This window comes from Lissotriton helveticus, chromosome 1_1, assembly GCF_964261635.1.
Source record: "Lissotriton helveticus chromosome 1_1, aLisHel1.1, whole genome shotgun sequence".
In the NCBI taxonomy this organism is placed as follows: Eukaryota; Metazoa; Chordata; class Amphibia; order Caudata; family Salamandridae; genus Lissotriton; species Lissotriton helveticus.
Genome location: NC_136057.1, coordinates 2,090,223,204 through 2,090,367,382, shown reverse-complemented (window position 1 = coordinate 2,090,367,382; position 144,179 = coordinate 2,090,223,204). Strand labels below are relative to the sequence as shown.

Sequence of the window (144,179 nt, the reverse complement as noted above, 5' to 3'; positions counted from 1 at the left end):
AACAATAAATAGTTATTTAAAAACCTAATCAACACCCGTTGGAAAATACATAGTCACTCTATGTTCATGCAGTTTAAATGTGGACTACATTTAGACGAGAAATCCTTTTGGTTAAGACTATAAAAACCATGATAATTAATTTATTTTTAACATCTTACTAAAACAAAGGCGCAGGACACTAGTCATTACTAAAAAGCTGCTAACTAATCCACTGGTGATGCTATTTAATTTATGAATAATTAAGAACCCTACATAGGATGGCAGAAACTTCAAAATCATGCAAGGTAGGGGACAATAAAAAACGATGTGCAAAATAATAGTTTCGGCCGCTATCAAGTAATAAAGTAAAGCAAACGGATCAGCGACACAACGTGCCTAGTGCTGCCCAGTGTTAAATAACAATTGTGAACTTGCTGGTTCCCACAGTTTGTAAGTCTTTTTACTGCTCTTGTAACAGACTTAGTATACCGGATGTTAAGCACTGGATTATCTGGATTCATGGATGCAAGGATAGATTGTAGATACACCAGGTTTGTTCCATTCGCCCTATAGCAGGATCTTTTGATCATTAAGGAGTGCGGGGCCATGACATACCATGTGCTCAATTGTTTCTTTACTGCTCCCGCACCCCCTGCATATTATGTTAGTGTTTGTACGGCACCATATTGGCAAATGATACAGGAATGGCCATTCTCCCATTCTGAGGGTCAAAAATCTATTTTTTCCAAAACACTGCATAGGTGCACATCAAGGGGCTTATTACGATGGAGGATTTTCCACATCCTCCGGGCCGGCGGAAGCCACCGCCGGCCCGGAGGATGCGGAAAATCCTCTGCGGACGCACCAAAGACCCACCGCCACATTAGGATGGCTGGTGGGTCCTGGTTTCCGTCTGCAGCTTTTTGGCCGCGGTTGGCTTACAACCGCGGCGGAAAAGCTCTAATATGGTGACGGTGTCTCTCAGACACCGTCAGCCATATTAGGATGGGCGGTGAACAATGCTTTTCCGCCGCGGGTTTTCCGCCGTGGAAAAGCATGTGTAACTTCACCGCGGCGGCCCGTTGCGGGCCCCCTGGGTGAAGGAGGGGTGGGGGTTCCAGATAGGGGGTACCTATGGTACCCCCTGTATTTGTATGCAGTATTCGGCAGGCACCGCACGGTGCCTGCCGCGTTCTGCATACAAATGCAATGTATGCATTTTTACCATTGCGGCGGATGCAGCTTGAAGCCGCACCCACCGCAATGGTAAAAATAGAGGATGTGACCGCCAGGGTGGCGGTCACATCCTAATTGCACAGGAGGGAACTCCGCAGGCCATGCGGAGGTTCCCTCCTACTCTATGGTGGCGGACGGACTCAGGTTCATCCGCCATCATAATCGGCCCCCAAGTGTGGCACCACAACCCCTAGCTTAAACCCTGTTATGACTGACCAGGCATGCTTACACTGTACCAGTTAGGCTATATTTGAAAGGAAGGACAAGGAGCGGCCATTCCTTTTGGTATACATTTTAAGTGCCTGCTGAGATGAGTTGGAGGTCCAGCTTTCTACTGCGTCCAAGAGTTTTAAGGAATCTTGTAGGTAGCATTGGTACAATCGCCAGAGCTGACTGGTTGAACTTTTCTCCCACAGTATAGCCTCCAAGCTTCCTTCTCTGGAAGTGCGTAGCTTGTTATACAATCTGATGAATGCTCCAGCCCGACCACTTTATGATCTTGGAAGAAACCAAACTCACGTCGTATTTGAGCAGGTGATGAGGTTTTTGGAAGGCTCAGCACTTGTTTGAAGATTCTTGTTGTTATTTTGTTCACAAGGCTGTTATCTTTCCCCTGCATGATCTCCTAACCATAAGTGAGAAAATTGAGGATACTTGAGGATACTTGCCTTCATGACGCTTATAAGAGGGGTCAAGCTGGGGCCTTGCGAGGTTCATGAATGCAATCTGGATTGACGGAGCTTTTGCTTCTACATCATTTTTGATTTAAGAATGAGCCCCTTCTGTCCATGTGGACCCCTAAATATTTATATGAGGCGGCCCTATTAATGCTTTTACCATTATACTGCAATCTGCCACCTTGGTTTTTCCTTAACCTATAGGTGATTACCCTTGTCCTCAATAGATTTAGTTCCAGCTCGTTTTCAGAAGTATAGGGTGACAACCGATCGAGTAATTCCTGCAAGCCGACCCTGGCGTTGACATCTTCAAGTAACTGCGATAGATTGGAGATGGAAAGACTGAAAAGGAGGTACTTCAGCACACAACCTCATTTTATTCCACGTGATGTTTGTATTTTTCTGGAGATATAGGGTCCATCTCCAAGTTTTACACGGATCCATGTGTTTGTGCGTAGCTCGATTATGGTTTGTAAGAGCACAGATGGAATCCCCCTTTTCTGCAGTTTAGACCATAATTGGCCCCTGGGCACACGATTGAAGGCGGCCTTGAAGTCGATGAAAAAGCAATGAATTATCCAACAGGACAGATATTGCAAGCAAGTTGGTTATAGTTCGTGATTTTTCTACAAATCCTGTCTGATTAATGGGTATAAGGTATTTTTTTGTGGCCCAAGACACCAGATCTTGAAGGAGCAGCTGAGAGTAGTATTTAGTTTCAACATCCAGGAGGGTATTCATCCTATAATTATTGGGGTCTGATCTCTTGCCACCTTTGTAATTAGATGTATGATGGCTCCACGCCAAGATTCAGGTCCAACTCAGGTGATGGATACCTGGGATATAAATCCTTTACATGCCATGACTGTCCAGACATGTTGTTATATGATTTTAAGTTAAATATGTATTATGTACATCCTAATGCACTGGCTAACTTTGTGTTGTTTATAAAAAAATCAAATAAAAACAGTTTAAAAAAGATAAATGTCTAGGACACCCTCCAACCATATGCACACAATCCCCAATTGTTCATTTTGGCATCTAAAACGGATAGATTATGTATTTGAATACATTTAGGAGTATAATGTAGCACTAGCATCCATTTAAAAAAAGTCCCAATGCCAAAAAGTGCACTCCGAAAACATTAGAAGCTTAAATGGGATACTCCATGCAACACTTTATGCTCCTTGCAATATAAATATTCAAATTTCTTGTTCCCATTTATTAAACAATAATTTTAAACAGTTTTTATGGGGACCCTGTTTTAATGTTCTATATCAACAGCCCAGCCCATTCATATGAATGCAAAATTATGTCAAATGAGTAGGATTTAGAAAACTCTAAATAGGTATTTTAAAAATATTTAATCTGTTGAAAAGACCTCAAATACCATACCAGATCACTACATGTTTGTACTTTTGCTCAGTGATAATTGAAGACTAAATTAAATCTAATTTCTTCCCATTTTTTAATTGTACCAATTCCCGTATTAGGTTGGAAGGTGGAACAACCTTGTAAGGCAGTCAACTCGCGAATTATAATGATATTAAACATATCTAAATGATCTAGAATATATTTTTTCCTCTTAAAAGTATTTAAATGTCTTTATCACATTCTTAGTGCATCAGAGCATTTATAAAAAAAGTGAGTATTTTGATACATAGCTCCTTACTGGGTCCTGACTATATTGAGTCTCCATGTTTGTGAAAGCAACCAAAGGTAAAGTCTAATATTCAGAAGACACAGTCCTGAGTGCTCCTTATTGAACTTTGTTCTTAAAGGTTTTAAACAAGACCCTTGATTATTCCATGTGAAATTCTGAAAAATCTGTTCTATATTTAGAAACTAGTTTGTTTGTAATTACTCTGAATATACTTAAATACAAAATTGAATAAAGGAAGAATAGGTATACTGATCAGTGTATGCAACCCATAATAGAAATTGGTATGGATTAACCCAAGTTACATTTTTTAATTATCTATTAAAGATGCAAAACTTAGCCTCTAAATTTCTGCTTAGTTTTAGTTATAAAAAATACCAAGATGCCATATTGGTTTGATTGGAATATAGTCTTTTTCTGAAATTGCTTTACCTTCAATTAATTTGATTGTATTTGCCATAATATCAAGATAGCATGTTGTATAGCTTTCTGAATTTAGTGCACCTAATTCTATTTCAAGATGTAAAATAAGCTATATATGACTCATTGCAGTGGCTTCAAAAGAGTCCCAGTCAACAGAAAGTCTGGATTCTCTCTTTTTTATCTAAGAAACTTCATAAAATTGTGCATACTTTGTGCCTAAATAACCATCATATAATAATAATGTATTAAATCTCCATCTAGTAATAGGGTATCCAAATATTATTGGCGCTTACTCTTTACAGATAACTGAGTGGTCTGAAATGTTGTTAGCAATAATTTGTGTTGTTTTGGATTTTCTGGCCTGATATATAAAAAGGTCTATGAATACTACTCTATTATAAAAACGAAAAAATTTTTAAGGTCTTATTGGCAGCTCTCCACGGATCTATTAGCCACATTTTTTAAACAGACAAACTCCTTGCTTTTATTTCATAAATGACTACAATTTTGATCCTGTTTGATTTATCCATCATCCCGTCGCCATGTTAGCAACCCATATATCTTCCAATTCTTTAAAATAAATATTTTCATATTCAATGTTACGTACATGGCTCTGCCGAACGCCCACTGTGATGTTTAATCAATAGTATTCTCGTCACTATTGTATAATAAATCAACATATATATATTTACCTCAATTTGTGATTTCTTGAACATTTATTCCATCACTCTCATTTTGTCTTTATGACTAAATATCATCTTCTGTTACATATTCTCCGTGATTATTAAACACAAAGTTACCTATATTGCACTAGTGGGCGTTAGGGAGGACGTAAAGAGCCCTGTACGTAACATTGAATATGAAAAAAAATCTTTTAAAGAATTGGAAGATATATGGGTTACTAACATGGAGACGGGATGATGGATAAATAAAACAGTTTCAAAATTGTAGTCATTTGTGAAATAAAAGCAAGTCGTTTGTCTGTTCACTCTTTGAAGCCACAATGTGTATTTAGCAAAAAAATGTTAGTATGATTAGGAGTGTGTTATTAAATAGATTTACTTTTTGTTTAGATTCTAATAATTGTATTCTATGTTTGTGACAGTCCTGAATAAGAGCAGCGGAGCTATATATTCACAGGCACGTTATAGTTCGAAATTAGCAATTAAATACCCTTAGAAATTCACAGAAAAAAACATAGGTTTCAGGGGCATTATAGTTAGTTGGACATTTCACTCGTACAAAACCAGTGAAATTCCCCGTTATAGTTAGTTTAGCTAACTATAACTCGCATGCCCGCAATGCACTGCTGATGACGTCACATATTACATCACTCATGACATGGTCAGTGACATCACTCATGACATCTCAAATGACATCACTGATGACATCATCCAGTGAATGTGGGTTTTTTCTGAAAATTAAATATGTTTTATATATGTATATTTCAAGTTCGATGGAAAAATAAATGGGTATATAAGTGTCTAAATGGATGATTTAATTTTTGTAAAATTGATTATATAACTGACTAAGTGTATCTTAGCAAGTAATGTTTAAATAGTCTCACTTTGTGTATAAGTGGCTGCATGGGTTGGTGAGTAGCTACCTGAGTGTCTATATGGGTTGTTAGTTGTTTTTTTGAGTATCAGTATGAGTGTCTGAGTGTCTGTATGGTTTGGTGGGTGTGTTAGTGAGTGAAAGACTGCCTCAATAGTGTCTTTATGAGTAACTACATATGTTTTAAAGTAGTATATGTGAGGTTTGGTGTATATAAGTGAGTACATGTGAGAGTGAGAGATTGGAAGAGTTTCTGTATAAATAAATATGTGTTTCTATAAGTGATTGTTTAAGAGAGTAAGTATGTGTAAGTTTTTGTAGAAGTAAGTGTGGTGGTGTGTGTATAACTGTATATGCAAGTAAATGGATGTTTGATACTTTATTTGCATGTGTGACTATGTGTGTGAGTAACTCTATGGATGAGTGGCGGTGTGTAACAGGATGTATAGGTTTATGACTACATATGATGAGTGAGTACATGTATGAGTGACTGTATAGGACTGATGCTGAATAAGTGGATGTTTGTGTAGATCTTGGAATTACTGAACAGGTGTGTTGTAACTGGTATTGGTGTGTCCATTGCTTTGAAAATGTTAGTTTCTATTTTTAATTGTGTGGATCAAAGGTTATATTAGGGTGAAAGGAGGTCTGCCACTCTGTCACAAGGATGATGTCATCAGTGATGTCATTTGAGATGTCATCAGTGATGTCATGAGTAATGTCACTGACCATGTCATGAGTGATGTAATATGTGACGTCATCAGCAGTGCATTGCGGGCGTGTGAGTTATAGTTAGCTGAACTAACTATAACGGGGGAATTTCACTGGTTTTGTACGAGTGAAATGTCCAACTAACTATAACGCCCATGAAACCTATGGTTTTTTCAGTACATTTCTAAGATTTTTTAAATGCTAATTCATAACTATAACGTGCCTGAAACCTACGTTTTTTAAGTGAATTTCTAAGGTTTTTCATAATGCTAGTTTCTAACTATGCTTACAGAGGTAGGACATGTGAAGACAGAAGAAAAAACGCACAGAAAGAAGCAAAACACATGCAGAAAAAAGCAACAGAAGTCCTCAAAGAACCAACAAAGGAGCCAGGGGGTGTGTTTGCACAGTTGGGGCAGGGCCTGACGTGACATGTGTGCAAACATGCCCTGTGGCACGGTTTAAGTTGGGGAATTAATTCCTCTTCAATCCTGAGGGTCCCTGGGGGAAAACTAGTCCACCAGGTACCTCCAGTATGCTCCAGGGATCTGGGTTACAGAGAGGTGTTCATAGGCCATGCCCCTTTGCACAACACTCAGCAACGCAGCTCTGTGGCGGTTATTGGATGTACCTGGTGGGCTAGTTGGCCCCCAGAGGACCTCAGGATTGAAGAGGAATTAATTCCCCAATTTAAAACGCGCCACAGGGCATGTTTGCACACGTCACCTCAGGCCCCGTGGCGCGTTTTAAGTTGGGGGACTAAGTCCCCTTGATTCCTGGGGTGCAATTGTTTTAATTAACGAATAGGAGCGTTTTCTTGAAACACATTGGGTAACAAGTGAAAACAGTGTGACATAAAGGCAAGTCTTACCTGAGACCGGATGGTGGGAAATGTGCTGAGTGCCCTTCAGAAAGGCTTATGGGCATTTGTTGAAGAAAAATACTGCACGGCAGTCCTGTCCTGAGGAGGTGCACCATCTCGATACAGACACAAGAGGCTGAAACTGGGCACTATTTCCAGCTGGAGGCAGTGGGTTTTTCCAGAGATTATACCAGACTTGCCTAACATACCACAAGTCCTACCTAAGGATTTATGAAGGCTCATGTCGCAGCATGCCGCTCTACAGAAATACGGGCCAACTGATGGTTGTTATACAAATAAAAAAGTGCTGTTGCCATGAGAATAAAAGATGGATCAACCGTTCCTTTTGTTTTAATCAAGCAAGCCCCTGATGAAGAGGAGCATTTCCTTGAAATGTGTAGGGTAACAAGTGAAAACAGCGTGACATAAAGGCAAGTCTTACCTGAGACCGGATGGTGGGAAATGTGCTGAGTGCCCCTCAGAAAGGCTTTTGGGCAATTGTACTGCAGGAGGTGCATCATCTTGATACAGACACGAGAGTGATGTCATCAGGGATGTCACTGACCATATCATGAATGATGTAATATGTGACGTCATCAGCAGTGCATTGTGGGGGTACGAGTTATAGTTAGCTGAACTAACTATAACGCCAGAATTTCTATGATTTTATACGAGTGAAATGTCCAACTAACTATAACATTCATGAAACCTATGTTTTTTTTTGTGAATTTCTATGGTTTTTTAAATGCTACTTTCTAACTACAACGTGCCTGAAACCTATTGCTTTTTTCAGTGAATTTCTATGGTGTTTTAAATGCTTATTTCGGTCTATAAAATGTGCCTGAAACCTACGGTTTTTTCAGTAAATTTAAAAAAAAAAATTTATGAAAATTTCTAAGTCTAATGTACCTCAATCCTATGATTTTTTTATTTTCTATATATATATACATATTTATATATTAAAAAACATTGTGAATAATTTTTAGTTAGGTAAACTATATTCATTCTTTTTTTTTTTTAATATACAGAAGTCGCGCACCCTCCGCGCAACCTACACGATGGCGGCGTGCATTCCGGTAGCCATTTTGAAAAGTCACGCTGGGGTCGTGACTTCAGCATAATTTGTAAAGTATGAAATATCTTTATAATAATTATAAAGGAAAGTTTTCCTTTAAGTGTATGTCTAAATTTATTAATAAAAGTATTTTTAAAGTATTATTTTCAATATAATTTCGACAACAATAAAGTTACGAAATGCGCCTTGTAGCCGCTTAATGTGCATGACATCTCCCTGCACGTATTTCCGGTATGTGCCGTGATCACGCCGAGATCGCGTTGAAGTCGCGACTTCAGTGTATTTTTAAAGTTGAAAAAAAGACTATAGAAAGTTTGAATATGATATTAGACTGAACAGTTTTTCTAATATACTTATTTAAAGGTTATAGATATTGTTATTTATAGTGTATAATGTAATCCTGGCTTTTCCCCGCATTTGAGGCACCGCAGGCTGCATCCGCGTGCTGTCCTCCCTTTCACCAGACATTTGGCACAGCACCAGAAAATCATGTCAGAATCACATAGTCTACTTCCTCCCTACTCGATCTCCACATGGCTCCGCCTCCCCCACCAGCACAAACCTCTTCAAAACAGACAATGCAGCACTCAACAAGGCACAGCGTACCCCTAATGTTTTTCCCATAAAACCTATCCCACTATCCCAGCCCGAAACCCCCTGGTTATCCCCCTTCCACTCTACCCCTTAATCAGAAAGATGTCGAGAAAACCGAAGTCCCCACCAGATTACCCCATCAACCCCCACCCCCACCTCTCTCCAATCTTAAACCCCACGGCCCCCACTCTGTCTCCATCACCTACCCACCCAACCTCTCAGCTAAAGTCTCCAACATTTTTAAACACGGTCTACTCAAGCAATACCTTGAAACACTCATTGCCCACCTCTACCATAGCTCCTCCAAAGGCAAGACTGAAACAGACCTCATCTTCTACATCACCCGCCTGGCCAAATAGAGAAATAACCTAGTCAACCACCTGCGAGTTACCAAGACCACTAACATCCACCACGGCCAAAGGCTAATTATCTCAATGTCTTCTCCCTTCAGAATCAACGCCATCATAACATTATAGCGAAATTGCAAAGTCATGGTCCAAGCCAACGACTTCAACCAGCACCAATTTGAACTCGCCTTCCCCAAGCTGTGAAACTCCATCCTGACCCCCCAACTGCCCCACCCCTTCCCATCTCGCTCACCAGACCCTGAAATAAGCCCTCTCCTACCTAAATCTGCAGACCTGCCCCCCACCCCCAGCCCAGATTCCCCCTACCCGCATTCCCATCTCCCCATCCACACCTTCCCCCCGAGACTCCGTTCCTTGCCCCACCCCCTTACCCCTCCCAAAACATCTATCCCTATCCCCCTACTCACATTAACACAAACACTTGCCTAACCAAAGGCCAACCCTCATACAAAATTACACCAAAACTCAGGAGAAACACCCTACACCATGCCCCCGCCACCGCCTATTGGAGGACGCATGCCTCTCCACTTCTCCTAACCCTCCCAACCCTTGACCCTCCTGTCCTAACCTACACCCTCTACCAAATCTGCCCCCAACCCCTCCCATCCCTCGTACCTTAACAACCCTCAAACTCCTATCCCAACTGACAGCCTCAGTCGAATATGCACCCCAACCCTACCCCTCCCCCTACCCATAACCCGGAGACAATTGAGGTAATAACTGAACGCCTCACACGCATAGAAAAACAACTCAACACACTCTTACCTATGACCCCAACACACCTCTTAACCATAACTGAAAACCTATCTCTTCTCTACAGCCAAATCAACACAATCACTCAGGCCATAAACAAAATCCTTCTCAACACCACCGCGCCCTCCTCCCCCGTCCAACACTCAATACTCCCCTCCCCTATAAATACCTGTGAGCCACCTCAACAGCCTAATCACCAGATGACCAGCTGGTGCTCCTCCCCTCGCAACACCCAATCTCTCAGACCAAGAAGAATGAACCCCGAGATGTCTCTGAGAAAGGCCACGTCACTCGCTTATACCTACGACCCCAGAACAACCCAAACCTCCCATTCCAACATCCAGGTAATCACCTGGATAGGTAGAGACAACAACCAACCTAGGTCCACAAGATTTCCCTCCCAATGCACGACCATTCGCCAAGTTCCCCCCCTCCTCCCAAATCCATTCCAACAGCGGCAAGGTAAACTGCATGCTTATAAACTGCAGATCCGCAACCAAGCACGCAATAGAGCTGGTTGATGCCATACTGAGTCATGACATTGACATTGCGTTCCTCACAGAAACCTGGCTCAATGAAACATTATACCCGCACCTTGACCTCCTATTCCCCCTTGGCTTCTCCATCATTAACAAAGATAGAATACACCAACGCGGTGGCAGTATTGCCATCATCCATAAGAACAACATCAATATAGTTGACATCAAAACCCACTCCTTCTCAACCTTCGAATACCTCAACACCAACATATTATGTCAAAACAACAAAATGCCGTCTCATCTACCACGCCCCAGGAAATTCTCCTGCTTTCAGAGAACAAATATCGGACCTACTAACGCAGTGCTCTCTAGCCAACTCCTTCACTATCATCATGGGTGAGTTCAACTTCCCCTGGAATAAAGAAAAGGAGACTGTTATACTGTCACTAGATGAACTCCTCACAAATGAGCTCACCCAACACTGCAAGGGTCAAACCCACAACAAGGGTTCTACCTTAGATGCAATCATAGCCAAAAGTGAAATTATAACCATAAATAACATCCTCCCAACCAAATGGTCAGACCACCACATCATTATATTCAGCATCAATCAAACAGTAGCTCCACCAATCAAATCACAAATGACCCATCAAAGGAGCAGAAACCTCAAGGACATCCCCCTCCCTGTCCTTGAAGAAACCATAACATCACTGCTCCTAACCTGTACAGACAACCTCAGCACAGTTGAGCTCATTACACTGTACAACAGAACAATGACAACTGCTCTTGACCAACTAGCCTCCCTGAAACTGAAAAGAGTCAGAGACATCCCACCCTGAATCTGGTTCAATAATGACCTCACTCCGAAAGAAAAAAGTAAGAGCCGCTGAGAGGCTCTGTAGAGGAAATCCATCCACAACCAACCTCTCCCAACTCAGGAAAGAACGCAGGGGTATATTATCAAGGGGTTTATCTCCGCTTTTTTGGCTTTAAAAGCCAAGAAAGCGGAGATAAAATTATCTCCCTATTACCAAGCTGTCGCTAACACCAGTTAGTGACAGCTAATAGGAGATAGCGACCATCTTGGGCCCCGCTTTGCATGTCAGTGATATTTATCACTAATGACATGCAAAGTGGGCGTGCCAAGATGTTAGCGACTGGAAACAGTCGCTAACATCGCTATCTCCTATTACCAACTTTTGGAGATATTCGCGCTAAGCGCGAATATCTCCAAAAGCTAACACCTGCCCTGAGCAGTTCTTCACCATGTTATACAATGGGAGGTGGATAACATGGCTAAGAGCATTTGCTCGATAATGCATGAATATCGCTGACTTTTCAGCGATATTCATGCATTGCGGCCGTTTTTTATCGCATTTGCGATAAACCTTGCTAATAGCAAGGTTTATCTGCGATAAAAATCGCCGATGTGCGGCGATAATTTTTGTCTCTAAACAAGTTAGAGACAAAAATTATCGCTAGTTGTTGGTAATATGCCCCGCAGTAACTACAAAAAACACAAAATCAAGGAGAAACCTCCTTCTTCCGGAGTGCACTAGACAAAGCCACCTACCGCCGCCCCAAAGAACTTTTCAACATCATCCAGAAACAGACCTCCAAGCCCTCTAAAGCTAACCCCCTGCCTCCAAACTTCAGTGTAACAACCTGGCCAAATTCTTCAGTGACAAAAATCACCAATATCAAGCTCTCCCTAGACCCCCACCCTCAATCCCAATACTGCAAATCCTCACCCTTAAAGAAACCTCACCCAACCCCCAGCTCACAGCATGCACCCGGAAGCCGAGACCCCTCCTCTGTCTACCCCCAAAATCAGCCCTCACCCTAGAACCCCATTTTCCCCAAGCGGTGGAAGGACTTCAAACCTCTTTCCGAAGAGGACATTTTCCAATGTGATTGCCAACTCCAAACCCTTCAACCACTATGCAGACCCTCTACCTGCCTCCTTAGCAAAGAACCTCAACCTGACCCTAACCCCACTTTGAACAAAGATTATCAACAGCTCCCTAATTAACCGACTGATGCCCGACTGCCTCAAACAAGGCCAAGTCACCCCCTTCTAAAAAAAACTGATGCTGACCTGAATGACCTCACACACTTTAGGCCCATCACCAACCTTCCTTTCCTAGCCAAAATCCTGGAGAAATGAGTTCTCTGAAACTGAACCAACACCTGGAACAACCTACTTGACTCACGCCAATCCGGATTCAGGAAAGGATGCCGCTCAGAAACCGCTATACTGAGCATTAACGATGACATTCACAACTCCCTTGACTCAAACAGATGCTGCCTACTTGTCCTCCTTGACCTTTCAGCTGCTCTTGACATGGTTGATCACAACCTACTCTTAGACACCCTACAAAAGCGTGTCAGAGCAGATGGCAATGTCCTAAAATGGTACTCCTTATTTCTACATAACTGCTCCCTACTCATAAAAATCAAAAACTCAATGTCCAACACCTCCCCCTCAACTTGAAGTGGCCCTCAGGGCTCGGTTCTCTCCTCCACACTCTTCAACATATACATGGAACCGCTCACTACCATTATAAAACAAACAAGGATCACCTACCACCTCTATGCTGATGACACCCAACTGTACCTCGAGATCTCCTCCCTCAATGACATCCTCCGTCTCAACTCCACTCTTTCAAAAGTAGAAAACTGGCTAACACTCAACCACCTCAAACTCAACCAAGAAAAAAACGAAATCCTTCTCTTCTCCAATCACGAACAACCCCCTCAGATCCAAGAATGGATAAACAAGCATGACTCCCTAAACTGCAAACTCACTCCAGCAAACTCAGGTAAATCACTAGGGATCACTCTAGACCCAAGTCTCAACATGAGCTCCCATGTTAAATCCACAGCAAGAGGCGCCCTCTACAGCCTAAAACTTCTTAACAAAATCAAACCTTTCATACCCCCCAATGACCTAAAAATCTCAACCCAATCTCTAGTTCTGTCCAGATTTGACTATGGAAATGCCACACTACGGGGACAGATAAAACAGACACAGCCCCCATGAGAGCCACCCTAAATGCAGCAGCAAGAATGTTCACAGGTACCAAGAAATACGACCACATCACCCCTGCATTACAGGCCCTAAAATGGCTACCCATTGAATCACGCTGCACCTTCAAAACTGCCTGCCTCACCCATAAAGCCTTAAACACAGGCAAACCGGACTACTTCGCTACCAAACTCACAAAAGCTGGACAATCAAAAAACCTAAGAAGCTTCAACTCGCTCCTCTTAATCCCCCCAAAAAAGACATACACAAAAAGCCCTCTCCTGATCTTTTTCTGGGAATACCCCAAAAACCGGAACTCTCTCCCTAGCCACATCTGGACTAATCCCTCCTTCACGAACGTCAAGAGACAACTAAAAGAATTCCTCCTCAACCGTCATTTCTGTGCATCTGGCCAATGACCTCGATCTTTCTGACCTCCAGTACTCTAGATGCTACTGACTGTATTCTAATGTTTATGTTTCTATACATGTATGCTGTAAAGCGCTCTGATACCCCCAGGTATTGTAAGCACTTTATAAAACTCCAAATAAATAAATGATTTTCGCGGGTGCGCGAAGGCTGCGTGATGAGTGCGCACACCCTACGCGACTTCATGTCAGCAAAAGAAAAAAGGAATCTGATTGGTTGAAATCAATTTCATTGTGAAAGAGGGAAGATCATTCTTTCAGATAATTCCCTTACTTTTTGTACTTGATAGAGAGAAGACCTGTTTCTTGCTTCTTGATGTACCTTTTTTGTGTGTTTGTTTATTTTTAATACAACTATGGCTTCTAGTTTTGCCTAAGTTGATCCACTTGCAGTAGAGAAGGAAGAACAGATGGTGAAGCAGAAGAAGAAAAGAAAGGAAAGCATTGTTTGGTCCTTTTCTAGTGTACCGGAGGGAGGAAAAAAAGGTGAATGCAAGAAAAGTAACTCGCATTATCTGTGAGAGAGTGCTGTCCAGAGGCTCCGATAAAACGTACTCTTGCGGTACAAGAAGTATGAAAAAGCATATGGAGACCATCCACCCATTATACCTTGCAGGAGAGGAAAGAAAGAGACAGTTGAATGCTGCTGCTGAAGAAGACCCCAGTACACCATCAACTTCTGCACAGATTCAATCTGCACCATGGCCTCACATCATGCCTGAATTTTTAAATGCAGCAGTTAGTTGCATTAAGTGCACCACCGAGCTCTGTGTTGGTGAACAGTGCATTGTTGTCATCTCTAAAATCGCAAAAATTTTAATTTTATTTTTAGAATGCACTTTTGTTCTTGTTCAAGTGACTATTTTCTGATCTTTGTTTTTCTCTATTGTTTTTAAAATAAAAAACACACAAAAAAAGAAAAAAAGGTTAAAAAAATACAAAAGAAATATAAAATTGTTCCGTTAAAAAAAAAAACGGTTCGTACGGAACCACATCTACTAGTTAAAAAAGGAAAACTACCTGAGTGATTGCATGAGAGTATGGCCACTATGTGCGTGATCGGGGAAATGCAAGTATAGTGCATGGTTATTTTACGAATGTTTGAGAAGTGGCAACATGATTGAATGAGTTCATGGATAATAGCTGGGTAATTGGAGGAGTGCATGAGTAGTGTGTAAGTGATTAGATGAGTGCATGTGTAGCGCACAAGTGATTGTAGTAGTGGATGGTTACTGCCTGGGTCATTCAATGCGTACATGACTACTGACTGGATGATTAGAGTACTGAAAAGAGAATGCATGGTGAATTCATAAGTGTTTGGGTACTGGCAGAGTGTTTGGATAAGTCTATGGTGCTGGATGGGTGATTGGAGGAGTGCATGGGCAGTGAGAGGGGAATTGCTGGAGTGCATGGGTACTACCTGGGTAATTGGAAGAGTGAGTGAGTATAGTGTAGGTGGTTAGAGGTCTGCATGGAAAGTGCATGGAATTTTGTAGCAGTGCAAGAGTTACTGCCTGGATCATTGAATGAGTACATGGGTAGTGACTGGATGATTAGAGCACTGCAAGGAGAGTGTATGGTGAATTTATAAGTGTTTGGGTATTATTGTAGTGATTGGATTAGTACATGGTACTAGCTGGGTGACTCAAGGAGTGCATGGGGAGTGACAGTGTGATTGCTGGACTGTACAGGTACTACCTGGGAAAACTAAGGTGTGAATAACCAGTGTGTAAGTAGTTAGAGGACTGTGTGGATAGTGCACATGTTATTGTAGAACAGCCTGTGTTAGTGTCTGGGTCATTGCATGAGTACATGGGTACTGACTGGATGATTAGAGTACTGAAAGGAGAGTGTATGGTGAATTTATAAGTGCTTGGGTATTAACGGAGTGATTGTATTAGTACATGGTACTAGCTGGGTGACTGGATAAATGCATGGGGAGTGACAGTGTGATTGCTGGACTGCATGGGTATACCTATGTAGGTGTGAATAAGTTGTGTATACTTGGTTAGAGGATTGCATCGATAGTGCACATGTAATTGTACTACTGCATGTATTAGTGTCTGGGTCATGCACGAGTACACGAGTACTGACTGGATGATTAGAGCACTGTAATGTGAGTGCATGGTGAATTTATAAGTGCTTCGGTATTGGTGCAGTGATTAGATAAGGACTTGGTACTGGCTGGATGATTGGTGGAGTGCACAGAAAGTGACAGTGTGATTGCTGGACTGCATGTGTACTACCTGGGTAATTGGGGGAGTGAATTAGTAGTGTGGAGGTGGTTAGGGGACTGTATGGAAAGTGCACATCTGATTGTAGCCCTACATGTGTTAGTGCCTGGGTCATTACATGAGTACATGGATAGTGACTAGATACTTAGGGCCCGATGTAGGTAAATCAGATTTACCGCTTCATAAATACCGAATTTTTCCGATTCGGTATTCATGAATCGGTAAATCTGATGTAGGTATTCATTCGGTAAAAAATTACCGAATCGGTATGATTCGGTATTTACCGATTTTGTAATTACAGAATCGGTATTTGCCATTGATTCCTATGGGCCTTGAAGCCCATAGGAATCAATGGCAAATACTGATTCGGTAATTACCGAATCAGTAAAAATACCGAATTGCCAAGGGGGACAGGGTGTCACTTTGACACCCTGTAGCACCCCAGTTTTTGGCTTGTGTGCAGTGTGACACACATACATGCCCTTAGGGCATGTATGTGTGCCACATTGCACAGGTGTAGATGCACAGATGTGCATGTACACAGAAATTCGTAATTTACCATGCAACAGTATTACATGGTAAATGACGAATTTCTAAGGGCCTGTGGCACTGTAAACTGTGCCACCTACATTTGGAATTACAGAATCGGTATATTTACCGATTCTGTAATTAACCGAATCGGTAATTTTACCGAATCTGTAAATATTCTGATTCTGTAATTTTCAGCCCCCTACATAGCAGAACACAAATACCGGTCGGTAACGGCCGAAATCGGCCGTTACCGACCGGTATTTGGGCTCCTACATCTGGCCGTTAGAGTTTTGCAAGGAGAGTGCACAGTGAATTTATAAGTGCTTGGGTTTTGGCAGAGTGCTTGGATAATGACATGGGGCCGGCTGAGTAACTGGAGGAGTGCATTGGTAGTAACAGGGAGATTAGTAAACTGTATAGATAACGGTTAAAGGAATGTAGAAGTGCATGAATAAGTGCCTGGGTAATTGCATGAGTACATGGGTAATGAATGGATGTTTAGAGTATTGCAATGTGAGTGCATGATGAATTTATAAGTGCTTCGGTATTGGCACAGTGATTAGATAAGGACTTGGCCCTGGCTGGATGATTGGAGAAGTGCACAGAAAGTGACAGTGTGATTGCTGGACTGCATGGGTACTACCTGGGTAATTGAAGGAGTGAATTAGTAGTCCGGAGGTAGTTAGAGGACTGCATGGTTAGTGCACATCTGATTGTAGCGCTACATGTGTGAATGCCTGGGTCATTGCATGAGTACATGGATAGTGACTGGACACTTAGAGTGTTGCAAGTAGAGTGCATGGTGAATTTATAAGTGCTTGGGTTATGGCAGAGTGATTGGATAAGGACATGGGGCTGGCTAAGTAACTGGAGGAATGCATTGGTAGTAACAGTATACTGTATAGATAACGGTCAAAGGAATGTAGAAGTGCATGAATATGTGCCTGGGTAATTGCATCAGGAGTACATGGGTACTGACTGGATGATTAGAGTACTGAAATGTGAGTGCATGGTGATGTTATAAGTGCTTGGGTATTGACGGAGTGTTTGGATTAGTACATGGTACTGGCTGGATGATTGGAGGAGTAGACGGAGAGTGACAGTGTGATTGCTGGACTGCATGGGTACTACTTGGAAAATTGGAGGAGTTAATCAGTAGTGTGGAGGTGGTTAGAGGACTGCATGTATAGTGCACATTTGATTGTAGCACTTCATGTGTTAATACCTGAGGTTTTTTAAACGCTAATTTCTAACTATAACATCCCTGAAACCTCTGTTTTTTTTTAGTGAATTTCAAAGGTTTTTTTAAATGATAATTCCTAACTATAAAGCTCCTGAAACCTATGGTGTTAATTTACACGCATTATCCCTAAACAAAGTTCTAGCGATTATAGTTCCATTCCATTCACAGCTCATTTGAGATGTCATGAGTGATGTCATGAGTGATGTAACTGACCATGTCATGAATGATGTAATGTCTGAGGTCATTAGCAGTATATTGCAGGGGTGTAAGTTATAGTTAGCTCAGGTAACTATAACTGCTGAATTCCACTGTTTGTTTATGAGTGAAATCTGAGTTTAACTATAACGTCCCTGTAATCTTTGTTTTTTCAGCAAATTTCTCGATTTTTTAACGTTAAGTAAGATGCATATCACAATGGATGGTGGAGGGCTAGAAACTGGGCCTGACCTGGTATTGTGCTGCCCCCACCCAAGCTTGCTGCTCCTACCTCCCCCTCCTTCTATCCATCCATTGTCCAAGTCCATGTCCCTGCTCCCTTATTACAGCACTGTGTGGCCGTTGTTCTGTCATTGGCCTTCCGGCCTTCTCTGAACAGTTAGCTTGCTTCCCCACCTACCTGCTCCCTATCCTCTGTTGTTTAAATCCATGCACAAAGCCTCCTCCCTCCAGCCATGCATGCTCTGATGTGTTCCCACTGCCCTCCATTTAGCATGATGTCCCAGTCCACTCCTCCTTCCCTCCATTGCCGAATTATATACCTATCATTGACCTCCAACTTAGCTTGCTTCTCCTATTCTTCTTCCCCCTGCCCTCTGATGTCTGTGTATGTGCCCCTGGCCCATCCTTTTTACCACCATGTTCCATGGAGCTGCCCCTCCTAGCTACTCTGAGTGTTCTGTTGAGCTGACACTCCCCTCCCACCTGCCTAGCATTGTCAGATGACTGTAACTTGTCCCTGCCACCTCCACCCTGCCTGTTCACGGCCCATGCCCATATCCCCTTCCTCCTGTCCTCTATGGTCCATTTTACTGCCACACCCTTCTGCCCTCCCTGGTCTGTTGTGCTGCAACTGCTCCTCCTGTCTGCCCCGCATGGTCTGTTGTGAGGCCCCTTCCCCTGAACTCTCTTGTCTGTGCCGAGCTCCTACCCCTCCCTTCTATCCTCCATGGCTCTTTGTGCATGCCCCTGCCCCCTCCTTCTTGCCCATCATGGCCATTGTGCTGCCACTAACCCTCCGCTTGCCATGGATGGTCTTCTGTGCTGCCATGGCCCCTCCCACCTTCCCTGTATGGTCAGCAAGCTCCCCCTGACCCCCTCCCACCTTTCCTCTGTGGTCAGTGTGTGTATGCCATTATAGTCTCACTGTTTCTCTCCATGGTGTGTCTTGCTTCTAGTGCCCATCCTGCCTGACCTCCATGGTCAGCTTGCTGCTCCTGCCCTGCTCCCTTGCCCCCCGACCTCTGTTTTCCATGTGCAGACCCCTATCCCCGCCATCCTGGCTTGTCTGTTCCATTGTAATGCACCTGATCCATCCCTCCTGCCTTTTATGGTCCATTATGCTGCAGCTTTCTCTCCTGTCTGTCCATTAAGGTCATCTAGCTGCCATTGCCTCCATCCTCTCTGTTCTCTGTTGTCCATGTGCATGGTCCTGTCCCCTCCCTAATGCTTTCTATGGATTATTGTGCTGTACTCCCGTCCCACATGCCCTGTGTGTTGTATTATGCTGCTGCAAACCCTGATGCCTGCCTTGTATAGTCAGGTTGTGGCACCTCTCCATGTTATGTTATGTTATGTTATGTTAAATAATTTATACCGCGCACGTACACCGAAACGGTTTCTTGGCGCTCATAACAGACATAACAAGCCAGGGCCAGGGTATCATACTGCTCCAACTTTGAAGAGAAAAGTTTTTAAAGTTCTCCTAAATGACTCATAGGTAGGGCAGTGGCGAAAAGAAGAGGGGAGGGAATTCCAAAAGATGGGGCCGAGAGAAGAAAAACGCAGGCCACCATGCTTTTTCCGACGGATAGATGGGATGCAGAGAAGATTATCAGCAGATGATCTTAAATTACGGGTGGGAAGGTATCTCTTTAGTTTAGAAGACACAAATTCAGGGGCGCGGTCGTGAAGAGATTTGAAGACGGTGCATCCGAGTTTGAAGGAGCACCGTTGGGCCACTGGGAGCCAATGAAGGCTCCTCAGAAGGGGGGAAACATGCTGGTGTTTAGGTTGGTGGAACACCAGACGGGCCGCCTGATTCTGGATTAACTGGAGTTTATGAAGCTGATAAGCAGGAATCCCCACATACAAGAGATTAGCAAAGTCAACCCTGGAGATGACCAAAGCCAGTAAAACTAAGATGAGTGCCTCTCTGGTAAGAAAACGACAGATCTTACGGATCCTGCGCAGTTGAAAAAAACAGGATGATGTCACAGCCGAGATCTGGGGTTTCATGGATAGGTCCTCAGAGATGACCACTCCAAGGCTTTTCACAGTGCTGACCGGGCAAGGAGGGGTACCGAGGGAAGGAGGCCAATAATTGTCATCCCAAGGATTAGTAGGGCCACCCACCAGGACAAGTTCTGTTTTTGACGGATTCAACTTGAGCTGGCTGTGAGCCATCCAGTCGGAGATCAACAACATTGTGGTTTGAAAATTAGAACGGGAAGAGGGTAGAGTGTCCAAGGGAAAGACCAACTGAAGGTCATCAGCATAATTATAGATAGTGGCAGGGAAGTGACGAAGGGAAACCATAAGTGGTTGCATATATAAATTAAAAAGAAGGGGAGAGAGGGCAGAACCTTGAGGGACACCACAGGTGAGAGGGGAGAAGGGAGCAGCGAAAGTAGACAGGTGGACTGCCTGCGAGCGGCCTTGCAAGAAGGACCGCACCCAGTCCAGAGCGATGCCCTGGATGCCGGCGTTTCTGACACGGTCGATCAGAATAGTATGATCGACCGTGTCAAATGCCGCCGAAAGATCCAACAAAACCAGGGCTTGGGAGAGGTTGTTATCAGCACCCGCTCTGAGGGTGTCCATGACAGCCGCAATCACCATCTCGGTGGAGTGGAGAGGGCGAAAGCCAGCCTGCTGGGGATCCAGGAAAAGAGAAGTCTCCACGAACGAGCTCAGGCACCTGGTGACATAGGTCTCTAAGATCTTTCCCAAAAAAGGGAGGAGGGAGATGGGCCTGTAATTACTCAGCACAAGTGGATCTGCGCCGGGTTTCTTTAAAATGGGTAATACCACGGCCTGCTTAAAGGCCTCTGGGACAACTCCAGATGTTAAAGAGGAGTTGAGGAGGGCCAAGGCTGGACCGGGACAGGCCATGAAAATTTCCTTCAGAATGTGAGGGGGGCAACAATCCCTAGGAGAGCCGGAACAGACCTTATGAAGAAGGCTGTGAAAATCAGAAATAGAGATAAGAGGAAAAGTGGAGAATTCCTGAGGGTTTGCAGGAGGAAGGGGGAAGGATTTAGAAGGGGAAGGTGGAGAAATGTTAGTTTTAATGATGGAAATTTTGTCTTGGAAGAAGGCATTGAGCTCATCACACAAAGCCTGGGTAGGTACCAGTGGAAGAGTAATACGGTCAGGGAGGGAGAGCTCGTTGACAATTGAGAAAATGTCTTTGGTTTTAGAGGCCGACTCCAGTCCTCTGTTATCCGAGTCCATGTCCCTACCCCAATTCCTTCTGCCTTCCATGATCCAATGTACCATACTTGCTAACATTTTGAACTTGGTAAGAGGGAGATTTTGAAAAATAATGGGGTATTGATTTTCCTCATTGACTTACATTGAAATAGAGGTGATGGTAGACAGGAGACAGATCAAATAAAGCCCATTTAGGCCTAAAAACATTAAGCGTTTCTGTTGGCATGTATGGTTGTAGTACCACTGCCTCTTCCTTTTGCCCACAATGGTCTATTGTATTGCCAGAGCCTCTCTTGCCTGTCCTGTATTGTTGGATTGTTGCCCTTACCACCCTCCACTGCCCTCCATAGTCTGGTGCGCTGCCACTGCCCTTCCTGCCTACCCAGTGTAGTCAAATTCTTGCCTCTGCACCCTCCTACCTGCTTTATATTTTCTGAGTCTGTGCCCCTAGCCTCTGCCTCTCAACAGTATCCTAAAGAACAACTAGATTGCTAACATTCTATATTCATACAAAAGTGTGGCACGTCTGAGGTCATCTTGATTAAATCAAAACTGTAATACCTAGAGTGTTTCCTTCAGAAATTACATAGATGAGAGGGTCTTATTTGCATCAAAATTATGGTTAGTGCTCTGAAAAACTAAAATGAGGACATATTTTCTGAGTTTTCAAATAGCGACAAAGCACTTGTAAATTATTTGTTATCTTTATGTTTTTTATCCAGTTGACCACTTGATTAAATGTTGCACTCAGGGGAGAGGATGTGGTGTTACTTCCAGAGCTGCAGACTTTGCAACTGGGGAACCAGGTTAGAGTTTCTGCTTCAGCTCGACATTCTGTGATTCTTATCAAACCATTTAATCTCCCCATGTCTACAACCAAAATTAATTTGTCCTTGTGTGATGTTACCATTGCTCATGTAAAACACTCCAATACCCGACCAGTTTGCACTATATAAAACTGCACAAATACAATAATAAAATACATTTTTGCACACTTTTGCCATTGGGCTACAGGTGTCCTGCATCTGGGTGATATTTGTGCTACATTTGGGCTCTTTTGTCTCTGGTGGTCATTTTGGGAGATGTATTTGTTCTGAAGTTTCCTAATTTCCTAATTTACTGCATTCTCTCAGTAGGAGAGACTTTCAGTTTTTTACTTTGATTCCATCAAGAAGGAATTCATATGTTTCACACATTTGCCATAATTTCAGAACTTTAGCACTCCACCTAGTTGCTCATTAGATCACTGTGGTAAAGCTACTGCTCACCAGGGAAGTCTGCTGCTGGTATTCAAAGTGCATGTTTCAGTCTGCATGCCAGAATGTTTTAATGAAATAGAACAGCATTTGAGAAGTCAAAATGTGCCCTAATTGTTCTTTCTGCAGCTCTAATCATAATTTCTATGGTGAAATGAACCCCCTCATTGTGTTCCTTTGCAAATTAAATGTTTTAAGTGTTACCAGTTTATTTCAATCAAGGTGGCTTCAGGTGTGCCATACATTTGTCATAAGTAAGACTGTTAGTGTTCTAGTTGTTCTTAAGAACACTCTGGAACATTCTGTCATTGGGCTTTACGTGGGCTACATCTGGGTTTTTATTTGTGCCACATTTGGGCACTTTTGTCTCTGGTGGCCATCTTGGCAGACTTATTGTTATGAAGTTTCTGAATTTCCTCATTTACTACAGTCTACTCAGTAGGAAATACTTTCGTTTTTTTACTTTGATTTCATCAAGAAGGCTTTCAGATGTGTCACACATTTGCCATAAATTCAGAATGTTAGCACTCTAGTTGCTCATTAGGTCACTGTAGTAAAGCTACTGCTCGCCAGGGAAGTCTGCTGCTGGTATTGAAAGTGCATGTTTCAGTCTGCATGTCAGAATTTTTTAATGAAATAGAAGAGGATTTGAGAAGTACCTCAAAATGTACCCAAATGTTTCTTTCTGCAGCACTAATCATAATTTCTATGGCAAAATGAACCCACTCATTTTGCTCCTTTTTAAATTCAATGTTTTAAGAGTTACCACTTTATTCCAATCAAGATGGCTTCAGGTGTGCACTACTTTTGTCATAAGTAAGATTGTTAGTGCTCTAGTTGTTCTTTAGATTACTCTGGGAACACAAAGGAATCAACTGATAGTCTCTGTTCTTGTTGGATGTACATGTTTTACTGAGAATGTCAGACTTCATTCTCACATGACTGAGAAAGATAATGTGAATTTACAGAAAATATGCTCTCATTTTAGCTTCTGGATCACCTTCCAAACCTCTGTGGAAAAAGTATGAGAAAATAGTTTTCGCTCAAACATGATTCATGATATCCCAGCAGAAGGCTTTTTCATAGGGTAAAATCACCTTAGAACACACCACAATTCCTAAAATTAGTTTGGTACCATCAACAAATGATGTATAATGTAACTGAAGTCTTATTACCCTTTGTACGTTCTCAAAACCCTCAAAACCTTCCATTCACTGCAATGCTTTTTAATGAGGTGCTATCATGTATATTGGTCCCAAGATGGCTGCCAACACTTCTTGGATGAAGGGGCTGACAGCCAATCAGATCTCACGATGAGTTGTGTGGTTAGGCTCCGCCCAGATATATAAAGGTATTTTTACTTTAATATTTGAAAAACTACTGAAAGGATTTACACCATTTAACAAAAAGGGCTCTTTCTGAAACAAGACCTACTTTTTGCCAAATTTGGTGTAATTCTGTTCAGCAGTTTGGGCTGTAGCTGTTTCCAAAGTTTCCTATGGACAATTACAAGGGGACCCCCCTTTTTTCTCAGCTCCCGCTTGTCGAATCACCCCAAAACTTTCAAGACTGGAGCTGACCGGAGCAGGCCACTTGTTTTGAAAGATTGGCAAAGATTCGTCAACCGGCACCAAAGATATTGAGAAAACCAAAAACTCTTTTCCTATGGAAACTAGGTCCTAACTATAACTAATATATATATTTATATATTACCTACTGGCGGTCGCCAGTAGGTACTTATAGTTAGGACCTAGTTTCCATAGGAAATTCGCAACATTCTATTGGGAATAACGTTGGCGCTGGTTGATGAATCTTCACGAATTTCTCAAAGAAGATGGCCTGCTCTGCTCCGCTCCTTCCCTGAAAAATTTTGGAGGGATTCGTCAAGTGGGGGCTGAGAAAAAAGGGGGGTCCCAAAACGTGTTTTTCCCATGTTATTTTCCATAGGACGATTAGATACGGCTACAGCCCAAACGGCTGAACGGAATTACAAGAAATTTGGCAAAATGGTAGAGTCTGATTCGCAGATCACGCTTTTGCTCAAATGGTGTAAATCCCTCCAGTAGTTCCTGAGAAAATAAAAAAAAATATATATATATATCTAGGCGCGCGTACTGTACTCTTACCATACGCGTACCGTACGAGTACGGTACGCTGCATGCTCATTGGCTGTAAACTGTCTATCAACACTCCTAACCAGAAATTGTTGGAGGCCATCTTGTGCCTCGGTAGACCAAGGCACAAGAAAGCAGAAAAACAAATGTGTAGAACGCAAAAAGGGGGCAGGGTAGAAACACCCTGACCCCCTAGGCCTGCTCAGGGGGTCCCACACGGACCCCCAAGGCCCCAAATGTTTTTTTTTAAAAACCCGGGCTGCTTTTTTTCAAATTACCCCCCCCCCCCCGGGGGGACCAAATCCAGAGGGCATAGTGAAAAAGAAGTTTGGGGGGTCCCAAACCCCCCACACTGCCCCAGGGACTGCCACCCCCTGGGGCAAAGCAACATAGCCCCCTGGTGCATACTGGAGGTTTCAAGGGGAATTGGTTCCCCCTCTGCAAACGTGCCAGGGGGCTGCATTGCAGAGAGGTGTAAAAAGGGGCATGGCCTCATTACACCTCTCTGCAATGCAGTCCCCTGGCGCATACTGGAGGTTCCTGGTGGGCTAGTTGGCCCCCATGGACCCCCAGTATGCAAGGGGAATTAGTTAGTGATGTCACTGACTATGTCATGAGTGATGTAATATGTGACGTCATCAGCAGTGCATTGTGGGCGCACGAGCTATAGTTAGCTGAACTAACTATAACGGGGGAATTTCAAAGGTTTTGTATGAGTGAAATGTCCAGCTAACTATAACAATGAATATATATATATATAATAATGAGGATAATGAACTCTGTAAAATTATTGAAACCGCAACAGGAACGACCTTATTCAGGCATGAATACAAACTCACCAATGAGACTGTATCACTTACAAACACGAGAAAAAACCACTGTGTTTATAGCAATCACTACAATTCTAAATGCCCCTGAACTAGAACATTAATCGTTGTACTTTAATTAACTGGTAAAGACATTGGAGTGAAGGTACTCCTTTAACCAGGATGCACCAGCCACAGGCGCTGTGGTGCTCTAAACATAAAAGAAGGCTAAGGACACAGTACCACATCCCGTGAGCAAGCCTCAGGTTGATGTGAAACGCGTCGGGCGTTATTGGTTTGCAAATAAAGCCGCTGTAAGATTTAAAACTAAATCTCAAGTGAGTGCGTTCTTTACATGCTATTAAATTAGCTATTGCTCGAATATTTTTCGGTTTGACTCTACCGAAAAGAACGCACCGCGCCAAACGGAGAGCGCTGGCATCCATGTGGGTCAATCAGGAAGGATATATATATATGTATATATATATATATATATATCACCTACTGGCGGTCGCCAGTAGGTATATCTAGTTAGGACCTAGTTTCCATAGGAAATTCCGAACATTCTATTGGGAATACCTTTGGCGCCGATTGAGGGATCTGCCTGTAATTTTCCTTAAATTTGCCTCGCTGCGCTCCGCTCCTTCCCTGAAAGTTTCGTCAAGCGGGGGCCGAGAAAAAAGGGGGGTCCCAAAACGTGTTTTCCCCATGTTAATTTCGATAGGGACATTCTGACAAGGCTACAGCTCGAACGGCTGAACGGAATAACACCAGATTTGGCAAAATGGTAGGGACTGGTATGCAGCAGTGCCTTTTGTATGTTTGGTGTAAATCCCTCCAGTAACCTTGAGAAAATTGAATTGGAAAATTTTCAAATGGCATTTTCAATGGGACCTTTAGACATGGCTACAGCCCGAACGGCTGAACGGAATTACACCAAACTTGGCAAAATGGTAGGGACAGGTATGCAGTAGTGCCTTTTCTATATTTGGTGAAAATCCCTCCAGTAGTTGTTGAGAATTTGAATTTGAGCAAATTATATATCTATATGCGCTCAATATTCTATTGGGAATAACTTTGGCGCCGATTGAGGAAACTGTGTAATTTTCCAGAATTTTGTCCAGCTCCGCTCCACTCCTTCCCTGAAAGTTTCGGGGGGATTCGTCAAGCCGGGGCCGAAAGGGGGGTCCCAAAACGTGTTTTCCCTATGTTAATTTCCCTAGGGACCTTTAGACACGGCTACAGCCCGAACGGCTGAATGGAATTACACCAAACTTGGCAAAATGGTAGGGCCTGGTAATGCAGATGTGTCTTTGCTATGTTTGGTGAAAATCCCTCCAGTAGTTCTTGAGAAAATTTAATTCGAAATTTTTCAAATGGCATTTTCTATGGGACCTTTAGACACGGCTACAGCCCGAACGGCTGAACGGAATTACACCAAACTTGGCAAAATGGTAGGGACAGGTATGCAGTAGTGCCTTTTCTATATTTGGTCAAAATCCCTCCAGTAGTTGTTGAGAAAATTGAATTTGAGCAAATTATATATCTATATGCGCTCACCGTACGCGCACCGTAGGCGTATGGTACGCGTACCGTACGCGTATGCGCGCGTAACGTTACGTGCGCGAGCGAGTTTCTGATTGACTGGCAGTCGACTGTCAACATTCCAAACTGTCCAAACCAGGACGTGTTGGCCACCATCTTGTTTTTCAGGAGAACTGAGGCACAAGAGAGCCCAAAACAAGAGTGGAAAACACAAAAAGGGGGCAGGGTAGAGACCCCCCAACCCTCTAGCCCTTCTCAGGGGGTCCCAAAAGGACCCCCAAGGGCAAAAAAGAAAAAAAATCAAAAACATTGCGGGGTACGCGCACCGTACGCGGCGGTACACGTACCGTGCGCGTACCCCACGATGTCAAATGAGATGTCATCAGTGATTTCATTTGAGATGTCATCAGTGATGTCATCAGTGATGTCACTGACCATGTCATGAATGATGTAATATGTGACATAATCAGCAGTGGATCGCGGGTGCGCGAAATATAGTTAGTACAACTAACTATATAGGAGCAATTTCAATGGTTTTTTAAATGCTAATTCCTAACTATATAAGGCCTGAAACCTATGGTTTTTTAAGTAAATATATATATATGAACCACACAAATCCAGCTCCCATAAAAACTTCATGGCAGAAGGCACAGACTTGAGGTGTGAAATTCAGCATAGATTTATTGAGAAAGGTTGCCCTCAATCCCAGAGGTAAAAGATACGCGTTTTGGCTTTCATTAAGCCTTCTCAGTCTCTATATATATATATATGTTTATTGATTGGAGTTGGATTTTTATTGTGGTTTTGTCTTACTCATTTAATGTATTGTAGTGTTTAAATGCTTTACACATGCCTCCTAATGTAAGCCTGCCTGCGTGTTGCTAGAAGCCAACGGTTGAGCAAAGGCATCCATTCCAACCCTCCTGATTCAGGTGGGAGACTACTGATTGCAAGGCTTATCTCCCGCTTCCAGATTTCTGTCTGCAAAAAAAAGATTCCTTGACAGGTTTCTACACAGGGAATGTCCTTGTGTGGCTTGGCGTATGCACTGCCAGTAATCTGCTCCTGCAGGCCAGTGCACAACATTTTTGTCATACTCTCTCTGCCTGCCATAGTTTTCTTTGTGCTCCTGATAGGCAAAGAAAAAAACGGGTATATTCATTTAGCCCTAGTACATGACAATAGATCATATTCAGGCCTAAATTGAAGTCAATGGGAGAAATAAAATCTCCTTATTATTTTTTTTAAATCTCACACTTTACTCTTCTAAAATGTTGGCATGTATGTTAGGAATTAATTTATTGAGACTCTAACTGAACTTTTATTGTGTGTGTAGCCTTATTACTAGTGGTATGTCACTACTTATCACTACTGATACTCAATTTTTCAAAATGTGGTGTACAGAAATGAGGATACATACTTGTACTTAAACTACACCATACAATAATTAAGTTAAGATCTTCAAAAATCCTCTAAAATGCCTAAGATAAAAACAGCTTTTTGATCCATATTTTTGATTTTTCTAAATTTGTTCTAAATCTCATTGATAGTTGGTGTGACCCAAAACTTAGGGACACCATGAAGCTAGATCTGGCGAACCTACCAAAACTCACTGCTGAATAAACTATGGGGTTGTGTAATGATAAGGAGTTACCGGCTACTAGAACCATGAAGAAGGCAGAATTAAAACAGTCCCTAGGAGCCTGGGCCACGGCCAAGCTAGTTGAGCTCACCTCTGACACGGGGGAGGCTCCAGAAGAGGTAGAAGGGAAGGTCGTGAATGACCCCCCCAACAAAATCCTTCAGAAGGATGATATGTTTTTCACTTCAAGTATTATGTTCAGGCTTACAGCTATGGGGAGGACTGAGTGTTTCCTCAAAGAGAAACCCCAGCTGTCTCTTGCAGAGAGATGGCTAGCTGTAGAAGCGAGGAAGATAGCCCTTGCTGAGAAGAGGTGGGAAAGACAAGAGAGAAATAATGGTATCAGCAACAGTGAAGGTGACAATTATGAGATATCCAGGAGTGGTGGGTTAGATCCCAGGCTCCCCAAGGGAACAGTGCCCAAATATCAGAAGGGGAATGACATAGATAAATGTCTAGCAGCATCTGAAAGGACCATTAGGATGAAGAGGGTCCACTTTAGATACTAGGGTTCACTCAAGTGGAACTTGATTCCAGTAGCTGGGAGGAATAGGCTCCTGAGCCTAGAGAGGGAAGAGTCCAAATCCTAACCACACATTAAGAAATGCTTAGCGAGGAAATCTGGTCTCACCCCAGAAAAGCACAGGGTGAAGTTCAGGGACACCCAGAAGTTAAACACACAGTCCTGGGTGGACTTTGTGGACATCTCATTGAAGACACTAGAGGGCAAAATTAAGGGTAACCATGTTACTACATATGAGGGCTGTACAGTCTGTTTTTGAAAAAACACTTCCTAACTCATTGTGTACAGGAAAAGTTATGCCTATACCTAGTACAGTCTAAGCTGTCTAGCCCCAGAGATCTGGCGAAGTTAGCTGATTAGTGGTTAAAGAACAGGGTTTCCAATCGGCACCAGGGAGGTAACCCACAGCGGAAAGCCAAGGAGAACAAAGGCAAAAAACATAAGGAGTCCTCAAAAGAGCCACAGAAACCTGAGCGGGTGGTCAAGTCAATCCAAATTAAAGGGGAGGGGGTCTCAGGAAAAGCCGAGTCGGTCCTTTGATATCTAAAAGGTGGAGAAGTGTTATTACTGTAATCAGCCAGGGCACACGAAAGTAGATGCTGTCTGCAGCAAGAAGCAACCCAATGGTGGCCATTCCCAGGGGATTGCTATTGTAGGTCTGGGAGTGCAGATGGTCTTAGAGATGCGTAGGGGATTGACAGAGGCAACCTTAGTGTCCCTGGGTTGGGTGGATATTGCAACACTGGCCGCCTTACCTCCAAGCATGGATACGTACAGACTGAGGCCTACCATCAATGGATTTGAGCTTGAGGCTCTGAGAGACACAGGAGCTAATGTGACTATGGTCATGGACACCCTGGTGTATAAAGAGCAGATCCAACCTTGTGAGTTTCACCAGGTGGCCTATGAAGACAGCAGAATCAAACTCTATCCAATGGCTATGGTGGATTTGGAATTGGGAGGTGTGACAGGCCATGTGAAGCTAGTTGTGTCTCTTGCACTCCCAGTACAGTGTTTACTGGGAAATGATCTCAAAGTATTTGAGTGGTCGGGGGGGAATGTTCCATATGGGAATATTGGAGTTTCTTGTGTGGGTATGCACCAGGTCACGGAATATCCAGTAGGATAACAATGGACACTTGGACTGTGGAACAATGGGCCAAGCATACAAGTACAAGGGTATGGGATCCAGTTAGCCAGAATCTGACCCTGAGGGGGAGGATCTGACCTCGGAGGAAGAGATTCCTCGCCTGCTAGATCTGTTGGACTTGGCAAAACTGACAGGATCTGGTGGACGCTCCACAGAGGAGTTTTGTTAGGGACAGAGAGACAGTTCTACCCCTGAGAGCTTGAGGTGACAGTCTCAAAGGAAGAGGCAGGGGATGCCAGTCAATTTCGCAGAGTCTACTGGGTGGATGGACTGCTCTATACTGAGGCCAGAAACCTCAAGGAAGGGGTCACTAGGAGGTTGGTGGTGGCCCAGAAATAAAGAGTTCATCCTGAGCTTAAGTCATGATATACCCTTGTCAAGTCACTTGGCAAAGAACAAGACTTGGAAGCTGTTGGTGACCCATTTCTACTGGCCCCATATGAGAAGGTAAAGGAATCCTGTAGCTCCTCTGTTTCCTGTCAGCTCAGTGGCAAGACAAAGGCTCCCTTGATATCACTGCCAGGATAGACAACAGCCAGAGTTTGGGGCTCCCCTTGAGAAGGAGGAGGTGGCCATTGTTGATCCCCTCGAACCACCAACAGCATCAGAGAACAAGTATATCTTGGTGGTAGAGGACCATGCCACTAGATACCCTTGGTCGGTTCAGAGTGAGTTTCCCTAAGGAAGTGGTTTCAGATAGAGGTACAAACTTGATGTCCAGCTATCTAAAGGCAATGTGGGAGGTACATGGTGTTCTTACAAGCTCACCACTCCATATCATCTCTACACTAATGGTATGGTGGAAAGGTTCAATATGACCCTGAAGGGCTTGATCAATGTATTCTCTGACAAACTAGGAGGAAATGGGATGTTCTCTTCCATGCCTAGCGTTTGCCTGTAGGGAGGTCCCACAGAAAGGCGTTGACTTTAGCCCCTGTGAGTTGCTGTTTGGGCACCCTGTACTAGGGCAATTCTGCTTACTGAGAGAGTCTTTGTAAAAACCTCTCAAGAAAGAATTTCCATGAAGCTATAAAATAATTTGGCATTCCACCTCATTCCTCCATATAGCCACAGAACTACTCCTTGAATTGCAGTAATCTAATAATGTAGATCAGGTAGTGCTTTATCCAATAATTAAAGTCCAGTGCTACCCTAAAGTAATACCTTTCTCTGATGCTCGATTTAGTTTCCATACTGCTGCGGCTCTCCACCTCTTTTTCAATCTCATGGGATCATGCCAGATGTTTAAGGGTGGTGGGTTCTTCGGAATCTCAGACCAGGCATTACTTAAAGCCTGATATTAAAATGAGTCCCTATCAGGCCCTATATTCATGTTCTTAACTTTAACACTGATCAACATCTAAACAATGACTGTAAAAACCATTAAGATAATTCATGGAGGCAATGTAGTTCATGTTTCCATTTCACATTTTACTTAATCATGCATTCCCATCGAGCATATAAAGTTCCCTAATTGGGAGCTCTGGCGTTGGGGATGGAGACAGGGTGACTTGCTCATAGGGACTGTCAGTGGGTCATCATAAAGGTGTTTAGACTACATACTTATCTAGTCATTGGCCTGTCTGAAGATCTCACTGCGCAATGGTCATAGTGATTTTATTGGTGTGTGAGTGAGCTTTGTTGAAATAATGACAGGAGAAAAGTCAAATAAACTTCAGAGCTTACAAGTGAGTAGGTTTGTTGTGTGTGTAAGGGTTGGTGAAGCGAACAAGATGCACAGATTTACCTGCAAGAGAGAGTAAAATCTGGGTGCAGAAGAGGGAAGAGATGAGCTGTGAGATTTCAAAATGAAGAATTTTTTTAATATGCCGGAATAAAAGGGTATATGTTTGTAACACCGAGACTGTAGACGAAAGTGGTAGGCACGCGAGAATGGAAGTGACTGAGAGACTCCAACGACTACTACCTCACATTTTCAGAATTAAAACATTTTAAATTCTGATTATTAACAACAAAATCAGTAATATTTATAACAAACATTGGAAATCCAATAGGATTGACTTGTTTTAGATGCATGTCTGTAACTATGTGATATTTCTGGATGCAATAAGAGGAAGGCATCAAAATACTGATTGGGTGTTACTCTATAGGAAGCAAAGGATTTTAGCTTACATGTTCATGTCACATTCTCAATTATATATGCAAGGCCTGTTGGAAAGGATTTCTAGTTACTCTTTTTAAGCCACACCCTTTTCAGAGATGTCCACCTTCTTTTATCATCTGGCATAAAGCCCTGGGTTATGCAATATGTGGCATGCTCTTTGAGCAGGCACCAACTATCCATTAGCTTTTAAATCTGATGTGTTGTAAAATGTGACCATCTGGATGCAGGTATTATTTATTTCCTACTGCTTTCAGCACTTGCACCCAAGTGAGTAATTGAGGCTTTGTTTGTGGCATACATTAACAATTGTAGAATCACGACAGATTCGTGTATATCCTTTTTATTATAATTTTTTATTTGAAGAGAGATGCATGAGTATGAACTCTGAGACTTGTTGTTTGTCTCTAGGAGTTCTGAAAAATACTATATGAAGTTCATAAAGTTGCAGTGCTGCTTTGAACTTGAGATTTTCATACTAGGAAATGCACATTATAAAACTTATAATTTCCAGTGCAATATAGCATCCTTTAGACAGCTGTGTCTATATTTTGTAATTGAATGAGTTCAGATAATAAGGAACATATTTTTGTTGTTTCAGGAAGGAGACAGCCAGGAAATACTCAGAAGCTAGATGGTGTAATATCTTCTTGGAGAAAGTAATTCATTTCCCATGCACAGACAAAAGACAAGACGATATCCAATGGATGCCTCTAATGTCAGATTAGCTGCAACTGTCAGGTAAAATGCAAAGACAACAAGGTGATGGATGGAATGCTTGAATTAATCTCAGCCACTGGCCATCGCTGGGGCTGCATCCACAACTATTGTTTTTTGCCCACCATGCTACTTCAGTTAGGACCCAGCATTATGCTCCTGGAGCCAGTGCAGGTCCTTCCTGAACCGGAACACAAGCAACCAAAGACTGGTTTCAACCTTGTTATGTGTATCTTCAGCCAGGTATAGATTGAATATAGTGGCACCCACATCTGGGCATACCCAGTGAACTTAGGGTAGCAAATGCAAAAACAACAAAGTGATGGATGGAATGCTTGAATTAATCTCAGCCACTGGCAATCACTCAGCCCACATCCCAATCCATCCTTCAACCATCAGGGTGATGGGATGGGACACCCACAAAGTGGTTGTGAGGGGTCACTGCATCGCCATGGTTTCGGGGTATGGCAGATGCTGAGAGGGAACTGAGACAGCTCAAATTGAAGCTGTCAGTATCTGCTGCAGATTCTGCACAGCTGCGCCGGTTAAGGGAGGATCATTGGGATCAGGAAGCACAGCATGGGTAATTGGATTACAAGCAATGCCTATCCCACCTCCACTGTGAAGGAAACAGCTGCTGGCATGGCTGTGTTGCAAGGATTGTGTTCTAGAACAGAACTATGCTTGGAACTGTAGAACGTTAGTATGTTGGGACTATGCCACCTTATCACCTCAGTATCTATGAGTCCGAGTCCAACTAGCTGTACTGTCTCACTTGCTCTCGTTGGCACACCAGAGCAGAACATTCTCGATCCTCTCAGGGATTGTGGTAACAGGACATACCCTTTCACTCTCTCACTCACACTTCCACGGTAAAATAACCAGGAGACATGAAGGAATTTTAGAATATTTATTAAAAATATTGTGCTCTGAAATGCAGTATACGTGCCACAATTAGAAAACAAATGCATACCAAAAAAATTGTTAGCTTGATTAGTAATCCATAGACTATAAAAAACACTGCCATTTTATCGGGCAGAGGAAACTAAACACCCCTCCCTTGCTACTGAAGAGAAATGAATATATACCAAAGATCTCTGGGATTTCTGGCAGATCTAAAACTTGAACATTCACAGATGTATGTTCTACATCTCAGCAGAAGCTCTCATTCCATGAGCGTGTTTTTGGCTCATGTGCTCATCTATATGATAGCAAGAATGGGCTAAAAAATGTCAGCTGCATCCAAAATCATGTTGGAAAAAAACCCATTAGGTTTTTCAAAAGAACCCTCAACCACCAACATAGGTGGTGGAAAGCTTCATTATTGGGTTCCCATCTAGGGTGCCGAGGGCAGCCTAGGTGTGCTTCAACACCTGACTACAGCTGAGCAGGATCTTTTGTTAGTGACAATATGTGAAAAAAGTGGATTAAAACTGCCTTCAGGAAGCCCCTCCTAGCTTAGAAAATTTTAATAATGGGAACCTTGGGCAGGATTAAAAATGAAATACGGTTGTCGGTTAGATATGATTGGTCTCATACATCTTATGGAGGGTCTAAATGTTTCAGCCAATTAGAGTGGATTTTAAAGGCTTTCTTCAGAACCGACAGTGCAAGCCAAAGGAACCTGGGCTTTTGGTCATATGACCACCCCCTTTTGTACAGCTTTGTTCGCCATAAGTTGGCAGGGTATACTCAGACATGAGTACCTTGCTCACTTTGCCACTGGATTCAAGCAAGCCTGGCTGAAGACGGCTGAAATGCCAGAAACCGGTCCTAGGAAGCTTGTTTGTGGTCCAGGGAAGGCATGGCTTGGCAGTTCGGGCTGGACTGTTCCCATGAGGCACAGGGTCAGACTGATTTGCATATGGCCATGTCTGAACTGGGGTGGTAGAGTGGGCTAAAGAACGGTGATGGATTAAACCCAGATCTGTTGACAGGGTGTGAGTGTTTGATTTGCTCAAACACTCCCTCCATCATCCCCTTTGGTATGACATTTGGCAGTGGAAAGTGAGTGATTGGGCCAAACAGCCATTATTAAGAGCATTCCATGGAATATTGTCAATTAATCCCTTTTTGTGTGTGGACAAACGACAAATCCATTTTAGTTCTTTTTTTAAAAGTCGGCGCTGTAGCTTCTCTAGATTTTGTTCCATTTGCCCAAAAATCACCCATTTTAGATAATTTGTGTCTCCTGCTTATAAGAAGTGGTTGGTCATTCTTGTGGTGTTTTGATTACATATTATGTTACTGCCATGTTCGCAGAGTCTCACCTTGATCTTTCTACTTGTCATGGTATCGTAGCTCACAAGGACCAGTGATCATATAAATGACATTGACTGATTTGCAGTTGGTATGTTTTCTTAGGTACTTTGGGGCAGATTTACTTTTCCTGGCACATCCCTGCAAATCAGCAGGGATGCACCAGGAAGCTTGCGACCCGCAAAACCACCACTGATGCGCCGCACGGAAGGGGCAGATGCGTGTCGAATCCCCTGGCGGAAATTGGCTCCCGCAAGACTCGGGGGTGCCCTATGCCTACCATGCTGCATCAATCCTTACACCTGCTTCAAGCAGGCACAGGGTTGTGACGCAGCATGGCCGTAAAAGTGACTCAGTGAAATCTTGTAGATTTCACTGCGTCATTTTTACGAGGCGTATCTGTTAGGGAAACCCACCCTGCCCTGGAACCCACACATGAAACCTGACGCAGGTTTTATGTGGCTCCGGGGTGTACAACGTGACACATTTGCCTAGATGCATCACGTTGTAAATACGGCGCAACATGGCGCATGATTTAGGCCGCCGCTGCTTCACAGGACGCCTCCTGAAACTTGTGCCCGCGTGACTGAGAAGGACTGACCTTCTATATAGAGGTCCCCTATTTTGGTTACGCCACACCAAGTAAGAGTGCGCTGCACTATTCTTTCCTCGGTTATTGGTATCCAGGGTGGAATAGGAAGCGATAAACTCGGGGAATACATAATCGGCGATCCCAGCAACCTGACCAGTTTCTGCCAGGCCGAGCTCGTAGTGGAGACTGTTTGGATATCAAGAGGGTCGCGTGGGAAGCCCAGCGGCAACACAGTACTCAATGTGTCAGGCAGGACTTAGTCTGCCTCAGGTCTTAAATAGGGGATTCTAGCATTGGGATGAAACCAGGAGTGAGTATAGCTACACGGTGCGATTAAATAATATAGCTGAAAATTAGGAACTCCTAGGTCCCCTCCATGATATGGGAGGGTCATGACCTCCCAGCTGACCCTGGGGCGTTTCCCCCCCCCCAAGTCAGCCAAATAAGGTGGGTGTGTAAGGTCTTGAAGAAGCGGTTAGTAAGCGGAATTGGAATATTGTTAAACAGGTAAAAAAAATTGGCCAGAACGATCATCGTTATCAGAGCCACACGACCCGCGATCAAGAGTGGCAGCCTCAGCCACCTGTCCACTTGTTGTCCCAAATTATGTATTGCCGTGCCATAGTTTAATAATAAAATGTCTGTGGAATTTATATGTATGTGCATCCCCAGGTACTTGACGGAGTCAGTACACCAGGTCATTGGACATTCGCAGTCCCATCTAGTCATGCCCGTAGTGACGGGAAAGATCACAGATTTATTCCAATTTTTACCCAGGCCAGAGAAGCCGCCAAACCGAATTATTTCTCTGAACAAGGTAGCTAAGTTGTTTTTAAGGGTCCCTGACATACAGTATATCGTCAACTGCATTATCATGACACTGGCTGGGGATATTATTTTATCTTGTAGCAGGGCAAGGCAAGTCGAGATCGTTTTTGCTAATATTTAATCATCAAAATTTAACAGTGATATCGGTCTATACTTTACACAGTGTATCTAAGTTAATCCTGACTGCTTTTGTGCCAAGCTATCAGAGGGTTAAGCATAGCTTAATTTGGGGTTGCTTGTGTTTTATCCTGGCAGAGATTTTAGTTGCTGCTTGAGTAGGATTTCCCCCCCTTCATCCAGTACTTCAATTTCCAGCATTACTTAAATATCTTACTTCTTCCTTTTCAACTTTTATTTCTCTACCTCTAACCTGTTATCTCTATCACCAGCTGCGCTCTCTCTAAGTCTCTCTTCTCACACTCAAAAACATATTTTCCACTGGATCTTCTTCTTCATTTCACCTCACCCCCTCCACTTTAACTATCTCTCTCAACGTCTTTCTTTATTGACCTCTACAGCACCATGTTTTAATCTCACAACTCCCTACCTCTGTATAGACATCACTTCTTTCTATATTTCTATATTTCATGTATTTCTTTCATCTTCCTCTTTTCACCCTACACCACAGTTCAATTTCTACTCTTCACCTCTCTCTCTACCTTTTTCTTTTCCCACTAATCTCTTTAACTGACCAGTTTTCCATCCATCATCTCATTTTCATCTCTCTGTCTAGCTTGCATCTGTTTTTTCATCAAAATCCCTCTGTCTACTGATACCTTTTGCTGCACTTACCTCTGTCTAATGCATCTTTTTTCTACATTATTACCCTCTTTACCTCACCCTTTGGAGTATTGCACTCATCTGCTTCTCTCTACAGTTCCTTTTCCTATCTCTAGCTCTCTCTCAATCTCAAAAACATACCCATTTTCTACCTCTTTCAACCTACAAACATCTCCCTCTTTCTACCTTGTTATACCTCTGTTTATCTTCCCTTTTGGATACCCCACCTTTCTGTATTACCTTTCACATATATTAATACATTAGCTCTGTTCCTACCCCTTCGTCCTCTTCCTAACGTTTGTAGCTACACTGTTTTCTTGATGTTTCTGTTTAGGTCCTGTATATGTATAAGTTCACACCATAAACATAGGAGAAAAAGGACAAAGCAGGAGAATAGACATTAGAAAAACGTTATTAGAGTATAAGCAATGGAATGCCAAAGATTGTCATTGCAATAGTTTGATTTTCATTTTTGCAGAAAAAATGGCAGTAGTGACAGGGATATATTTGTGATTAGAAATATTCAGCAACTAAAGCTGTACATTCAACATATGCCTTGTTTTCATTTTAAACAAACACTAATCCACCAAAAATCTAACAAGTCATCCTCATCATGTTTTTCCTACAATCAGATTACCAGACTGATTAGACAATGAATTTGACATAAAATGTAATTGTTGCAAGTAAAAAATTAGATCCCCAAAAAAATAAAAGTGGCTTATCAGTACTTGCTGAAGCTTTCTTTTGTTTCTATTTCGCTGGCAGACACCAGAAAGCTTGACTTTTCAGCCGTTTTTGTTTTCCCCCATTTCTGAAGGTCAAAATATTGTTTCAGTGTTGAGCAGCAAAGAGGAAATATATTCAAAGTTGTTCCAAACAGTGGCCTAATATATATCTCAGCAGGGGCCTCACAAATATTTAAGATGTCACTGGTTTTGGGTTACGAATGCTGGGCCCAGCCACACATCTGGGGTACAGTTTATATCAGGAGACGTGGGAACAGAGAACAGTAGAAGATTTGTTTTCAGATTTATCTGCTGTTTTGTCTTTCATATTTAAGCCATTGTACAAGAAAGAATGCATTTTGCAAATTAACCTCTGAACCACATGAAGGTATGGGAAACCCAATATTCAGAGGTATGCAAATACCCAGTGCTCCTAATGTGCTCCTAATCTCAGCATCTTATGCACATTTAAAAATACTTACGTTTCCTTCATATCCATTATTCATTCATTCTGTAGACATTGAAAAATCATTATAGGCTGCAGCTCTGTTTTTGGCTCTAGGTATTGGGTATTTTTTGAGAATCTACAAACCCTTTATATCCTTACAACCAGGAGGGTATATTGAACTTAATAGTATATTGCTTTTGTTACTCAGCCATTCTATCAAAAAATACACATGAAAACATTGTCACCAGTGGTAATTGTTTACCCACTCATTTTCATTATACGATTTTTTCAAATATTAGTCTCTTTTGGAAACCCTTGAAGGATGTACACAAACGACCCCGTGCTGAATTCAGTTTGTCTACTTTTTAGAAATTAATAGTTTTCCAGGACCACCCATGAGTTACACAGCAGTTTCCACTACAAACTGCAAAGAGATTGAAACCAAAAATAGCTGTGGTAAAAAAAGTTTTTGATACAATTCTGCTTGTTCATTGAACCTGGAAAGATGGTGATCCTAACACAGCAAAACTTTCCTTAATTCAATTTTTAGAATAAGGCATACATTTGGCAGTCTAAAACTGCCACACAGGCTGCAGTGAGAGGCCTGAAACATTTTTTAAAGTGCTACTGAAGTGAGTGGCACAATAAAATCTACAGGTCACTGTTAGCATTTAATTTACAGGCCCTGGGTACAAGTAGTGCTGTATAATCGGGACTTATAAGTAAAATAAATATGCCATTCTGGTGTTTACCCAATTTTTCCATGATTTATGGAGAGAGCATAAACACTTTAGCACTGGTTAGCAATGGTAAAGGGCACAGAGTCTGAAGGCCAACAAAATTCAGCAAACAGGAGGCGAGAAGGCACATTTTTGGGGGAAGACCACACAAGGAAGTCAGGTCCAAACATCCCAAAGCAGGATTTTGTTTCTGAAAATAAAAACAAAATATGATTCCAGCAATATGGGATTTGTCTCTCAGGGTCTGAGGGAATTGTTCACTGCCCTTTACAACAAGGTTTTACATGATGGTGATGTGAAGTGAACACTGGCTATTTGACTGTCCACTCTAAATAGGTTGGGCATCGTGTGGCGAAACCTCCTTCAGCCCTTACTCCGTCAGACCACTGGAGGTGTATGTCAGTGGCAGAGACTGAGTATTCTCCATCACTGACTTACCGGAGGTCAGCCTGACTCTAAATCAGTAGGCCGGAATTAGAGTGTGCTAGAAAGGGTACTCCGTCACCTTTGTGAAGGAGTACACTGTCCACAACTCTCTAAATCATTGCCTAAACCAGAAAGTTACGAACTCAATCCAGCCTGTTCATGTTGGACTCTTACTGCACTTTCACTGGTGCTACTATTGACAGTTTGAAATTAACCTACTACATTTTTCTCCCTACAGCTTAGGCCCCCACCAGGGTTAGAGAGTTTGCCCTGCTGCTGCATGGACAGATATAGCCTGACTGCAGGTTTTCACCCAGTTTTCTTGCATGTTCCAGAGCAATCCAAAATGTAACAAATCTACAGTGTGACAGTGGCTACACTTGACATTGCTTATCCTTTGCAGAGCCATTGTAGTAATGCTGAGATCCTGATGCTAATATGTTGTGGACAATACAAGTTGGTGCACACCCACAAATGCCCTTTCCATATTTCTGAACTTACACAGACATAAAGTAGGCGTTAGAGTTCTACATATATGGTGTAGGACATTACATTGCTCCCACCCCTACAAAGAGGATATAAAGCAAGAAATGTTGCTACATGCAAAATGCTTTTCAGGTTGAAAAAGGGAAATCAAAAACATGTCATGAATTTACTAAGCCTATATACTTGGATTGTCCACATTGTTCTAATCTTGGGTGGTCTGTGAGCATAATGTAAGGCAATGCATCCATATGCAGTAACATCAAGGGCATCGTGAAAGCACCCTCCCCCTCTTTAGCTGCTTGTAGAGTCAGATGAATGTTTGCCACTGGGCCCTCTGTGTTAAATGAAGCTGTTAAATTGCTGTTTATGGTTCCTATGACATTAATGGAAAGCTCGTGAATACCACTCTTGCAGTTGACGGAATGGAGGGATGGAGAAAAGGGCTGATGGTGAAGAGGAAGGGCAGAGAGAAGAATAAAGAAAGAATGGATGAATGGAGAATGAAAAAATATTGAAATCATGATGAAGAGGGGTAAATGGAACATTTCAGAATTTCAGAATTCTCTTAGGGGGAGCAATTCTCACTCAATGCCAATGCAATTGAACTATGGCTGAAAGTGGGGATATTTTAGTTTTTTGACTACTCCATTGATTGACATCTAAGTAAATCATGGATTAGATTGACATATACACAGAAATTTGGCGAAAAGAGGAAAATTCATTACATTCTACAACGATCATGCTAAGTTGACACATCTTTTATTTTATTACTTTTTCTGTGAATTGGGTCCTACATATATGACACACCAATTTCTAAAGACGAATTTAGGCTCAAGTATTAAAACATAGAAGCTTACTACTGTCTAGCTGATAGTGAGTTTATGCTACTGCTGCTGAGTCTTCTTAAAAACTAAAATCCATGTGAAAGACAAACACCATACGAGAGAAAAATAATATAATATTCAAGGACACCACATCCGTCCACCTGCTCTTCAGTAGTGTCAATCTCAACTGAGAAGGAGCTTTTTAAAATTTAGGTTTGTGTACACAACTATCGTATGCGGTTTGTGCTCAAGATTCTAAAATGTAGGGACCTATCACTTAAAGCATTACAGGCAATGTCTCATTTGTAGGTCTCATGAAGGTGATATATTTTTCCTTTGCAGTCTAATAAGGAGGCAAACATTAGTGTATTTTAGAACAATTTTAGAACGTTCTTTTCCAGTCTCCTGATTTTTAGTTAAGCATTACTTGGATTTAGGTTACAGAATGAGGGTCCTACACAGCCAAAAAGAAACAGTAAAAGGAAAGTGCGCTTGACATTTAACCGTATGTATTTGAACATAGATGACATTCTGGAAGTAAAATTAAACCCTTTTAAAGCATCCTCTTTGTATCCCATTATTCTGCTGACCTTTCTTTGGATGCTGCATCAGGTGCTGCACCCCTAGCTCCAGGGCAAAATAATTCAACCAATCCTAATTCTTTGGAGAAAAGATCAAATTATTTTTTGCAAATTAATGACCTACTAACTGAAATTAAAACATGACTCCTGTACTTCTTTTTGAATGAAATCATTGTTTATTTGAAAATAATATATTTATATGGAATTTGACATTTTATAGTTGGAAAGGCAAGTCATGGTACGATTTAAATTTAGAATCATTTAAAATGACACTCTGGTGAAAGGTTGATGCGAAAATCTCATCCTCTGAGTGGTTGTTCTGCGGAGTGCTTTGTAGTTCTCCAGATCAGCATCATGATGTGTCACTAAAATTTTCACTCCTTCCCCGGCTTAGGCTATCAGCATTGTCAGAGTAGAATCTGTACAGAAAGAGTGAAGTTTATTAACATGGAACATCCGGGTTGATGTTGAGGCCCTTACAGTGTTTACCATAGGAGGCCTCAATAAATGCACAAAAAATGCAGATACATTTATTGTTAGTAGCAAACATATATGAGTATATGTTGTATTTTTAGCAGTAAGCTCCCAGATTATTGGTAGAATATGTTCAGATATTACCAAGGGTGTCATTACACATATATGATTATTTGGTAACTTAATAACATATCCAATCGCACAGGATGTAATTTTTACCGGATGCCATATTATCTTCCCAAGCTACGTTCCCCCACTACAAGCTGCGAAACTAAGAGGTAGTGCTTTTTCTCACGTCATTTACACCTGAGTTTACCTTGCAGAATTTGTGTGGGGAAAAAGTGTGCTATTTCAAAACAAGTTGTCTTGTAAATATGGTATTATAAGAGGGCCGTTTATCCTTCTTAAGATGTAGACCTTTATTTCTATAAATTCCATTGTAATCTAAATTATTATGAGTAAACCTCACTTTATGGTCAATAAAGGCTACATTTGCAAGATTATATTTTCCAAAAGCATCTTCTTTCAGAGTATAAACCAAAGATGACCAGAGTTTTATTTGCACCTCCACTCTCCTGTCTACTCAATTGCAGGATTGGTGAATAACAACCAGAAAAATATGTAAGTGCCTAGGTCCATTGACATTGTCCAAGGGGCATAATTCCATTCATGCGTCATACAGCATATAAGCCATACCTGGGTAGTCCCTTTGCTTGACCAATATATGGGTCCACTTTACCACTCACTGCCTTGGGGAACATTACAGCTCCCTGGGATCACCTGGACCTAACTAATATAATGTCACCAAGAGGGGACTCAAGTTACACCTCTGTGATAAAGCCCAAAGACATTGACAACCTTGTAAGGTCACTAGCTACTCTGTGTTGTGGCATAATTTGTTCTCTGTTTCATTGGGTGTGATACGGGTCTCAGTTTGAAATCACAAATTTTGTGCCCAGTAAGTACTTTTCTGAACTGACTTATGTATCATTAGGTCTAGTTGGAAAACTCAGGCTCAGAGTGTGTCGCAATTCAACCTACCTCATTAATATTCATCAGGTAGGTCGCAAATTGCGACTCCTTCCACTTGGAGGCCATCACAAGGATGGTGGCCTGATGGTGTCAATGTCAACAGATCTCCCTGTTATTGGCTTTAAAAAAATCATTTTTTTTAATAAAGCTGTTTTCCCTAAAGAAAATGGCGATGCATTTAAAAAGATGAGTTTCATTTATTTGCTTGATTTTTTTAATTCACAAACTTGTGGAGGTTCGAAAAGGAACACTTCGTTTTTGATAATGGCTACCACGGCAATACGGGGGTTGGCAACATTTCAATGTTTTCAATCTGGATTTGGTTGCAAAGTATTGACAAACATGATACCAAACTGGCATTGAAGGGGCGCCCTCAACACACTAGTTCCATATACTGAACTGGTATCCATTCAGAATCCCGTATGGCAAATGTTGAATCTGAGGAAATATGACTGTTAAATGCTTTGTACTTCACAGGCATTACCATCCAATTGTTTAGAAATTAAAAATATTTTGGAACCACTTTTAGTATCATATTTCATTCCTTTAGCAAACAGAAGATGTAGTTATTCATGTGTCTGTGTGTAGGTGTGGTAACTGAGTAGGTGTAGTAACATTTGTGCATGGTGTGTGCGTGTTTAATTTGAAATTCACAATACTGTTTGTAACTGGAGATGAAATCAAATGTGCTAACATACCATGGTATTTTATTCAATAATGACTTAGAAGATACCAGGAAATTAAATGTGGGAAAACTACTTGAGTTGGGAGATGTACTATTGGATAAATGGGTCCCTCTGCCATTCTGTATTGTAGATTTGGTTCCAATAAAATGATGGCCACTCAGCTAGACTTATTGAACTATTCCAATTAATCAGTTTTGTCAACTCACCAGTTTTGAACCTTTCATCGCTATTGAACAGAACATGATTCTTCTGTAATCCAAGATTTCGCAAAACTCTCCTCATCTTTAGCAACAAATCCATCTGGCATCTGATATTCCTGTTCCCGCTCATCATCATGATGGCCACAAACTCCACATGTCTTCCCCTTCATCCACAAAGCTGGTCTAACCTTTATGATGAAAAAAGGAAAGAGACCTCTGATGTAAATCTATGTAATCTTGTCAGTATGGCCAACCACGCAGTGAGCGGAATGCACCAGAATACCTGGCATGTGACTCCATTGTAGTGAAGTTTCTCAATGCCGAAGTCAGGTGCGAGCAGGATCAGCCCATCAGTCTCCTTTTCAATCTTCAAATGCGGTTCTGAAATCAAAAGAAATGTAGTGTTGTTCAATTTCAAATGAACTAGGAACTACATAATATATTGTGGAACATGAGCAGCAGAGATCAAAAAAGTGCTAGAGATTAAAGCAAGAGGAGATAGAGATTTATTTTTTAATAAATAGGAGATATACATATAGTTTTGATTTGAAACATCTATTTAGAATGCAACAAGTCTGCAAATAAACATGCTTACCATGTAGGAGGGGTCCTTTAATTGATTTGAAAGGCATGTGCAATTTCTATCCAAATAAATACAGGCCTATGTTATGCCTATTTTATGCCTAATCGCACTTTATTGACTAACAGTAAAGGCTTATCAATTCCACGTTAGGTCTGACTCAATAATGAAGGGAAAATGCATTTGTGCTTGTGTGTCAGAATATTGAATACAGAAATATTGACATGGTCAAATGTTGTGGATAAAATATTGACAACCAGAATATTGTGTAAGGAGGTCTATAATAGTAAGTGAAGAGTTACATTTCTTAACTTTACGTCTCTGTATCTTAGGGATATATATTGTCGTGGTATTACCAGGGGAGTTAAGTATAGTAAATCTGTGCATACCTATGCCTACTTATCTTCAATATATGCAGGTCGTTCATACTCTTGTCACCTTACTTTTTCATGTCAGTTTTCAAAAATGTAATATTCTGGTACCATAACCACATGTGTATTTGATTTCACTCCTTCTGATATTTCTGATTCACAATTTAGCAAACCTACAACATTGCAAGGAAACATGATTCACATGTCATCAAGGCAGAAGATGGTATCTATGTATCCTCAAGGCAACATACATACAGATTTTGGGATCAAACTCTCTGCTGTAGATCAACTGGAGTAGCCACAAAAAGTCAGCGTTGAAAATCTTTGAAATGCGATAATTAACTTTATGTGATCAAAACAAAGTAAGATTTTCAATGTTTGTAGAAAAGACTGAAATAAATACATTTCAGATGTGAAAATAATGATTTCTTTACTTAAACATAGTTACTTTGGGAAACCTGTGTTGTTGCAATTGTTTTGATTTATGACAGCACAAAGTGCGATGAACATTTTGAAATTAGCTTCCCACCCTGGAAATATCATAACTACTCCTGTCACATGTATGAGAAAGTTCCTTTTAAGCATAAAAGAACAAAAGGAACACTCCCATGTTTATTTGCAAGCATAAGGGGTAGGACTAAGGGCATCTACAAAGGGGAAAAATCTACTCTCCATAGAAAAATGTTAGAATTACACATTTGCTAATGTTTACTCATGCACATTTTTTATGAGTGGTGAAAACTCAAATGAGTACAGATTTGGAATTAAGGATGCTCTTGGAATAGTATGACTGTCATGGATTCCCATGATGCTGCCTTAAAATGGTCAGGCAATCCTAAAAATTCAAACATCTGCTTCAAATATAAGAGTAGATTCCTATCTTTTTAAAGGTATCTTTGTGAATCGATCCAAGAGAAGGACAGGAATGTACATGATTTACTTATTGTAGGTACAGCAACTACTCAAATCTGCACCACAAATCTTACACTTGTTATGTATTTTACAGACTAGAGAGCCATTTTCCATCACTTTATACCATTTGAAGTCATAGAGAGAGTTGGTGACAAGAAAGGAAAGAATGCAGAGTCAAAAGAAAGGACAGGGAGAGCAGGATAGAGCAAGAGAACGGGCCAGAAACGAGTCTGAATTCATTTACATGTAGTAGCACAATAAAAAACTACAGCACTCTTAAATACCCTTAGCTGAGCAGAATTCCCTAATGCTGATATTGATGATACATCTGCATCAACTGCTAGCTTAATCTCATAATAGAAGCAAATGAGTCATACCAACTTATCAGCTGTAAAGGGGTAGGCCCCTACCACTGACCCTTAAATGGGTTCTCATTTTAGTTGGGAAGGAATTGATTGTTTGATTATTGATGCATCCAATAAAACTCTGTCACCTACCAGAATGTGATTCATATGGCAGTCTGTTCACTTCAATGCCATTTATCGTCAGCTTAATGGAGTCAACAGATGGATACATGTCAATATCGCTGAAGAAGAAGAACAGATTATATGTATGTTTTTAATATCTTTTACTTCCAAAGCAAAATCACATGCTTTGTTATGGTAAGTTTGTGGCCCAATGCTTATGCTCTGTGTGATGATTGGCGCGCACTTTGAAATTAATGAAGGCCCTTTCTGTAAAACCTTACATGTGGTCACTGCATAAACACTAACGCGGTCAAGTGATGGCATTCGAGGATTTCCTTGACATATACCCAAGAATGAACATTGCACCTTCTGATTCGACTCCAGAGAATCATATTTCTCATTTTTCAACCAGAAAGTGGACTTTACACACCACCCATACCACATGCCCCTTCTCTTGTTAGGGGTAGGAGGCAGCCTGGGTCTGCTTGATGGACCACCTTTCTTCCTATAGCCTGTATTTGTATTGCTATCTCATTGCTTTTCATTTGACATAAGTCGCATTTTGGGCTAGGACTGGTCTTGGTCAGTAAGCAGGTGTTAGTGTTTTACCATGCTTTTAATTACTGCAGAAATCCATGATTCTTGATACATATGAAAGATCCCTCAGTTAATGAATATGTTGTCATACTATAAGTGTTTAAATGGCCACATTTTGAATATGGATGCTTCTATTACAAGACTGCGAACTTCAGGAGGCATACCAATCAGTGTATAGCTCACTGTTAACATTATTGGCAAAATAAGCATTTATCACTAACTGGGGCAAACAAGTAGCAACGTGAACAACTACTCTTGGAGTCTACACAAGTTGTTGGAAATAGACTGAGAAAAATCATTCTGCAGGTAAAAAGTAATATAGACATTTGCTGCCCACTGCACCAAGCCCCTTCACACTATGTCCTACATAGCAAATGTTACTGCATATGAGCATTATACAAAGTAGCTTTAGTGATCAATAAAAATGGTGTTTTAAATGGCAACTGGTCATAGCAATACATGAATCTGAAACTGTTCCCAATAGAGTCAAGCTGATCACATGTTGCCTGTTTTTGCATCACCTCTGTAGTAATAACCCAATACAGAGCACTCAGGTTAAAGAAAGCTCAGATGAGAGCCAAAGGGCATTTTGGAATGAATATACACAAATATTCTAATACAATCAATCCAGGTAGCCACATGTGTGACAGGACAGGCTTTAAAACATGTGTAATCATTAGGTAAACATTCTGTCCTTCACTCTCCCCGTATGACCATCATTTTTATTAAATCTGATCATTGTTCCCTGAGGAAATACAGACTTCCTATACTATTAGGATCCCTTACTGTGAATAGAGCAGTATTACCTGCTATTGCCAAGTCCTTTAATGAGAATAGTTTTAAACAGAATTCAGCTGAGCCTCAATGTCTGCTTTGTGGTTTACAAAAGGCATTTGATAACCATTCCCCTTTGACTTCTAAATGAGTTTCTGCACCATAGTACTCCTATGATTTAGCACAGGACGAAGTCAAACCCCACAAGCTACAACGCAAATGGAGGGGATTATTCTATGATCATGATAAGGAAGAGTTTAGAAAAGGGTTAGCTCCATACAAACAAAATATTTTTGGGGGTCAGACAAAATAAAATAAAAATTAATCAGTGACTCTTCAAATAAGCAGAAAGGAACCTTTTTGATTGTGGAGGAGCACTTTGGCATTTCTAAAATATTCTCTTGCATGATTCCAGCACAAGTCTTCTGCAAGCAACTTACCTCATATTTGTGGAAAACATTGCCAGCTTCTGTCTAGATATTTACAGAGGTTTTTTCCCTTCTTTACCAACCTAGAATTCTGGGGCATATTACCAACAACTAGCGATAATTTTTGTCTCTAACTTGTTTAGAGACAAAAATTATCGCCGCACATCGGCGATTTTTATCGCAGATAAACCTTGCTAGTAGCAAGGTTTATCGCAAATGCGATAAAAAACGCCCGCAATGCATGAATATCGCTGAAAAGTCAGCGATATTCATGCATTATCGAGCAAATGCTCTTAGCCATGTTATCCACCTCCCATTGGATAACATGGCTAAGAACTGCTCAGGGCAGGTGTTAGCTTTTGGAGATATTCGCGCTTAGCGCAAATATCTCCAAAAGTTGGTAATAGGAGATAGCGATGTTAGCGACTGTTTCCAGTCGCTAACATCTTGGCACGCCCACTTTGCATATCATTAGTGATAAATATCACTGACATGCAAAGTGGGGCCCATGATGGTCGCTATCTCCTATTAGCTGTCGCTAACTGGTGTTAGCGACAGCTTGGTAATAGGGAGATAATTTTATCTCCGCTTTCTTGGCTTTTAAAGCCAAAAAAGCGGAGATAAAACCCCTTGATAATATACCCCTCTGTTCTGAGAATGTATGTTTCTTCAGTCCAGATGACTAGGGAAGACCTACTCTCTATAACTGCCAAAGCAAAACCAGGCACCTCATTGGAACCTTGTTGATCAATTACCCAGCACTAAACCTGAGCCTTTGTCTGTTTAATTAAATTCTCCACTTGAACAAGGATTAGTTCCTATCACCCTTAAAGAAGGAATTGTTGTTGCAAAGTAAAAAAGACAGTCAGTGACTCATCAGACACAAAGCGTATCATCCGATTTCACTTTACACAATTATTGCCAAAACCACAAAAAATATGTGGAAAGTATTCTATGTACTCATTTACAAGAGACACAACTCTTAGATGACTCACACGCTGGCTTTCACCTACCACATATTACTGAATATGTTCTGTTATCTATTTTAGATGACCTACAAAGGGACTTGGATCAGAGACTCTTCAATGCCTCAATCTTCCTGGACCTATTTGCAGCATTTGATATAGTTGATCATATGATCGTACTCAACCATATCATTAGAGAAGGCTCAGAGGGGAGTGAAATTAATTGGATCTAGTGTTTTCTTACTAGGCAATATCAAACAGTAACATTGGCATGGGGTACCACAGGGATCAACATTATCCCCTCACTTGTTCAATATAGAATTTACTCTTCTTGCTTTACCCAGAATGGGTTTAGAAATGTATATGTTTACAGGCCACTTAACATTTCCTCCTAGATTGGGTAATTGTTCTTCTTCCCACAAGGCTTTTAAAGCCTTTTTATTTAGAATTAGATAGGAAACATAGGCTTAAACGGAATACTAAAATAGCTGAGGTTTTAGTCATTGATGGGAAATCTTACCTGTAGCTGGACTCTTTTTGGCCTCTTTAAGTGAAAGATCTCTTCACCTCTTTCCCAGTAGTGGAAAGTCTGAGAGTCAAAACTGATAGCTCATTAACTCTGTTCAGTTTTTATTACATCGGTGGTCTCTTCATTTTTTTAAATTTAAGAATCTTTACTTGAAGAGACTGCAAGTGGTGCAAAATGCAGCTGCAAGTCTGATTTTGAGGATTTGCACCCACCGACCGTCTGCTTTAAAGGCTGCACTGGTTTATCGTTAGCTAAAGGATCCACTGTAAGATACTCTACATCACTTTTAAATCTTTTATAGCTATTCTCATACATGTGTAGCTCAGCGAGTGGTAAGATATTGCCCTGACCGCAAGCAAAACTCCTCCTCAGATAACAGGCTAAGTATTCCTAAACTGTTTAAAGCCAGAACCGGAGGGCACAATTTTGCTTTATGTCCTTCAAGGTTTTTGAATCCTGTGTCCCTCAGTCTTTGAGCAGAAACTAGTCTTGTCATGTGAACTGCAGACCTGACATTGTAAAACTGAATTTTTCACTTACCGTTCAGCAAGCATAATTTCTCTCATTTCACAGCGAAAAAATAATTTGGTGAATCTGTTCTCTACAAATAAAATCAATATAACTCAGCATGACATAACTAGCCATAACATTTTAATCCCTTACTATCTCCCTAATATTTCAGTACAGAAGATATTTCTGTTGTGTGCATTAGCACCAAAAGATTTAGCACTGTATAATAGGGTGCATTTCTGAATAAAGCAGAGTATACACAAAAGTGTCATAGAGGCTGATTACAATGGTGGACAGACTTCAGTCCATCCGCTATCGTATCGGCGATGTCTACCGCCCGCCTACAATGCGGCTGTCCCACAGGGCTAATTATAATGCGACTGCCACTGAGGCAGCCACATTGACAATTTTTGTATTGCAGCGTGCTCTGGATCTGCAGCACTCGCCACAGTATAAATCGGAGACCCCACACATATCCCTGCACTATGTGGCAGGCACCATGCAGTGCCAGCCACATGGTGCAAAGATATATAGGAGGCACCATAGGAGCCTTTGTCCATGGATCGAGGGGAAGGGGCCCACCACCCTCCGCAGCTCCATGGCCCCCACAGTCCATGCCAGAAACCTCAGCATCGTACTCGATGCTGAGGTGGGTAATCTGCCATAGAAAGGCTGGCGGGTAAGGGACATCGTAATCCCTACGGCATTGTGGGGACTATGAGCACCTCCAATGGACCAACAGAATCCTTGAGCCAATCGGATCCTGGGCAGTCGGTCTTTCCGACCTCCACACAGCTGCCCGCCATCAAAATGTGGCGGGCGGTAAACTTGATTAATGATTAAAATAGCTGAGAGACCGCCACCGACAGCCGGTCTGTGGTTGTGGTCTCCCATTCATTGTAATCAGCCCCTTCGTTGGGCTTTCAAGATAAGAATTTGCTAACTTCCAGGGGTTAATTCTGCTGGGATGCCACAAATGACCATTGGCTTTCATTCTGAGTAGGTAATTGAATAATATTCCTTCTGCAACACTAGTCAGTTGATCGTTGTTGCTCACTGGCTGGGAGGAATTCTGGTTTACATATCTTTAGGTTCTCATCCCGAGCTATTTGTCCTCAGACTGAAAGATAGTGTCAGAAGCTTGTAACTGAAAGTTGTTCACAAGACTTGTAACTGAATGCTGCCTTATTTTCCCTAAAATAGCGATTTGGTTATTCTTATTTTGAATTGCTAATCCTAGTTCAATATTAAGGTGGGAATGGTTCTACATTGACAGTTTGACATGATTGACCTATGATCTCTGCAAGTTGATTTTTTTGCATTCTCACCTACGAGATTTGCTACATATGTAAGGGTCTTCTGTTTATAAAGATATATCGATTACTTGAGCTTGCAGTAAAAAGGCACATCTAGACCACCGAAAAAGGAATTTCTGAGATTACATTTCTGCGAATTCCTGCATGTTATACTATTAGAATATAGTGCTTGAAAGGTCATCCTGCATAAATATCATGGACAACATATCAACTAACAAAATATTGTGAAGAAAAGTAAATGAAAGAAAGTATTGATTTACTATACCATTATATATATTAACGGATATTAACGGTTCAAGGATGAGGAAGTGGGATTTTGATTTTTGATATTGATTTGATTTTGATTGTCAATAGTTAGGAAAGAAAATGTTTGTACGATGGGAATTCTTTCTGTGATATTGTGGAATACAACCTTACTAAGTACACTTATGTCATAGCACATTTCCCCACACTGATACCTATGTAACTTCACTTGCACTAGCTATCTTGCGTGTGAGATTGATGAACAAATGCATCATGGAGTGCAAAATGAGAGCTGACATTTTTATGAAGTAAACACGTTAATTTCAGTGCTAGATTAAAAGCATCATCGAAGTCCACAGAGGCCATCAATTGTGTAAAGAAGAAATGGATATTTGAATAGCTCAGCACAATAATCTTAGTATAAATCTATATAGCATACAACGTGTTATTAACCATAGAGTCAACCACTTCTGCAATCTGTTCAATCATAAATATCATTAGATGATCATGTCACACACAAGGAACACATTTCTACTTATTTTTAGAGATGAACATCACATATACACACTTTTCAACAATCAGCTTGTAAGAATGAAAATACTCACTAGCTGCCAAGTTTGACATTGATGGCCTTTTGCTCGGAAGACTCTTCCACTTTCTTGACCATCACCAGGAAGTTCAGATCAGGACTACAGTCTTGGGCCAGGACATGGTAGCAGCTTCTGGGCATCGAGTAGTTAAAAGCGACATCATTGAAGGTGGTGATTGTGTCTTTGGAAACCGTGCAGCGACCTAAGAAAGATTAAACAAAAAGTCAAATAATTATATTTGGATACCTTATCATACCTTATCATAGGAAAAACCTTAAACTCTAAAAACAGGGCATTGATTAACAATAATACACTGGGTACTGGAAGTGATAGGACACTTTTTTAAAGCTTGATGTTGCTGAATAGACCCCCTTCTCAGACTTAGCTCCTCAACAGCCTCCTATTTGCTGATGGGGAAATTCAAGGAACGGAAATGTCAGAACTTAGCCTATGTGATATTCCTGCCTCTGACTTCATGATGCCTGAGAGCAAGGTTACCAAAGGTAAAGCCAAGGGTAACTGCTGGCACTACTAACTGGCATCCATGTTTAAACAATTGCCCCATCATCAACACCAAGTGCATCTTTGTGCAAACCTTATTTTATTAATGCTCACATCAGCTAAATGAGTGCACATTTTCTTCTTCATGCTACACAATTATTTTGCAAATGTAAAGTCATGGTTGCATGGATTAGAACAGGCCTTATTAAAATCCTGTATCTATTGCCAATTTCAAAACTCATGCCTGGACCGTGGTATGAGTATATATTATTGGAGTGCTGGATATTTGAGTGTTTAAAAGATTAGAAACCTATATGTTTAAATAATTATACTTAAAGTATGAAGCTGCAGCGGGTTTTATTGGGATTTGTGCTCAGTCATTTATAAATAGGAGAAAATGCATATATTCTACATTTTGCAATTTTATATTTTAAGGTTTTTAACATAAATGTGTATTATGTTCCGATGTGAATTAAATTCCAGACAAACAGCAAGTGTGTCCTTAAAATATTTGTGCATTAGAGTTCAAAGGAATATTTCGATATAAGTACTGGCAAGTGTTTACCTCTTAGGTTGTCCAGCAGGTACTCAGGGGCTTCAGTGAAAATATTCCAGCTGGGGGACTGAAGGGCTGAGATCTGTGTAGGGTGAGCAGCAGGGATCGCAACTGGAAGCTGAATGGATCTGTAATAAAGTGTGAGCTGCAGAGGAATTATAAAAAGGCATTACATATTGATGGATCCACCCTTTACATAGATAGAAATGTGTTACTGTCAGTGTCTGTAATACTTACCTTTGGAACCTGCATAACCGCATCAATGGATCTTGGAGAGCTTAGTGAGAGGACCACTGTTGCTTTCTTAGAGGGATTTTTCTGCAACTTTTCTGAGAACCCAGCGACAAGTGCAGCTCCTGGGACAAACTGTGCAGCCCTGCATAGATGAGAACACATTATTTTTTTTATGCTGATTTACTCATTTAGATGAAGCATACATTGAGGAGGTAAAGTTTCCATTAATATAATGCTCTGTGTTGTAGTAGCATTTTAAAAAGCTAATTATGCTCCTTAATGGCTGAGTTTGGCTTGGGTTGGGAATGAAAAAATAGTTGATCTATTTGTAGGGAGTAATTTATGATCATTTGAGATTTTGCAGTCTGTATATTTCAACTTGGAGTCTTTCCTTCAATCATTCAAGTGCATGTTCTGTACTATTATAGCTAATGGCAATCATTTCATCAGCCCTTCAGCACGGCTCACATATTCAGTGCCATCACTGGTGAGTTAGATCATTCCTGAGGATTCCTTTAGAGTGTAGTGTGTGGCCTGCCAACCCCCCCAGGTCATCAGAGGCTCTGGCCTTCACACTCCTAGCAGAGGACATTCCAGCAGATGCAGCAATCACTCCCTGCCAGGCATGAATTTTTGCGCTGTGCAGAGGCTTCATTAAAGGTTCTGAATATATGATGGTCCACTATGCGACTTTACATAAGCGTAGCAGTCGCACCACCCTAATGGCTTGTTATGACTGCCGACTATGGACCTGCGGTCCCATGATTCCCGGACCACCATTCAGTGGTGTTCAGCAGAAGAGCCACCTGAGGTACACCTTCCTGCACATAAACAATCTTAACAGGCGATTTGCTCTAGCCATGTGTTTTGCAGAATGCAGCACATGTGGAAAGAGCAAAATACAAGGAGAAATGAAACAATTTTACTCGTACCACCTGCTTAAGACCAGGTATTTCCTGGTCTTATCTTTGGCGCTCCCCCATACCTTGTAAATATTGGGCAACGTCAAAAAGCAATGGGTGTTGCGCCGGAATGGCGGCTGCAACACCCATTGCACATCCATTTCACGCTAAGTGCTGCATGAATAGCGGCATTATTTACAAGGTGGCGTTAAGCTACGTTAAGTGGCTTAACTGCACCCTGTAAATAAGGCGGATTTAACACCACCAGCACTTTGCAAAAAGGATGTTCTTATGGCGTTAACTCCTTGTAAATATGCCCCCTGTTCTCCTAAAGCTCCACCTCAATTTATTTAGATAATTGAAAAAATGCTCAAGAGAAAAATGTCTAAATAAGCTCAAAGATAACCTACAGGTAAAGCTGCAGTGCTAGTACAGTTAGTGGGGACTAACGTCATGGACCAAATGGCTAGGCATCTGGTTTATTTGTGTTTTAATTTGGGTACATATTGAACCTTTGGACTGAATAGCATGTACAATTTGTTGGTCTATTTTGCAGGACTGCAACAGATACCATTTTGAATTCCCAGTTTTATTTTGTGTATTCTTAAGACTTACCCTCTTGTGTAACATTTTTTTAAATACAAGTTGAATTGAAAACTACTATAGTGATAATGTGTAAGTCACAAGGGAAATCACTTGTCAGTGTCTACTTCAGAATATAGCATTTCTTGCATTCTATGAATATATACAATTAGTAAATTGCTACATAATGTAGAAGTGTTACCATTTTCCAGCCGACTTTAGTTTTGATGGGATTCTGGGCCACTCCACCTTCAGCCTCAAGCCCGGTTGGCTGCCAAAGTGACCAGTTTGAGCCTTTGCAGCAATTTTGTAGTCCTGGCAATTCTGACCCCATTTCAGATAGGCCTAATCATAATGTAACACATGTCATATATTAAATCCGATAAATTAAATATAGAGGAGATGTTACTTTCCCTGTATCGTTAGCTCTCCCCATACCACCTCCCCCCCCCCCCCCCCCCCCCCCCGGCTACATACGGCTGTCTCACCTGTGCTTCATGAGAGTTGATAACGACTGCATTTGCACAAGCGCGCCATCTGCTGGAGCCTGCGATTTCCACTGCATAGGCCTGGATCTGGGGCTTGGAGGCGTGGTAGTCGGCGTATACGATCACCTGGTATCCTTGTTTCTTGTTGTCATTTCTCACAGCTTGAGCAGTAACAGCCAGCACTGGGGGCTTGTTGTCTCCCATAAATGCAGGCTAGAGGCAAGTGACAAAAGTGCAAAACTGCTATTAAAATGAGGGCCTGAAAACTCTTCACAACACCTTTGTTCTGTTAAACGTCGGACAATCTGCTCGAAGGAAAAGCCATGTGCAAACATTTTTGATTTCCATAGTTGGGACTTGCAATGTGTTTCATCAATTTGTGTACACTTTGCAATGCAAATGCAACTGAATGCACATATGATGTACAGCAGAATACTGAGAATCCATGAAGCTAAGGACTGCTACAATCCATCAAAGCAAACATATTGGCTTCTTTCCAAACAGCTATTACACAAATTTTACAAAAGTTGTCACCTTCTGTGGGAAGCCCTGGCTTCTAAGCCTTCGCCACTAATTATTACAAGGTTTCTTGGCCTACACCCGTCATGAAGAATGAAGGGTGATGCAAATGTTGTTTGTCAACAATCGTTAAACTGTCATCTGTTGTACAGGACACTGATGTATCAACTTGTCACTCATGATTTTGTGTTTGTTTAAGAATTACTTAGAGAGCTCCAGTGCATAATCTGGAGTATGTATAGAAAGCTGATGCATTATCTGCATTAAGAACAAAATAGTAACGCAGCATCTAGAACACAGATTACATACAGAACATTAGCATATTGTCTGGAATACCTCCGAAACAGTAATCCATGGTCTGGATAACAAGCGGGCGGCATCCAGTGTTTCTATGACCCACCTAAGACTCCTACATCTTGTGAACTGTGTATAGAACACGAATAATGCAACATCGGGTATCCTTTTATTTGCTTTACACAACGCTTATGCCTAGTTCACTTTTTTAGATGGTTTTCTATGGCTGTAAAGCCAGAGCGCCGAAACGCTTTGTAGGAGATATAAATATAATGTATAAGTATAAACATGTCCCTGTTAAACAGAAGGCAGGAGAACGGCTATGGCAATGCATTAGAGTGAAAACTGATTAACAATCAGGGGCACAATAAAGACAAGTGTCCAACAGTATTGCTCTTTCAGAAAAACGAGATTATGCATTTTGTAAATCATAATATGAAAAAGGCAACATGGCCTTATTAAATGTAGGCTGACAACTTGCAGATTCATATATATACAGAGTAAAAGGTATGTAATAAGTAAGATCTGCCAGACAGCAGATGCTGAACAGAAGCAAGTCCAAATGTGATATTTTTCAAGACAAAATAGAGATAAACTAAAATCTTTTTTGCAAAGCTCACATTAGAATATGGCAACCAAACAAACAGATCGGTTTTCGTGTCACACAAGGTAGTTTGACCATGGCAGGAAGCAATTCAACTTATTGAAAGTTCATTTTTGTCAAAACCCTTTTGAACATATCATTAACATGTTTGAAAGCAGGTGTTTATCAGAGGTAGAGTGGTACAATGTCCATAATTGCAGGGTTACTGCATAGAAAACCTGTTTCAAAGTAAGGTGTTTTAGAGTTGTAGGTATTTTTAATTATAAAATGTGTTTGCTTATAGAAATGTGGCCACCCCAGAAATACAGATTGTAATTGTTTGGATGACACCCAGAGTCCTGATACTGTGACCCACCCCTTACAGAAGTAAGTGAGTGTTCCATCTCCACTTCCTCAGTGTTGGCTTAACGTAATTTGTTAATTTGCAGAATCTGAAAAGGAGTCCTCCCAAGATGCCCGACATGGGGGGAATAATGTAATACTGATCTATATTCATGCGGCACCTACCCTCTGAGATCTTCTGGCATTGGAGGCGCTGCTACTGCTGCTGCTTGAAGAGCTGGAGCTGGACTGGGAAGAGGCTCTGTGTCCTGAGGCTCTCTTCTTAGGATTCTGGATTATTACAAAGTAGTTTATGAAAATGCACAGTTTAAATGCAGTTTCATACATAAGAGTTATATCAATAACTTTAAAAAAACAACTTTAAAATATAATTGCAGGCCTGACTGCTACTTAGAGATTGTAGGACTAACTAAACCCTTACCAGTGAGTGTGGTAGCCAAGTATTTCGGCGTTTATGTTAAACACAATTTTAGTCATCTTTCTGTCCTCCTGCTAATGATGGATTGGATTGAGGTATGGCAGGAATAAATGTGGGTCACAAATTGACTTACCTCATTAATATTCATGAGGTAGGTCGCATTGTGCAACCCATTGGGAATCGCTAAAACACTGGGATGGTGGCCTGATGGGGCCAGCAGACCACCATATCTGTGTTTGCTTTTAAATAAAGTAATATGTTTTTTTAAATGCAGTCCATTTTCCTTAAAGAAAAATTGGTTGCATTTCAAAAACAGAAATGACAAGTTTTCTTTAACCTTAGGACCACTGCTGCTCATAAAAAACGTTTTTGCATACATTCACAAAGGGGAAGGGATCCCAAATGTTTTGCAACCGCATTTCCATTACAAAATATTCACACACACCACTGAGTGTCGCTATTAGGAAGGGAACCTTTAACACGCCCCTTCTTTATACCAAATCGCAAACCAATTTTGAGATTCGTTAACAGGTTTATCCAATCGCAAAATAGGGTTTGGTACATGTTAAAGGATTTTTGTGGTCGCAAACAACCCGATTCGTTCTGGGAATCGGCCCGTTCTGTTACATCAAAATACCTACATACATCTGACCCTTAGTGCTCAACTTAGAGGAATGGCTTTGATTCCCACATGAAAACTGTAAAACCCAACATTCAGTTTTTTTATGACGTATTAAACATGGTGCTAACATTACAGAAATATCACTGTTCATTACAAATAATTCGAGAAAATCAAACAAGTATTATATATCATAAATATTAACTCCACATTATGTTGAATACAACTTACTGAGCTTCTGTATGCTGGGGTGAAACGTAGGTCATAAATGTCAGGGTTCGACTGCAGGAGAAAAATATGAGAAAATACATGTTTGGTGGGAACAATGAAGTGTCGGCCCTTTCTCTAAACATTCGATTCATGTAGCTCAAACAAGTGATTATCAAGCCTGATGCATCATGTTCAACACTAGCTGCATCATTTACAAGACTGTCATTGCCAACATCTTTCCATACATCTGCAACCAAGAACAGAACCTCTAGCAAAACATAAACAACATGCAGCTGAAAAGTCTCCAAGCTGCAAATGAGGAATTGCAAGAAGAAAGAGTAGGGATGAAAAGCCTACACTTATTCTGCGTCCAAAGGTTGGAACTATATCCCAAATAAAATCCAGTAGGTCACTGCTCCAGTTCTGGAAGGAGCTGCAGAATCATCTTTCCAAGAAGCACTCCATCACTTCACTATTACCACTGCCATTTAATCTAAGGTGCCCCCACTCCATCAGTCCCCCATCTCTCATGCTTACCGTTCATTCTACTATTAGCTTCATAAACCTATTTACTTTGTTCCCCATCCCCGTCTTCACCTTATTCCAACAAGCCCTATTAATTCTCACCTATATATATATTTTATCTTGTCTCCTGTACATCGTTTTGTTGCATTGCAGTTAGATTCACACTTTATGAATCACATTAAAATGTACTTGATCATCACTTGAAATACCACTAATATTTCACATTACCAAACATATTTCACATGAAATGAAATACTTGTAAATTTATGTTTAAAACTCAACTTTACTGCTAGCTTAAACCTAAATGGTGCACATCCATTCTTTCATTCTTCAGATAAGATGCCATGATCTTCTATATTAGAGGTGAGGGAGCGATCAAGTCGAATGAGTGACAGTCTGTATTCATTTATTTTACCTGGACAGCCTCTATTTAATGAGTTTCTAGTTCATCTAAAAGGCTTAAAGGGGGAGTCTTTATCATGATTTCATATATATTGTCACATCCAATTATGCACGGTGTTTACACACCTTTTGCGACAGCGTACGGTATTTGGTATTGTGCAATTGTACCTACACTCTAACGGAGGGTCGCTGTCTTAAAAAATAATGATATCTTTTAAACATGTTCTCACAATACAGTGATTTTTTTTGCGTAGTGTTGCTACCGTATTGCTGTAAAAAATGTGGTTTGTGTGTGGCATTACTATTGTATAATTAAAAACCTTCCTCAAGTCAGTATACATTATCAGCAATGTAATCAGCTGGAATCACTGCTGAACACATACAGATTGTTTAAAAGCAGGATGGAAAGGAGGTAAAATCACACATGTGCCCCCCTGAAGATGAACACACAGACAGATCTAAAGAACATGAAGAAGAAGACGGAAAGTACATAGGCAACACTAATGAGAGCTCTTGGGAGGAGCCATCGATGTACCTAAGCAAAGTATTACTGAGGTCACATTTTCGAATAATTGAATTGAAGATTCTCCACTAAGTATACCACATGAGGCTTCAGGTAAAAAGAAAGAATTGCAGGTCATCCACTGCTCATCACCTGAGAGGATGCTGGTCAGGAGGCGCCTTTATACACATGCTATTGAGCTGCCCAATCATATAGATATATTGGAGAAGGGTGAGTGTGAAACTGAAAGCAGCATTCAGATTTTATCTGGACCTAAAAGCACCTACTATATTTTAGGGCATATGGGAAATTAATGATGTCACTAGGAATAAAAAATCTTTAATCAGAAAAGTGTTACTGTAGTAACTAAAGCAAGTGTACAGAAATAGTGTAGTCGCCCCACATCCAGCATTGGAGTAGTAGCATTAACTGGTGAACAATGGCTGAGAACGCAATGTAAGACACAATACTCTGCCCAAGGGTTTTGATATGATTGTTGGGGTGTGTTTGGAGCATAGTAGGCTGAAGTGAGAGCTAAGAACAAAAGCATTACAATGCACACCTCTAATTAACAAGTGTAGAATGCCTAATAATCAAAATGAATTAACTGTATGAAGAATGATGATACAGTGCAGTCTTTGTGCTCTGCTCTATCCTCTTAGGTGAACTAGATTCTTTCTCTGACTATACTCCTGTATGACTATTGGGTGTTTATTCAAGGTTAACCCCATCGGGACTGCACATGAAGTCAGCTCAGGTGCAGATAAATAGACTCATCCTTGAAAATTACTACTTTATTATATCTTTTCAAAAGTTTATCATTCATATCACAATGAAACGAGTACATTACCCGTTTCCTGTGGGACTCGTTGCTACTGCTGCTGCTGCTGCTGCTGCTGCTTGCACTGCTAATGCTCCATTGATTCCTGCGATTATGTTGATGCTGTTGTTGGCTTCCATGGTGAGAAGTTTGATGGCGCCTGAGACTTTTTCTTCTATTGCTCCTGCTGCTACTGCTGCTACTGCTGCTGCTGCTGCTGCTGCTACTGCTGCTACTGCTGCTGCTACTGCTGTTTTGTCTCTTTTTGTTTCTGTTCTTACTGGCACTGTTGCTGCTGCTGCTGCTGCTGCTACTGCTACTGCTGCTACTTTGACCTTTGTTCTTTCTAGCATTTCTGCTATCTTTTTGCTGAATGCTTCTTGAGGGGCTGCTGGATGATGATGATGATGATGATGATGATGATGATGATGATGAGGAGGAGGAGGAGGAGGAGGAGGAGGAAGAGGAGGTAGAAGAGGAACTAGATGAACTTGATAAACTGTTCTTCTTTCCAGCCTTTGCAACCTCAGCAACATTCGGATTATGCTCCTTAGAATGTTTGTTTTTCCTCTGGTTTTTCTTGTTTTTTTTAAGCAAGCTTCCATTTCTAACCTGCAAACAGAATAAGAATAGGAATACAAGATCTTTTAGTTGCTTTGCAAAATAGCATCAGTTTTTATTAGTCTAACAACACTTTCTTGGACAGTTATATATTGTCAAAAGGTGTTTGGTGTGACCAAAGTCATTTTTCACAATGCACCATGCACTGTCATTTCAAATGATGTTCTTCTGATTATTAAATAAAGTGTGTAACAGATATACACACTATGAATTAATACAAATTTAAAATAAAGAAGTATGCAAATATATTTGTCCGATATTGGCAAAACGTTCCTCAAAATAGTTATAGTTATAGTGAAATTAATATTTTTAGAAAAGCATTTAACATCATTTATCATGTCTAAAAACAACTACTTTAGTTGGCTAGTATAATATTATGCCAGCTACCGTATATTCTTCATCAATTCCTAGAATCTTCTTCAGCTTCATTTGAACCACAGAGTCTTCAAGCTCTTCACCTTCGTTCTCCTCCACAGTTACCATGGTGATTATTTTTGATGCTGCTTTTGGTCCTGCCTGTACCTCTAGCATCAGTTTCTCGATAGCTGCATCTGTATGAGCTGTAACCAACAAGGGTAATTACATTATTTCATACAACCTATAATATATCTTCAGATATCAATTATGTTCAACAGTCTGCACCCGAACACTAAAAAGAAATTGCTCAACTGTTGTGAAGGGGTACCTGGTTTTATGATAAGCTTGGCTTCATTCTCTCCAATTAATTTGTACAGAGGTGAATTTCTGAGGAAGGCAGCATTTTGTGATTTGTACTCGAGGCAGACTTGGAAGCCAAAGGTTTTAGCCTTCGCACAAGCCTGATATGCATTAGTACTTCTGGCAGCAGAGTGGTGATCTCTATCTTCTGCGGAGTAGGCGTACCTCTTGGACAAAAGTTCAGACGATACTTCCTGATTTAAACATAGAAAAATGATTATTAATAAATGTGTTTTTAGTGTTTGTATATGTAGTGCACATTGTGATTATCTTGCTAGGTCTGTGCATTGTGTGACTATGTAGCAAATACTGGTTAATTACTTTCTCTCTCTGTTTGTCTGTCTTCCTGTACATATAGCTAGCTAGTGATCTTTGAGTCTGTCTTTTGTGCCTGTCTGTTTATCTGTTGCTCTCCATCACAGGCAGGCAAATAGAACTCCTTAAGAAGTAGACCCTATTTTGTGAACATGAAGTCAAAAGGAATACAATACAACTTTTGCAACTAATTTTCATGTTATTCTTTGACTTAGATTTGTTTTAAAATCCAACCCATTTATTGAATTAGGTAAAGTTTGGCATTTTAGCCATATTCATTTCTAAGTAAGTTTCACATCTGGTCACACATTATTCTGCTTTGCCCTGATCTGACAAGTACGTATTTGATTCAAAGTTAGCACTAAGTTTGAAACCTTGCTTATTTATTATTCTTTTACATCAACCAACATTTGAACTATAAACAGAATTAAATTATCTTTACTGAAATGACCAATTGATTCTCTTTTCAATGTGAAATAAAAAATGTCACATTACCATCATGCTCGCAGCCTCTGCTGATGACTTTCCTGTTGTCTCAAAATGTTTCTTAAGAATGTTTGGCACAGCTCCTTGTGTCAGTAATGGGGTTCGCTTTGCTGTATCCAGGTCTTCTACATTTCTTGTAACAGCAAACACCTGAGCTCTGGGGACACAATTGAAATACTGTGAATCTGTCAGATGGACTGGGACTGGGGATGGTCAAGAGGTTTCAGAGGTGAGGTTTACATTATGCATTTAGGGACAGATTTATCATTGACCTGCGTAACCCTTGCGCCACGCAAGATGGCTCAAGGGCGATGCAACTACTAAGACAGATTTATCACGCCACTTAAGGCCACCTTGCGTGGCTCTGCCTGGCTTGATAAATCTAGAGTAGCACGAGATGCAGAGCAGATCGCTGCGTTGCTTTACTCTACCCCCGGAAGGAGTTCCATGGGTGGATAGTGGGTGTCCCAAGCATCCACCCTTTGATTTTGGCGCATTCCCAGAGTTATCAGACCTGGGAATGTATCAAAATCCTACACCTCGCCAGGTGAAGCGTAACAAGGAGAAATGTCCTTATTTCTCCTCATTGTTTCTTCTGCCTATGTGTGCTGCATTCTGCCACAGCAGGTTTGTTTTTGTGCAGGAAGGTGTACCTTCCTGCACAAAATCAATCCTGTCTGCAATGCAGGAACCCTTGCACCGTGGTGTAAGGGTGCCTGCAAAGGTGCTATGCAGCACATTGTGCACTAGCCCAAGAAAAGGACTGGAAAGCACTGTATAATGTTAAATATGGCATACTTCTTCCCTTTCACGCAACACAGTGCAGTGAGGTGGTTTGCTGCGTTGCGCTGCTTGAACGCTTGATAAATGTACCCCATAGGCTTTACACAATGTGATACACTTGTAATTTTCAGGAATAGAGGGAGAAGTGTGCTCACAAAGGTGTTCACATGGCAGATGTTCTGATGAGCATATCTTTTGTTTTGTTAACATTTCCACAGATGCCTCAGATTCCCATGTATAATAGCAATATTAAATTCACATACTAACGTGCATCTGGCATGCCCTAGAAGATTGTCCCAGTACTGAAGCCACAGAGCTTATGTTCTCTTAAACTAGTTGATTATCCATGAAGGGTTCTTTTTGAAGAGTTTGTTGTTTATGATCATTCTAACTAAAAGCCACACATTTAATTGTGGCTTAAAAACATGCATAACAACACTGGGGTTACAACAGGAAGTGTGGTACCAGAATATCATTGTCGGATTATCATCCAATTGAAACAGTTTGCCTTACAAATTCCTTATAACAATATTGCCTCTTGGAGTTAGTAATAGAAAACCTGCAACAAATTGACATTTTTGTAAATAATATGCAGGACACGATGTTTATGTTAGACCATATAGTCTCATGTGCAGCCTTAAAGCTATACTCCTACTTGCCTTTATGAAACCGATGAAGGTTTAAGAGAGGAAGGTTAGAAAATGTAGAAACTGGTGAAAGTAATCAACTTCACCCTAAGGATGATTTTTGGAGATGTGGGATAATGTTATGGAGAGTTTTTGCTTACTGTAAAGAAGTGACAGGCTAAAAATCACAGTTTCAATTGAACCCTTGACTGTGATTTCTTGTGGCAATTTATCCCTCAAGATTGCTGCATTTAACTTTATCTGAGCCTTAAATGGTAGCTATTTAGGCTGTCTGTGAATTGGTGATGGCTGCAAATATTTTAGGGCTTATCTCATAGCTCTTACATCTGTTTCATGGTTTGCTAATAAAATCCTTATGGCCTTTCAACACACTCATGGTGAAGGACATTGCCCCATACCATCTCATCACTACAGTTTGCTTTTTGTATACCAGATACTGCCTTGTATTTGCATATATAGTAGCTTTTCAAATTTATTTTGATAGCGACAAGTGGCATATATTTTATAAATACCTCATCAATTAGACACAGTACTCGTTAGGGTGAAGTTGAGTCTAATATGTAAGTTCCAGCCAGAATGTAGGTAAAGCTAGGTTTTATTATCCATGGCCAGCTCCGGGCAGTGCTCTGAAACTCAGCTGACAATATATGTGATTAATGACTCACTGTAATGTTTAGTTATCAAGGTCTAACCTGACCGTGTAAATTTAGTTTTAGTTGTACAGCTGCTAAGCAAAAGCCAATCAGGTCCATTTTCTGTGGAGTGGGTGAGGGGGGGGGAACAAAATGGATGACACTTCCTACAAAACCCAATACTCCAGTGCACTATACTTATTGTAACTCTTTATATTTTCCTTCTCCATTCCAATAAACTCAGGTACGTGGTTTTCTGAAGCAACAAAACTTTTATTCTTGACATATATACGCCTAAATATAATGGTAAAGGGGGATGTTTGGTATGTAAAAACACAACAGAGACTGTGGAGTGTTTGCTGGAGTATTTGCTGTGGGAGGATTAGGGTAATAGAGCGAAAGGCTATCTTTGAATACTACACCAACTCTCTGTACCTTTCCGTAGGGAGAATGGTTGTCTGCTTATTAGGAATGATTCCGCATTTTCAGTTAAGAGCATTCACACCTAGTACAATTGGCCTCATGGATTCTCATTGAAGCCAAGACTGCATGCCCATGCCTTCATAAAATCAAATTGTAGCTGGGTGGTGTTTTTTCATTTATCTTTTAAACGAAGGGAGCATTTCATGAGACACAGCAACTGGTTAGACCATTTTGTCCCAAAGATGTTTTTACTGTATGTCAGTCCTTTTGTCTTACTAAAAAGGGATGCCCAGAACTTTGATAATTTACCAGATGGGCAATGCAACACAATGTTCTTGAAAGTTTGTGTCATAAAGGGTTTCCAGTTCATAAAGTTAGCCTAAGGTCGGCTCTGGTTATTGATCAACGAAAATATGTTGAGAAGTGGACACGATTGTGACCTATGTATCCAAAGAGATAACATTGAGGACTAAATGACTGGAATCTGTTCTTTATTAACTCTACTTAAATGCCCTCTTGTTAGAGAATTGTTTAAGTTATGTCTGACCTCAGCAATCTTGCTAGGCGAAGCTACAGCAACTTTGAAAATAAATAACCCTTACTTTAACATATCACAATACCAAAGAACATATTAAGGGCCAGATGTATTATGCATTTTACCGGTCGCAAATGGCCCATTTCAGATTGGTGGAATGCTTTTCACAAACGGGAAGGGGGCCCCAAGGCACAACTTCCCCTTTATGAATTGGGACGCCAATATTTTTTCGGAGCAGGCAGTGATTCCACAGCATACTGCCCACTCTGAAACGATGAAAAGAAATCTTTTAATTTTCTTTTCTGAAATGCATCCCATTTTCCTTTAAGGAAAGCGGGCTGCATCAAAAAACTGCTTTATTTAACAAGCATTCACAGACAAGATGGTCTGCTGACCCCAGCAGACCACCATCCCTCTGAGTGTCGGCCATTCCCAATGGATAACAAATTGCGACCTGCCTCATGAATATTAATGAAGCAGGTCCCTTGTGACCCATTTGGGAATCGCAAACAGTGTCTGAGACGCTGTTGTACGTCAGGTTTTGTGGCTCGCATATTGCGAGTTGCTAAAAATCGCACTGTGCGAGCCACAAACCCTGACAGTCGTATACGTGAACCATGAATCCATTAGTTATAGAATGCAGTCAAATCAATTTCTCAGGAAATATAATTACAAAAGAACTTTTAATGATGAGGAAACAAAAATTGTTCATTTTCAACAAATCCATGTTAATAATATGTACATATTTTAAATAATAAACAGATGGAATACCTGGTTATGAGGAGTTCATTCTCCTGCTGGCATGGTGCTGTCTCAAACTTGATATTTTTGGCTTTCATGTCAATCTTGGCTGTGAATTTCATTGGAGCATTTGCACGAACCTTGGCATGAAACTCAATTCCAGCCTGGATGAGGTGGGTGTTGATACCCATAGTTGCCACAGTGTGCTTGGACACACTGAAAGAGAAATCAAAAGTACAATATTTGCTCATGATCTCACAATCAAGACAAAAGTGACATTGTGGACCTGCAGCAGAAGGTGGCCATTGTAGGTATGCATTCATAGAGTAGGAAACACTTATCTACCACCTATGTGGTGAGTATTTGTTAACACAATATGTTTGACACTGGGATTGTAGAGGATAGCCAGAAGACTGAGGTAATATGAATCTCATTTTAAAGTAGTGTACAAATTCATGTAGGTACTGACCTAAGATAATGTCAGTCATTATCACTTTGAGGCACATGAATCAAGCTAATTAACGATGGCAAACAGGCCGATTCGACGAATCGCCCCCTTTGCGACCGGTAATTAACCTTTTGGGATGCATCAAGCCCAAAGCCATTCACGAAATAGGTTATCGCAAAATTTGTGATTACCCATTTTGCAAATGCAGTTAGGTAATCACAATGTGCGATTCCCTAAATGCAGTGTAAGATGCATTCTCAGAATGTGACTTTGCATTAAGGAATCGCAAATTACCATCAACTTCAAATTTATGGTAATTTACAATTCCTTAGAAAAATTCACCAAATTGACTTTTTCTAAGTGCTATGTGGCGCACACACATGCCCTTAGGGCATGTGTGACCGCCACATTTGCACACATGCCAATCCGCCACATTTGCACACATGCCAATTTGGTGGGTGCATCAGGGTGGCCTTGTGGCCCCCTTGCAACCATAAAATTCCATTCGAAATTTGTGATTACATATTTGGTGATCGCAAATTGCGAATGGTTTCTTTTTCATTCCTGTAATCCTTTAGGCCCAGAGGAATGAATGGGAAAGCATTCCCTAATAAAGACTCGCAATTTGTGATTCGCTATTAGGAAATATTTAGGAATCGCAATTTTTTGGGCGAAACCCACATGCACAGGCAATTGCGATTCCTTAATAGTGATTCCTTAATAATAACTATTAAGGAATCGCAATTGCTTAGCTTGATGCATGTGCCCCTTTATTCATTGATTATAACGATAAAAGGACACTACAAAAATCATAATTTAAAGACAACAAAAGCACAAAGAGAAAATTAATTTCAAATATTCCAAAACACCCTACAATATGTGAATAAAAACACCCCCATCCTTATAACATACAAAACAATTCTTGTGCCAATTCCTTTCAAAGTAAACCTTATACACCCAGGACATCAATTAAGCATTCATCCCCTGATAATTATAAAAAAGTAAAAAATATTTCATATCTTGAGGCTTCGTTTTTTCCTTTCTCTAACCGCTGAAACTAAAAAACTAACAATGTTAAAATTTTCCCATACATTATTCAACATCTGTAAATATAGTAAGGCAGGCCTTACCTGCACAAAATCCCCACTCTTTAAAAATCGGTCCAAAAAAATGTTTACAGATATGCAGATAGTATTCGAAATACATGGTAAAGTGCAAAGGGTCATGGGTGGAGAAAATATCACAGGAGCAGGGACCAAAATCTTCCACCCTTCACCACCCTGTGGTTCTGCCAGTAAAAAATGCAAATAAATAAATCTAAACCTTATTAAAAGAAAGCGGTGGTACGGCTTTGTTACTTCATTTAATAAGGTTCTATTGCTGGGTTTGTTTTCAGGAGTGAATGGGCTCGTACCATAGGTTTCATCAACTCTCTGATATCTCTTTCAGCTTGTACCATACATAAGAAGTGTTTCTTGACCCAAGATAGATCCTTATCTGATAGCTCATTTGGTGAAGTTGTTTGCCCTATCCAGGGATGAACAGTCACAAACAATCTCACGGTTCATCTCTAAATCGGGATTGGTCCAGATCATCATCCATTTGAGCAACGGGGCCACACCAATCAGATCTGACACAAAACCAATACCCAATTCCTGATGGATAATATAAGAAGGTGTTGATTGCGGGAATGCTAACAAATTTCTAAGGCATGTATTCTCCACTATTTGGAGGTACTCCACCTCCTCACAGCCCCGTATAGCAGATCCATAATTAGCAATAGCAATACATTTTGCTCTATATATATTTAACATGGCTTGAACCGGCTTAGCCCCAAACCTGTGTGCAATTTCAAGAACCGCTACTGTTGATGTTACTAAAGCGTTTCTTTTGGCTTTCTTTTGCGGTGCCCATTTGCCCTTGTCATCAAACAAGACCCCTAAGTATGGAAAAGTAGTCACCCTAGATATTTTGTTTCATTTACAATAATTAGTTTTTAATTTTTGCGGTCTGGAGCCCATAATCATAGTGTGAGATTTAGTCAAATTAACACTTCAATCCAGTGAGCTCATAAAATCTGCAAAGGAACTTACAGGAGCACAATCGCTGTGCCCGCTAATAGAAAAGCATCATCTGCATATAAAAGTGCTGGGATTAACCGCTCCCCCACTCAAGGGATATCTTTACAGGCTATACACAAAGCGGAGTCTAGATTATTAATATATAAAGTAAACAATAAGATAATGTGTTCTGCCACAGTATATAGAGAGAAAGGTAAAGGCTGACCCACATTTAGGAATATTATGCTGGCTTATTCTTGGATCATTGGCTTGGGTAGCAATAGAACAACAACGCTTTACTTCTGAGATCCTTCGAATTAAAGGCACTCGGAGAAAAGGAGAAACATATACTAGGGGCCTAATGTAGAGTTTGGTGGATTGGTTACTCCTTCACTGCCCACCTTATTACAAGTCGGTTATATCCACTGCATTTTAATTAAGGTGGATGGGGTATCAGTCACATTTGTAACACAGCAAAGCATCCGCCAAACACTAAATCAGACCCTAAGTCATACTTAGAGTCTGATTGAAAATTGTAGATGATTGAAATCAAAGTCTGTCTGTCTATCTGTCCTCTGATTATCATAAATGAACAATTTCCTTTGTAGAGTAACTTTAGCACACCTCACACAGTGAGTGTGGGCAGCTCCCTCCAAAATGTGTGGTGGGTCATTCAGAAGTCTGTAAAATATGTGACAAACAGATGACTTTGTAAACTTTGATACTTTACAACAATGCGCATTTTGCTTGTTTAATTAACCAATACAAAGTGCAGCCTGCCCATTTAGATGAGACAAATGTGTAGCATTTCTTATGTCAGGAATCAGTATTAAACCATTACCTAAAATTATTTATAGCATTTGGTTACTTTGAAACTAATTTCTAACTAGCAAGTAAAGGACCATCACAGAATTATGTTTTTAGAGTACTTTTCAATAAACAACAGATATATTGCAATACACAGTGGGGATTTCATGCACAATGGAAGAGCAGTGTAGTATAGTCACGTAAATCCAACTCACAATTAAGCAAGTGTACAGAGTAGTTCAGCATAGACCTTAAAAGCAAGAATTGTAAAATTGTGTTTCAGGTACTGCAGTACTATTTTGCTGTCAGATAAATTTCCTCCCTCTCTGCATTCCAATCTCATTTCAGAACACCAGATACTGCATTACCAAGCCCAACACTCAATCTACAGGTTCTTTACTATTTTCAAGCAATAAATCACTCCTCACCCTCATTCCTTGCAACACTGCCATTTGCCTTGACACATCACCTCTCATACCTTTTTTGGATAATCAATTTTAATGGGTTTTTTATACAATCACAACCAATAAATTAAAAAACAGGCAAGAGGCCAGCTACCCGAGCCATGTACAACATTCCTTTTACAAACATCAGTGCTAGGCATCAGGAAACAATTTCTAGGTCCAATCCACAGTATTTCCACAATTTAGTCCTGATCTTGGTGTGTTTTTGTGGACATCCCCTTGCTGCATAGATGGGGGTCTTGTTGGGTGCACCAGCCCAACCCTTTGTGCCACTATCTAGTGTAGATGGATGTGGATACTTCTATAATCGGGCTAAATCTCTTTTTGCCACTAAAGTGGCTATGCCCATCATCTTTTTGTTTTCTCTGGTGATACTCAGGTCGCCCAGGACTCTTAGTAAAGCACTCTTTGATGTAATGGTAGTGTGATATTCTAGGATTCAGGACATGGTATTGCCCACCCTTCTCCAACAACGAGTAATAAGGATCTACAAAGCCAAGTCATGTGATCAAAATGTGTGCCAGTTTGGCTGCAGAGGGTGCAGGCAGAGGTTGGTGTCTGGCCCACTACCCCACTAGCCATAAGCGTTGCAGCATGGGGTACGTGATGTGAATGTACTTAATTTGGGTCATCTGGAGCTGGCAGGAGATCCATAATTCATGGAGGGGCATTCAGACATTGTACCAATCCATGTCTTCAATAGGGCCCACTGAATAGTGCCACATGCATCTAAGGACGTTTACCTCAGTAGGTTGGGAGCATTGAGTAATAAGGTTCCGTATATATTGGGAAAACCCCCTTCTTTTCAAGAGCCCCCTTCAGGAGATTGGTCTAGTGGGTCATGCTCAGGTCGGTTCATCAACTCCGTTTTGCATTCTGTGCGTGTCAGAGCTAAAGGTCTTTATGTAACTGGGTTTTTGAGAGGTTGAACTGTGTCTGTAATTCCTGAAAGGAGCTTAGACCCCACTTTCCCCATATGTACCCATGAGTAAATATCCTGATACTGTCCCATTTGGTGAACCCCTCCAAGTGTAAGGTTTGCTGGACGAGGCACTCCTGTCATAGGGCAGTCTGGAGGGCCAGTCTACTCGACCATTCTGTTGAGTGTAATGTTGTTCTCCAGGTAAGAAACACCAGTTGTGGCATGTCAGGGAGGGTTTGGGGAATCGGGTACCCATATAGCAGTCCCATCACCTTATATGATGGGTCGTTCCAGCGCCCGCGCATCCAGTCATTGATCACTAATAGGTGGGTGACTAGGTGGTATAGTTATATGACTGCCATCCCCATTCATTGGTCACATGTTGAGAATTGGCATTTGGCCATGAACATGCAGGGGGCCCATAGATTGGAACGCATATCGGCAGTCAGTTTCATGAATTAGCTGTTGGGAATTTTAAAGTCAAGTTCTGAAGAGAGTAGAGAAAATGAGAGGATCATTATTTTAAATAGGGCGATACATTTTAGTATATTGAGTGAAAAGAAACCCAGCATATGAGGCCTGTTTTATTTATTTATTTGTGTATTTTATAAAGCGCACAGCTGCCCCAACGGGGCGTCCCGGCGCTGAAAACTCTGGAAACAGGGGGCATAGGATCAGGAAGCCAGGTTTAAGAGGAGAAGAGGTGGGTCTTCGGGGGACTTACGGAATACTGATTCTGTTTGGCAGGTGCGTAAGGCTGCCGGGAGCTTGTTCCAACGCTGAGTGGCACAAACCTCAAAGGTTTTTCCTCCTGCACGAGATCGTTTAAATCGTGGAGTTTCCAGGAAAAGTAGGGAATTGGAGCGTAATGCCCTGGAGTGGACATACGGTCGCAGGCTGTTTTCATGTTGTTGGCTAAAGGACTGAGGTCAGGCCCCATGTGAGGTTTTGTTTCAAGAGCCAGCATAACCCCCAAGTATTTAAATTGGTGTCTTTGGATTGATAGATTTTCCTTTCAGGAATTGTCTATTGGGTAAGGAGGAATTATGTTTTATTGAGTTGAAGTCCTGATGCTTGTCCTTAAAGGGTTAGCATTAACATGCAACAGGGTCCCCATTAGTGGGGTTTGTTAAATAGAGCAGGACATCATTGGTGTATAGGGCAATCCTGTCTTCAAACCCCTCCCCCAGTCCCAGCCTGTAATCTGGGTGTCCCATCGAATCAGTCTAGCTAGTGGTTCAATTGTGAGGGTGAAAAGCAGTAGGGAGAGCAGGTTCCTGTGTGGGTTCCTCGTCAGATCAGGAACTGGTCATACAGGACTCAGTTAGCCTGCACTACTGAAGTCGGGTGGACAAAATGGAGCTACACAAATGAGCAGAAGCAAAAGCCAAAGCCCATGCTGTTAAGGACCTTGTCTTAGAAGGTCCAGTCTAGAGAATAAAATGCCTTTATGAAGTCAAGAGCAGCCGGGCACATGGGCTTCCCAGGCACAGATGAGTGCCAGATGTGTCCATATAATACAGTGTCAGGTACTGTGCTCCGACATCTAGCTGCAATTGCCAGGGTGAATGAGTGTGTCCAGAAAATAATTAAGTCTGAGGGCAAGGAGCTTTGCAAAGATTTTGAGTACTATATTTACCAGGGAGATGGGGCAGAAGGCTTCACCTTTGGATTTAGGATTGTTAGATTTCGGGATGACCACGATGATCAAAGAGTCCAACTTTTCAGGGAAGACCCCAGTATCTACAGTCTCTTGATATTCCTCCAAGACATGTGGGTCTAGCATATCTCGATACTTCTGATAATATTTGGAAGGGAATCCTTCTGGTCCCAGGATCTTTGCAGTATTTTGTGCTAGTATTACCTCTAAATAATCATTAGTGACAGCAGCTCTAGAGCTGCTATCAACGCCTTAGTAATAAGGATGGGTATGCCTGCCACCAATGGGGCATGTAGTTCCTCTGGGGGACCGAGATGGTGGTCATATAAGCCTCGTTAATAGGATGCAAAAGTGTGCACTATTTCCATTGAGGTGCAGACCAGTCTACATTGGGTCACTTGCATTGTGGGAACCACCCGGGACGCTAGTCCCTGGTGGCCATCCAGTAGAGTAGTTTCCCATTTTTGCTGCCATATTCGTATACACTCTGTGTTTTTGCCCTCCAGCACCGGCAGGCTTCCTACTGGGTCAATTGTCATAATGAGTCTCTCATATGTGCTAGTTTCCAATGAGACATATCTGAGTCCTCAGTCATGGCACGTCTCTCCATTCGGAGGATTTGGTTTTCCAGCTCTGTGATCACTTGTCTTTTTGCACCATCGCAACATCTGACAGGATTTCATTGTCCTCATATGGTGGTCTTAACCGCCTCCCGGAGTATGGCGGAAGAATACACAGAATTCTGTTAAGTGTCAAAGTAAGCAGTAATCTCTGTAGCCAGGAAGTCCGTACATTATAAGTCTGTGCCCAGTCTGTGCCCATTTAGGTGTCATAGAGGTATGGAGCCTGAGTATGGTAGGCAATACTGAAGAGTGAGTGGCCAGATATGCAACGTCAGAGAATTTTGGTGGCTAGAACCTGTAGATAGTTTTCTGCAGGGAGTAAGAGTAGATCAATATCATTGCGAGATTGGGCGGCTGACATATGGGTATAGCCTGCCTGTACTGGGTGTCTAATCCTTCAAATATCATAAAACCCTAGTGCGTCTATCCAGGTCTTCAATTGAATTGGTTGGTGGCTGCATAAATATTTGGGTGGGTCCTGAAGCATCCCTGTTATGGTCTGGGGGCATTAAAGTCCCCTTCAACGATAGACCTACCCATTGGGTACGCAAGGAGGACTGTCATGGAGGGCAGCTGAGGACAGGTAGGGCAGCACGTACATGTTGAGGAGTTTGTAGTGGTCTATGAGGCATCATCTATCCCCACAAGCGGCCTAGGTTGTCATTAATGCAGTTAATCACTTTTATAGGAAAGGATTAATGGAGAAGAATAGCCACACCTTGTAGCCCCTCACCAAACAAGAGTTGTAGACTCTGCCATAGCCAATCTACATAGGAAAGGACAGGCAATGCCCATTAGGTGTGTCTCTTGTAATATTAGGATCAAGGTTTAAAATCGTTTGACTGTGCTTCACCACTGCAGATTGTTTTATGCAGCCAAGGAGACAGATGATCTGGGGGCATCCAGGACATGAGCCAGGATTCCAGAAACAATTCCTTAATCTCCGTCCTATTGTGGATTCCACCCTTTCCTGGGAGGACCGAATGGCCTGCAGGATGGTAGCGAGATCTCCATTTTCCAAGGGGAACTGCGGGAGAGACGTGCTCTTGGGGGTCCAGTCACACCAGAGGAAGGAATTGCGTATCTGTCCATTTTAGATTGGGTACCCATACCCTTGTCTTTTCCCATGATGCAGGACCCACTCAATATTGTTACAGGTTGCAGGGGTGGAGGCTAGGTTGAACAAGGACTACACGTGTTTCTGGGGACTGGTTGATGGTATCTTCCGACGTGTGGTATGTCCAGGACTCAACCAGCATCCCCCATGGCCCAGGCAAGAGCGGCAGACTCAGGGGATTTCTAATAAGCCTCACCCTGGAGATCTGTAGGGATGTGGCCTTTGTGTCACTGAGTTTTCTTGCTGAGGATCAGATGTACTGGTGTCCTGCTACTGGCCTACTTACTCCCGGAGGGTATTTGACGGGGAGGGTCACCACGAGCATCTGGCAGCCTACCCATGCGTACTCTGTTGGGGAAGGGAAGGCCTTTCCTCCCAGGATTAGTGGCCTCCACTGCAGCCTGCTTTTTTGGGCCCAGCATAGGCCGTCACAGAAGTCCCCCACCTTGCTATGTGCAGGGGACATAAGGGCCACTGGAGAATGCATCCGGTGCCCCAGCCATGTGGGTCTAGTGCGGGCTGGCATAGGAATGTCAGGTGTGGCCGGGGGTGAAGGGTGGGATTAGATCCATCTTGCTGGTGCCCCATCGGCTACCCGCTTGCCAACTAAGGAGATCTTTGAGGAGGGTGGGTCAGCAGAACCAACTGGTGCCTGACTGCACGTGTTTCCCTATGTGGGAGGGAAAGGCCTATCCTCTGATATGCTAAATGTTTCCCAGGCTGAAGTGGGCCCTGGCAAATGGGATGCCTCCCACAGGGTTGCAGTCCCACTTTATCGGGGACGTGAGGCTACCAAATAGTGTGGCCTCGGTCTATCACCCACCTTATGACTGCAGATAATGCAGGTTGGTGCAGGCAAAATCCGTAGGGTCAGGAGTCCCCCAATTGTCGGGATGTGGTCTCTCTCAGCTGCAGCACTCTCTCCTTTAATTACTGCAGCTGTTTTGACATTGGTCCTGTCCTACAGAATATAGCAGGCAGTGCCTCTGACCTAGGCTCAAACAGCGTCTTGGATCCCCCTTGGTACGTTGATAGACTCTCCCCGGGGTCTCTTGTGGGGGACGCAGGTTATTGGTGTTGACCGATTTGGCTGGGAAAGGAGGCTGGTGGTGGATTTGGGAGGTGGTTGTGAAGTGCAATCTACATCTTGGCTCTCCTGGCCAGGCCCCCCCCCCCTCTTATTCTTTTTATGTAACACTCACCCTACAGTTTTTTTACCTTTCACTAGCTTATAATATTTATGGTATAATGTGCACCCAACTGTATATTACACATGGTCGATCAAGCTTTTAGGCAGTCAATTTATTTACACACATGCAGCGAGTCACTATGTAGTTTTGTGGCCATATAAAGGCGCAATTACATTCTGGGAATAGTAGTTTTATCTTTTCCTTTGCAGAAATAGGAAAATGATGACTGTGTGCACAGCTCCTGCTCCACCAGGACAAACTGAAAGCGTCCGAACTAGGAGGACCTTTTTGCTCCTAGAACGTGTTTCATGAGTCGTGAATAGGCTTCCAATAGCAGCCTTAGGAGATTATGGTGCTGTGAACATAAACACAATGTCACAAGGAAATGGAAAATAGAAAGAGGATTGCATGATAAGGACCACAGCTTCCACAACTGTTAAACGATAGCAGGGGGTGATAAGGCAGGTGCCAGCAGGAGAATTCATCAGTGCTCAAAAGAATCCTTCTCCTTTAGCTGAGATCATGGAGGGGCACGAGAGGGTCCCTCACACACAGTGGCATGTAGGGAAAATGGTGCAGTGACACCACTACTCACTTCTTGTAATTTATTATTACAAGCTAATAATGAAACAGTTCTTATTGCAGTCATATTCTGAGGTACAAAAGTTCCTGTAATGAGAAAAACTAATCACAGGATATATGTGTCGATAAAAGGCTTTCACCTATTATTATAAGTAATTAATTCACATAAATAAAAATCAAACATTAAAATACAAGTGAATCTTTGAAGTGGCTATAGCACATTGTTGGGGCAATTTTATAAAAGGCTTGGCAGACGCATCCAATGTACATTGCTAAAGTTATGGCCTAACCCGAATGTTCTGCAACGTTTTTTATCAACTACTTGAAGAAACCCATTTATAAAAAGCAATTGACTTTTAGAATTGATGGACTAGAATATGACATTCAGTTTTTACTTATCTAAATCGATCAAGCTTTTAAGCAGTAAATTTGGTTTTAGGAAGGGAAGGTTGATCATATTGTGGTTTTTCTTTTGTATCTGTATTGCAATAGTTTTTATTTGCCTATAAATAAATGATTACCAAATGTAGCATATTGTGCCTCCCCTGACTGTGAGACAATCATTTTTCCTAACTGTGTTTATGTGTCAGTGAATGGCTGTGCTTTGTTTTATAGAAAACCGATTTCATGGAATACTATTACTGAGAACCCACTTCAACTAAACTATTTAATGGAAATTTGTAGGATGAATGGCATTTACCATTTCATAGAAATCAATTAGAAAGCCTTTTTTTTCGAAATTGGCTTTTACATCCTTATTTCTTAAGGTATAAATGCAATGGTTGCATTCAGAAACATTTTTTCTGAGGTATTTATTTCAGTGCTTTTCATCAGGGGACTTCAGATTTATATCTTCTACATTTTCAAACAATTACTTTCAAAGTTTTAATCCGATGACCCCTCACTGCGCCTGACTAAGCACCATATATCATTGACTCCTTCACAGTTCTGACCCCTAAAACCTACCACCCCAAATAACACTCAAGCCAGATCTTTAAAAATCCCTCACCACCCCTAAATACCTTTCATTCCAGACTCCTATAAACCACTTATCACCCATAAAGTCAACTCATCTCTGATCCCTAAAGGCACTTTTTTCACCCCCTGTGTTGGTAAGAACTGTATACCATAGTTAACTTTTTCATAGCATGGACTGCAACCATTTATCCATTAATATTTTATTATACCTTCTTTTTCAATTGCTTTTGTTGTACCTTCCTCATTCCCTTAGAGTAGGCTTTCAACATGGCTCATGGAACCCGCGGGAAAAAGAAAGATACTTTTAAGAGGTTTTTCGTTTGCATCGATGACTTCCACTGAACCTATTTTTGTGGTACTTTGGTATAGCATGCATCAAATGTCTGTGGCCACTTACTCATCAGCCTGCCCTAGTGGCCCCACTGGCTAGGTGGACTACGCTAATATAATACTATTCCTCTTTAAAGAATGTCTCAAATTAGTACTGCTTACTGCCTAAAACTTTCCTATTGCCCAAGACCCACAGTTGTAAAGATTATTGATCAGGCAGTTGGTAAATAAAGGGGCTACCAACTTAATTTTCTATACCCTTTTCTCTGCCTGTCCATTTCAGCACACTGAGAAATTGATAATATCCCTAAACTATCATCAGTATCATTCCCAATATCCCTAAGCTATCATCGGTATCATTGGTTTTAATAATAAAAGACAGATGTTGTAAATCTCTTCAAATATGTACAATTTATAGAAATCAGAGGAAAGTAGGACGCAGAGATAGTATGTTTCTAGTTTCAAAACTCTTTTGCCATTTCACTAGGCCAATTAAATGCTTTTTAGAAAACCCTGTGAGTTTGGAAAACACTTTGAAAGAGCTTTTGTGCAGGCATGGGATATACTGCACACATGAAAAAAGAATAATAATTACAGCTTGTGGGACATTACCTTGAACACATCCCTGTCTTTCTTGTAATCTTGAACAGGTACTTGTGTTTTTTCTGTGCTCATGAGTTTTGTAGGTTCTCATACCAAAAAGACCTTTCTCTTTAAAATTCCCTCTTATTTAATAAATGTAACACTCAGCCGATAAAGTGTTGTGTCTACAGTTGAAAAGGGGTAGGGCTGAACCACTCTCCTTCTAAGTGACACACACTCTATGAAGTCATTCAGTATTAACCGGCTCTGCCTTTATTAAACATTGCCTCTCCTACTTTTTACTGAGTTCAAACATTAAACAATAAATGTTTTTCTCCACTTTCAAGTATGCCAATAACATCTTAATGTTCTGAGAATCATGTGTCTTCTCTTTAATTTCCTCCCATTGAAAAAAATGGCTGTATTTTTCTGTTATAAATATGCAACCTTGTCCAAACGTCACTAGGAACAAGATGCCTGGTGTTTATAAATGTGATTCTTGTAAATGGGATTACATTTAAATGATGAGCTTTATGGGATCCCTATAAAAAGATAGTTAACTCTTTAGTTCAGTTTCCCCCCATTTCAAACAGTCAAATTTAAACACAGCAGGCATCTTGCTCTCAGTGACTGGTAGACATATTTATAACTGAAAAAAACAGCCATTATTTTTAAATGGGAGAAATATAAGGTGACGAAAAACGTTCCATATCATGAACATTTTTGCAGAACATTTTCTGCACTTTCAAGTTCTCCCATTTAAAAAAATGGTTAAATGTTTGCATTATACATGTAACAATGCCATATATGAAGAAAGGCATTCCAGTGCCTCAAGTACAAACGTGAAGGCTCTCAGTTAGCCATACACATTTATCCCATTCATACGTACATATGTTCATGCATGCCAAAAGACTACACTCTCACTGACACACATGGCAGCCCTGTCATGGTGCCTCTAGTCAAAGTATTTTGTTCAAACCATAGTATAAGGTTCTATGGACATTAGGCTTAAAGTCGATGGAGCTGGGCGTGATGGTTTCTGGCAACAATGCCCAAGTTGCTTAGCCTTCACTATCTCATGATGATTTTCACTGATCAGAAGAAGCTCTCACCACAGAAAAGGTCGAAGACCCCTGACCTAGACACACCTGGCTAGTATTTGGAGCCTAACTGTAATATTTGACTTTTTGTTATTTAAAAATAAATCACTAGGATTATGGCAGTTTTTTCAAATGTAGGTGGAGAAGTTTAAAAAACAGTCACCCTGGAAATTAACAATGATCATTTTTCCCACTTAAATTTCTGTCAGTTTTCATTGAAGAAATGATTGTATATTTATTTTACCTTGGCGCTACATCAGCGTGAACCTGGATGTTAGACTCAAGAAGCTGAGAAAGGCTGAAATCTGAGGATGGAGAGGGAGACACCTTCACATCAGCTGTAAAAGAAAAAATAGTTTTGAAACAGAAATACAAAAACATTCAAAGCAGGCACATATGTCTGTGAGGCACTAGTTCAACATTAAACTGTTGTTCCCACCACTCTTTCTTGAAATAGGTATTCAATAAATTTATTTTAGAAACGTACTGTTAATAGCAGCATTCGCTACAGCAGCAGAATATATGCTCAATTCCATGGGCAGGCCAACACAGGTGGGAACGATCTGTCGAACCTCAGCTGCCAACACTGGTTGGGCATATTGCCCAGCAACACCATTAAGAAGTTTGTTGATAACAGTCTTCACCATACTGTGCCTTGCTGCTGGTTCATTGAGAGCCTGTGGTAAATGAAAGAAACCAGAGAATCGTTGAATGAGAGGTACTGCTGCTGTCGAGAGCTATGAGAATGCAGACTAGAGCTGTGGTTACCTTAATGGCAGTCTGAATACATTCCTTGTTAATGTCAAGGAAGGCCATCTCCTGACCAAACAGCTTGATGTAAGATGAGATTAATGGGGCATCTGCAGGCAGTGCCTTAAAGCCCAGCAGCTGTGGAGACAGAAAACACAAGTAGTAAGAAATAGAAACTGCTTTATAAAATCAAATTGCTTAGTAAAACTAAGTTCACTAAGAAATTAGCGTATGAAGTAAAGCTCTTGAAGGTGGGTACCATTTGGGTTGGCACTTCATAAGCTTCAGCCAGTAACTGGTTCCAGCGCTGACTCTACTGGGCCTCTCAATTTAACTTAAATCCTAGCCAGTAGAAGAGGTGCACAGAATCAGTGTGCACGTGGGCTTCCGGAAACCTGTTGAAAACTAGGATGAAGTGACACTCTCAGCTGCTTCTCTCAGGATATTTGCTTAAGGACCCTCTGTCTTTGCTGCAACAAGAGAGACATGTCATCTCCCTGAGAGAGAGTGCTATATGTTCTCAGACCAGCTGTCTACTATGTGTTGATTGATATAGTCTTTGCATGGAGAAGTTTGGTCTCTGGATGCTGCTACATTAGAAAGGGTTCTTAGGATACTTATTGCAGTCCCTCACAAGACCTAATGCAATTGTCGTATATGCAATGTGACCTTTTGCTGTGGAATTTGTCACCGCAGTAGTCACACATTAAATAACTGGGTTGCAAGATCACCTATGTTTGAATTGTCTCCCCACTATTGCCAGAGAATCCTTCCACCAGTTTATATAATGGAAACTATGGAGACCATTTAGAGTCTGGCAGAACAATTATCCTACTGCAATACAGCACTGAAGTTTTTAATAAGGTAGCGTTTCTGACCGTAGAACCTCAGCAGGCTCTGGCAAGGGAGACTCCTGATCCGGTCACTCACCTTCTACACCCACCTTCCACACCCTATGTATGGTGCTAACCGAAGTATAGACTAAGTATTAGCCACCTGGTCAATCAATCAATCAGGGTTTTGTAGAGCACACTACTCACCCGTTAGGGTCTCAAGGCGCTGAGAGACCCTAAGATAGAGTGCATATACCTTGCATGCCAAGTGCATTGATTTGCTATTGCCCTCCTTAAGCGCTTGTTTCAACATGTTATGTTGACTGGCAAGGATGCATAGTGGTTGGTTGGTAGTTAAGCTTTCCCAAAGTGCTCATAACATGTTATCAGAAGCACTTTCATCAATATGCAGTTCACCAACAAGGCAGAAATCTCTACCTATGATGGGTTGTGCTCTGCCTGGGAGGTACGAACAAGGACCTCAGGTGCAGAGTGAGCTCTAAATTAGCTAGATTATGTGTAACTGTCTTAAACTCAGATTTCGAACAGTAATTGCACCTAAATACTTGTTCATATTGCAACACTGTAAAATGGAGTGACCCAGTCCATTTAATGCCTTAGCACATTCTAGTCTGACAAAATGAAATTTCAGACACAGAGCAAGAAGTACCTTTTCCAAAAGGCTTGTTATCAATAGAAAAACCCATTCCAGTATCCCTTCTTCATGACTCCAGAAGCAAAGTTTAGTACCCTTGTTCTGTTTTTATCCACTTTTATTGTAAATATGGTTTGTGCTTTGAGTCGGTCTCACTAATGTAACTTGTCAGAAAATGAATAAATGGTACATAAAAAAGGAGATGCGTGTCTATGAAAGATTGATTTAATAAACATTGTTAGGATCAATTTAGTTTTATTGAAAATTGTTAAATGAAATTGTAGTGTTTCCTAACATAAGGCTTCAGAGGTTCGCGTTTTTTGAAAAATCTTCTGATTTCTGGCATATGCAGCCAATCCTGACAGCATTACCACATCTGCATCCAGCAATAAGCCGCCTATCGGTAGATTTACATTTGACTGAAATCAGTGGGCTTTATATTGCTGCTCACCTCTTACTCAGAACCAACATTAATTGCGCAATTTTAGCAAAATAAACTGTGCAAGCATTACTCCTGTGAGATTCAATAACTACCTGAAATGGTTAATGTTATCATTAGTGCACATAGTGTGAACTTGTGAGATGCATTTGGTGGGAGTCTGTTCTATGCTTGACATGCATTTACCGACTAAAGTAGACATGGATGTGTCATGGTATTTATGGAGATCTTGCCATTAAATAGTAAATTCAACAGATGGGAATGAATGCCTTACCGTTTTTACAATCTGCTGGATTTTCTTGTGCATTGGATATTCAGCAAATGGAATATTCTGTTTCCTGAGAGTTTGTTCCAGACCTTCTGCCCGGACAGCAATCTAGTAACAAATAATCAATTGTAAGGTTCTGTATGAAGGGAGTGATGTATCAATTAGGAACATGTTGAGCCCTGATTTGGTATGTTAAGAATGCAATAAGTATTCACTTAAAGAGTCAAGCGCAGAGGCGGAGGCATGTGCTTGTAAGTTTGAGTTTGGAATGTAATGCCTTTAGTTTACAAGGTTCCTCCTATCGCCTGATACTCTGATACACACTTTTAACTAGATCTGCCTTTGCTTCAGTTAAAACGATAATCCATCCATTCTTTATTTACTGGTCTAGAAGTCTATTTTTTTTACCGGAACAGTCTAACAGTCTTTACCTCTAGAATATCAGCCTCTGCACCAGTTATGTACCCTCGGGTTTTGGCAAGTAGAAAGACAGGGAACATTGTGTTAGCGCTGTTCATGAACAAGACATCTGCAGTTGCTCCAGCCATAAGTGCATCTATAGTGAAAGAATAAATACAGGTTCTTTTTGAAAAGTGGCATAGATGGTTCATCTTCCTGCTGCTTTATTGTCACACTCCAATATGGCCATGACAACTGAAGATGCTGTACAATATATCACGTTTCCAGGGCACTTGCACTTAATAATAACACTTCACGCCATCAGGATACAATAGGTTGAACTTACATTATGCAAATAATTCAGAGAATGCTGTCAGAATATATATGCTCAGAAAGACCATATTTCACTGCTATTTACCACCTAAAGATGCTGATCATCAATGTTGATGTATGAGGAATGTGTTATTGGCCAACTGAGGCACACATCACTGAGTGGTGTCTCAACCTGATCCAATGGATTTCACCTTAGCACTGTGTGCAAGTAAGTGCTCCCCATACTGATTGATTGTCACTGTCTAGGCATTTTATATCCTACAAATTTTAGTTTGAATGGCTCCTTTCTGTCACCATCAAATATGTGATGTACACTCAATAGCTCAAAGAGTCCCCAAACACTACTTTGAATGTGTGCTCTAAAGCTAGGAGTTAACATTTTTTCAATTTGGGTTACTCCAGATTTTCATATCAGCGATTCTTGGAGTACTCCTGGTGTCAACAGGAAACTGTCTACAGCCTGTCCATGTGGAATGTAGGTATTTAACAAAATAAATTGTATTTGGTTGAACTGTGTCTGTGTCAGAGCATTGATAATTGGTACTAAAGGCAATCATGACAGTGAATGAAGGTTAGAAGCTAGTATAGTTTGGGAGAGTTGAAGACTGAGCCTCAAAACAACTCAAAAAGTGAGTGATCATGTATCTTGTGTGCATGTTATGTACTTACATTGGAATGAACCGAAGTGTAAAGCTTTGCTGTAACGATAGCTCATTCTGTCGAGCAGGGGGTTCAACAACTTTACAGCAACACTGGAAGCAGCAGCCCTAAAAGAAATAATGTTAACTCTCTGTGAGGTCTTGTTAAATATGAGCTGGCATATATGATCAAATTTTATGATATGTTTCTATCCATAACATAACTTCTACTTTGATGCTTACACTTGATGGAGCGATGGGACTTTGTTTCTGGACAAGGCCTTCATCTGTGAATAGACGAAACTTGCGAGTTGCAGGTTGACTTTGCTCTCCTTTGATGCAATGTTGGCTATGGTTGTTACTAAGGCGAGACCAGGCTTGGTTTCAAATAGAACCACGGAGGCCATCATCCGGACTTCGGTTCGAACCCGGCGGTCCATGAAGATCTGTAAAAGAATTTCCTGAACCTACAGAAAGAAACATAATATATGTATTTAAATATCCAGGGCGACTGACTCCGGAATCTGGGGATCACGGTTCAATCCCCAATGCCGGCGGCAGATTAGTCGAGCACCATGTGACTCTGGGCAATAGCTTGCTTAATCATCCCAACGGCCCCCAGCGCTTAGAGACCCTTACGGGTGATTGTTCGCGCTTTACAAATGTGGATTATTATTATTATATGTGTTACCTTGAAATAATTTATGTTACCATAAAACACAGTTTGTTCCCTCTAATTTCATATTTTGGTCATTCTTACAAACCTTATTTTTAGTAAATGAGAGCTTTGTATAAAAAGGTCATACACCCTGTATGTGAAACTGTCAGGTATTTGGAACACTATTTTCACATACAAAAGTGTAAGTTATTACAAGATAAGGATGAGGATTTTCTTAAATTAAATTTAGAGACTCAATATATGTAGGATTAAGAAAACAAGAGCTTGTAAGAAAATGATTCAAATTAGAATGTTCTATTGAGAATTACCATGTTTTCCCTGAGACAAAATCACGTTTCTGCCCCCATCGATATTCACATATGCATCAGAGCATTTTTCCTATATTATGTTTGCAATTATTGATGAATTATTGAAGTAAGGGAAATAGTGGGAATTCTGGTGTTACTTTAGTAGACGTCTGCTCTTATTTCAAATGTCATTAAGAATCAGTTATCTATTGTGTGTCTTTATAATGGTTAAAAGCCTATTACAAAATAAGCTGCTGTCTGTAAAATGTTGTCAGAGCTATGACACACTCTATTGTATTATATTGGATCTCCAGTGAATTGCACGTAGGAGGCTTTGTTTGTGATATTTTATATCAGAAAACATCACTGAAGTAAAAATTGCCCGCTTCTTGGAAAGTCTTCCAGAAACCCTGACAGAGAGAATGACAGTATTTGTAACCACCCATCCAGTGTACTATGTGAGCATATTGAATTACATCAAGAATGAATACATGCCATAGTTCTGAACCTGCGGATGCAGGACTGGGCGACACTGGGGATGACGAGCGCAAACGGAACATAGCCCGAAACTGGGGTTCGGGGGTGCTCCCAACATACCTACAATGGAGAAATGACATGGATGGCGCAATGGTGGCAGAGAGAGCAGTGTATGCAGACAGAGGATGCCCTACGAAATGGTCTAGGATATGGGGTAAATGGAATGCGTTCAGGGGAAATATATGTGAACCCCCACAGGTAGAGTCAACCTCGGATGCCAGCTCATAGGGGGTACCTTGTCTACAGTAGCTCCGTTTGGCCATGTTGCAAATGTGCTAAGATGGAAATGACATTGACTCAAATGTTTTTATGTATATGTATGAGCAACAAATATGGATATTGTACTGTATAAAAAGAAACACTTATGATTTAAGTAATGCTGTAACCATAAAACACCTGGACTATGTTTGATTTTGGTTCAAAAACGCAGTAAAAAATATTATTGAAAAAAGAATAAATAAATGTATACTTTAACTCATACTATGTTTAACATATGTGATCTATTTTATATTTGTTGTGTTGCTTTAAAATAAGGCATACCTAATGTAAAATTACTTCCAACGTGCCTGAACAATAAACATATTTTTTAGTAGAATCGTTATACTAATACTGATAAGTATGGTGTGCATATAGAATGCCACTACATTGGACCTACACAGACTTTCCATGGAAGGGTACATTGAATGTTATTGCTTGGAGAATACAGTAAATAAGAGAATGTTTTGTTGGCTAATTAGCAAAGGTTTATGTTAAATCTGAGATATATTCAAGCCACTCTGTAAGTGGGATATTTACTGACACCAAAATGAGATATAGGAAAACTTTACAAAAACGTCCAGAGATGAAAGTAAGGCACACAAGCACGTATGAAGGCACACACACTCAGATGTCCTGTCTAGTATCATTCTATTTGAACAACATTTGGAAAGACATCTATGAGAGACATTGCCACTTGTGCATGAAGTGTAGCCAAGATCTGAAGGATAAATGGCCCTTTAATGACCCAACAGACCATCAATCAGTGCACATAGCCACAAATAACTACATTATTCATTGTGTTTTGTGTAAAGATGAAGCTTCTGAGCTATTCTAGGTTGTGTATGGTGCTTGTATGTAGGCAAACCAACCCAGTCAAAGGGATATTGAATCAAACATTGTGCTTACGGTAAATTGGACAATTATGTTTTTTGAAGTTGGTATGTATCATTGTATGATGGTTGCTTTGACGAATCTTGCTCCTTGTCTCTTACCCTTCTCGGATCCTCCTTCACAATGTTTCTCAAAGCCATCACTGCATCAGTCTGGATCCTGACAGGCAGCTGATAAGCACTGGAGGAGAATCCTGGTAAGAACTTCTGGATGCGCTTGATACTGGCTGGCTGTCCTGCATTCCCGAGAGCCTTAAGAGCCAGCGCCATGTCCTCTTCATGGGCATTGTTGGCTGCCTCAGCTGCCAAGTCATGGAGGGGCTACAAAAGAAACACATCTAATGCTCATTATTTTGCCTCTCTTTCACTGTCACGCTCTCCTGCCAAATCTTTATTTGTACTTTCTTTCATATATTAATTTCATAAAGAATGATAGAAGGACATCAGTCAACAACATAGCTGTTTTCCACCCAGACATGGGGGCCTATTTATGAGCACCTGTGTCACTTTTGTGCCACCGCAATCTAGGTAGATGCGTCACTTCGTAAACCCTGCGCTACTGCCGGAGGGAAGATTAATTAAGGGTCAGGGAGGTGGGGGCCTTGCAGGGCTCAGAGCCTGCACCGGGGAGTTGGAGAGAAAGAGAGCCGGGGACCTTAAGGGACAGCTTAATTTGTAACCGGTGCTCCTGGAACGCTTGCTCTAAAAATAGGGAAAAACAAATATATGAGCCTCTGAGACTGTTCCTGAGAGCTGTACAAGTTTTATTAGAAGACACAGCTTCTAGAAATATTCAATGATACCATAAAAACCACATAGTACTTGGTCCTGTTCCTAGCATTCTCTTGAAAGTCGCTTGGACCAGTTTGGATTGCAGTGAAGATAAAACAAGGTCAGAGAAAACATAACATTTCAAATGGCGAAATATAACTTTGAATGCACAAAGGAAAAAGCATTTCATACAGCAGAATATACAATAGAGCAGCAGAGCCTAAGTACATGTGACAAGGGATTCTCGAGTAACCCTTGGGAAAAACTCCTATCCGACACCCAAGTGCAGACGAGGAGTAGTTCAACAATATTCCTGTTGACCTCCTTTTTATATTGTTCAGGGGTGAGAAGCCCATGGTCACGCCATCTCACGTCACCTCGAACCACTTGCCCTCCCATCGTCCCTTACTGGCCTACCCGGTACCTTCCCATCATAAGTGTAGATGTAGCCCCTTTCTCGTAATTGTGGCACGTACGCCAGTCTAGACTAAGTTCCTGCCACATTGACTGGAAGTTTGTCATTAATTTATCATGGACGACAGAAATGTGTTATTATTGCTTCGAAGGATTCTATTCATGCGTTTATGTGCCAGTCTGTGATACTAATTCGCCACATTTATCCTCATTTACCGGACGGCTTGAAGTGGGAACTTCCCTTTTCCCCGTTCACAGCTTGTAGGTGGGGGGCCTGGGGTGTGTTGCAAGATTAATGAGGAACTTGAACTTTATCGTTCGTGAACTTAGCATAGCATACAGGGTGGGGGCCTAATGGAGGAGTGCGGAGCCACGAAGAGAAGTGGAGCTGGGAGAAGCTTGGGTCAGACCTGCTTTCTGCTTCTGTTTAAGCTGAGAGAAAATGGCAGTGCTCAGGCCAACTTAACTGAGGCCTATAACTTCCAAGCAGCAGGGCCTACACAGGGGTCATGCTGAGCAAGTGATAAGAGTGTCCTTGGATAACTATATAGTAAAATATTCTCCCTCCGTCATTCCCCCCTCTGGTTCATATTTGAACCAATCAAACATCATAAGAACTGCATACTTAGCTGGAGATGGGGGTAGTGGTCGGGGCGAGTTTATGAAGAAGTAGTACCTAATTCCTCACCTGGCCCCCCTAATCCCTTACACATTGTCTCATAGGGATGTACCAAGTCTCTCCCGGAGAGAAGTGGTGGGCCACTATGTACCGGGGCCTGGTACTGACTTTCCTGAAGGGTCCTGCGCTAAGTGAGGGTCAGGGATGGTAGGCTCTATGTTCAACACTGCTATCTCTATATCATCCCCTTGTCCCCTGTGTATACCTGCGTACACATCGGTGTAGTTCATCTCAACTTCCTTAGACCCTAATCTTCCAACACAATGTGTGTTCCAAAATACAACAGCAACAATACACATAGGGTAGGCATTACAAATGTTAGTACTGCAGACAGCCATGAAGGCATCCAGTCTAAGTTGGACCGATTAGCAAAAAGGTCTGCTGTTGCACCTCCGTCCTCATGCATCTTTTGTCCCAAAATGTCCAAGTCCTTAATGGCCTTTTTAAGTGTTACATTGTCCGCATCATCGGCCAATATCAAGGCACAGCAGAACGAATTTCCCACTTTTGTGCATCCACCACTATTCATCGCAGTTAACTGGTTTAGAACATAGCGTTGTTCCAGAACCATGAGTCTCAAAGGTCGTAGTTCTTCTTTCACGGAGTTGAACCCATCACGGGTGTTGTTGACAAGCTGCATCAGCTCGTACCTGGTCACTTGGAGCCAGCCAGCATTGGCTTTGGTCTGGAACAGGGGGAGAACGCCCCCGAAGGAAAGTTCAGCATCGTTGAAAATTCGAAATTCTTGTGGAATGCCCTGAAATGGGACATGTGAGAAATACTTCTTGACTTTCTTTTTCTGGTGGTGGAGCAGAGTGACATCATCTGTCATTGGGTGGGTATGAATGTGAGAAAGTTAGCTGCTGGGACAACCAGATGCAGTTCATGCATCGTCACGATGGAACAAAGTTCTTGCCATTGGGGAGGCAGCTGCGAGTAGATATTTTTTCCGCAGATCCAATAGATGTCCATGAGGATGGAGGTGCCGTACTTCAGGTTCGAATTAAAACTAGTGCTGTTGCAATTAGTTTGTGGACTTAGCATAGCATACAGGGTGGGGGCCTAATGGAGGAGTGCAGAGCCACGCAGAGAAGTGCAGCTGGGAGAAGCTTGGGTCAGACCTGCTTTCTGCTTCTGTGTAAGCTGAGAGAAAATGGCAGTGCTCAGGCCAACTTAACTGAGGCCTATAACTTCCAAGCAGCAGGGCCTACACAGGGGTCATGCTGAGCAAGTGATAAGAGTGTCCTTGGATAACTATATAGTAAAATATTCTCCCTCCGTCATTACGTTATACCTGCACCATGTATAATGTATGCAGGGTGGGCGTTCTCCCGTAAGAAAGGGTCGTAGGAGTGGCGCAGCGAAATCTTTGAGATTTCGGTGCGCCACTTCTAGGATGCCAATGCGTCAAAACCTCACGCCTGTCTCATGGCAGGCGTCATGGTGATGCAGGCTCTTTCACATGGGGTTTGCCCCATGTGAAAGGAACATTGCTGGAGTTGCATCAGGCTTCCAACACAATTCCAGCAATGCACCACTTTTTGCACCGGCAGATACGTCAGTTATACTGACGTATCTGTGATTCCTTGCGACATGATGCGTCATACTGTAAATATGATGCATCATTGTTGTCCCAAGGAGGGCACACTGAGAAGTGGCGCATCGCTCCTTTCATGCAGTGATGCGCCACGTTTTGTAAATGAGGCCCATGATGTTTTACACAATGAAAGTGAAGCTTGAGATATCAATGATGTAACTTGGCAATCAGATATGAAAATCCCATTCTACTGACGTATTCATCCATCATTTTATATCATGTAAGCTCCCCCATGAAAACCACCCATTATATTCCATAAATGAGCAATGCAGAGGAAGTAGAGTCATGGGGAAAATTGTACAAATATACCCATTCCTCACCTCCTAAAGCCCTCCACTGTCATCTTGTGTATAAACATTTTTATTGCCTCTTTTTTCCTTAATCTAATATGATAAATAAGTTGTTTTCATACTACCATTTCTCACAATAGTCTTCAAGAGCATTAAATAGAAGGAGTTACTATTAGCTAATTAAATTGTGCTCAATTTGCCAACCTCTGAAAAATGGAAAGCTGATTTGGACTTATAGAGATTTGTCTTAAGATGTCGAGATAGCTCACAGAAGTCAGAGGTAAGCATTTACCTCACTGAGTTGCCAAACTGCATCCTTTAAAAAAGTGGTGAATAACATTTTGACTTCTGTGGTCCAACACTTAATCGTTACTGGAATCTGGAGACTCCAACTGAATCGTTATTGGAATCTGGGGACCCCCCAATGAGTCATTATTGGAAACCGGTGACTCCAGCCTACCCATTGGAGATGATTTGAACCGCAAAACAATACACTACAAATACAGAAACAAGCCCTAATCAAACACATTTGATGCACTTGCTGTGCTCCCATGAATCAATATGAAGATACTAACTTAATTTGTAGCCTTCAATGCCAAATGTATTCACATTTACAGATTTTTTACATTTTGTCACGTTTACATTTTGTGTGTTTATTTACATACACTTTAATAATCTATTTATTATTTAATTTTCTCAGCAGTTGTAGAACCCCCCCCCCCCGCCCCGAGGAGTCCCCAGACCACAGGTTTAGATAAGAACCACTGCTTTAAACTATGTGGTAAGTTAAAATACCCAGAAAATTATTTCCACCTGGTACATTTGTTTAAGTACGAGGGTGTGCAAATAAAGTTAGGAACTGTTTTAGTATTGGTGCTTATTAGGAGGTGAGGACATAACATGTTTAATTCTGGATTTGATTCAGCACTTTCTACTGGTGGTACTAAGGGACACAAAATGGTCACAGATACTGTTTTTGTATGTTAATGCATATACATTAGCGCATAGGTTGAATAAGGAACACTAATGGTGTAAAAAAGAATCATTTTCCTGGTCAATACTGAAAAGCTACTCACGGATAGAGCTTCCTCAGGACAGGAAGAGTGTGCACCACAGTACTTGTTCACCATGGACCCGTACGCCAGGATCGCTGCCTTGTATACAACAGGGGATTTCTGATGTTGCGCCACTTTCATTAAATCCTGTAGGGTTAGGGACAGAGGTAAACCATTGGCATGTAGATCATGTTTATTTTATATGTTGTGGATATTTTCATATTTTTGCAATTATGTACAATGTGGATCAAAATAAGAGATGGGAAACACATTGCAAAAACTAACATCATCTGATTATAGTATATAGGGCTGCACTCTAGAGAACAACCTTTTAACAACTGATTTTTAAAGATGGGACTTGGTTGACATGAGATTTTGTGCTCCTTGTTGCACTTCATACACAGGTAGAACAGAGGCTAAGCAGCTAAGAATATATTGCTGAGCCCAATTAATTATAGGTGTGTAATAGCACCGACATGGTGAATTTAAAAGGCATTGGTGGCATGGAGTTATGGGCAAAGCAGTTCTAATACAGTCAAAATTAGAATTTCACTTGTTGCCAACAGTATGAAATGCAGAAAATTTGGAAAAAATATCTATGCTGAATTCTTCCTAAAAGTCCTCTTTAGACATGACAATTATAATTGCATCCTAAGTGAGACATTTTTTACAAACTGCCTCTAGCAGCAAAGTGATAGATGGAATGCTAGAATTCATTTTAGCACTCAAGATCACTCTGGATCTGCATTCCAGTCATTGGTGTTTACCCAATATCTAGCAGAGATCAGTCAAATGAAAATCCGTGATTAGCCTGTTCTAATGGGAACAGTGCAGCCCAAACTACCAGACAGGCCATCGAAGAGAGAAGCAACCCGCACCAGTTGATGTGGCACAGTGGTCGAAAGCATGGTTTGGGTTGCTTGTGTTCTCATTCAGAGGGGATGTGGCCTGACAATTCAAGCTGGACGATTTATTCTGTAGCAGGACCAAAGCTGACTTGCATAAGGCTGGTCTCTGTCTGAAGTTGATTGAAAGTAAAACATGGGGACTGGAATGCAACTCTAGTGCTTATCAGTGGCTAAGGTTTTTTGCAAGCATTCCACACATCACATTTATGGTTTCCTTCATACATTGCTGTACGTACTACAGAAAAATCCAGTCTTGGTCCTGTGCTCATTTTTCCCCAGGATTGAAGTAATTTCTTATTCAGAAGGTGTAAAAAGGGCAATCAATTGTGTTCTCGTTCAGACCAGGCCTGGTAGGTTGGTATTTATTGTTCCTACCGAAACAGGACCAAGGCTGATTTGTACGTCTGAAGTGAGTTGGATTAAAATCTTGAACTGGAATGCAGCCTGAGTGATTAGTAGTTGCTGAAACATTTTGCAAGGACTCCAACCGTCTTCTTTGATTTTTTTCAGTTTTACAAATTGGGCACTAAAGTAATTCAACTTCAGACTGGGAGTAAGTGATTACTAAGATACATTAAATTTTTAACACTGCATTTCCAATGGCCCCACAGTTTATCCTGCTAATATGCCCTGTCCCAAACTGCAAATCATTCTTGACCAAGAAATCAAAAGAGCCAGGTTCTCCTCACAGACAATCAAAGTTTAGCAGTCCATTGAGGAAGGGAAGTCACATGAACCACAGAGGGGTGGGTAAATTAACTTACCCTTGCAATAAAAAATATATCTTTAGCTCAAGAGGTAATTTTGAAAACAACTGTGGATGAGTACCCCTAGGTAGTCATGTGTCCTGACTATTGCTCCAGTTGTTTTACAGTAAATAGGATCCAAGTCAATGGTACTGATTACAATAATGTTGTAGTTTGTTTGCATTTCAGCAGAGGTACCTGTTCTGTAACACTGATTAGATAGTATTGCATATATGTTGACCCAGGCTCCAGTTTGGAGCGCTATTAAGTGAGGGTGCTTGGGTGTTTTATCATCCATTTACCCTAAGTGATACAACATTGTCCTCCTCACGTGATTTATACAGAATATGTCCTTGATTATGAAATTACAAACGTCTGAGCTGACTCACTTGAGCGACTTGTAAGGTCTGGTGATCTGCTTTGGTGAACTGGACAGCCAGAGTGACAGCCTGGGCTGCCTCCCTGGGACTCAGCTCCTGGTCGTGGATCTTCTGCTTGATAACCTTCAGAGCATCAATAGTTCCCACTGCTGGGATGGCATTCAGCAGCCAGCGTCTGCATATAACATACAAATGCCATGAGTTAAACAGAAGCGATCTCAGTATTATAAGTCATAGCTGTGACATTATGACAATAAATCACCTGTACTGAGGTCTTTCTGCAAACTGCTTCCATATGGCTTGGATATTTTCATAGTTTGCAGCACGAAGAATCTGGGCAAGCTGTAGGAATTTGGCAGGAGCATCAGCATGTACCTGTTGTTGGTTATTTTGCACTAAATGCTGGAGGGTTTCTGCAACCTGTACCAAAAAGGAAAATAGATGGAATTAATTTAAAAGAATGCATTACATTTGTAAATTTGAAGATTTTAAATTGCTAAAGGTAGTTATTACTGTCCCTTCTTTTGCACTGACTCTGTAAGGACATTGGTCCATGTTGCGTTAGTTACTGGGTAAGTTATGCTTTCCTAGAATTGTCCAGAGAGGGATGCTCTAGAGGTGCAGCATGCATCAGAGTGACAAACAACAGATGACATTTATCATTAAAAAAACAGAGTCAAAAACAGAAGACCGAAAACCTTCAGTGTAATACCAGAATAATTGTATGGCTCCTATTGCATAACTTTTATACGAGTACTGCATTCTGACACCTCTTGAAGGCTGGTTGGTGCTAGCGAAATCTTTAAAAAAGTAATAAATAAGTGAGAGGGTTTTTTTTTTCCTAAGTATATCTGTGAATTGTTTCTCAAATGTAAGCACGGCCTGTGCCATAGAAGCTCTGTAAATAGTGAGACCACAAAAGGGAACAACTATTTGCTTGACTGACTGCTAATGGAGCCTGGGTAGCATCCTATTGATGTATCGCTAGCAATACATCAATGGTTAAGTCCTTTGTGTGTGGAGTGACTGACTGAGGATTAGATATAGGGGTTAATCCCCACTTTTGCTACATCACAAAAGGAATTCCAGACTGCTGTTCCAGGAATCTCTGAGTGCCTGTCAGCTTGAGAGCCTAAGGAACTGGCTCTAGCACAGTTTTGGGAGGGTAGGGTGTGGCCGGGTAGTCGGGTTTGGTTTAAGGTGGCCAGGGATTTTACTTTATTTTTACATTTGACCATTTGGGACAGGAAGGAGAGCCATGTTATGTATGACTCGCCAATTACTTCTGTGCCTCTGCAAATTAGTTGAAATTAGGGGCACGTGTGTTTTGGGCCATACTCAACATAAAACTACAGATGGGTATAACGTGAATAGCAGGAATATTTTTCACCTTGTGGTTCTGAGTGACAAACGACACAGCTCAAGCTTGGGCTTTCATTGTATAGTTTATGACACTCAGAACCCCCCCAGTAAAAACATCCCAGATATTCAATGTTATATAATATAATTCTATGTGTATATTCACAAATGGCCCTCCAAAATATTAGTATCAAGTGTGAAAAAATAGATATCTTTGGTAAATATTCACAAATCAGAGATTATGACTCTGTCGTATTTTCCACTGTGCACCTAGGGGGAGATGGACTGATCGTGCAAGGAAAACGGCTCACTGGAATACGATCTCGCTGCTGAACATATATTCGGATGTGTGTGTCGAAAGTTTCAATTCCAGTGTGTCTAGCACTCCATTCATACTTTGAAGGTTGTACAAGTAATATTGACAGTTATTTACAATGCTTTAAAATAATAGATTAATAATGAATGTATTCTTTAATTGACTTGTTCAATAAAATCAATCTATGTTTATTTCTGTATTGCTGAGTACATTGTTGAAATCCAAAGTAAGGGTATATGTGAAGATGTGAGGTTTACATGCACACTGATGCATAGAGATGTACATACTTGTGTCTCAGGACTCCTTGTCTTTACTAACTGAATTGGCATCTGGAAAACTTCAGAAGCAAACTGGTATTGAAGACCCCCACGGTTCTGCAGTTCAGTCTGAGGAGAGTCAACTCGATTGCTTTTAGTTTCCACAAAAGTGAGCACTTGCCTGAAAGAAAGGTAAACAGAAAATGTTTGTATTCCCCATTTGCGTTGTCAAGGCCTAGAGCTTGCATATTGAGGTCACGTAAGAAGAAGTCCTACAGTGCCACCTATTAGTTTGCCAAATTGCAGACGACTTAAGACATGGCCATTTTCAAGCCTTCAAGATATGCTCCAATAGTCAAAATGCTATTTTCCTTTGAGTGCCGAATGATTTGGATGGTTCACTATGAAAGTGAGATTGTCAAACCCCATTCTCACCTCATTATTCCATAGAGCATTGTAAATGTGTTTGTTGATCATCTGAATTATACATTATGGTATATCTATGTGGTAGCATTTAGAAACCAAGCTAATTCCTTTGATCTTGATGTCTGTGTTGGCAAGCAGCAAACTACGTTGCTCAAGAATTTGTGTAATGCAAGTCCTCACAGCTCCTAAAAGCTACTCCCTTATATGATTATGTCTTAGATATTAGTTAAGGTATGAAAGCATCTATAAATATATGTTGTTTCAATATTCAATATTAACAATATGAGAGAGAGGGAAAGGGGCACCCTCAGTCCCCCAAGCTTATTTCGTGAAACAACAAGAGAGTGTCAACAAAATTATATGAATTAATAGCACATGATCAGAGATTGATATGGCCCTATACACTACACATTGGAAGTCGTTATAGGTTTTTTAGGAAGCCCTCACTCACCACCCTGGGTGGTGACATGCTTCATCATCGGGCCCACCAGGAGAAGCCGAATGCCTCCCTGGTGTGCTACAACGCCAGATTACTGCGGAGCTGGTTTTGTGACAATAGTGTGAAAAAATGTGATATTTAAAATTGTCAAAGAACTGTACCAGAAAGAAAAAGATTTTTATTCTGTGGTCAGTCTGACAAGGTTAAAAATATGTGTCGGGAAATCTGCCAAATAATGTATTGGTTATTTCCACTATTAAAGTGGGGTCAAACTTTAATAGTGGAAATAACCAATACATTATTTGGCTGATTTCCCAACACATATTTTTAACCTTGTCAGACTGACCACAGAATAAAAATCTTTTTCTTTCTGGTACAGTTCTTTGACAATTTTAAATATCACATTTTTTCACACTATTGTCACAAAACCAGCTCCGCAGTAATCTGGCATAGTAGCACACCAGGGAGGCATTCGGCTTCTCCTGGTGGGCCCGATGATGAAGCATGTCACCACCCAGGGTGGTGAGTGAGGGCTTCCTAAAAAACCTATAACGACTTCCAATGTGTAGTGTATAGGGCCATATCAATCTCTGATCATGTGCTATTAATTCATATAATTTTGTTGACACTCTCTTGTTGTTTCAATATTCAAAACAGAAGGCAATGAAGATGGCGGTGTCATTTGTCCTTTCACTTATAAGCAGAAAAGGAAGCATTTTCCATATTTGTTTTATTATGGAGACAAAACTGCTTCTAAGAGATGGACACTGGGTAGCTGACTCTCCAATGGGAAAGACTTAAACTTCACATTATTTATTGAATACTCTGTATTTAATGTATAAACGTTTGAATCTTTCTATTATTAGGAACATGTCTTTGCTTAGTAGCAAATCACATTATTATGTAAGTTATTTTTAAAATATAGAGCAGCTGTTTAACTGAAAAATAGATTCTCTAAATTAAGTTGAAATTGCTAAATTCATCATTAACACTGGTATGACATTTGGGCACAGGATATCTACTTTCATGATGGTCTTGTACATGACAGCACACAATGAGACTGATGATTATATGAAAGACACACACCTGGCTTCCATTACAGCTGCACCATACAGTTCATAAAATGGGGAAAACTGATACACCTGCCGCGCAGTCACTTCAGTGATTAGAGCACCGCCATCTCTGGGCTTCATCTTATAGGTATATGTTGCCGCCCTTCTTAAATTCCGTGCAACCTGTGGTAAAAAGCACATCCAGTTATCATGAAGAGTAAAATCCTTAGGAGTAAGTTTTGATTTAAGTACAGTATATGTGACATGATCAAACCTTCTGACAAGAAGAGCATTTCTCCACGTACGCCATGCCGATGTTCTTCTCCACTTTATCCTGGCAGTTGTTCAGGTCCCTGGATTTCACAATGATCCAGCGGGCTATAGAAAATATATCATAAACTACGCTACCCAACTTCATAACCTATAAACAAATTTCTATACTAAACATGGACCCATTTATGAACCTGATATATTTTGGGCCTACTGAATCAGGTGGTCAGAATAAATCTATATACACATTATTTACAAACTATAAACATTTTATACATTTGCAGAAAGAATATTGTCATTAGAATAAAACCCAACCATTTAAACGACCACCATAGGCGACGTGATCTAGCTAAAGGTAACCTATACTTCTAAATAATCAAGACCAGCTTGTTTGTCAAAAGTAAGATTTTATTTTCTAAATTATGGTATATATGTTGTAAGTCTTATAAATGAAATTTATTTGCAATAAAGCAAGCATGATGGTAAGAAATAAGAAAAGTACAATTTAAGCAATTGAATTAACTTCAAAGAAATTATATAAAGTTTAGCATTTCTAAAACCTATTTCCCTAACTGAGCTAAATAGACAGAAATTAAAGTAAAGATCTTTGAGGATTCTTACGTGCTCCACGCAAAGTCCAGCAGCACATCACCCTCATCGGAAAGTCAGAAAGCAGCAGCCAGCCCAACCCTAAGGGCATGACTTTTTATACCTTTCTACGCTAACTAAACTAGCAAAGGAAAGTTTTCAGAAATACTCGACGTCCCATTGGCTGAGAGTGACAAGTGACATGTCACCCGATTCTTAAAAAGTTCCACAAAATCATGTCTTACAAAGACCATTGTCTCTTCCATGTGAAGCCAGAGGCTTCCTGCGATTGCAACTTTGTTTTAAGTCATCCTCGCAGCTTCCATAGTCTTACAGTGCAACTTCCGCGGATGCCAAGTTAAGGACTGACAAAAAGTTCACTTTCGACCTTGGCCATGTCCGACAGAATGATGTCAGCTCATCAGTTTTTACTTTGTGAATGCAGCTTCAATAAACGTTTTAATTCAGAATGGGCGTCTCGTGACTTTCTGCAGAAATATGGATTAGCTCTTTTTGTGCGGCTCAAATAGTTAGGCCTCAAAAGCAGGCAACTTATGATTTCTAGTATAAAACAAACACAAGAAAAGTATTAATGTAAGAAATAAAGTATATTCTGTATCCACCCCATGGTTTACTAAATAATTAACCCACCCGATTAATCAAAATGTTACCTAGCCATTGCAAACAAATAAAGCAGCGTTTATATTTACCAGTCTCCGTTTTTCTATGAGACCCATATGCACCTAGAATAGTAGAAATGACATCACACAGACGAGAAAAAGCAAAACAAGCACATGCTTATTTTAAATATGCAGCAGTTAGTAATGACAAAAACGAAAACAATAAATTATTTTATTATTTTGCACGAACAAAAAGATGCAACATTTATGCACGTTTATGAGCACACATGTTAGTCCCCCCACATGTAAAGTTTAATCTAGGTTGTATTAGCACGACATATCACAAATCATTAATAATTTTATTCATGTTATGGAAATGTGACTTTGCGAGTTTAAACAAAATTTTGTTTTCTATCTCGCTCCATCAACTCCCTCATCTGGTGATTAACAAATCACCACACCAGCACTCAAAATTTTGGTAAATTTAATTTATAAGAAATCGATTCAAATTCATTGTATTAGTAAACCTAAAAGTCTGTTTCAGCATAATCCTTGCAATTAACATGACGCTCTCTATGTAACTCCTGCAACTCAATCTCCCTTTCCTCTTCTTTTCTGAGTTTATAAATTCTCTTCTTTTCTCTTAAATGCTTCTTTCTTTTATGCAACAGACAACCTACTTTAGTCAAAATAAAAATAAATATAATTATAATCAAAGGTGCCAGAATCTTGCCAAGAATTGAACTTCCGATATTATGAAACCAGTTTTTAATTGCTTGAAACCTATTTGAAAGTTTCCCAGTAAAATCTTCTTCTTCTAAAGGAATTATTTCAGAATGCATTTGTGTAATATTCTTAATATACATTTCAATATTTTTACTTTCATCCGGTATATATGTACAGCAATGTTGGACATGTAAAATGCCACAGACTCCTCCCTCCTTTGCTAGGAGTATGTCTAAAGCAAGACGGTCTTGAATTACCATGGATCTAATTGCAATAACTTCAACATTCACTAATTGAAACCCATCAGCAGTGTCAGTTGATAATCTATCAACTATAGTGGACAATTTTCTGATTCTCCCTGCATTTAGGGTTATACCAACAAAAGGTATTACAGCTTGGAAAATATCTCCCAGAACTTCAGTAAAAGTTTCTCTTTTAGCTCTATTTACATAATTATGAATTTTAAATAATCCTTCTGAATCTCTGTCAACATGAAACACTTTAGGAAAAACAATTCCCACATAACAAGTTCCATACCAATGGTCTGGAAGGTTGTAGTAGGCTTTGTCACCACAAACAAAATAAATTCCAGGAAAGATAGGATCTTTTCCACCTTTAAATCCCCAACCTCCCATAATTTGATAAGTATCTTCACAGTTGCTTGCACCTACAAAATAATTATCAAAAAGTGTGTTATCTCTTCTAATGCAAAGCTTTCCACTAACAGGTTTGTCTATGTGAATTGCAATATTTTCAAGCATTTTGCCATTTAGTTTCTCATCCTCTTTTTGCCAGAATGATGACTTAGTCTGCTTGACTAATTCATTTCTCTTATAAATTGCTCTTCTCTCCTCAACCATATTCAAAAATTTCTTCCCTTCAGCACTTAATTTACATGTTAGATTATTCTTGTAAGCATACTCATAAGTGAGTTCATTAGTAACAAGGAAATATTCTCTCAATTGTTTAGCTTTCTTATGCTTATTTAAAGCATTATCAATTTTAACATTAGCAAAAATCTCATCATAATTTGAATAGTAATATTCTAAACGACCAGTTTGATAAAATAAACTAGTTAATACACTACATGTAACAGCATAAGTGAGAGGAAGCATATTATATGTTACTCCCTCAGAAACAGAAGCGGGCAACTTAACGCATACATAACAATCCTTTGCATCCATTACCTTTACATATTCACTCAAAAGCTTTGTGAAAGTATTGCTTGAAAAATCACCTATTGATTTATCTTGATGAATGTTAGGCTGATGATCAATTACTTTTGCAGATGCACTATGTTTAGTTTGGCTAACCAGAGCTTTGCTTGTTATGTTAACTTTGTGTAATTCTCTATTCATTTCTAAAGGTATAATCACAGCTAGTATCAACCAGAGCAGAACTAAAATGAGCAGACACACCAGAGTCATCTTACAGCATCTTTTAAAAACAGAGCATTTTGAAGTGCTCTCCTTAATGTAAGGCATTTTTAGGTTAGTTTTAGCCTCAAAAATAAAATTAAAAATAAATTTTAAAATTTATATACACCCCCCTTTTAAAATATATTTTTCTTTTATAACCCTAAACAATATTTCTTCGACCTTATGTCATACATAAGTTTTCTTCTATTAGACAGTTTTCTTCGACCTTGTGTCAACTAACAGGATTTCTTCAGCCTTATGCCAATTTAATAAATTTGTACTTCAATCATTGTCACTAATTTCTTGGATTTCGTTATCTTCTTCACTACTATCATATATGTCTATAACAGGTGGAATTACTAAGTAAGTCCACTCAGGAGACTTGTATTTCTGGTTTGGTTTAATTATTCTCTTCCCTTTTCTTGATATCACTTCTATTTTCCTTCCAACTCCAACCTCTTTTCCAGGACTCTTTTGACTACTGATTTCTTCAACTTGTTCTATTGGCTTTTTAATCAATCTGACTCTCAATCTTCCACCAGGCCAGTAGTCTGCTTTTCTCACGTACTTTTTCTTTGGTTCAGAATTATTCGATTCAGATTTCCAAGTCCTTTTCTTTCTGCTTTCACTTCCACCTTCCACGTCACTTTCCTCAGTTTCGTAGTCTGAAATTTCAATTGACTCAGGAACTTCTCTATACGGCAATTTCACTCCTTCAGGAACTTCACTTTGTCTTCCATCACTGGTACTCGGTAATTCGTTCTCCTCCTCTTCCTCGATTACCTCTAGCTTCCCAGATTTCGGATTTTCGTTCCTTACTTCAGAGCTTGTTCTCTGCCTTTTGATACTCTCCTGGTCTGAAACTTCTTTTGGTTCAGCTTCTCTGTCTTCAATATAGACAACCGAATCCTCAGTTATCTTTCCTTTTAGCAGATTCTCTTCACCTTCAGAATCTATTTCAATTATTTCTAAGTCTTTTCTTGTCAGATTTCCATTCACTGGCACAGTTTCCAGATGTCGACTTTCTTGTCGATCTTCAGAATCTGGAATTACTTCACCTTCTGTTCTGTCTTCTGCTTCAGAATCAGAGTCATCTGTAGTATCACTTTCAACATCAGAATTCTCAGGAGTTGGTATTGGAATAGTATGACTTGGATGAATCCAGCGCTTCAACCCTCTGCACTTTACAGCATTAGTAGTGATCAAGATTACCTGCCTAGGTTTCTGCCATCTAGGAGATAGACAATTCCTCCTCCGATGTACTTTCGTTCTGACCCAGTCTCCAGGTCTCAGATCATGTGTCAAAACTTTGTCATTTGATTGTGCTTCAGTTCCCACCTGATTAGACACAGAAGTTACCATATCAGATAACCTTTTACAGTAATCCAAAATTGCACTGTCATTTATGCTCAACAGTTTACCTACAGGTACAAAAGCTTGCCTCATAACTCTTCCCATCAAAATTTCATGAGGACTCAAACCTGTCTTTTTATCTGGTGTACTTCTTATTGACATCAAAACAAGTGGAAGAGCATCAGTCCACTTAACTCCTGTCTCTAGACACATTTTTCCAATTCTGTTTTTGATAGTTCCATTTATTTGTTCAACTACACCTGATGCCTCTGGTCTGTATGCACAGTGTATCTTCTGCTCAATGCTCATAGCTTCGCAAATTAATTTCAACAGTTTGTTATCAAAATGACTTCCTCCATCACTCTCAATAGTAACTGGAAAACCGTACCTTGGGATGATTTCTCTGAGCATTAGTTTTGCTACTGTAATTGAATCACAATGTCGTGTAGGAAAAGCCTCTACCCACCTTGAGAACAAGCATACAATTACAAGTACATATTTCAAACAGTTGTGTAAGGGCATTTCAATGAAATCTATTTGTAACCTGGTAAAGGGACCACCCTCTCGACCAATTATTCCTGTCCCCACCATTGATTTTCTGTTTGGATTCATTTGTTGGCATGACAAACACCTTTGACAAAAAGATTCTGCAATGGTTCTAAATTTGGTATTGAACCATGTTTCTTTAAACAGTCTGACCATAGAATCTCTTCCTAAATGTGCAGGACCATGATATAATCTGGCCATGTCAGAAATCATGCAATTTGGTAAAACTACTCTGCCATCTTTGTAAACCCACACTCCATCTTCATCACGTTGTCTACAATCTGATCTTAACCACTGGTCTTTTTCTTCATCATCTGCTTCGTTTTGTAAATCTCTAATCTCATTCCATGTTTCTACAACAGTTGTTAGCATTAATGAATTTGAATCAGTTTCTGTACTTCTATTTCGATTGTAAGAATAATTTTTCCTTGCGCAGTACTTTGCTGTTTCATCTGCGAATGCATTTCCTTTGGAAATATAATCAGTTCCTCTAGTGTGTGCTGCACACTTGACTATGGCAATTTCTTTTGGCAATTGTATTGCTTCAATTAATCTTCTAATGAAAACTGCATTTTTAATTGGTGACCCTGTTGATGTCATGTATCCTCTCTGTGACCAGAGTTGTCCATAATCATGCACAACTCCGTACCCATACTGGCTATCAGTAATGATGGTAACTCTTATATCTTTTGATATTTCACATGCACGAATTAAAGCAATCAATTCAGCTATTTGAGCTGAACGAACTCCTTCAAGACATGATGCTTCTTTAATGTTTTCGACTGTACAAACTGAGTATGAAGCTTTCAAGACACCACCTTCGGATCTTAAGCATGAGCCATCTACAAAGTAGACAAAATCCGATTCAGGCAAAGGTCTGTCTTTGATGTCTTTCCTTGGTTTTGTGCAGAATTCCATGACATCTAAACATTCATGTTCTGTCTCAATGTCATTAACGATTTCTGAATCAGGCAGTAATGTAGAAGGATTCAGATTCAAACATCTTGAAATCGAAACATTATCTGCTCCTAGTATGATTTTCTCATACTTTGTCAATCTGCTACTTGTTAAATGTTGAGTCTTACCTCTTGTCAGTAATATTTCAACTGAATGAGGCACAAAAACTTTCACAGGAAATCCCATAATGATTCCTTCACTTTGTTCAAGACTGATACTTGTAGCTGCAACTGCTTTTAAACAACCTGGTAATGCTTTTGCAATTGGATCAAGAACTGCAGAAAAATATGCAATAGGTTTCTTTAGGTTTCCATGTCTCTGAATTAACACAGATAATGCACATCCTTCTCTCTCACTGCAATACAGTTCAAAATCTTTTTCATAATTTGGCATACCCAAAGCAGGAGCTTGGCATAAGCTCTTTTTCAAGTTTTCAAAAGATTCCATCTCAACATCATTGAGAATAATTGGATCTTTTACATCTGATTTGGTCAGTCTTTGTAGTGGTTTCGCAATTACTGAAAATCCACTTATCCATTGTCGACAGTAACCTACCATTCCTAAGAACATTCTGACCTGTCTTTGTGTTCTTGGCGGTAACATTGCTTGAATCATTTTTATTCTCTCTATTGTTACTTGTCTTTTTCCCTTTGCAATTCTGTGACCAAGATATTTCACTTCCTGTTTGCAAAACTGTAGTTTTGCTGGGGACACTTTATGTCCTTCTTCTGCAAGGCGATTTAACAGAATTATTGTGTCTGTTACACAATTTTCTCTTGTCTTAGCAGCTATTAACAAATCATCAATATACTGCACTAGTGTAGACCTACCTGGTAAGTCTAAATCTTCTAATGATCTTTTTAACAGTTCGTTAAAGATTGAAGGACTTTCTGTATAGCCCTGAGGGATTCTTGTCCATCCAAGGGTCTTACCTTGGAATCTGAAAGCAAAGATTTCATAACTGTCTGGATGTAGAGGAACAGTAAAGAACGCATTGCAAAGGTCAATGACTGTGTACCATTCAGCATCATATGGAATCTGAAATAGAATTACTGCTGGATTTGGAACCACAGGACAACATGGAATAACAATTTGATTAACCTTTCTCAAATCTTGTACGATCCTAAATGTTCCGTTAGCCTTTTTAACTCCCATAATTGGTGAATTACAAGAGCTACTCTTCATTTCTTCCAATACACCTTGCTTGATTAATTTTTTAATTACAGGTGTAATACCTTCAATTGTCTCAGTTTTCATTTTATATTGTGGAGTGTTTGGAAATTCTATTCCCTGCTTCAATGCAATTTTAACAGGATCTACGTTTTTCATCAGACCCATCTCATTCCCAGTAAAATCCCATATTTCAGATTTCACTGTTTCTTTTAGCTCTTCAGGTAAATCTTTTTCTTCAAATGCAGGAAACAATTTTGTTTCTTCTGCTTCCATCATCATCATTGTCATTCTGTACAAACCATCTTCCTCCATTGTTTGTAATTCAACTCCTTCAGGAGAACAATATATTCTGCAATTCATTTTACATAGGATGTCCCTACCTAATAGATTTACTGGACTACTATTACAAACCACAAATCTGTGTTTGTCTCTGTAATTTCCAATTTCAACTGGTACTGGATCAGTTAAATCTGTTTTAATTTGCTGATTACTTACTCCGACAACTTGGATGGTATCCCCAGAGAGAGGTAGGTTTTCAATTTCCACTGATCTAACAGTAGAACGGGTAGCACCAGTGTCCACTAGAAAAGTGATGTCTACATCATTAACTTTCCCGTTTACATAAGGACCAGACTGGTCAACCTCAAGAGTGGCTCCAACAACACACTCTTCCTCCTCTCTCGGGCACCGTCAGCAATAATCATCAGAATCACTGTCTTGGCTTTCTGTCAATAAAAACTGTTGTGAAGCATTTTGCATTTGAACCCTTTGCTGTTTTTGCTGTTTTTGTGGTTTTATTACCTGTTCACATCCCTGAAATCCCACGTTTGGATTATATTTTTGAACTCCCCCACAATTCGGAAAAGGTGGTTGTGGCAATTGGTCTTGACGATTATTCACCTGTTGTTGTTGCTGTTGTTGTAATTGTCGCTGAATATTAAATTCATTTAACCCCTGTTGCATCTGTAGCTGTTGCTGCACGTTAACACCATTCTGCATCTGTGGATTCAATAAGGGATTCTTTAAGTTTCTAGGAGGATGAGGACACTCGTCCCTCCAATGTCCAATTTCGCCACAATTAAAACAAGGTAATCTTTGTTTCAGCTCTTCTATCTTTGGGCTAAATTTCCTTTGGAAATTATTACTTTTAAACTTTCCTTGTATCTGGTTCGTATTTCCAGTTTGAACAAAATTAGTGTTCTTATTTCCCATGCTGGCAATCTGTTGCTCAGCCACTTTTACCTGTGCCCACATGGCTTTCTCCTTCAGCTTCTTCTGTTTTACTTCTAATTCATCGCTACAATATTTTGCTTTTCTCAGAATATCATCAATAGATAGTGCTTGCCATCCGACAATACTAGTTCTGATCATTTCTCCAATTTCAGGTTTTAGTCCATAAACAAATCTATAAATAAAATGACTCATGTCTTTCTCATCTAATTTTTCATAACCACTGTATTGTTAAAGATTAACAGTAGTCTTTCATAAAAAGAATGAACTGATTCTTTTGTTTCCTGCTCTGTTCTTTCTATTTTAACCCAATCAACTTCTTTGGGTGGAATTTTGTTTTTCATCCAAACAATTACTTTCTCATAAAAATCCATTACAAGTGGATTTGGGGCACCTGTTTCTTTGATTCGCTCAGGTTCTGTTTTTGGCCAACTAATAGATATTTTACATTCTGTCCAAAGATCAGATGGAACAACAATATCAAAAAATCCATCCAAATCAATCCACAGAACTTTTGACACTTTGATAAATCTATCGACTTGCCTGTACCACTCAACAGGTTTCTCTCTTAATTTAGGAAAATCATTTGTAAATAACAGAATGTCTTGTCTTGACCATGGGACATGAACATATCCTCCACCTGCAACTTCTCTCATTGGAAATTGTTTTGACATTCTTTCTAATCTTTCATCTTCCTTCCTTTTGGTCCATTTCACTCTCCATTTGTTCAGTTCTCCTAGCTTTTTGATATAGACAATCAAATCTTTAATGTGAACTATTCTTCCCATTGAGTTCAAACTCTCAATGTCACTTTCTGAAAAATCTAATCTGTAATGCTTTGCAAAATTCTTTTGTTTACTTACATCGATTTCAAGTTCTGCAGCTAGATCCTCTAATTGATCATATTTATTTTTCGTTTTCCATTGAATACTTTTGCAAATGAATAATAGTTCATCATCCCGATAGTAATTTAAACTATCTGGGCCAATTGTTCCAATTATTAATTCTTCAATATTTGCTTTTAATTTGGCCACATCAAGCTTTGGTGTAGTTACCCTGACTTCAGGACTTCCTACATCTGACATAGCACCCATTGGTGTTTTTGGAGATAAATCCTCATTAAAGGTTAAATCAGGCATTCTCGATCTAGAAGTGTTTAATTCTGTCAAATCTGAATAAAATTTTTCAGCAGGCTTTTGAATTTCTGTATTTAAAGGAATAGTTAATCCAGTTTTGTTTGTATTTCTTTGATCAAATACAGGCTGAACAGGACCTATTGTTACTGGAACTGTGACAGCTTCCATGCCTTTTGTCATTCTTTTGATTAATTCTTCTTTAGACCTTAAGTATTCATTATAATCGACCTCATCAACATTTCTTGTCTCTCTTGCATAATCTTTTGGAGGTTCCCTTGCTCTTGGAGTCATTGAAAAATGTCTACCCTCGTTTCGAGCATTCTCAAATTCTGGTCTTCTAGGAGTTTCAGTGATTTCACTATTATTTGGGTAAAGTTTAGGAGCTTCGCTAATTGGAGGTGCACTCGGTGAAGTTTCAGTAGAAACCACCGGAGTAGACCATGATCTAGGAGGTCTCAAAGGCTGATTAGGCTGTTTCTTTCTAGTAGTTGTATATATTTCTTCCATAATTGCATCCTCAGATTCACTTTCCATAGATTTTCCTGTAGGAGAACCCATTACCATTTCATGAATTAAATACAATCCTTCACTCATGTTTCCCTGTCTCCACATTCGTAATCTATCTTCATGAGTTTCTCTTTTCCATGATGGATTTTTAGAAGGTCTTTTAATTCCACTAGCTTCTCTTTGTAACTGATACATCTCATCTTCCCACTCAACTAAAGCTTCAAATTGAGTTGGTCTCGGTTTTGGAACAAGAGCATTCATTTTCTCTCGTAAGTTTCTTAAAACTCTTACATTAAATGAACCATCATCAGGCCAAGCCAAAACACCATCGTTTTTAGTATAGCGTTTCCAACTGTCGAACCATAAGACAGTATGATATCCGTATTCACCTTCCATGTACGCTGCAGGTGTTTTATACTTATGAAGTAATTTACCACCTCGCGTTTCGATTTTCTTGTCAGGTGAAAATAAATTCTTAAATTTCTGAAATAATGTTGTCTTTTTCTCAACATGTTTAAAATGATAACTCATTTTCAAAAGTTAAATTTATTTCACAAAATCGTTCGTAAAATATTTCCGGGATGTTCCGCAAAACAACCAATCCGTGTGCGAAACACACCAACAAGCCAATGGCAGTTGAGCTGCGTCACTTTTCAGCTTGACCAATAATTTTGGAGATTTTCCTAAGGACCAATCAGCTCACAGGCCGTCAGAGACTCAGGAGCCAATCAGAATACAGTTTGTGACGTAGGTCACCCAATCCCTGCGCGGCTCTGTGACGTACACAGCAGCTGCGGTTTCTCGCTTCTCACTCCTGGCGCTTACCCCTCCTTCACAAAATCTTTTCACAGCGCCATTTTAAGAACACTTTTCAGTGTAAATTAATTCTTAACAATGACTTATAAAGACAACATCTGTTCGTTTCACTAATTAGGATAGTTTACATACATTCAAGTATCCACACTTCGGAATAGACGGCGCTATTCACACTAAGGATAATATTCAATTGTCAGTAGAGTAACCTTACCCCACCCTTCTAACACGTATAATTATGAACTCGCTTTGCTCTGAACCCACCGCGAAGTGAAAGTTCTAAGAGTTCCACTTGAACATAAAATACAACTCAAACTCGCACTTTTACACGGAAAATTCCCTAAATTCAAACACACACGAAATCCGTACAGGACTCTCACCTGTTTATAGAAATCATGCACCGTTAGCAAAATAACGACGTTATCCGTACAGGGCTCTCACCTGTTTATAGATATGAAACATGTACCCGTACAGGACTCTAACCTGTTTATAGATAATCATGCACCGACGTTAAATTTTACCCTTCACTCAAGCTTGGATATAACTAATACTCTCATCACAGTGAGTTTTATGGAAGGCGCTTTGTCCCTATTCTCATGCTGCTTTGATTTCTTAGAAAATCCTCACTATACAAGATTCAGACCTAGCCCTAAAACTGTGCTGCTCGGCGACAACACTATGGTACACGGCGATACCTCTTGTGATACTCGGCGATATCACTACAAACGAACAGATGGCTTGCGTGACTAATTTCTCGCCACACAATCTATACCGGTATAGCTTACAGATAGGCACGAAAAACGAACTTAACGAGTGTTAAAACATTGATCCTATTTTCATACCATGACGCAATCCTTAGCAACCAACATGTTACCTTGGTTACCGCTTAGCAACCATCAATTTCTGCTACCAGATAATTGATCCAGCGGGCTATAGAAAATATATCATAAACTACGCTACCCAACTTCATAACCTATAAACAAATTTCTATACTAAACATGGACCCATTTATGAACCTGATATATTTTGGGCCTACTGAATCAGGTGGTCAGAATAAATCTATATACACATTATTTACAAACTATAAACATTTTATACATTTGCAGAAAGAATATTGTCATTAGAATAAAACCCAACCATTTAAACGACCACCATAGGCGACGTGATCTAGCTAAAGGTAACCTATACTTCTAAATAATCAAGACCAGCTTGTTTGTCAAAAGTAAGATTTTATTTTCTAAATTATGGTATATATGTTGTAAGTCTTATAAATGAAATTTATTTGCAATAAAGCAAGCATGATGGTAAGAAATAAGAAAAGTACAATTTAAGCAATTGAATTAACTTCAAAGAAATTATATAAAGTTTAGCATTTCTAAAACCTATTTCCCTAACTGAGCTAAATAGACAGAAATTAAAGTAAAGATCTTTGAGGATTCTTACGTGCTCCACGCAAAGTCCAGCAGCACATCACCCTCATCGGAAAGTCAGAAAGCAGCAGCCAGCCCAACCCTAAGGGCATGACTTTTTATACCTTTCTACGCTAACTAAACTAGCAAAGGAAAGTTTTCAGAAATACTCGACGTCCCATTGGCTGAGAGTGACAAGTGACATGTCACCCGATTCTTAAAAAGTTCCACAAAATCATGTCTTACAAAGACCATTGTCTCTTCCATGTGAAGCCAGAGGCTTCCTGCGATTGCAACTTTGTTTTAAGTCATCCTCGCAGCTTCCATAGTCTTACAGTGCAACTTCCGCGGATGCCAAGTTAAGGACTGACAAAAAGTTCACTTTCGACCTTGGCCATGTCCGACAGAATGATGTCAGCTCATCAGTTTTTACTTTGTGAATGCAGCTTCAATAAACGTTTTAATTCAGAATGGGCGTCTCGTGACTTTCTGCAGAAATATGGATTAGCTCTTTTTGTGCGGCTCAAATAGTTAGGCCTCAAAAGCAGGCAACTTATGATTTCTAGTATAAAACAAACACAAGAAAAGTATTAATGTAAGAAATAAAGTATATTCTGTATCCACCCCATGGTTTACTAAATAATTAACCCACCCGATTAATCAAAATGTTACCTAGCCATTGCAAACAAATAAAGCAGCGTTTATATTTACCAGTCTCCGTTTTTCTATGAGACCCATATGCACCTAGAATAGTAGAAATGACATCACACAGACGAGAAAAAGCAAAACAAGCACATGCTTATTTTAAATATGCAGCAGTTAGTAATGACAAAAACGAAAACAATAAATTATTTTATTATTTTGCACGAACAAAAAGATGCAACATTTATGCACGTTTATGAGCACACATGTTAGTCCCCCCACATGTAAAGTTTAATCTAGGTTGTATTAGCACGACATATCACAAATCATTAATAATTTTATTCATGTTATGGAAATGTGACTTTGCGAGTTTAAACAAAATTTTGTTTTCTATCTCGCTCCATCACACAACAATGATTCTATCAGTTCTCTTGTCTTCTTGTATAACGTACCTTGTGTGGCAGACCCCAGTGACTCCAGACTATGGAAATTAGCAGACAAAGTGTAAATTGATGGGCTACTTTCTGGGTATTGGTTTTTCCTTTTATCAACATACTCAGAGATAGTGAGATCAGCCAATAATTACATTTTTCTGCTGCAAGTGGTCCATCATGTGATTAAACCTATTGATCCTCAGGCCATGACACCACGAAGAGAGTTCTTATGATTGACTACCAGCTGGATGTTCTATGAAAGATCGCTATAAGTCATTTACTGAGATATAAGGGAGGACACCATGGGCCATATGTATCAAGCAAATTAGCATTCGCAAAGGCTGAGATTCGCAGAATTTCGGGCTTTGCGAATGCTAGTTTGATAAATGGAATGTATGAAACATTTTTGCATCAAAATAAGGAATCGCAAAATTTGCCATTCCTTATTTTGCGATTGCACTTAAGGAATCGCAAATTTTGCGATTCCTTACATGCAATGTATCAAAGAAAAATCAAGGCAAAAATGCCCATAAGGATTCGCAAATTACCACCAACTTCTAGTTGGTGGTAAGTTGCGAATTCTTTTCAAAAATTTTTTTATTTAAAATTCAAAGGTGGCATATGACGCTCATACATGCCCTTAGGGCATGTATGTGTGCCTTATGCCCACACATGTCATTTTCAGGGGTGCAGCAGGGTGTTCTTGTGACACCCCTGCACCCTTGAAAATGTTCGCAATTTGCGATTAGCAAATTGCTAATCGCAAATATCCCCTTCATTTCTATGGGCCTCCTGGCCCATAGAAATGAATGGGAAAATTGCGATTAGCAATTTGCTAATCGCAATTTAGGAATGTGTAGGAATCGCTAAAAATAAGCGAATTCCTACATACATACCGTTTTGCGTTTTCTAAATAGCGATTCCTTAAAATTCGCTATTTAGAAATCGCAAATGGTGAGGATGATACATATGGCCCCATGTCTCTGTCAGATGTGTGAGTGCTCTAAATATTTGTGATTACATCACACCCATTCTCTGAAGTCTGCACTGATTACCACTGGATGCAAGGTATAAATGAAAATTCCACTGCAAAGATGTCACCTATGGGCTAAAGGCTAGACTATGGAACCGAAGAACCAGGTTCAAATCTTGGGGTCAGCTCAACATTATATGATTCTTGGCAAATTGCTAATCTTAAAAAAGTGTAATGTCTGGATCTCTTGAAAAGTACTCTGATTCCCTTGGACCACGTTTGAGCTATATATAAAAAATCTCTCTAATTTTTAAATTGAAAAAGGTTAGCAAAGCCATCATGACTGTTGCTCAAACTCTGGAGTCTAGATATGTCCAGGTCAACCTGTGTCATGCATTCTGGAGATTAGAAACACCTAACAATATGAAGCACAAAACTCAAAAATAGTTTTGCACCTTTGTCTGTGTCTGCAGGAAGCCAAGTTCCTGCTGGTTTTCTGCTGGAAGTTAATATTCTCAGGTGCATTACTCCTACTTGTTCCATCAAAGCAAACAAAGACTACAAAACCTGGAACACACTAGGTTAACAATTAGAAGCCTGGATTCAGAGGATGTTCTGCCATCGTGGAATAAGATGGTAACCACACTTTAGGACAGTCTCTGCTGCTGTCTCCACGAATCCATGACCACACACCTCTGAATGTGTGAACTCAATTGCATGGAAACAATGTGAAAGAAATCCAGTACATTGCTCAACAGGTGCCTATGGACACTAGTCTGGGTGGAGAGACTTAATCTTATGGGCGCGTGTAAAGTTGCACAAAGCTACTGTCTGTAATTTTGGAAGGATACAGGATTTAGTGAAACTAATTGATATTAGAAGGCCCTCGCTACTTCCAATGGGGATGTACCTCTCAGATCCCACTTTTCTAAGCCCATGATATTTTTTTATCTGTGAGGCAGGCAGCCTATGGACAACTTTAAGTTACTATTAATGAATTTTGCAGAATGCTCCATTATTTTGGGCAAGCCATTTAAATATATATTTAAGAAAGTATTTTCATATGCAGTTACTAAACCATTGCAATGTTTTGTTTACAATTGTTTTTAAATTATTTGAAACGAACCTCTTGCAAGTCATAGACATTCTGTGTTTTCTTGATGGTGACCTGCAGCATGTTCACGATCCCTCTGTAAATGTTGAGTATAGTTTCAGAAACACCATCTGGGGCGTACATGTTTCCAACACGTCCATTGCTGTACTCAAACTTTACAGGTCTGCTGAGTTGAACAGCGAGAGCCTGGGTCAGCTTTGAGGAGCGAGTGAATGGATCCTTGGGCCAGATACCATTGTACTCTTTGATTTCAGGAGATGTGATCTAAAAAATAAAATAGTTATATTTAGGATATGTCTAATGTATTACTATGTATTGTGAAGACAATATAGTTGTAAAGTTAGGGGCCTTGTGCAACCTGCAGAAGTTTGATGTTCCACAAATGAACACTATGCACTCACCTACGTATAACACTGTGATCTTCTGTTTGTGATACTGGAGATATTGATAGGATTATCCTAAGCACACATGTGTATATCATAACTTAAATATTATGTAGAAACATGCTTTCTTCAGGATTATACTTTTAAGATCAAATCAAACTTGTGATTATCCTTTTGTAAACAATGTCTTTCAGGGAATTGTGTCCTAGGCCTTGTGTCTCATATCACAATTGTAATTCATGTAACTATGTAACAATTAGGAATACTTTATAATTATAATTTTTGTACAGCATTTCTGTGCTTGAGACACCTTTGCTACAATTCAAATGTTCAATGGAATTAGAAAGGGCAATATCCTGTCCATCAGCATGAAGAGTTAGGTTTTAAAATCATTCAAGGCAACAAAGCAAACCATATAGAATTATAGCTGAATGACTGTAACTAACTATGATGGTTTTATCCAAGGTCTTCTGAAGGAAATCAAACAAGAAAATAGACCAAAACCTGAGTAGTTTACTATATCATTCAGAATCAAAAGTGAAATACGTCCCCTTAAATGTCAATTACCTGGCTACAATGTTATGTTATACATGTTGCGAATATCTCATCCCAAGTTTAGATCATAGACCACTGGGTGAGGAGTCATGGAAAAGGTATGTACAACATGGCTTTAGCTGCCTCATCCCCCTGTCCCCATGTTATATGTACATAAATAATACCTACATCGGATCCCCTGCCTTTCATACCGAAACTATTCTGCTATCTTTCCCCACAGCCACATCAATTGAAAACAAAATATCTGTCATCCTGTAAACCTTCCACTTCACCCTCAGCATTACCTAGCGTTTCCGCTCCCAAAATAAAAAAATAAAATACTAGTGCCCTGTTATGTATTTCCATACCCCCTCTTGGTTGTCCCTCTCACCTACACCCAACTACAAAAAATGTACTATCTGGTGTTCTGCAACCCTGTTCCACAACCATTTCTGCCTTCCCCACTGTCACATGAAGCAGTGCTTTGGAGTGGGTACAGTGCCAGCAGTGGTTCTGTGATAGTCACATTAGCATTACATAGAATCCCATGCCAGCTGTGGGTTTTTGCAGACCAGTGGCTGAGAGCAAATTTGTTCCCTGGGGAGCAACAGAGCACGACCCATGTTCACCAACGTCCTCAGGTTTGTGGAAATCCAACACAAGTTGAATAATGCTCAAGAGGTAGAAGAGCATTATGTGCCATTCTGCTACTTCGATATATCTCTGGTGACCTGAGTATGGTGGAGGAACACCAGCAAAACAAGCACTATCACTGGTGACATAGTAGAGGAAAAACGTATCATAGCAGTCAAAAACTGGAGTTTGAATTTAGTATATACAATATCTGCTGTATGAATAGACTATTTTCATCTGAAATATCTCTTTTCCTGGCAAGACACCTTACTTACCAATTATATTGATTGATTGATAGTATGTACCCTTTAACACATACTTAAAATTAGGTCATTGCCAACTTTTGCTCTGCTCGAAAAGATCTCAGAGAGCTATCTTTATTATCGCATTGTGACCAATATATCACATTTACGTTAGCATTTATACTTCTATTTTGCCTTGTATCCAGTAGGCCGTGTTATCAATACTAAAGATATACTGTTGGAACAATTCAATTTTACAATATACAAGATTAAAACTAATTTTAGCATATACAAGTGCTATTAACTGACAAATGATTCAACTGTTAACATTGACTCTATACATTAGTTTTACTTTTATCCCTTATACTGTGATTGTAGGAGAGCCTCTTCCCACTGCGCCCCTGTGCCATGTCATCACTGTGCGCTTCACACTGTGTTTGTTCTTACCCTGAGGAGATAGGCCTTCTGTGCAAATCCACTGATCTCCACCTTGCAATTCAGTTTTATTCCAGATCTGGCCAGGCCAGCCTCCGGTAATCCATTCAGGATAATGGCCTCGTACTGGAAGACGTAGGTCTTACTTTCACTGAAGACGGGTTCTGGAAGAAGACACAGAGATGAGAGCTTAGGTGGCCACTTTACCAGGCATTAATCAATATAAAAAGCTGCAGTGAGGTGAAACAGGTGAACACACCACTTATAACCAAAGAAAACATACATACCATAGTTGTACTGCTCACTGCCTGTGGGGAGGAATATTAAACAGAAGGTAAGAAACCGCTTAGACCCATATTCATAAAACATTAACTCTATTTTGAAACACTTTACATTATATGAAAATGGATTATCTTCATTGTCCCTCTACCTCCTTTTCCATAAGTGTTGTAAAAAAAATCGAACTAATACCCTCTGAAAACATCAAAAAATAAAATTAAGAATCAGAAAGATTTTCTCCCCAGCCCCAAATCTTCACAATGAAAGGAGCAGAAGACCATCTTACCCACAAGGGCGACCAGAAGGGCTAGGATGATTCCCCTCATGGTGGCGGTGAATGGAGGTGATCAGGGGCACGGCTGCTTTTATAGCAGAAAAAGGGGAGTGTGTGGCTACCTACCAGGTTATCTTGGCAGACAGTTATATTTTTTTATCAAGCTAGGCAAACATTTGCTTTCATTCACAATGACATCAAGCTTTAGCCAAAAATCGGCATGTAGAAAGAAATGAAATAATTGTTAGTTTGTACAAGAAGGGACAAACTAAAATAGATTAAATTTGTTTTTGCAAAGATTTGTTAAATGTAGTTGATTCACAATGGTGAAAGGAATGCATATGTGGGTATGTTGATGATATTCACTGGAGGTTTTTGGCAGGCCCCATGTACACCTATAAAAGGTTGTGATAACCTTGCTCTGGTCGTTCTGACTCGGCCAGACAGGAGTTATCTAAATGATAGTGAATCTAAAGTATTGTGTAAACGACATGACGGCATCACCGTAGACATTATTCCCTTAACATATTCTATTTTACACTATTTTTGTGAAAGCATTGACGTTTTTTGAGAAATGTCTTTGTGTTTTTAAAAATATATATATATGTGTAGATTAATGCTGCTTGCTCTTGAATCTGTAACATTGCTATTGTAATAATGCATTATTGTTCAATTGTGGTGTGACAATACCTGCTGCAACAGTAGGAACGCCACTGCCTTACCACATCAACAAGTGTCATTTAAACAATTAACATTAACAGCCTTTATATGTTAAGGAGGTAACACTGTCAGTACATTTCTTTAATAGTCTGTTTGAGTTCAGAATAGGAGGGCAGTATTCAATCTACATACTGGCACACATGCTACATAACAAAATTCACTTGCTATAAACTGTTTTCAAGAAATTGCAATCTGCATTTTCCCCTGTCTATTCTACAATACATTATGTACTTAACCGCAACAAGAAATTCCCTTGCATATAGGACCGCACATTTTTAGGCTTTTCGAGGTAGATTGAGAAAGACTGTGGGGCATATTACCAAGCAATAGCGATAATTATCGCTATTGCTTGGTTAGAGACAAACAATTACCGCTGAGCTGCGGCGATTTTTATCGCAGATAAACCTTGGTATTACCAAGGTTTATCGCAAATGCGATAAAAAACGGCCGCAATGCATGAATATCGCTGAAAAGTCAGCGATATTCATGCATTACCGAGCTAATGCTCTTAGCCATGTTATCCACCTCCCATTGGATAACATGGCTAAGAAATGCTCAGGGCAGGTATTAGCTTTTGGAGATATTCGCGCTTAGTGCGAATATCTCCAAAAGTTGGTAATAGGAGATAGCGATGTTAGCGACTGTTTCCAGTCGCTAAAATCTTGGCACGCCCACTTTGCATGTCATTAGTGATAAATATCACTGACATGCAAAGTGGGGCCCAAGACGGTCGCTATCTCCTACTAGCTGTCGCTAACTGGTGTTAGCGACAGCTAGGTAATAGGGAGATAATTTTATCTCCGCCAGATAAACCCCCTTGATATTATGCCCCTGTGTCCGCATGTATGAGATCTATTACCAGAAGTAACATCAAATCTTTGCAGAACTGTGCAAATCATATCAGAGTTCCCCGGCTTTGCTTTTAAATTATTTCTTTAACTTAATTCCTCTATTAAGTTACATAATTACTCTGCAACCTGATACAGGCATAGTCTCCGTCCCATAAATCACCCCTAATTAGAAAAATAAAACATGCCTTATACTACCAAGAAAGCACAAGTAATATTCCACCACAACATCTCAGCAACGGATGCAAACATTTCTTTTACCAATATATTCCTGTTAAAGTAAGTCCCTCCAATTCTTAGCAAATATCAGCAAGCATTGCATTATCCTCTTTTAAGAGATGCCTCATTAATTTGTTTCTGACTCGGAAGAAGGCACGGGTATTTAAAAAGATCTTTTTATGGAGTTTTGCATATCAAACAAAAACAAATAATAACTTTATCTCAGTAGATTAGTTTGTTGCACTCTAGCACAGCAGCGTCTCAATAATCTGCTTAAGAAAAACAATACCTCAATGAAAAACACAAACAAGGTACATGAGCAAGTAACAAACATGCAATCAATTCTACACTTTGTGCGTTCTCCCCCATAAATCAGACCATTCCTATTTGTGTAATGCCGGTAGTGGCTGTTCTCCAGTAGCTGCATCAAGCATTGGGTAGAGTTTGACCTAACTTCCAGGTGTCTCATTGTACAAAACTGGTGTATAGCTTTCCACAGATCAGCCTAGTCACCATCCAAAGAGTGCATGCTCAAATAATCTTTCAACTGTTGCCAAATGTCTCGGGTCGAGCGGTGGGTGTAATAATGTAGCATATACATCGATCCTAGTATCACAGTATATCATATCCCGCAACTAAGCCTTCACAGTGGGTATTCTTGATCCTCCCCAGTGTAAAGATACCTGTCTCTTAGCAATAAGTAGGGCCATAGCGGTGAATCTTATGATACTTTTTTTAAGAGGCTGAACATACCCCAATAGTACCATTAGTGGTGTGGTATGTATAGTAAATTCTACCATATGGGAGATATTGTGGAAGATCTCCTCCCAGTATGGCCGTACAGGTGCACAGTTCCATGCAAGGGGCGGAAAATCCGGTGTAGTACATCTGACAAATGTATGGGATGTGCTGGGGTCCATTTTCGCTAATAATGCTGAGGTCACATATGTTCTATGTAAATATTTAAAATGTAGAAGCTTATGGCGATGGTTATTTGAAACATACTGCGTTTGCTCGCAGCAGTAAAGCCATATAGCGTCAGTTATGAATGAATGAATGAATGGATGAATTTGTATTTGTATAGCGCATGGCTACCCTGAGGCCTCCCAGCGCTGAGGACAGGATCAGGTAGACAAGTCACATGAGTTAAAGCGAGTCCTTGAAGAGACAGGTTTTCAAGAGTTTTTCGAAACGCCAACAGATTTGGCTCCTTCCGCAGATTGGAAGGAAGGGTGTTCCAGAGGTTAGTGGGGTTGAAGGAGAAAGAGCAGCCCATCTAGCTATTCGTATTTCGTTTGGGGTGCCATGATAGGAGAAGCTGGAACGAAGGTTTCTGGAAAGATGATAGGAGATCATAGAGATGCCTAAATCCCTTTTCCATGCTGCTCGCGCCTTAGAACCGGCGACTGGGCAGAAGGATAAGGATAAATGGTATAAATCTGAGATAAAGCGTGTACTATCGGGCGAATTGATAGCAAGTGTTAGAGGAAGGAATCCCTCAAGTTCTGCAAGGGGATCTGGCAGGGCGTTGATCAGGAAGACGTGGACTCTATGTAAGGGAAAGCTGTCTATATATGTAGTCAAGCCGTGAGAGAGTAGCTCAGTGGTCGAGCATGGCCGGGAGTCCATAAATAGGTCACCAATCTTATGGAGCCTGTGTTTTATTAAGGTGCGTTTGGTGAGAGCCTCAGTGGTTGGGAGCTGCCAGGGGTTATCTGCCAAAGGAATGTGAACAGAGTAAAGGACCTCCTTCTGCAAGTAACGCCATAATTTAGTCCAACCCCAACATGAATCTCAGTGGGGGTAGCGAGGTAGCTACTGTGGGAGGACTACGGATAGCAAGTTTGGGTGTATGTATTTGCAAACGGTCTGGTTTAAGATATTGAATACGGGCATACCAGTAATATGTGAAGTGGATTTGGGCCACTAGGTACTATAAAAAAAAGTGAGGAACCCCAAAGCCTCCACGTTCGTACAGCATATTTACTGTGTTCCAGCTTATAAGGGGTTGCTTGCTTGCCCATATGAGACTAATGAGTAAAGATCGAGTGTATCAAAATATTTTGTGGGTAACGCAATAGGGATATTTGAAAAAATATATATAAACCATGGCAGGACCACTATTTTTATTATAGCGATCCAGCCAGCCATAGAAAGGGGGAGTTTAATCTACTTGTCTACCTGTGTTGTGAGGCGGTTGATGGCCGGACATTAATTAAGACATATGACCTCCGCAGCGTTACAATGCAAGAAGATACCCAAATACTTAGTGGACTCTGAAAACCATTGTAAGGGGGACTCAAAATCGTCCTCGGAAGGTGCTGGGGTGAGTGGAAAAATTTCAGATTTGGACCAATTAATTACAAATCCCGAATATACCCTGAATCGGACCACTTTGAGCAAGAGCGGGGGAGGTTCTCTGTTCGCTCTTGCATGACTAACATCAGCATAAAATGAACGATAAGTCGGCCAGTATGAAGTTGTACGCCTCGATGGAGGTGCCAATTCTGTATTTGTCTTGCTAGTGGGTCCATGGCTACAATAAATAACAAAGGTGAGAGTGGGCATTCTTGCCTGATACCTCGTGAAAGCAGAAATTGGGCAGTGAGTTCGCCGTTGAGTTTCAATCGGGCAACTGGGTTAGTGTACAATAAGGGCGCTAAGTTGAGAAAACCAATAGGGATACCCAGTTTCTGCATTACTGCATATAAAAAGGGCCATTCTAAGGAGTTGAATGCCTTTTCGGCATCAAAAAGGACTGCTGCGGCAAATAGCATGGGTTCGATTTGATTTATAACCGAGAAAACAGTTCCCAAATTAAGTGAAGTTGATCTGCCAGGGGTATAGGGGCATAGGGTAGTATCCATGAGCAATGATAGACAGGTGGCTAATGTCTTGGCGAGAATTTTATAACTATGATTAAGGAGCGACAATGGCCTAAAGGACAAGCATTGGCACTGTGATTTACCAGGCTTAAGCTATAATGTGATAATCATCTCGCACATTGTTGGGGGAAGAGCCCCAGTTTCCAATGCCTCATTATATACCTCAATCAGTCTAGGAGCTAACTTGTGGTGATAAGCCTTGTAAAATTCCCCGGTTAGCCCATCAGCTCCAGGGACACCACTCCCAATAAGGTGACTGATCGCCTGCTTAATTTCTACCTCATCTATCGGGGAGGCCAAAAAATTGCCCTGTCCTGGTTGTAGCCGAACCATGGTCACTTCTTGTAGATCGTCCATTAAGGCTTAGCCGTCGGCGTTTTCCATGTCTTATATAAATGGGTATAATAGCAAAGGAAAGCGGCAATGATTTATGTTCCCTTCGTCAATGCGACGTCTGCATCCATGTCTAGGTATGTAATAAATGCGGACTGGTAGTGTAGTCTAAGAATTCGCGCTAGCGTCCTGCCGGGGAGCTCACCCTCCCAATATGTTCAAGCTCAAGCATATTTGCCAAGAAATATAATCTCCCGGGCAGCAGCATCAGTGAATTCAGTCATTAGTGTAGTGTAGGCATGCAATGATTCTGGGGAGGAGGAGGTCTGCGCAGATACATCAATGTCCCACAGCTGCTGCTCAATTTTCTCTAGTTCCCTGTGTATAGAATGGAGCAGCCTTGCAAGTTTGGATATGCAACCCCCACAAATGAATGATTTAAAAGTATGCCACAACATACCCTGTGAAGATGCAGTTCCCTTAATCAAACAACTAAAAGGGTCTTGACTCAAAAAAACTCAGCAAGGCTGAGCCAAACTATACTTAAGAAACTAAACAATTGCCAGTACCGAGAACCTTAATTTCAATTTTCTTTCAACCTGAAAAAAATGGTTATCATGAATGTAACATGGAAACCTGCTTTATGATTTGCAACATATAATTTTAATTACTTCAAGGGTATATTCAATTTTTACCACATAATCTTTTATGCATGGAAAATACACAAACTATATACATTAATATACAACAATGAAATCTAAATATCTACAACAAATTCAACACACTCTCAATTTCAGATGCACTTGGCCATACAATCATCCCACAATTCATACACACACATACTGGTCCCGGTGTCAATAGTACTGTACAAAAAACATATTTGACCCTTATTTTTTCTGACACTTTGTAATTCTTTGTAAAGTTTCAAACAAAAAAGGGGGGAGGACAGTAGTATTCCTCGTGCTATTTACAAATGTGATTGAGGATCAAGAATTTTATATATGACCCGGGACCGGGTCGGTCTACGCGTTTCAAACCCCGTCAATGCCAGAGTTCTCCTTAGGACCAATGTAAACTAAAAAAGAAAAAGGCACCGCTTTAGAATTCAGTTCTGGAATAAGAGACTTATGCCGCCCCTATCAAAACACCTTACTCTCCTCAGCCTACCTCAATTCCTTGGTTCGAGTCTTCAAAACCGATAGACTATGAAAGTGGTTGTCTTCCCATACACAGAAGGGGGGGCTGAAAGAAGGCACATGTAAACACCGTTTAGAACACATACTCCGTTCGCTCCTTGCCCACTCACACCATTTAAGCTGCTGGTGAACTTACCCGTTTGTTAAGCGGGTTCTAGTTTCATAATTCCTTAATTCCTGCTTCTTTTGTGATAGAAGCACCGATCCCTTCGCGCTATTTCCTAAGTTCGTGCTGCTACTGGAATGGAAAGACAGGGCGCGTGTTACTTCTCATTTCCCTACACCTCGCTGACAATGTATGCGCCAATTTCAAATGTTCCATTCTCCTCTTACCGCAGTTGTACGCACTGGAACTCCTCACTGTGGACTTGCTTCGGCTCCTTCGGTCTAATCGAGTGTTGTGTAGAGATTCCCATTTACTTCCTGTAGGCGTGATCAAGATCGGTGGAATTCTGGGACTTGTAGTCACATTGTCGCTGCAAATGGAGTGCAATGATGAGTGATGCCCAGTATGGTGTGCACGGGTCCCGGATAGTTATATGTTAGGTTTGTATATTTCAGAAATTTCATTTAACCCCACTAGTGAACCATTGGTTGAGTAAAAATCATGACAAAACCAATTTCAAATGGACAGTACTATCGAAAATTGAGAGGGACCCACGAGGAGGGGACCTGGAAGCGCGTCTAAATCAGCGAGAAGCGCTGTTAATAATGAAATTCAATACAGCCGTTAAGGGGTTAAATGAAATTTCTAAGTCTCTTATTCCAGAACTGAATTCTAAAGCGGTGCCTTTTTCTTTTTTAGTTTACATTGGTCCTGAGGAGAACCCTGGCATTGACGGGGTTTGAAACGCGTCGACCGACCCGGTCCCAGGTCATATATAAAATTCTTGATCCTCAATCACATTTGTAAATAGCACGAGGAATACTACTGTCCTCCCCCCTTTTTTGTTTGAAACTTTACAAAGAATTACAAAGTGTCAGAAAAAATAAGGGTCAAATATGTTTTTTGTACAGTACTATTGACACCGGGACCAGTATGTGTGTGTATGAATTGTGGGATGATTGTATGGCCAAGTGCGTCTGAAATTGAGAGCGTGTTGAATTTGTTGTAGATATTTAGATTTCATTGTTGTATATTAATGTATATAGTTTGTGTATTTTCCATGCATAAAAGATTATGTGGTAAAAATTGAATATACCCTTGAAGTAATTTTTTTTTTCAAATCAAACTTTATTTCGATTGAATTTACAATCATAAAAGTTCATTATAAAATTTTTTGCAACAGTTAAAAAGGCAATATTGATTGGTATATACAGAAATATACATTTAGTATTTCTAGATGTCATCTGTACATTGATATCCTATGTTGCGATAAAAAATCAGAAAATGAAAATGAGAGTTTACACGCAATAAACAGAGTATTTTACGGTGCAGAGACAGCAAATTGAGAGCGAATTTTCAAGCAAGCCTTTAAGAAGCAAGCTATAGATTTGGCAACATATGGAGTATCTAAGAACTGTAATGCCAAAAGGGCAGGTCTGCATCTTCTCAGCCCCAACTGTCGAAGTAATGGGACCAGCCAGCGTTTACGCGGGGTCTCATACAAGCTACAGAATAATGTTATGTGCAGGGTGGACTGGATGGAACAATCGTCACAGGGACATCTGGTTAGTTCACGGGACCAATCTAGAGGCTCAGGGAACGAAACAAGACGGTAAAAACAATCAAATCGGAATCTGGTTAGAACATATCTATCGTAGTTTGATAAATAAAAAGACAGATATGGTTGCATACCATAGGAGGATTGTGCCATCATTAAATGAGTATTAGTTTGTTTACCGATTTCGGAACACAAACGTAGGGCTCTTAAATGGGTGGCACATAAATTCTTCAGAGTCTTTCTTGGAATAGACGTTAGTGAGACAGGATTTGTGAAAAACGCTGGGCAATTCAGATCATTCAGGAAATTAAAAACATACAAAAGCCAGGGGATCCTTTTCCAGTGAACCAGTGTCAGGCAATCGGTGATTAACAACCGAGTAAGGAGACATTGCTCCTTAGTCCAAATACGGTGCCAGAGGAGGATCGGTTGGTATCTGATGGTGTCAGAGATATAATCCCAACCGAGCTCAACGTGGCTACCGTAGTTGGGGGCACTGCGAGGGAGAGCTAATACGTATTTCAGGAAATCATTTTCAATAACTTGGAGCTCATTAACGGGAGCATAGCCCCATACTCCCGCTCCATAGGTGGCCACACTCAGGCATTTAGCTTGATATATTTTCATTAGTACAGCAGGGGCAGGTTTACCCATTTTCCTTGAAAATGAAGACAGCGCCGTAGTAGTGCGCTGAAATTGCAGTGTCTTACTAGAGGTGGCAGGTTTCCACGACATCCGGTCATCGATAAGGATCCCAAGGTATGGATATTTTCTAGCAGATTCTAACCTAGTGCTGTCGATATAAAGAGGTTTACATTTTAAGGCTTTTTTCCAATTTGCATAACAAAGGTCTTGGTTTTGTTGACTTTTAGACCTAGGGAAAGCATATACTGACAGTACTTATCCAGTTGGAGCTGGAGTTGGATTGGTGTTCTCGCTAGGATGACTGAATCGTCGGCGTACAATAACGCGGGGATTGGGTGGGTGTTTATGCATGGAAGATCTTTATTGTCCACCTGCATCGCTTGCTCCAGTCCATTTGTATAGATATTAAATAGGAATGGAGCAAGGACGCACCCCTGCCTGACGCCTTTTGTGATGTTGAAAGAATCCGATAGCTCACCATTTATGCCATACCTCACACGGGCATTGGCATCCGAATAGAGCTCACGTAGGAATTTCAGGAGTGGAGGATCAATGCGCAGATAGTACAGAATCTCCCATAGTTTAGAATGAATAACGCAGTCAAAGGCGGAGCTTAAGTCCACATAGACCAGATAAAGCCTACCGCCTTTAGCCCAAGCATATTTGCCCATGAGTAGAGCAGGTTGAGGGCCTGCTCAACAGTACCCAATCCCTCTTGGAACCTGAACTGTAAGTCTGTTAAGATCTTCTTCTCCGTAGCCCAATCCTGGAGACGTTCCAGAATTAGTCTCCCGGCGACCTTACCCAGCGAGTCCAAGAGGGAAATGGGTCTGTAACAAGCCGGGTTATCGCGGTCACCCTTTTTAAAAATGGGTAAAAGCACTGAGGAAGACCAAGAATCGATAAGACCAACTTGTTGTGCTGCTGACATCACTTGCGTGACAATAGGAGCCCATAAGTCTAGGTTGCTCACAAAGATGTCAAGAGGGACTCCATACGGGCCGGGAGCTTTCCCGGTCTTTGAGGAAGTCAGCGCAGTAGTCACCTCCACAAGGTCGAATTGGAGGTCGATAGGATAGATATTATCTTTAATGATGACTGTCTCCTCGGAGCTTGTAGTATCAGGTATTAAAGGGGAGTCCCCAAAGATCTCTGAATAATGAGCAACCCATTTTTCAGCGGGAACAGCCACGTCTAAGTGGCGGACAGCCGAGTCGTTCGCTAGGAAGGGAGACTTAACTGTTCGCCAAAATGAAGTGGAATCCTTGTTCCTAGCACTCTCATGCAATTGAGCCCAAAGATTATTTTTTAGTTCGTGTTTGCGAGTTTTTTGGGCAAGCTTATAATTCTTTCTTAATGATGCTATTAGGGTCAGGTCTCTATCTTGGCTATGTAATGCACGTTTCAGTGCACTAAGGGCCTTGCGACAGTGAGAGTCAAACCACCCCCGGGAGTCCTTATCGTTTTTCTTATGCTGGCGAGTAAGCTCCAGTCGAATAGCTGCTAGGATGTTAGCAAAACTGGAAAGAATCAGCTGAGGAGAAGAGGACTCCGCCAAACAGTTAGATATTGAGGGCATGGTTTTTTGAATAATACTACGAGTGACCTCGATAGGGTTAGTTTTTGACCACTTTACTGTGAAACCGTTAATTTTACTCATCTCCAGGGAGCGCTGTGTTAGTAGACTGTCCTTGGGGTGAAAAGACTGAGCTGAGTTGAATATAATAGTGATACTATTAGAATAATGATCACTAGAGGGGTCGGTTCCAGTTGTAAAATTTTTTAAGCAGGAATTAAAAGTTTGGGAACAAAGAATGTAATCAATAGTGGTAGTGAGACCTCTGCCGTGAAAGGTCGGCTTGAATTCAACGACAGGACTCACTAGTTCATTCGCAAATTCGAGGGCTAGTGAAAATAGGCAGTTGTTAAAGCCAGTCCCAGTACTAGAATGAGAAAAGTGGGTAATGGGAAGATCATGCTCATCTTGGAGCCCACAAATACCTTTTTTATAGTCACTGCATAAATAAACATTAAAATCCCCACCCCACACAACATAACATTGCAAATGTGGGTTCTTAGTCTTCTGATCTTGCAGGTAGGAGGAGATTTCGATCAGTGACTTTACACAGTCAGTGGGTGAGGAATTGTTATACATGTTGACAAAGTAATAATTAGAACTTTTGTCAGGGGCGAGCTTGAGAATTTGGTAGGTTGGGGACATCAAGGGTACTACGTTAATCGAAAATGACATTTGGTTGGAGACGTAGACAGCTAAGCCTCCCTTCGGTCTTCCGTGGATAGACGGGCTAGCAGCGGTATGAAAAGTTTTATAACCCAAGATGTGAATTGGGTCAATTGCTCAGGTTTCCTGGAAGCAGGCTAATTTATGTCTGTTAACCACGTCTATCCAGGACTGGAGAAGTATCTTAGTTCTAAGCCCCGCAATATTCCAGAAGATTACTGGAAAATCCCAGGTTGGTGATAGGGTAGAATTTGCACCTTGAGAGTGAGCAGGGGGTGGTAAGTCACCGGACTGGATAGTTGGAAGAAAAGTAGAGGAAATAAGGTTGGAGTCAAGAAGGCTAGGAGTGGAGTGGTGGTGCCATATATCTGTCTCCTCGGAATGGGTTGAGTGAACATGGCAAAGATCTTGCAACCGAGGGGTTGTTGGTTGAAAAGGTAAAATTGGCAGGGGGATACAGGGCTTAATGTAAGAGCCAGGTGGAGATGTCGGGATAGGTTTTGACGGCGTAACTTTACCAGTTATAGGTTTATGGGGTCTCTGGGAGTTAATAGTAGCTTTAGTGATTGCAGAGGGGACTGGTGGTCAGTCGACCATATCTAAACAGTCGTATCTGTTGGATAGTAATGGACCATTCCAGTTGGAGAAGTTTTCAGGCGCTGAGTTGTTAAATCCGTTGCCTGGCCATTGACCACGATCTCTATATCTGTCCCAATTCCCCGCTCTTGACCAGCTCCAAGGCGGGCCGGGATTGGGTCGTGGCGCCGGGGGGTAGAAATAGGACAGATTATGTGTAGCTATCCCTTCTGTGGATGTATGATCACTCCAGGAGCAAATATGCTCAACTGTATTAGGGTCAGCAAAGTTCACGATAACGCAGTCGCCCGTAAGAGTTTTTGGCGTGGTACCCAACCAGGGCACTCTGCGCACTGTGGTGACTCTGTTGTCCATAAAGTTGGGTAAAGGTCTATTATTGGACAACCAATATAAAACTTTGTTTTTTAATGACCAAACCGATTCATTCTGGTTAGGGGGGAGTACCGGAACACCTGTCATGATAACCACAAAAGGGGATGCCTCAGGCGGGAGGTGGATGGGATGGCCCCTCCTCTTTCGGTTACTCGGGATGTTGTTAAACCCATCGGAGTTTTTGGGAAGGGTAGGGGCCGGGAACTGAAGAGCAGATGGAGGTTTTGGTTGGGTAGACAACTGGGGCTTGGAGGTGATTAACGGCTGGGGCACTACAGGGTTGGGTAAAATGGGTGGTGCTTGAGGCTTGGTAGAGGTTGTGGGTTGCTGTTTCTGAGTAGGTATCTGCGGAACCTTTTGAATACTAGTAGCGGAAGTAGGAGCGGTCGGGCCGCAATCGGGTTTTTTCGTGGTGGCAAAGGGGGGTCTCTCCGGAACTGACTTGGGGTCATTTATAGTGCTCTTGATTGAGTTCACAGCCGAGAACAATTGAGTAAGTTGGGATTGGACCTGGTGCATTGTCTTTTCTATAGGCTTTAGATGGAGTTTAACTAAATCTCCTATTTTACTGAGCAGTAGATTGTCATTGCTACGAGTGTTGGAGATTGAAATATCGTTCACGGTCATACAACTCTCGTTGTCGCAGCTACTAGGACAAAGGGAACTATTGTTTGGATTGTCTGTGGTAGGATTTGTTACAGTTACTGGTGGAGGAGGGAGTGGTTGGAGGGGGGTTGGAGCAAGATTTATAATTAAAGAGGAGGGGAGTTGAGAAGTGGACGGGGTTATGGAATTAGATATTTGGAGAGGATTAGTTGTTGAATGGAATTTGCTAGTATTCCTCTTCCTTTTTTTGGGGATTGCACCCTCGCGTATGCCCTTTTCAATAGTTGGAGAAGGAGCAACAGCGGATTGGGTACCAAAAATATCTGGAGTTTTTTCAAGTGACTGGTTTAAATCAGAAAGATCTAAAGTTGCCGACAAGTCCACAGTACGAGGGACTGTATGCAAATCTGTGGATACTAACAATGGCTGGGGGAGCTCAACTGGGCGCTGGGGTGTTTTGGCGAGAGCCAGTAGACCCAAGGAGGAGCGTCTGGCAATATACAGGTCCTGTGAGACTCTCCGCTCCAGTAGAGTGATGCCCTGTTCAATGGCCTTGTTGGCTTTGGTTATAAATTGATCTATCGGACCGATAACCTCAGCAGCAGACTGGGCCTGTTTTTTCACAGTATTTCTGGTAGTTCTGGGAGACATGATAACAATAATATATGGGGCGGTAGGAGAACTATAAATACTAGTTGCAAGCTAAGTGCAGGTTAATTAAAAATACATGCAATATCAGTAATAATATAGGTAAAAACAAACGGTAGAGGGGTGGCCCAGTACAGTCCTGCCCAGTCTTGAACGGGCTTAAACGGGCCCGCCCTTGGCCCGGGCTTCGCCCCACGCTTCAACCCGCGCGCGTCCCGCGTTGCGGGTTGGACTAGGAACTTAATAGGGATCCTGCAGTAGGGCGTGGCCGCCGGGGGAAGAGGCACCAGCTGGTAGGTGTAAAGGCTGCTGGTCTTCGCAGTCCCCCGGTGAAGGCAGCGGTGGTTCAAAGATCAAGCGCACGCTGGGAGCGTGCAGACAGACCGCCGAATGCGGTACAGCTCCCACCAGCGGCGCGACCTCCCAAACGGGCTGTTGCTGGGATAAAATACCCTCCGTAGGTAGCGTGAATCCTCCTTCCAAGTGTCAAGGGCAAGTGAGCGACACCCGCGGAGCGGGTGTCGCGAACAGTAAATAGCAGGTGGTAGGGGGCGCGGCCGCCGGGGGAAGAGGCACCAGCTGGTAGGTGTAAAGGCTGCTGGTCCTCGCAGTCCCCCGGTGAAGGCAGCGGTAGTTCAAAGATCAAGCGCACGCTGGGAGCGTGCAGACAGACCGCCGAATGCGGTACAGCTCCCACCAGCGGCGCGACCTCCCAAACGGGCTGTTGCTGGGATAAAATACCCTCCGTAGGTAGCGTGAATCCTCCTTCCAAGTGTCAAGGGCAAGTGAATTATATGTTGCAAATCATAAAGCAGGTTTCCATGTAAAGTAAGTAAGTAAAATATCTTTATTCGATTGTTTACGTATAACAATCATAAAAGTACATTTCATAAACATTTATCCACACAGTAAAAAAGAAAAATAAGAAGGGTGATATCACAGTGGACATAAACACAAGCATAAAAACAAAGTTGTGGTTAAAAGAGATAAAAATGCAGTAGAAATATAAGTACGTTCAGCGGCAAAATTAATTAACCTTCCATGCTTTTTCTATGTTTAACTGCAAGTTTTAAAAAGCTACATACAAACATAGTACATTCACTGTTTAGCATTTGGAGGTGATAAAGTGCAGGTCTGAATTGTACAAAATTCAAATGTTTAAGTAAAGGTTTTAAAAACAAGATACGGGGGAGTGTATAAAACTGACAGAAGAATAAAAAGTGTGCCAGGTCTTGCGGAGACTTATTGTCGCAGCCGCAAGCTGGCAACACTTGTCCTCTATGTGCCCCACTTGGTACAGCTAGCAAAAGATGGAACATATTAAATCGAAACCTTGTTAGCAAAAAACGATCATATCCGGACAGAGGCCAAACCAGGTAGGGTTCCATGTGTGAACAGGTTTTTGTTAGAACATACTGTCTCACACTGTTTTTCTTCTACTCACTCTCCTCCCTCGCCAAATGCCTGGATAACATAAAGGTGTTCTTCACAAATGTTACATCAGTTTTGGTTATTGTCTCAGGGGCTAGAAAGAGATCCGGTCGGCCTAGTTCAAAGAGCCATTTTCTAACATATTTTAACCACGGGATCTTAAGTCTCCCATCCCACTCTAATGCCTCTTGCAGGATGTTTCTGGTGAGGGGTATGTCTGTGTTTAGCCAGCTATTTAGCCAGCATAACAGGGGATTCACAGCTAACTTGTCACTTAGATATGGAGTACCAAGTTCCTCGTGAACGGAAAAGTTTGCTGTTCCCCTAGGTAGCCTTAAGACCTGCTTTAGAAAGTTGTTCTCAGTAACTTCAAGGACGTCTAGGGATTCTGACCCCCATATTTCACTCCCATAGCGTGCGATAGCAGTGCTTTTGGCTTGGTATAATTTCAAAACAGCAGCCACCGGGCTGTTGCCCATTTTTTTGGAGAAGTTCAGTATTGCTGCGTTTGCACGCACTACCTCACCCTTTTTCTTTTGAATTGCTGGTGCCCAAGTTAATTTGTGGTCAAAAAGGACACCAAGATACGAAAAAGTCTTGGTTGTAGGTATTTTATCGCCATTTACAAAGTGAGAGTATGTTTTTTTGGGAGTTAAACCTGTCATCATTATAAAGGATTTCGAATTATTGATGCTCAGGCCTCGGGAGTTCATGAATATGTAAAAAGAGTCTAACAAGGTTTGAAGACCAATCGCCGTTCTGGATATTAGGACGGCGTCGTCCGCGTATAGCAGGACGGGCACGCCCTTCTTTCCGATATATGGATAGTCTGTACCAGTTTTTAGTAGGTGCTCCTCCAGTTCGTTAATATAAAGGTTAAAAAGAAAGGGGGCTAGGATGCACCCCTGCCTAACACCCCGATTTATCCTAAAATCCCTGGTTACCTTCATATCATGGGTATAACGGACGTTTGCTCTTGTGTCCGAGTGGAGGTCAGCAAGAAAGTTGACCAAATTTTGCTCCACTCCCATTTTTTGCAGGACCTCCCATAGCCTGCCTCTGTCTACACAGTCAAAGGCGGACGATAAATCCATAAAGGCCATATGGATGGTCCCTTTTCTTGCTATGGTGTATTTACTATTTATTAGATACAGGTTCAGACATTGAGTTATCGTGGAGTGGCCTGGTCTGAACCCGTATTGTCTTGGCGACAATATGTTGTTTTCATTGGCCCATGCTATCAGTCTGTTTAAGATAATGCCCCCCACCACCTTTGCAACTGAGTTAATCAGCGATATGGGTCTGTAGCATGTTGCACTGCCACGATCGCCCTTCTTAAATACTGGGACTATAGTCGAGGACCCCCAAGATTTTGGGCAACCAATCAGGATTCCAGCGTTTATGACTGCGGTGATAACTGGTGCCCATAGAAGAGTATTTGATTTAAATAAATCGGGTGGTATACCATCAGGGCCAGGTGCTTTGTTACTAGTTAAACCCTGAATCCCCTTTTCTACCTCCCCCACTGTAAAACACAACAGATCTTCATCAGAAGTTTTAAAAACAAAGTCCGCTTGTGGTTCGTCACTTTTAAAGATTGTGCTATAATGTGATATCCACTCTTCCTCGGGTATATTAGTCCCAAGCGTAGGATTACTGGGGTCATCAAACATAGGCTTGTTTATGATGCTCCAAAACTTAGAACTATTACCCAGAATTGCAGGGTCGCATAGAGATTCCCAGATGCCTGCTTTCACTTCTTTTTTCCGAGCTGCCAGGACTGTCTTGTATTTAAATCTCAGAGATTTTATAAGGGCAGGATCTCTTGGGGTAGCCTTAAGTGTTTTTTAGATTTCGTCCGGCCTTTGAGCAGGCTTGATCAAACCATCTTGGTTGGTGTTCATAATGACCCTTCGTTGGTATGGTTAGCAATTGTCCAATTTTGTCAACCACAGCAGAGAAGGCAATTAAGGTCGCTTCAGGCAAGGTGGTGGGAGAGACACAAAGGCCTAATTCATTACCACAGCTGATGTTGATTGAGCTGTACAGAGAGTCACTGTTGACCTTTGACCATTTCAGACGACGATTTCCGTTGATTGGTTTTAAAATGCCACAGTCGGGCCGTGGCTTCCTGAGTTCAAAGAAGCCTCCTCCAATTTGGATGGAAAGAGGATTATGGTCGCTGAAAATACTTGTTTGGATTTCAAAGTCAGTGACTAAATCAACAAGGTCTCTTGAAAGAAGAATGTGGTCTATATAAGAGCCATTTCCATAGCCTTTATACGTAGGGACATTAAATATGTGAGGATCCTCCAACATGGACATTGCAACGGTTAGATTCCTGTCATCAATTAAGTTATTGACATAAGTGCCACGCAACGAGTGGTCAAAATGGAAACCAGACCTATTGTTACAGCCTAGGAGGCCAATGGGTGTCATTTCAGGGTTGCCACAAGGATGCGCATTAAAGTCTCCAGCAATGATGGTGCTTTGAGGCAGATTAACCGCTTTTGCTTGTAGAAAATTATGTAGATGGAGGATGTTACACTCCCTATTTGGTAGTACAGCATTGTAAAAGTTGATAAGGGTGAGTGCCCTTTTACCACTCCTAAGCACCAGGGTTTGGATATGTCTGTTGTCCGATGCTCTATTTGAAACCTGGCAGCTAAGTGCAAGGCGCCTGAAATGGCAGAAACCGGTCCCCGGAAGCTTGTCTCCTTTCTGGTGAAGAATTGGCTTGGTAGTTTGGTCTGTCCTGTTCCCATGATGCACTGGGCCAGGGAGAGACTAATTTGCATATAGCCAGGTTCTGAGCTGGGATGGGGCAGTGAGCTAAATAACGGTGATGGATCAAGCCCTGATCTTTGGACTGGGTAAGAGTGGTCTGCTTAATTCAGACACTCTGTTCATCACCACCCCGTTTCTGAATCTTTTTTGGCCACTATAGGTGTGGCAGGGTATACTCAGACATGAGTCCCTTGCTCACTGCTCCATCAGGATTCAAGCAAGCCGGGCCGACGACGCCTGAAATGGCAGAAACCGGTCCCCGGAAGCTTGTCTCCTTTCTGGTGATGAATTGGCTTGGTAGTTTGGTCTGTCCTGTTCCCATGATGCACTGGGCCAGGGACAGACTAATTTGCATATAGCCAGGTTCTGAGCTGGGATGGGGCAGTGAGCTAAATAACGGTGATGGATCAAGCCCTGATCTTTGGACTGGGTAAGAGTAGTCTGCTTAATTCAGACACTCTGTTCATCACCACCCCCTTTTCTGAATCGTTTTTGGCCACTATAGGTGTGGCAGGGTATACTCAGACATGAGTCCCTTGCTCACTGCTCCATCAGGATTCAAGCAAGCCGGGCCGACGACACCTGAAATGGCAGAAACCGGTCCCCGGAAGCTTGTCTCCTTTCTGGTGAAGAATTGGCTTGGTAGTTTGGTCTGTCCTGTTCCCATGATGCACTGGGCCAGGGACAGACTAATTTGCATATAGCCAGGTTCTGAGCTGGGATGGGGCAGTGAGCTAAATAACGGTGATGGATCAAGCCCTGATCTTTGGACTGGGTAAGAGTGGTCTGCTAATTCAGACACTCTGTTCATCACCACCCCCTTTTCTGAATCATTTTTGGCCACTATAGGTGTGGCAGGGTATACTCAGACATGAGTCCCTTGCTCACTGCTCCATCAGGATTCAAGCAAGCCGGGCCGGCGACGCCTGAAATGGCAGAAACCGGTCCCCGGAAGCTTGTCTCCTTTCTGGTGAAGAATTGGCTTGGTAGTTTGGTCTGTCCTGTTCCCATGATGCACTGGGCCAGGGACAGACTAATTTGCATATAGCCAGGTTCTGAGCTGGGATGGGGCAGTGAGCTAAATAATGGTGATGGATCAAGCCCTGATCTTTGGACTGGGTAAAAGTGGTCTGCTTAATTCAGACACTCTGTTCATCACCACCCCCTTTTCTGAATCGTTTTTGGCCACTATAGGTGTGGCAGGGTATACTCAGACATGAGTCCCTTGCTCACTGCTCCATCAGGATTCAAGCAAGCCGGGCCGACGACGCCTGAAATGGCAGAAACCGGTCCCCGGAAGCTTGTCTCCTTTCTGGTGAAGAATTGGCTTGGTAGTTTGGTCTGTCCTGTTCCCATGATGCACTGGGCCAGGGACAGACTAATTTGCATATAGCCAGGTTCTGAGCTGGGATGGGGCAGTGAGCTAAATAACGGTGATGGATCAAGCCCTGATCTTTGGACTGGGTAAGAGTGGTCTGCTTAATTCAGACACTCTGTTCATCACCACCCCCTTTTCTGAATCGTTTTTGGCCACTATAGGTGTGGCAGGGTATACTTAGACATGAGTCCCTTGCTCACTGCTCCATCAGGATTCAAGCAAGCCGGGCCGACGACGCCTGAAATGGCAGAAACCGGTCCCCGGAAGCTTGTCTCCTTTCTGGTGAAGAATTGGCTTGGTAGTTTGGTCTGTCCTGTTCCCATGATGCACTGGGCCAGGGACAGACTAATTTGCATATAGCCAGGTTCTGAGCTGGGATGGGGCAGTGAGCTAAATAACGGTGATGGATCAAGCCCTGATCTTTGGACTGGGTAAGAGTGGTCTGCTTAATTCAGACACTCTGTTCATCACCACCCCCTTTTCTGAATCGATATAAATTGCCAGGCCCCCCTTTGATATTCCGCTGTTCGATGGGGCTGCCGGTTGAAAAAAACTTTGAAAGCCCTCAATGTGTACGTTTTCATCTTCCAGCCAAGTTTCTTGGAAACACAGAACGGTATAGTTTTTTATATAAGCCGACCATACTGGGTCATTAACCTTGGCAGCCAGACCAGCTACGTTCCAAGATAGGAGTTTTATGAAGCGTTGTGCGGTGAGGCCCAAGCCTACTATCTGGGCCTTGTTTATATGTGAAGAAATCGCTTGAACCCCGTGATCAATCGTTGTGTGTACTTGCGTTTCATTGCTGGTAGTTAAAAGATTTACTCCGCTAGGGGCTATGCATTGGACTTGACTAGAGGGATGTGAGTGACTACACCCATTCAGAGTCAGCGTGTTCTCATGATGTTGTGCTAAGGGAACTGCCCTGGGTGTTTCACTAGCCTCTCGGATAGAGACATGTGTACACTCCAAGGCAGTGCTTGGTGTTCTATAGGAGAGTGCTTCCCTAATTGATGACTCAGGGGGGGTAGAATGGGAGAATGAGGGTACGATTTGTCAGTCAATCTCATCCAAGTAATTTGGATCATAAAAAGCATCATATCTGTTTGAGATGGGAACCCCGTATTGCGTGTTTGGATAATGTAGGTATGAGTAGTGCTGCTGTTGAGGGCAAGAAAAAAACTCCCTTCTCTCTTGTTGTCTTATATGATGGCTATTTAGCCTACTCAACCGTGGGGGTTCCTGCCTATAGTTGGTGAAATTCATTAGGGTGGATGGTCCATAAGGCCGTGTATAATCCCTAGGTTGATTATCAGCTATTGGCTCAAGCAACCCCTCCTGGCCATGGATTAGCTGTGATTGTATTAAATGATGGCTGGGGTTATTTGAAGGGTAAAAATAGCTCAAGGCCATAGTGCGGATCAAACTATTTGTCACACCGCTTTTCCAACTACTAATAAAACTAGCTGCACGACTGTCCCCGAGGGTTACCACAATGCAGTCACCCTCAGTCAATTTGAATCTGTTTCCCACCCAGTCTACCCTTCTCATGTGTGAAATATGACCATTTATATGTTTGGGAATCGGTCAATGGGTTGTAAGCCAATGGCTCACCTTGTTTTTTAAATCCACATGAGATTCTGCCCTTTCACCCACTAGTTTAGGTACTCCAATCATAACGATGGTATACGGGCTGGATTCAGGTGGAAGATTAATGTGGAGTGGTCTTTTAGCTACCACCGGTTTTATCGGATTAACACCTGTTTGTTTTGTAGGTATACTCTGTTTAGAATTTTTAATTTGTCTCATTTGGTCTACCTGGGTTGATACTATTTTGACCGGGGAGCTCTCGGCAGCCCATTCACATTCCTCAGTTTCTGTGTCAGGTAAGGATTGAGGACTACTTGGAGTGGCAGCCACTATGTGGGGTGAATTAATTCCTCCATCTAGGATTGTCACCGATTTGGTAGGAAGGTTCTTTTCCTGACATATTGGCAAATTTTGTTTGTTAACAAGGTTAGCTGTGACTTTCTTTGCCCTGGAGTTTTTGTTGCTGGTTGAAACGAGGGAGCTACTAGCTGGTATAAAGGTAGAGGTTGATTGTGGTGCATTCAGTATTTTAAGCAAGGTGGAAGATGCATCATTTTGGGCCCTTTCAAATTTCCCTAATGCCTTCTCAATGTTTAGGACTCTCTCACTAATAGGCAACAAGAGGGACTTAATTAAGGTTTCAAATTCGCCCAAGAGTGATTTAGTATTTATCATTGTCTGATCTGCCTGATCTGTGAAATGTGTAGGCATGTTTGTGGGGACTGTCTGCTCTTTGCTCATGAGCAAACCTGGATCTTGACTGGTTATAAATGGACATGGAGTCGCTGTATTGGAAACAGATTTAGCCAATCTAAATGTAGACCAGATGTCCTTAGCTGAGATATGATGTTTAGCCTTAAGACGAGACTTGTTTTTAACTATAGATGTATTTTTTTTACTTCGTATTCCAGTGGACCTAGTTGTACTCTTCATCGTATGACTCACTCCGGGGGCAGATTTCGATGTTGTGGATGTTAAGCCACCCGGGGAAGGGGCCACTGGTTCTAGATGAGCTATGGGTGACAAACATGTGTTGATGCCGTTTTCACCAAGTAGCATAAGACTATTATTCCTGCTATTGCCTATAGAAGGTATAGTCAGAGCTGTTTGTGTGTTGTCTCTTGTTTGAGGACTAGGGAGCCCTGTGAATGACAACATTAGGATGGACTCTTGGGAATTCGTTGTGTTATCCAGTATGTTAATGTTTTCGGTAGTATGTAGAGAAAGGTCCGGAAAACATAAGTCTGGGGTAAGTGAAAGGCGTCTTTCAGAGTCCTGAATGGCATCCGCCACTACGTTAATTGTTTTCTGTAGCATTAGATCTATGGCAGTTATTGTAGGAAGAGGAGTATTAGAAACATCTTTTAATCTAGTTGCAGATCTTGTGGCCACAGGGGTATTTCTGGTTTTAAACATCTTGGCCAAATTTTTATAGACTGTCAATGATGTTGCTAATGGTAGTTTTACTACTTGAGTGTGCACTGGAATGGGAAAGGCACTTCGGCTTTACCTTAGTAGATATCAGCGGTGCAAAATATCAGGGGGGTAGCCCGCCCCGTCCTCCTCGGTCCCCTGAGGGCCACAGAGGGCCCGCCCTTTGCCCGGGCTTCGCCCGGCGTCCCGCGAGACGGGTTTGATGGCAATTTAAAGCGCCGCTTGGTGCTCAGTGGTGAAGCTGGACCCCAGTGAGGGCTGCTGGGTGATGTAGTTCGTAGCCCCTCGCCAGTCTCCTCCGGGCAGCCCCGCTCTTGGTTGTTTCACAAGCGGTCGGCGGCTGGAGACTAGCGGGCGGGTCCAGGCTATGTCGAAGGATTTCTTGAGTCACTGGTTAAGCCTCGTGGTCAGAAGAGGTGCGTGTGCATTGAGAAAACGGGTCGCCCACTCGATGGGATTGATGGCAATTTAAAGCGCCGCTTGGCGCTCAGTGGTGACGCTGGACCCCAGTGAGGGCTGCTGGGTGATGTAGTTCGTAGCCCCTCGCCGGTCTCCTCCGGGCAGCCCCGCTCTTGGTTGTTTCACAAGCGGTCGGCGGCTGGAGACTAGCGGGCGGGTCCAGGCTATGTCGAAGAATTTCTTGAGTCACTGGTTAAGCCTCGTGGTCAGAAGAGGTGCGTGTGCATTGAGAAAACGGGTCGCCCACTCGATGGGATTGATGGCAATTTAAAGCGCCGCTTGGCGCTCAGTGGTGACGCTGGACCCCAGTGAGGGCTGCTGGGTGATGTAGTTCGTAGCCCCTCGCCGGTCTCCTCCGGGCAGCCCCGCTCTTGGTTGTTTCACAAGCGGTCGGCGGCTGGAGACTAGCGGGCGGGTCCAGGCTATGTCGAAGGATTTCCTGAGTCACTGGTTAAGCCTCGTGGTCAGAAGAGGTGCGTGTGCATTGAGAAAACGGGTCCATGTTACATTCATGATAACCATTTTTTTCAGGTTAAAAGAAAATTGAAATTAAGGTTCTCAGTACTGGCAATTGTTTAGTTTCTTAAGTGCAGTTCCCTTAATAGCATCGCCCACTTTGACATGGAACACTGAGTCGAGTAAAGCTGATGGAGGAAACCTCCACAGCGGGCGAAGCCTGTAAATTATAGGGAAATCAATCAAGAGCAGGACAGAGGAATGATCAGATTATGTGCTGGGAAGGTAATCAACCGTTTCCACTTCCAGTAATAATCATGGAGTGAGGTGCCAATGATCTGTCCGGGACCAGGAGCTATGTGGAGTGGAGTAGAAGGAATAATTTCGGGTTCTCGGGTGTGACATACACCATGGAACTGCGAGTAGCTGCGAATCCGGCAGGTCAGTAAGGCCCAGTATAGCTTGTGGTTTTGTATTGCAGCCTGGTCCTGTTGTATCGACTGCTGGATCTAGTGTGAGATTAAGGTCACCACCCATATCTATAATATCTGCTCCTAGGCGGCCAATGTGAGTAGCAATCTTGGGGAAATTGTCAGTGGTGCCAACATTTGGTGCATATACATTACCCGTAAAACCAATACTCCCCCCTGCAGTCCCAACACAATAATATATCTGCCCTCATTGTCTGCTATCACCTCAGAGACCTGAAAAGGAATGGGGCAGCTGATCAAAATACATACCCACGAGAGTATGTATTATAATTAGCAAAACAACTGTGGCTACCCCAAGGCACTGCAAAGCTGTGTTTGGGCAGTGGTGCATAGTGTTTCTCTTGCAGGAAAGCTATCTGAATGGAGTGTCTGTCGAAGTATGCCAAAACCTGATGGTTCTTTTTTGGAGGATAGTCCCTGCACATTCCAAGATAGAAATCTAACGTGCAAACAATGGCCACGCTGTTCGCTAGGGGTCATTTAGGCATTATTAAGTACATCATTACAATAGGCAGGGTTACAAAATGTACACTTCGTGTACAATAATTAAAGTGCGCACTGTATCCCCACCACAGGATCTATGACATAATATCGACAGACAGAATATCTACATACAAAAATATGGACACAAAAATATCGACATCAAAAATATCGGAGTTATATCTTCATAAAGGTAAGTACAAAAATATCGAAAAAATAATATCGTAGTACAAAAATATAGAAATTAAAAATATCGTTTTTTTTAAATGTATTAATAATAATGTAAAAATATTTTAAAAATACATATAATTTTACAAATATTAAATAAAAACATTAAAACATATTAAAAAAATTAAAAATAATACATATACATTTAAAATGAATTAAAAACTCTACATATAAATTACTATATATACTTACTCCACATATTGCAACATTAGGAAAAGCGTTGGATAGCGTAGAGGTAAAAAAAACTATTCCCACTCCAGAGGGTGCAACAGTAGGGAAAGCGTTGGATAGCGTAGGGGTAAAAATTACTATTCCCACTCCAGAGGGTGCCACAGTAGGGAAAGCGCTGGATAGCGTAGGGGTAAAAATTACTATTCCCACTCCAGAGGGTGCAACCGTAGGGAAAGCGTTGGATAGCGTCGGAGTAAGAATTACTTTTTCCACTCCAAAGGGTGCAACAGTATGGAAAGCGTTGGATAGCGTAGGGGTTTAAATTACTATTCCCACTCCAGAGGGTGCAACAGTAGGGAAAGTGTTGGATAGCGTAGGGGTAAACATTACTATTCCCACTCCAGTGGGTGCAACAGTAGGGAAAGCGTTGGATAGCATAGGGGTAAATATTACTATTCCCACTCCAGAGGGTGCAACAGTAGGGAAAACGTTGGATAGCGTAGGGGTAAAAATTACTATTCCCACTCCAGAGAGTGCAACAGTAGGGAAAGCGTTGGATAGCGTAGGGGTAAAAATTACTATTCCCACTCCAGAAGCTGCAACAGTAGGGAAAACGTTGGATAGCGTAGGAGTATAAATTACTATTCCCTCTCCAGAGAGTGCAACAGTAGCGAAAGCGTTGGATAGCGTAGGGGTAAAAATTACTATTCCCACTCCAGAGGGTGCAACAGTAGGGAAAGCATTGGATAACATGGGGGTAAAAATTACTTCCCACACTACTCCCCCTTTAATACACAACACACTACACATACAAAAAAACACAATTAATATAAATTTCAATTAATCAATTAATAACAATTTATATTATTAAATTGATGTAATTATAAATGAACCAATTAACACATATTAATTACCAATTAATTAACAATAAATACCAATAAATAAATACAATCTCTTTAATGAATTACATTTAATTACATCACACCCCATTCCCTTATAAACACACAACCCACTACACATAAATAAATCACATCATTTAATCACTTAATAATTATTAATTACCAATTAATTATTAATTAACAATAACAAAGAATTATATATATATATTAGCACATTAACTCTAATTAATTTATTTAAATAATTAATATTATTTAATTACCAATTAATTATTAATTAACAATAACAACACATTAAATATATTATCACATTAACTCTAATTAATTTAATTTACTATTTAATATTATTTAATTACCAATTAATTAATCAACAATAAAAAAAATTAAATATATTAGCACATTAACTCTAATTAATTTAATTAACTAATTAATATGAATTAATTACCAATTAATTATTAATTAAAAATATTTACAAAAATATATTAATTACTTAATTATTATTAAATTACTTCCCACCCTATTCCCCTATAAACCCACAACCCGCTCTGATACTAAAACGCAAAATGTAAACAAAATTACTAATTTTCAAACATACATTACAAAACATATTTAACAAACATATAAACAACATAATAAAATACATAACACTAAACAAAATTTAGATATTAGTAAATTTCGATATTAGTAACATACATACCTTAAAAAACGATATTCTGTCTGTCGATATTTTACACATCCATATTCTAGTAACATACATACCTTAAAAAACTATATTCTGTCTGTCGATATTTTACACATCGATATTCTATACCATCGATATTAAAACATCGATATTATTGTATATCGATATTTTAATTTCGATATTTTGTCTCACTACCCCCACCCCACACCCCCATTAGATACACAAAAGCAAGGCACCTGTTGAATCTCAATCCAGTAACGATAGTCAGGAAAGAAAAGAAAGAAAGAAAGAAAGAAAGAAAGAAAGAAAGAAAGAAAGAAAGAAAGAAAGAAAGATCAGGATAACATCTTGGGGGGAAAGGCAACACCCAATTGGAGCCGTCCTTTTGAAGAATTTGCAAAGCTAAAATCACGTTCACCCAATATGGACTTATGTCACATCAGTTAATCAGAAGTATCTGAGGGTTCAGAGATATGTATTTGGCAAATCATTGGGTGCGAAACATAACCCTGTTTGGAGTTCCAGACAGGAGCATAGGCAAGTCCTAGTAAAATCTAATGTATACGTCGGCCACTGATCATCATGAGTCAGCGGTTGGGCCACTATTTCGTTCACGTCGGCCACTGCCGTCTTGTTGCTTCTTCCAGAACCTCGCTGCCTCATCTGGTGTATCAAAAATTTGCGATTTTCCATCGATCTGAATCCGGGCCACGTACAGCATGGCATTTTTAATATTCGCTTTTTGTAGGGAGCCTTTAATGTCTATATATTTACGGCAAGCTTCTTGCAACATGAGCGTGAAATCTGGGAAGATTGTAATGTTCGATCCCTGGTAGGTGAGGGAGCCACGTCCCTCCAAAGCCTGAGAGCAGCATCATGGTCCTGGTAATTCAGGAGTTTGGCAATAATCATTCTTGGGGTTGCTCAAGGCACCAAGCGGGGTCCGAGGGTGGGATGTGGACGTTCCACTGCAAAAGTAGCAGAGAAAGCTTCCATCCCAAATATCTCCAAAAGCACTGATTCAACAAACTTGTCCATGCATCCAGCGTCTGTTGACTCGGCTACGCCAGCAATGTGGACATTGCTGTGGTGCGAGCTTGCCTCCAAATCTTCAGCCTTATTGGCAAGTTGTTTTAGTAGGCTCTCCACCTGTTCCAAAGGTTTCTATACGGTTGGCGTCATGCCCTCTAAATAAGAGATTTGTTGTTTAGCAGCTTTCATACGGGTGTCCTAGGCTTCAAAGAGTCTGTGGATGTCATCAAGCCTGGACTTACGGTGTCCAAGTGATTGTCGATAGCCTGGAAACCAACCCACAACTCTGCCATTATGGCAGCTGTTCTTTCTAGTTGGCTGGCTTCAGGGTCGGTAGGGCCCTCAGTCTCCTCATGACTCGAAGCCTTCCCCGCCCCGAAGGTAAGTTGACGTTGTTTAGGGTCAGTTTGGCCCATGTTGCGCCACTGTATAAATATGCTGCACCACCGAAATGAGTCGCCGCTTAATGTCCCCAGCAAGAGAGGTCAACTCGCTCTATCCTCGTTGGGGGATGGCGATAGTACGCTGGCAGACTGCAGCTAACAATGTAATTGTCTTGCCACAGCAAGACACCTCCGGGGGGAGCGATGATCATATGCCCCATGAGAAAGAAATGGTAAGGCCACAGAGTGTCAGCAGACCTAGAGCCCCAGTGGCAATGGAGCAATCAGTGTGATTATATTGCAGTTTTGGCCATGTCACCATTTCAAAATCTGGGCTCCATAGATAGCCCTGCGCAGAATTCAGTATAATTACGCGGGTGCGAAGGAAGAGCAACGCCATATGCGAGGGGGAAAGCCAGGCAGCAAGAGCTCTCCTACCGTATGCTGCGGATCCCACCCGACCCAGATGCATCTGCTGTCATCAATGGCAGAGGGGCTACGGTCTGTGTAGGCAGTTGCCGGCTGCAGTAATCGGCACCCCAGGGTCTTGCAAACCTGGGTTACATGCAGCCCACCGCGTGCTCACAAGACCCTGCCCTCAGGGTCAACCAAGACCCCTGGCATCTCAGGGCCCCCGAGGGCCATGTCAGGCCGTAGCGTAATGAAACGGGTTCAGCAGGAGTTCCCAGCGGGGATGAACAGCTTGTTTAGTGGCCGGAGTCCCCAGATGTATTCTGGCACAGGAATCCAAGGTCTTCTGCGTGTTTCCCGGGGTGGAAGCTCGGCAATTGAGCGGAAGCTTCAGAGTCAAGCGGCCATCTTGGTCTCTGGCTCGGCCAAACAACCTAAGGCAGGGGTATTTAATGTCAGTGTGCATGGCCATAGGTGGAGAAGGCTAGTCTTCTGGTTGTTTCATTGTTGAAGTTATTCATCTTCCATGCATCAATGTCTAGT

At 41.1% G+C, this 144,179-nt stretch overlaps 1 protein-coding gene across 1 annotated transcript; it reads right to left on the bottom strand.

Moving 5' to 3' along the window:
• Positions 1 to 42,206: 42,206 nt before the first annotated feature.
• On the bottom strand, positions 42,207 to 116,474 carry LOC144756160 (vitellogenin-A2-like). The gene is made up of 35 exons (XM_078645743.1): positions 116,365 to 116,474; positions 116,087 to 116,107; positions 115,812 to 115,963; positions 113,585 to 113,836; positions 111,463 to 111,532; positions 97,938 to 98,029; positions 97,698 to 97,846; positions 95,777 to 95,927; positions 94,077 to 94,234; positions 93,824 to 93,989; positions 91,802 to 91,927; positions 87,077 to 87,295; positions 84,567 to 84,790; positions 84,355 to 84,452; positions 83,385 to 83,509; positions 82,960 to 83,061; positions 80,777 to 80,896; positions 80,496 to 80,685; positions 80,253 to 80,346; positions 67,176 to 67,361; positions 63,394 to 63,541; positions 62,552 to 62,777; positions 62,254 to 62,426; positions 61,276 to 61,857; positions 59,018 to 59,068; positions 57,915 to 58,019; positions 55,991 to 56,203; positions 55,705 to 55,847; positions 54,022 to 54,160; positions 53,794 to 53,929; positions 52,743 to 52,929; positions 46,806 to 46,894; positions 44,729 to 44,826; positions 44,452 to 44,633; positions 42,207 to 42,472 (listed from the first exon to the last, which is right to left on the bottom strand). Exons 1-34 carry the CDS (start codon positions 116,402 to 116,404, stop codon positions 44,472 to 44,474), a joined length of 5,187 nt encoding a protein of 1,728 aa, XP_078501869.1. The 5' UTR covers positions 116,405 to 116,474; the 3' UTR covers positions 42,207 to 42,472; positions 44,452 to 44,471.
• Positions 116,475 to 144,179: the final 27,705 nt, after the last annotated feature.

Bases quoted from the DNA above. Each gene is read 5' to 3' on its own strand.
- LOC144756160 (XM_078645743.1), bottom strand. From the start codon at position 116,404: ATGAGGGGAATCATCCTAGCCCTTCTGGTCGCCCTTGTGG. The intron at 115,964-116,086 runs GTATGTATGTTT...GTCTTCTTCCAG, and splicing joins CAGTGAGCAGTACAACTATG to AACCCGTCTTCAGTGAAAGT. The intron at 44,634-44,728 runs GTATTCTGGTGC...TTCATCATAAAG, and splicing joins ACAATGGAGTCACATGCCAG to GTTAGACCAGCTTTGTGGAT.